This window comes from Tamandua tetradactyla, chromosome 14, assembly GCF_023851605.1.
Source record: "Tamandua tetradactyla isolate mTamTet1 chromosome 14, mTamTet1.pri, whole genome shotgun sequence".
Taxonomy (NCBI): Eukaryota; Metazoa; Chordata; class Mammalia; order Pilosa; family Myrmecophagidae; genus Tamandua; species Tamandua tetradactyla.
The window spans coordinates 53,958,961-54,068,378 of NC_135340.1; the positions used below are offsets into that span (position 1 = coordinate 53,958,961).

General features: G+C 38.5%; 2 protein-coding genes, 1 long non-coding RNA gene, 1 other non-coding gene and 2 pseudogenes across 9 annotated transcripts; 2 read left to right on the plus strand and 4 right to left on the minus strand.

Moving 5' to 3' along the window:
* The first annotated feature begins 6,780 nt into the window (after window positions 1-6,780).
* Window positions 6,781-18,065, plus strand: LOC143655449 (Y-box-binding protein 1 pseudogene; annotated as a pseudogene).
* Window positions 18,066-21,501: 3,436 nt separating this feature from the next.
* LOC143655923 (uncharacterized) lies at window positions 21,502-22,520 on the minus strand. The gene is made up of 3 exons (XR_013162343.1): window positions 21,994-22,520; window positions 21,855-21,913; window positions 21,502-21,695 (listed from the first exon to the last, which is right to left on the minus strand). It is a non-coding gene; the product is annotated as an uncharacterized LOC143655923 (long non-coding RNA).
* On the plus strand, window positions 21,912-82,564 carry RAD51 (RAD51 recombinase). Of its 3 annotated transcripts, none has more exons than XM_077127469.1 (10): window positions 21,912-22,179; window positions 25,292-25,398; window positions 27,979-28,116; window positions 60,511-60,628; window positions 61,856-61,947; window positions 74,229-74,323; window positions 80,330-80,443; window positions 80,783-80,912; window positions 81,149-81,270; window positions 81,762-82,564. In XM_077127469.1, the coding sequence occupies exons 2-10, from the start codon at window positions 25,312-25,314 to the stop codon at window positions 81,883-81,885; spliced, it is 1,020 nt and encodes a 339-aa protein (XP_076983584.1). In that variant the 5' UTR covers window positions 21,912-22,179; window positions 25,292-25,311; the 3' UTR covers window positions 81,886-82,564. The 3 variants fall into 3 exon arrangements, with proteins under 3 accessions (XP_076983584.1, XP_076983583.1, XP_076983585.1); XM_077127468.1 differs by having other exon boundaries at window positions 21,913-22,372; window positions 25,294-25,398; XM_077127470.1 differs by lacking the exon at window positions 21,912-22,179 and adding an exon at window positions 22,389-22,805 and having other exon boundaries at window positions 25,294-25,398.
* LOC143656496 (UAP56-interacting factor pseudogene) lies at window positions 56,228-59,136 on the minus strand (annotated as a pseudogene).
* LOC143656627 (U6 spliceosomal RNA) lies at window positions 57,055-57,161 on the minus strand. Its single transcript, XR_013162542.1, has one exon. It is a non-coding gene; the product is annotated as a U6 spliceosomal RNA (small nuclear RNA).
* Window positions 82,565-87,340: 4,776 nt separating the features above from the next.
* On the minus strand, window positions 87,341-108,921 carry RMDN3 (regulator of microtubule dynamics 3). 4 transcript variants are annotated; one of them, XM_077127466.1, is made up of 13 exons: window positions 108,791-108,904; window positions 108,204-108,291; window positions 104,750-104,942; window positions 104,188-104,331; window positions 99,331-99,616; window positions 98,433-98,535; window positions 90,903-90,963; window positions 89,430-89,505; window positions 89,209-89,286; window positions 88,902-89,000; window positions 88,561-88,614; window positions 88,338-88,418; window positions 87,341-88,025 (listed from the first exon to the last, which is right to left on the minus strand). In XM_077127466.1, exons 1-13 carry the CDS (start codon window positions 108,806-108,808, stop codon window positions 87,972-87,974), a joined length of 1,335 nt encoding a protein of 444 aa, XP_076983581.1. In that variant the 5' UTR covers window positions 108,809-108,904; the 3' UTR covers window positions 87,341-87,971. The 4 variants fall into 4 exon arrangements, with proteins under 4 accessions (XP_076983581.1, XP_076983579.1, XP_076983580.1 ...); XM_077127464.1 differs by having other exon boundaries at window positions 108,204-108,397; window positions 108,791-108,894; XM_077127465.1 differs by having other exon boundaries at window positions 108,204-108,442; window positions 108,791-108,857.
* Between the last annotated feature and the right edge of the window lie 497 nt (window positions 108,922-109,418).

The window sequence follows — 109,418 nt, forward strand, 5'->3', positions numbered from 1 at the left end:
TACCACTACCTACAGACAAACATGACTAAATTTAAAAGATAGACAATATAAATGTAAGTTATGATGTGGAGCAACTGGAACTCTCATATATTGCAGGTAGAGATGCAAAACAGTACAACTGCTTTTTAAAAACAGTTTGGTAGCTTCTTATACAGTTAAACATATATTTACCAAATGGTCCAGCAATTCCATTCCTATGTATTTACCCAAGAGAAGTGAATCTATATGTCCACACAAAGTCTTATACTGTTAATGTTCATAACAACTTTCTTCATAATAAATCAAAACTAGAAATAACCTAAATATCTCTCAGTTGGTGAATGGATAAACAAATTGTGGTATATTCATACAATGAACATACTACTCACCAATAAAAAGGAACAAACTACTGATATAAGCAACAACTTGGATGTATCTAAGCTTCAAGCTAAGTAAAAGAAGCCAGAGACAAAAAATTACTATCAGATTTCACTTATTAAAATCCTAGAAAGGATGTCAGTGGTTGCCAAAGCCCAGCAGATAGGGGGCAGGAAAGGGACATGAGGAAACTTTTTAGTTAACATTCAAAAACTAGGGACATTTGCAAGCAGTTACTTCATAGGAATGAGACTTCTTGTCCTCACTGGACCATTCCACAAATATTCTTTAGTTCCAAAAAAATGAGGTCATCTCCAAAGGCCTCTGGCTGCATGGGCAAAAAAAATAAAAATAAAAATAAAAAGAGAAATGCTGAAGTATAAGTGAAGATCTATCATGTCAAGTCTTAGAGTCTATTCACAGTCTGATGGGCACAAGAACTTCTGTCTCTGAGGAGCACTAGTCACTTCCCCAGAACCAAGGGTATGGCAGAGTAGAAAATGGCTCTGAGGCATCTAGGACACACTTGCACATGGAAATAAACTTTGCCAAGCCTAAAAGCACTGTGTTTCAGGTACAGCCTCTCTTGACATAGCATACTGCCATTTAGTGAAAAACAAGATCTATCTTCTCCAGCCTACTGCAGAGCGAAGATGGCTCTCCAACCTCTGCTTTCACCTGCTCAACACCGTGCCCCTTACACCACACCCCACACCCACCTCCATACCCTCAAACCCCACTCCAACAACAACAGCATTTGAAGTTGGGCTTTATTGGAATGCTTGGTTCTGGCTCTCTGGCCTCTTTGAGCTCCTCCTTAAACTGTTCAATCTCTTTGAGTTCTAACCTCCGCCCTCTCTGCCATCTGCAGCACCAGTTTCTCTGAGTCCAGAACTCTTTGCTCCATCAGATAGTTATTTAACCTCCTTGGTCCAAATGACCATTGCCTCAATGTGCAGCATTCTTAAAATTGGTTTGTCTTCTTAGGAATTTTAACTCTTCTATGATCTATGCCCTTTATGCCAAAAACCACCTATATCTTCAGACTATATCAGGGCCTTGTAGATCATTTTTACTTCCTTTTCAACAACAAAAGCCTTTCTGCAATGCATTTCTTGTTCGCTTGTCCTCCTTCATCTGTTTCTCTTAAGTCAGGCGCTTATGTATCTCCATTTGCTTTCTAGAACTCTTACAATGTCATGCTGGTCTAGTTTGCTAGCTGCCGGAATGCAATATACCAGAAACAGAATGGCTTTTAAAAAGGGAATTTAATAGGTTGCTAGTTTACAGTCCTAAGGCTGAGAAAATGTCCCAATTAAAACAAGTCTATAGAAATGTCCAATCAAAGGCATCCAGGGAAAGATACCTTGGTTCAAGAAGACTGATGAAGTTCAGGGTTTCTCTCTCAAGTGGAAGAGCACATGACAAACACAGTCAGGGCTTCTTTCTCAGCTGGAAGGGCATGTGGCGAACACAGCATCACCTGCTAGCTTTCTCTCCTGACTTCCCCGGGAGGCATTTTCCTTCTTCATCTCCAAAGGTCGCTGGCTTGTGGACTCTCTGCTTTGTGGTATTGCAGCATTCTCTGCTCTCCAAATCTCCCATTTTCCAAAACGCTTCTTCTTTTATAGGACTCCAGAAATTTATCAAGACCCACCCAAATGGATGGAGACATGTCTTCACCTAATTCATTTTAACAACCACTCTTGATTTAATCACATCTCCAGGAAGATGATCTGATTACAGTTTCAAACATACAGTATTGAATAGGGATTATTCAGGGACTATTCTGCCTTTATGAAATGGGATTTTGATTAAAACACGGCTTTTCTAGGGGACATACATCCTTTCAAACCAGCACATATGCTGAATGGTATATAAACTTAGATGCTTTTTTTTTTTTGTCACAGTGTTACACTGTTAATTAAAACCAACATAACTTTCTTATCCCCAGAGAATCATAAGAGAATCAAGCACAAGGTTTACAGAATAGCTATATAGATATTTTAAATGAACCATCACATGCTGTTCCCAACATTTTCAAGAGCTTCTCAGTTAGAGACATGAAATAATTTGTTTGCATGAAACAATTTACTGAATTACAATGTTAACAGTTTCTAAATTTCTCTTGTTAAACATTTTCTCTAGGTTTACAGTGTTGTGTAAGTAAACAATCAAATTATTCTTTCCTTAAAAGAAGAAAAAACAGGCACATTTCTTGTACGCAGCAGGAGAATTTACTTATTAATACTGTGAATGTTATAGCTGCCTCTCCAGCATCTATTATACCTTCTCTCATTGTCCAGAAGCTTTAGGCTTGGGTGTGAAAGTCCCTACATCTCAGCGAAAGGGGTGAGGACTTTAAGTAGCCAGACAGCCAAAGTAAGAGCAGAGCAGTTCTTAGAAATCAACACCAAGACCAAATGAACTCAGGTATGTCCATCTACATACTCAGATACACCTTCACAAAGACCCAGCTTCAGCTTTACTGGTAAAAGGATACCTATTGGGCGGGCCACGGTGGGGGCGGGCCACGATGGGGGCCGGCCACGATGGGGGCCGGCCACCATGGCTCAACAGGCAGAGTTCCTGCCTGCCATGCCAGAGACCCGGGTTCGATTCCCCGTGTCTGCCCATGCAAAAAAAAAAAAGAAAAAAAGGGCGGGCCACGGTGGCTCAGCAGGCAAGAATGCTTGCCTGCCATGCCAGAGGACCCGGGTTCGATTCCCAGTGCCTGCCCATGCATAAAAATAAATAAATAATTAATTAAAAAAATTAAAAAAAAAAGAAAAAGAAAAAAGGATACCTACTCTTGGTGTAAAGGATACTGACATGAAATAGCTTTCCCTGATGAAAGAAAGAAAGAGAGAGAAGAGAGGAAAGAGGAGAGAGGGAGGGAGATAGAGAGGAAGGAAGATAGAGAGGAGAGAGGAAGGCCAAGAGGGAGGGAGGACAAAAGGCAGGAAGGAAGGAGAGTAGTACATGGGGGGAGTTAAGTACAGACTTAACTCTGTATTATTTTTTAAAGTTTTAAAATGGGTAATACAATCACAAGGTACAAAATTCAGTAAAGACCAGAAGGAAAGTAAAAAGTTTCTCTTCCACTTCCACACTCCACCACTAAGTTTCTTTTCTTGGAGGCAACCAACATTACCAATTTCTTGTCTATTCTTCCAAAAATATCCTTGCATAAAAAAGCAAGCACGTCTGCAAGTAGATGTGAATATGTATATATAGTTCTTCCCTCTTCCTTTTTCTTACACAAATAATAGCACATCATTGTACATTGTTCATGATTTTCCTTTTTTTAACCGAACCACATATTTTGATAAATTCAGATCAATACAAAAAAGAGCTTCCAATGCATCCATTCTTCTTCTTCTTCTTCTTCTCCTCCTCCTCCTCCTCCTCCTCCTTCCTCCTTCTTCCTTCTTCCTTCTTTCTTCTTCTTCTTCTGTACTAGACCACTGGATACATGCACCATGATCCATCTGGAAATTCACGCTGATCTAAGCGTAAGATTTAATATCATATACTAGAGTTCTCTATCTATGTGTGTCTATTTCTGGGTGTTATGCAGAATACCCCCCATCCAAGAGATATCCACGTTCTCATGCCCCAAACTGGTAAATATGTTACTTTACATGGCAAAAGACCACAAACTTTGCAGATGGAGAGAGCACCTGTATCCTCCAGTGGGCCTAGTAAAAATCACAAGGGTCCTTATAAAACGCAGACAGAGGATCAGAATCAGCTAAGGAGTGTTACGATATAAACAGAGATCAGAGTGAGGTTGGCTTTGAAGACAGAGGAAGGGTCTACAGGCCAAGGAATGCAGGCAGCCTCCAGAAAGTAGAAAAGACAAGGAAGCAGATTTTCCCCTAGAACCTTCAGAAGGAACTCAACCCTTCTGACACTCTGATTTTTTAAAATTAATTTATTAAAAAAATTTTACAACAAACTAACTAAAACATTAACGTGTGATCATTCCGTTCTACATATATAATCAGTAATTCGCAATATCATCACTTAGTTTTATATTCATCATTTCTTAGAACATTTGCATCAAATCAGAAAAAGAAATAAAAAGACAACAGAAAAAGAAATAAAACGATAACAGAAAAAATAAAGATTATACATGTCATACCCCTTACCCCTCCCTTTCATTGATCACTAGCATTTCAAACCAAATTTATTTTAACATTTGTTCCCCCTATTATTTATTTTTATTCCATATGTTCTACTCGTCTGTTGACAAGTTAGATAAAAGGAGCATCACACACAAGGTTTTCACAATCACACAGTCACATTGTGAAAGCTATATCATTATACAATCATCATCAAGAAACATGGCTACTGGAACACACCTCTATATTCTCAGGCAGTTCCTTCCAGCCTCTCTATGACACCCTGATTTTAGCCCAGTGAAACCCATTTTGGAATTCTGACCTCCAGAACTATGAGAGAAGACATTTTTACTGTTTTAAGCCACTGAGTTTGTGGTAAATTGTTACAGTGGCTATAGAAAACTAATACTAGGGGATAACTGTTCTGTTTCATTGATGTATCTTTTAGTACAAGTACTACATTGTTTTTTAAAAATTAATTATTAGTTTATTTTTATTGATATATATTCGCATACCATATAATCATCCAAAGTGTACAATCGATAGTTCATAATATCATCATATAACTGCACTTACCATCATAATTGACTTTTTTTTCTTTTGTGTGAAAAATAAGATATACAAAAAAGCAATAAATTTCAAAGTACATTGCAACAATTAGTTGTAGAACAGATTTCAGAGTTTGGTATGGGTTTTAATTCCACATTTTTAGGTTTTTACTACTAGCTGCTACAGTTTGCAAGCTGCCAGAATGCAATATATCAGAAATGGAATGGCTTATAGAAAGGGGAATTTATTAAGTTGCAAGTTTACAGTTCTAAGGCCATGAAAATGTCCAAATTAAAGCACGGCTATAAGAGTGTCCAAATTAAGGCATCCAGAGAAAGATACTTTGGTTCAAGAAGGCTGTCAATGTTTGAGGTTTCTCTCTCAGCTGGAAGGGCACATGGTGACATTTGCTGGCTTCTCTCCAGGAATCTTCAGTGGCTTCCCCAGGGCTCTGTCCATTCTATTGGTTCTTTCACTTCTGTGGCTCTAAAGCTTTTTCCCAAAATGGTTCCTTCTTAAAGCACTCCAGTAAACAACCCCACCTTGAATGGGTGGAGAAACACCTCCATGGAAACCTTCCAATCAAAAGTCACCACCCAGAATTGGGTGGGACATATCTCCACAGAAACAATAAAAAAGATACCATTCAGCAATACTGAATGAGGATTAAAGGACATGGCTTTACTAGGGTACACAACAGATTCAAATTGACACACTGCTCTAAGACACTGGAGATTAAAAGAAATATCAATATAATGATTCAGCAATCAAACTCATTTGTTAAATCCTACCTTCTCTGTATAACTCCACTATCAACTTTGATCTTTCTCCTATTCTTTAGGGGTATTTGGGCTATATCCATTCTAACTTTTTCATGTTGGAAGGGGCTGTCAATAACATAGAATAGGGGAATGGAGCTAGTTGATGTTATGGAAAGGCTGGCCCCTCTGCATTTCAGGACTGACCTGGTCCGGGGACTGATCTGGAGGTTGTAGGTGTCTAGAAAGTTACCCAAGTGTACACTGTTTTAATTATTGCAATTTTATAATATGCCTTAATATCAGTTCAGGCCCTTTTGTTTCAACATTTTCTTGGCTCACCTTTCTTTTTATCAACCATACGAAGTCGGAAATTAGCTTGTTCAGTCCCAAAAATCTTATTGGAATTGTTACTGAGATCATATTATATTAAATTAAAGATCAACCAGGGAGAACTGATATCTTTAGGTTGCTGAGTCTCACAATACAAGTACGTTGTATGCTTTTCCACATTGTGTCCTTCTTTAACAACTTAAACTTTCCATTATATAGTTCATGCACTTTTCTTAAGTTTATTCCTAGGCATTTTATCTTTTTTGTTGTGATTTAATTTTTTATTGCGGTAACATATATGCAACCAAAAAGTTCCCATTTTAATCATATCCAAGTATACAAATTAGTGGTGTTGGTTATACCAACACCATCCATTACCAAAAATTTCTGTCACCCCAAACAGAAACTCTGTACAAATTACGCATTAACTCTTCATTCCTCACCCAACCCCTCTTTGTTGCTAATTTTAAATTATCATACAGTCAAAATAAATTCATGCCCAAAATTCAAACAATATAGAAAAATATGCAGATGAAGGCAGCAGAATAGGGTAGGCTGAGGTCACCCCTGCTCAGTGGAACAACTATAGAAGTGACAAAAAAAGGACGGTACAAGTGACCAGGGAGGGATTTCTACATTGTACAGGGAGGAACTGGATGAAAAAGCAGAGAAATTACAACTGGGAAGATAGGTAAGTTTACGCAGTTGTGAGTACACCTGGGGCGGGCTGCAACACACAGGCAGGAGCAGGAGCCAAAGAAGTGGTGCACTTCCGCACTCCTGCATACCTCAACAGCTGGTTTTGGAGATCTTCTGTCTCAGCTCCGCAGCTGGGAGCTCCCATGGGAAACCAAGAAGCCAGCAGACTTGGTTTACCTATGCACCTATGGGAAGATATGGAAAATGCAGTCTTGCAGACTGCCTTTCTGCCTAGCTTTTAACAGATCTTTAATTAGAGAAGCACCTCCTGCATGAAGTTTCAGCCTTGGTTTGGTGGGGAATTATTGACAAACCAAGTGAAAAAGGAGACCTTCGATGCAAACCCAACCAACTACAAGATATTAGATGTCTCAGGGAAATCGACTTTCAAAATAACCTTATCAAGATAATCAAATGCATTGAAGTCAACAGAACATCACAAAGCACATGAAGATGCAAGAAAATATGGCCCAGCCAAATGGCCAAATTAAAACATAGGAGGAAACACAGAATCTGGAACAACTAATCAAAGATGTTCATAGAGATCTCCTAAATAAGTTCAAGGGATGGCTAAACACATAAAGAAAATCAAGAAGACACTAGAAGAGCACAAAGAAGATTTGAAAGAATAACAAGAAAAATAGCAGATATCACAGAGATGAAAGATACTATAGATCAAATTAAAATATACTAGAACTTCCGGGAAGATGGCCAACTAGAATACCTCAAGATTAGCCCTGCTCCATGGAAAAGTTAGAGAAGGGCAGGAGGGTGACCCAGGTGGTGATTCAGAAGTGCAGCTGACCTGGGAGAGCCTTCGGCACCACATGTAGCAGCCCTGGTTGCAGAGGCCAAGGAACTGAGAGGCAGAAAGCTGGAACCTGGCATGGAGGCGTGAACTGCACAGACAGGAGTGTGGGACTAGGAAGTAAGTCAGGCCGTGTTCCTTGGGCACGCTACCCTTACCAGTGCAGCCCCATGACCGGCAACTCACCCTATACCCCACACACCTGAACCCTATCACTTGGTCCCATTCCCCATGCTCCAAGTACCCCCACCCCACCAGCACCCAGTGCAAGTACCTGCCCCACACCCACACCCCAAGTGCAGCCCAAGCCACCTCTTCTGCACCCCTACTGAGCACTACCTCCCCCTCCCTGTTCCCTGCAGGCTGTTGCCAGAACATGAAGGTTTTGGGCACTAACCTCTATACCTAGGCTACCCCCTCCACCCTGCCCATAGTGTCGCACAGCCTTATCCTGCTCTCCCTATGCTCAGCGCATCCATTTGTGACACTCTGAGGCCGACACATATGCATAGGCCCCCAATCATGTTGTTCAGTTCTAACCACACTTTACAGCAGTCCTAGAACCTCGTATGTGAATAGCCCTCAGCCTCACGTCCCAGGTCTGAGAAAGTGCCAACCTGCGTGGCTGGGTCACATCTGTCCCCAGTCCCTGAAGGCATAACTCCAACCTGCTGCCACAGCTCTATGCATGTGCACAAAGGGCCCTGTGTCTTAGGCCAGCGCACACCAGGGTTACGCACCCCCAGACTGGTGCACCTGCACAGCTACATCCTCCTGGGCCACCGGGCGTGCACGTTCACAAACATCAGCGTGACATCCCCCAACATGCATGCATACATGCCCTGAAACAAATCATCGTTCTGAGTGCTCCACCCCGTGCCCTGCTCCTTGCTGTACAAACATCCCACAAACACAAGGCCTTAAACTACTGAAAGAAATCAACTCCCAAAGTAAATCAATCAAGATATTTACATGCCACGAAGACAGCAGAAGATCACTAAGAATATCACAATGCAGACAGATATAGCCCTACCTAATGACCAAATTTAAACACCAGAGGAGACACAGATGTTGGAACAACTAATCAAAGATGTTCATGCAACTCTATTTAACAAAATAAGTGAGATAGCAAATGACATAAAGGAGATCAAAAAGACAATAGAAGGGCATTAAGAGGTGTGGTAGTTAGATTCCATTGTCAACTTGGCCAGGTGAAGGTGCCTAGTTATGCTGCTGTGGACATGAGCCAATGATACATGAACCTCATCTGTTACACATTACATCTGCGGTCAGCTAGGAGGTGTGTCTGCTGCAATGAATGATGTTTGATTTAATTGGCTGGTGCTTAAATGAGAGATTCAACATAGCACAGCCCAAGCATCTAAGCATACCTCATCTCAGCACTCGCAGCTCAGCCCAGGTCTTTGGAGATGCAGAAAGAAAACACCCCGGGGAAAGATGCTGGAACCCAGAGGCCTGGAGAGAAGGCCAGCAGAGATCACCCTTAGCCTTCCCACATAAGAAAGAACCTCAGATGAAAGTTAGCTGCCTTTCCTCTGAAGAACTAATGAAATAAATCCCCTGTTATTAAAAGTCAATCCATCTCTGGTCTGTTGCATTCTGGCAGCTAGCAAACTAGAACAAGAGGAATTTGAAAGAATAAATAGAAAAATAGCAGCTATCACAGAGATTAAAGATTCTGTCGACCATATAAAAAACATACCAGAGGCACACAACACCAGATTCGAAGAGACAGAGAAAGAAAAAATGATACAGAGGACAGGATAATTGACTTTAAAGACTCAAAACAGCAAATGGCAAAAAAGATGGAAAAACTGAATTGGAACTCAGGGAAATGATAGACAAAACAAAGTGCACAAATATAAGAATCACTGGTGTCCCAGAAGGAGAAGAGAGGAGTAAAGGGCTAAGAAGAGTAATTGAGGATATAATGGGGGAAAACTTCCCAAACCTCATAAAGGACATAAATATACAAGTCAAAGAGACCCAAAGAACTCCAAACAGAATAAATCCAAATAGGCCTTCCCCAAGGCACATACTAATCAGTCTGTCAAATGTTGAAGGGAAGCAGAAAATCCTCAAAGTGGCAAAAGAAAAACAATCTACACATACAAGGGAAATAAAATAGGACTGAGTTCAGACTACTCAACTTGCACTCTGGAGGTGAGAAAGCAGTGGTATGCATGATATATTCAAGTTCTTGAAAGAGGAAGAATTCCAGCCAAATTCTCTTTCAAAAGTGAGGGATAGATTAAAATTTTTACTGACAAACAAATGCTGAGAGAATTTATCAAGAAGAGACCAGCCCTATAAGAAATACTAAAAGGACTTCTGCTGGTTGAAAAAGAAAAGAAAGCAGAGGGAGATCTGGGGGAGGGCATAGAACTGAAAAGCACCACTAAGGGTAATTTAAATAATACAAAGAGAAAGAGGGAAAAGAATATATAGATCTGACAAATAAAATAAAAAAGATAAGTTGGTGGAATTAAGAAACACCTTTTCAGTAATAACTTGGAATGTTAACAGACTAAACTTACTAATTAAAAGATACAGATTGGCAGAATGGATTAAGAAATGTAATCCAACCATATGCTGCTTATAAGAGACTCATCTAAGACACAAGGATACAAATACATTGAAAGTGAAAGTATGGAAAAAGATTTTCCATGCAAGCTGTAACCAAAAGAAAGCAGGAGTAGCTACACTAATATTGGACAAAATAGACTTTAAATGTAAAGACATCATAAGAGACAAAGAAGGACACTGTGGTAGTTAGATTCACTTGTCAACTTGGCCAGGTGAACGTGCCTAATTCTGTTGCTGTGGACATGAGCCAATGGTATGTGGACCTCATCTGTTGCTGATTACATCTGCAGTCAGCTAGGAGGTGTGCTTGCTGCAATGAATGATGTTTGACTTAATTGGCTGGCGCTTAAATGAGAGAGAGCAATGTAGCCCAGTCCAAGCAGCTCAACATACCTCATCTCAGCACTTGCAGCTCAGCCCAGGCCTTTGGTGATTGGAAAGAAAACACCCTGGGGAAAGCTGTTGGAACCCAGAGGTCTGGAGAGAAGGCCAGCAGAGATTAACCTGAGCCTTCCCACATAAGAAAGAACCTCAGATGAAAGTTAGCTGCCTTTCCTTTGAAGAACTAATAAAATAAATCCCCTGGTATTAAAAGCCAATCCGTCTCTGTGTGTTGCATTCCAGCAGCTAGCAAACTAGAACAGACACTATATACTAATTAAAGGATCAATTCACCAAGAAGATATAACAATTATAAATGTTTATGCTCCCAATCAAGGAGCACCAAAGTACATAAGACAGACATTGGCAAAACTGAAGGGAGCGATAGAAGTTTCAACAATAATAGTAGGAGACTTCAATACACCACTCCCCTCTATAAATAGAACAACCACACAGAAGGTCAACAAGGAATAGAGAAGTTAAGTAACTTGATAAATGAATTAGGCCTAATAGACACACATAGGTCATTTCACCCCAAAGCACAAGGATATACATTCTTCTCTAGTGTTCATGGAACGTTCTCCAAGATAGATCATATGCTGGGGCACAAAACAGGTCTTTATAAATGTAAAAACACTAAAATTATTCAAAGCACTTTCTCTGATCACAATAGGATGAAGCTGGATCTCAATAACCACCAAAGAACGAGAACATTTACATATATATGGCAAGTAAATAACACACTCTTAACAACCAGTGGGTCAAAGAAGAAATTGCTAGAGAAATCAGCAGCTATCTGGAGATGAATGAAAATGACAATACAACTTATCAGAACTTATGGGATGTGACAAAGGCTGTGCTGAGAGAGAAATGTATTGCCCTATATGCCCATATTAAAAAACAAAAAAGAACAAAAATCGAGGACTTAGCACACCTGGAGGAATTTGAGAAAGAACAGCAAACTAACCCCAAAGCAAACAGAAAAAGAGAAATAACAAAGATTACAGCAGAGATAAATGAATGAGAGAACAATAGAAAGAATAAATAAAATCAAAAGCTGGTTCTTTGAGAAAATCAATAAAATTGATGGGCCACTAGTAAAACTGACAAAGAAAAAAAGAGAGAGGATGCAAATAAACAAAATCAGAAACAAAGGTGCATTACCACAGACCCTGAAGAAATAAAAGAAATCATAAGAGAATACTATGAACAACTGAGCCTTCCCACATAAGAAAGAACCTCAGATGAAAGTTAGCTGCCTTTCCTCTGAAGAACTAATAAAATAAATCCCCTGGTATTAAAAGCCAATCCGTCTCTGTGTGTTGCATTCCAGCAGCTAGCAAACTAGAACAGACACTATATACTAATTAAAGGATCAATTACACCAACAAACTAGACAACTTAGATGAAATGGACAAATTCCTGGAGACGCACAAACAAGCTTCACTGACTTGGGAAGAAATAGAAGATCTCAACAAACCAATCATAAGTAAAGAGATTCAATCAGTCAACAAAAATCTTCTGACAAAGAAAAGCCCAGGGCCAACTGGCTTCAGAGGAGAATTTTATCAAATATTCCATAAAGAACTAACACCAATCCTGCTCAAACTTTTCCAAAAAATTGAGGAAAAAGGAACTCTACCTAACTCATGTTATGAGGCTAATATCATTTTAATACCCACACCAGGTAAAGATGCTATAAGAAAGGAAAACCACAAACCAATCTTCCTAATGAACATAGATGTGAAAATTCTCAATAAAATATTAGCAAATCGAACCCAACAGCACATTAAAAGAATTATACACCATGACAAAGTGTACTTTATACTAGGAATGCAAGGATGGTTCAACACAAGAAAATCAATTAATGTAATTCAGCACAAAAAGGAAAAATCACATGATCATCTCGATTGACGCTGAAAAAGCATTCAACAAAATTCAGCATCCTCTTATGATAAAAACACTCCAAAAAATAGGAATCAAAGGTAACTACCTCAATATGATAAAAGAAATATATGAAAAACTGATAGCCAGCATTGTAATCAAGGGAGAAAGACTGAAACCTTTCCCCCTAAGATCAGGTACAAGACAAGGATGCCCACTGTCACCACTATTATTCAACATTGTGCTAGAAGTTCTAGCTAGAGCAATCAGGAAGGACAAAGAAACAAAAGGTATACAAATTGGAAAGGAAGAAGTAAACTTTTATTATTTGCAGATGATATGATACTATACTTGGAAGATCTGAGAAGTCTACAGCAAAGTTACTCGAGCTAATAAACAAATTCTACAAGGTGATGGGATATAAAATGTGCAAAAATCAGTAACATTTCTATACACAAGGAATGACCTAGCTGAGGAGTCAGTTGAGGAAAAAAACCCTTTTAAAATCACAACTAAAAGAATCAAGTACTTAGGAATGAACCTAACAAGGGATGTAAAGGACTTGTACACAGAAAATTATATAACATTGCTAAAAGAAATCAAAGGAGATCTAAATAGGTGGAAAGACATTCCCTACTCATGGATAGGAAGGCTAAAGATAGTTAAGAAGTCAATTCTCCCCGAATTGATCTACAGGCCCAACATAGTATCAATCAAAATTTCAACAACCTACTTTAAAGATTCGGAAAACCTAACTACCAAAATCATCTGGAAGGGAAAGAGACCCCGACTAGCTAAAATCATCCTAAAAAACAAGAACGATGTGGGAGGATTAACACTCCCTGACTTAAAAATCTATTATAAAGCCACAGTGGTCAAACAGTGTGGTACTGGCACAAAGATTGAAGCATTGACCAATGGAATCAAATCGAGAGTGCAGAAATAAACCACCAAATCTATAGTCAACTGATTTCTGACAAGGCCCCAAATTCTCAGAACTGGGACAAAAAAGTCTTTTCAATAATTGGGCATGGAAGACCTGGATATCAATAGCCAAAAGAATGAAAGAGGATCCCTATCTTACACCCTACACAAAAATTAACTCAATATTGATCAAACACCTAAATATAAGAACTATCACAATAAAGCTTCTAGAAGAAAATGTAGGGAAACATCTTCAAGACGGAGTAATAGGAAGTGGCTTCCTAAACTTTACACTTAAAGCACAAGCAACAAAAGAAAAAATAGATAAATGGGAACGCCTCAAAATCAAATGCTTCTGCACTTCAAAAAACTTTGTCAAAAAGGGGAAGAGGCAGTCAACTCAATGGGAAAAAATATTTGAAAATCATATATCGGACAAAGGTTTGATTTCCTGTATATACAAAGACATCATACAACTCAACAACAAAAGAACAAACAATCCAATTATAAAATGGTCTAAAGATTTGAATAGGCATTTTTCTGAAGAGCAAATACAGATGGCTCAAAAGCACATGAAGAGATGCTCATTTTCATCGGCTATAAGGGAAATGCAGATCAAGACTACAATGAGATACCACCTTACACTTATAAGAATGGCTGATATTAAACAAACAGGAAACTATAAATGTTGGAGAAGATGTGGAGAAACTGGGACACTTATGCAATGCTGGTGGGAATGTATAATGGTACAGCCACTATGGAAGACTGTTTGGTGGTTCCTTAGGAAACTAAATATCGAGTTGCCTTATGACCCAGCAGTAGCACTACTTGGTATATACCCAGAAGATCTGAAAGCAACAACACAGACATTTACACATCGATGTTCATAGCAGCATTATTCACAATCACCAAAAGATGGAAACAAATCAAATGTCCAACAACAGATGAGTGGGTCAACAAAATGTGGTGTATGCATACGATGGAATATTATGCAGCAGTAAGACAAAATGACGTCCTGAAGTACATGACAAGATGGATGAGCCTTGAGGACATAACACTGAGTGAAATTAGCCAGACACAAAAGATAGATACTGTATAATTCCACGTTTATGACCAGCATAAAGGTATAATCAGAGGCTTATAATACAGAATATGGGGGACTTATACATAAAAGCTAGGGATGGGTGAACCATTAGCTAATGAGGTTGAACTCCAACTTAAGGGAATAGAAAGGAGTGAAGGTGGTTCTTTAGTAGATCTGTAAGTAATATTAACATATTGAAGATGAGCAAGATTGAAAGGGGTTGTACAGATCTACGTGTTCCACTCATTAACACTAGAAATATGAACTCTCACAAGAATTACTTCAAAGATATGATTCTTGTTTAAGACCAGGGTGCAGAAGAAAAACTGTTACTGCATGCTAAGAGCTATGTTCTAAAGGAAACATCAGCACTACCACAGCAACAGCAGAGGTAAATAATGCGGGGAGGGACAAGAGATAAGAGGAGGTTTAGATTTTCTATTTGGCGAGGGTGTGTTTATTGGTTTTCTTTCTTTTGGGAAAAATGAAATTATCTAAAATTTAGAATGTAGATGGACTGTAGACTATGGGCCCTCTACATGATGCCCAGTGAATGCAGATGGCTGAAGGATGCACTGACAGAGAAGTAGATTGGTGAACGATGGTGTATACTTATGAATGAAAATTGTGGTGCTACAAAAAGGAAAAAAGCCATGAGGCATGCAATGATGTGAATAAACATGTGGGACATTTGGTGAGAGAAAATAAGTCAGAAACAAAAGAACAAGAATGGTATGATCACCTTTAGAAAATGCTCATAGGAAAACAGGGGCCTAGACTGTAAGCTTTTAGAGCAGATACATTGTCTGGAATGGTGATTATTATTTCTGGATTTTGAGGATATACCCTTGATCAGGAGACTTAAATTGTGAAGCTTATGTAGGTAGCAGAGAAGCTTAGACTACCTATAGGCATGCCTGAGTTACTTCTGGAGGACCTCTTTTGTTGCTCAGATGTGGCCTCAGTCTCTCTAAGCCCAACTCTGCAAGTAGAAATCATTGCCCTCCCCTCTACGTGGGACATGACATCCAGTGGTAAAAGTCTCCCTGGTGATGTGGGAGATGACTCCCAGGGATGAATCTAGACCTGGCACCGTGGGATCAACAATTACATCCTGACCATATGGGGGAAAAAAGTGTAATTAATAAAGTGTCAGTGGCAAAGAGAGTTCAAATAGAGTCGAGAGGTTACTCTGGAGGTTGCTCTTCCACAAGCTTCGGTTAGATCTTGCTACCTATCATAATCTGCCAACCCCAACCAGGACCATTCCAGCCAATCCTAAAGAACACCTCGGGCAATATATAAGATTCCACAAGAGTTCCAGGCACTAGAGTAATGTTCCAGAAATCTACAACCTCCAGATGGGTCCCTGGTCCAGATAAGTCCTGAAATTTAGCCCAGCCTCTCCAGAACATCAGACAGTTTCATATCCCTATCCCATATTAGTGACAGTCCCTTCCAATATGAAAAGTTTAGAATTGCCATAGCCCAAACACCCTTAAACAGAGGGATGGAAAGATCAAAGTTGATGATGGAGTTATATAGAGAAAATAGGATTTAATAAATGAATATGAATGCTGAATCATTAAATTGATATCTCTTTTAGTCTCCAGTTTTTAGAGCAGCTAGAACCAAAAACCTAAAATTGTGAAATTGTAACCCATGTCAAACTCTGAAATATGTTCTACAACTAACTGCGGTGCTGTGCTTTGAAAGTTATAGCTTTTTTGTATATATGTTATTTTTCACAAAAAAAGAAGGAAAAAAAGTCAATTATGATGATGAAAATATTTACGCACTCTAGCCTCCCATATTTTAGAGCAACTAGAAGGAAAAATATGAGAGGATCATATGGTAGCACATGAAAAACTCTGGGATCTGTCCTGTAACTACTTGTTGAAGAGTGCTTTGAAAACTATTGCATTTTTTATTTCTTTGCTTTGTATATATGTTATACCATACAATAAAAAAAGTTTAAAAATATACTAGAGACACACAACATCAGATTTGAAGAGGCAGAAGAAAGAATAAGCAAGCAGAGGACAGGACAACTGAATTCACACAAAGAACAAATGGCGAAAAAGATGGACATCTTTGAATTGGATCTTAGGAAAATGATGGATAACAAAAAGCATAGAAATATAAGAATCACTAGTGTCCCAGAAGAAGAGAAGAATAAAGGGCTATGAAGATTATTTAAGGAGATAATTAGAGAAAACTTTCCAACCCTTATAAAAGACATAAATATGCTAATCAAAGAAGCCCAAATCCAAATAGGCCCACTTGGAGACACATACTAATCAACTGTCAGATGCTGAAAAGAAGCAGAAAGTCCCAAAAGCAGCAAGAGAAAAGTGATTCACTGCATACAAGGGAAGCCACATAAAGCTCAGTTTGGACTATTTGACAGGCACCGTGGAGGCAAGAAGGCAGTGGTATGATACATTCAAGATTCTGAAAGAGAAAAATTTCCAGTGAAGTATTCTTTATCCATCAAAGTTGTCCTTCAAAAGTGAGGGAGAAGAGAGCCCTGCGCAGCGGAGCCCCCACCACTGCTGGCCTAGTTACCATCTTGCCCCAGAGGAGCCAGAGCTGCCACAGCCGGCCCTCCTCACCAACGCCGCAACCATGAGACCCCAGCTGCGACCACCCCCGCCCTCAGTGCTGTTGACACCAAGCTCAGTGCCACAGGCAGTGGCACAGGAAGCAGCATCCCAAGCGGCCTCACATTGGCGGCACCTGCCTACAGGGACAAGATCATTGCCTGGAAAGTTTTGGGAACAGCAGAATGGTTTGATGCAAGAAATGGATATGCTTTCATCAACAGGAATGATACTAAGGAAGATGTGCTTGTACACCAGACTGCCATAAGAAGAAGTACCTTCACAGCGTAAGAGACAGACTGTGGAGTTTGATGTTGATGAAGGAGAAAAGGGGGCAGGGGTAGCAAACATCACAGGTCCTGGTGGAGTTCCAGAGCAAGACAGTAAATATGCAGCAGACTGTAACCATTATACACATTTTCCATGTTGTAGGGGCCCTCCATGCAATTTACCAGCAAAATTACCAGAATAGTGAGAATGGGGAAAATAACGAGGGATCAGGGAGTGCTCCCAAAGGCCAGGGCCAACAACACTGGCCCTACTGTAGGCGACAATTCCCACCTTACTACATGCAGAGACCCTGTGGGTGTCATCCACAGTTTTCAACCCTCCTGTGCAAGGAGAAGTGATGGAGGGTACTGACAACCAGGGTGCAGGAGAACAATGTAGACCAGTGAGGCAGAATATGTATCTGGGTTACAGACCAGGATTCCGCAGGGGCCCTCCTTGCCAAAAACAGCCTGGAGAGGACAGCAATGAAAATGGTAAAGAAAATCAAGGAAATGAGACCCAAGGTCAGCAGCCACCTCAACATTGGCACCGTGGTAACTTCAGTTACTGATGCAGCACTCAGAAAATCCTAAACCACTAGATGGCAAAGAGACAAAAGTAGCCAATCTACCAACTGAGGATTCTTCTGCTCCCAAGGCTGAGCAGGGTGGATCTGAGTAAATGCTAGCTTACCATCTCTATCATCATCTGCTTCAGTCATACAACAAGAAGTGAATATGAAATTCCAGCAATAAGAAATGAACAAAGGATTGGAGCTGAAGACCTTAAGTGCTTGATTTTTGCCAGTCGACCAGATAACTAGAACTACCTGCATTATCTATGCAGCATAGGGTTTTTTTTTTTTAATGGCACATTAACTATGAACTGGGTTGGGTGATGGGATGTAAGGAAACAATTATTCATTAATACATCAAATACTTCCTTATTGTTTACTAAGTTAGGCCCTGAATTATGCACTGACAATACAGTGGTGAAGAAGAAAAACAGCCATAAAACCCTAGAAGACCACATAGAGAGAATATGTAAATTTAGGTGAGAAGAAGATCCAATTTAATTTAATTTAATTTGTAATAAAAGTTTATAACTTAATTTTTTCAAAAAAGTCAACAAATTGCAAGTATCTGTTAATAAAGGCCTTAAATAACAATTAAAAATAGTGAGAGAGAGACTAAAATTTTCACAGACAGATAAATGCTAAGAGAATTTGCTAATAAGAAATCGGCCCTGCAAAAATACTAAAAGGAGTACTGTCAGCTGAAAAACAAAGATAGGAGAAGGAGGTCTGGAGAAGGGCACAGAACTGAAGAGTACTACTAAGGGTAACTTAAAGGATAAAAACAGAGAGAGGAAAAATATATAGATCTGACAAATAAAAACCAAAGGAGAAGATGGAAGATTTAAGAACTGCTTTTACAGTAATAACTTTCAACGTCAACGGACTAAACTCATCAATTAAAAGATACAGATAGGCAGAATGGATTTAAAAATATGATCCATCTATATGCTGTTTATAAGATATTCATCTTAGACCCAAAGATACAAATAGATGCCAAGTGAAAGGATGGAAAAGATATTTCATGCAAGCTGTAACCAAAAGAAAGCAGGGGTAGCTATAGTAATATCAGAAAAAATAGACTTTAAATGCAAAGATATCATAAGAGACAAGAAAGGACACTACATATTAATAAAGCAGAGAATTAATTCACCAAGAAGAAATAACAATCATAAATGCTTATGCACCCAATAAAGGAGCTCCAAAGTACATGAGTCAAATACTGGCGAAACTAAAGGGAGCAAAAGACCTTTCAATAACAATAGTGGGAAACATCAATACACCACTCTCCTCTATAGAAGAAAAACCAGACAGAGAATCATAAGGAAATAGAGAACCTAAACAATGTGATAAATGAATTAGACCTAACAGACATATATAGATCGTTGCAGATGAAGGCAAAAGTCATCCAAAATCTAGACCCAACAATCGAACCTACACTGCCCTCTAAGTGGTCAGGTGAGAGGGAGAGTTAGTTGCATGTCTCTTTCTTTAAATCAAAAGCTAGAAATGATTAAGCTTAACGAAGAAGCTAAGACAGGCTGAAAGCTCTAGACCCCTTGCACCAGTTAGCCAAATTATGAATGCAAAGGAAAATTCTTGAAGGATATTAAAAGTGCTACTGCCAGGAACACATCAAAGATAAGAAAATAAAACAGTCTTATTACTAATACGGAGAAAGTTCTAGTGATCTGGATAGAAGTTCAAACCAGCCACAACATCCCCTTAAGCCAAAACATACTCCAGAGCAAGGCCCTAACTCTGTTCAAGTCTCTGAAGGCTTGAGAGAGTTGAAGAAACTACAGTAGAAAAGTTTGAAGATAGAGTTTGGTTCATGAGGTTTAAGTAAAGAAGCTGTCTGAGTAACATAATAATACAGGGTGGAGCAGCAAGTCCTGATGTAGAAGCTGCAGCAAGTTATCCAGAAGATATAGCTAAGATTATTGATAAAAGGGGCTACACAAAAAAACAGATTTTCAATGCAGGTGAAACAGCCTTCTATTGAACGAATATGCCATCTAGGACTTTCATAGCTAGAGAGGAGAAATCAATACCTGGCTTCACAGCTTGAAAGGACAAACAGACTCTCTTGTTAGGGGCTAATGCAGCTGGTGACTTTAAGTTGAAGCTGTCGCTCATTTATCAATCTGAAAATACTGACCCTTAAAAGTTATGCTAAATTTACTCTGCCTGTGGTTTCTAAATGAAACAACAAAGCCTGGATGACAGCCTATCTGTTTACAACATGGTTTACTGAATATATATATATATTTTTTTAGTATATCTTGATACAGTAATTATATTGTGAACTTTTTTATTTTATTAGTATGACACCATTATTATTATTATTTTTTACATGGGCAGGCACCGGGAATCGAACCCAGGTCCTCAGGCATGGCAGGCAAGCATTCTTACCTGCTGAGCCACCGTGACCCACCCTGAATATTTTAACCCCACTGTTGACACCTACTGCTCAGAAAAAAAGATTCCTTTCAAAATATGACTGCTCATTGGCAACACACCTGGTCAGGAGCCCTGATGGAGATGTAGAGTGAGATTAATGTTTTAATGCCTGCTAATACAACATCCATTCTGCAAAGCATGGATCAGGGAGTAATTTTTACTTTCTAGTTTTGTTATTTAAGAAATACATTTCGTAAAGCTATAGCTGGTATAGAGAGGGATTTCTTTGATGGATCTGGATGAAGTCAATTGAAAACCTTCTGGAATGTATTCAGCATCGAAGATGCCATTAAGAACACTCATAACTCATGGAAGGATGTCAAAATATCAACCTTAACAGGAGTTTGGTAGGTGATTCCAACCCTCATGGACAACTTTTAGGGTTTCCAGACTTCAGTGGAGGAAGTCACTGTAGATGTGGTTGAAAAAGCAAGAGAACTAGAATTAGAAGTGGAGCTTGAAGATGGGACAGAATTGTTGCAATCTCATGATTAAATTTAAACGGATGAGGCTTGTTTAGTATGGATGAGCAAAGAGTTTTTGAGAATGGAATCTCCTCTTGGTGAAGATGCTGTTAAATAGTGTTGAAATGACAAGAATATTACATTAAACTAGTTAATAATGCAGCAGCAGCTTTTGAAAAGAGTGAGTCCAATTCTGAAAGAAGCTCTATTGCGGTCAAAATGCTATCAAACAGAATTGTATGCTATAGAGAGATACGAAAGGAAGAGTCAATGGATGTAGCAACTTTATTGTTGTCTTATGTTAAGAAATTGTCACAGTCACCCCCAACCTTGAGCAATCACCACCCTGATCAGACAGCCGCCACCAATATCCAAGTGAGAAGCTTCACCAGCAAAAACATTACAACCTCCTGGAAGCGCAGATGATTAGCAGTTTTCAGAAATAAAACCTTTTTATTTCTTCTAAAATTTATTAAATTTTAATAAAAATTTAAAACATTTTAAGATTAAGGTATGTACAATTTTTTTTTAAACACAATGCTATTGTTCATTTAATAGACTACAGTATAATGTAAATACCTTTTATATACACTGGGAAACCAAAAACTTTGTGTGGTTCACTTTATTGCAATATTTGCTTTATTGTGATATTTGCTTTATGGCGGTTGTACAGAACCGAACTACCAGTGTCTCCGAGATAGCCTGCAGTATTTCTATTTCTTTCTCCACTTCTGGAGAGCTAGCTCTCAGCTCAATTTCCTAGTTTCATTCATCTCCTATGGTTTCTCCAGTTTCACCACTTCCAGGGACCTGGAAAACAACTTGCTCTGGGAAATTGACTGACTCAGGTCTGGCGAAATGCCAAAAGCCCAGGTTCAGACACCGCAGAAACAAAGTAAAAAAAAACCGTCCCCTGAACCAGATTATCCACCACAGGGACGAGGGTGGGGGCTGCGGCAACCGCGGTACCTGCTGGGAGATATAGTTCCGGGTGACCCCACTACCTCTTGGGAGTTGTAGTCCTCGATCTGGGAGAGAGACGAGAACAGCAGTTCAGAAAATTTTAAATAATCCTTAGAGTAAAACAAAGGGAGCAAGCCTATAATACCATGCTGGTTCTCTGGACCCATCCCTCGGGCTCGCATGCAGTGTCCAAAGCGGCTCCGGGGGGATTGGAGAAGGGCGGGGACACGTTACGCTGACGCAGGCGTGACCCTGCCCGAGAGGGTTTGGCGGGATTTCCGAAAGCCGCCGAGCAGAGTGCGAGCTGAGGCCCAGACCCAGGCCTGAGGAAAGCTGAGGCGCGCTCCGGCAAGCGTAGTTGGGAGCTGAGCCTCGCTTGGATTGTGCGCAGACAGCCTGGGCAGGGGAGTAAGGAAGCGGGGCACTAGCGAGGAGGCCGGAGCTGGCCGGGGTCGGGCCCGCGCAGGGCCAGCGGACAGAGGTCAGAGCGCGCGGCTGGCGAGCGAGGGGCGCTGCAGGCAGAGGTGAGTGTGGAGGCGCAGATCCGGCCCCTTTCCGCGGCTCGTCCCCGCGTTGGCCGGAATGGGACCTGGGCCTTTGCTCTCCCGCCGCTTATCCTCTGTGCTGAGAAACTGGAGATGGCGGAGCAGGGGCGGGTTCCAGGCCCAACCGCCTTTCAGAGCTCGTTGTGAAGACAACCGGAACTGGGAGGAACCTTAGACACCTTCAAGCCTAACACCCGTTCTGTGGGCGAGGAAGTCGAGACCTAAGGAGGTGTAGTGACTTAGTTAAAGTCACAACTTTTTAATGCCACAGCCATGATTTCCGGATTCCTGGTCATTTCTCTTGACGCCACACCGTGTTTTGCTTACAAAGTGCCAATCTTCATTTGCCAAGAAATATTTTCATAATCTAATGTGGAAGGCTGGTCACGTGGTGGCCTGGGAATGCTGGGAAGTGAGTTTTCCCCCCTTAAATTTACCAAGTATAGTGTAATGTATGTAGAGGGAAAAATGCACACATCACGACTGTATGCATTTGTGTATTCAAAATAAATATACTTGTGTAATCACCACTCAGGTCGAGAAATAAAACGCTGTCAGCACCCCAGAAGCCTTCCTTGCACAACCTTTTCCAATACTTGCCCCTCTTTTCCTCAGAGGTAACCACTGACTTATAATACCATTGATTAATTTTGTCTGTATTTGAATATTGTGTAAATGAAATAATACTTTATGGATTATCTTGTGACTGACTTCATGAAACATTATGTCTGTAGATTCATAAAGAATAGTATTCCATATCCATTCTATTCTTCTTAGTTTCAGTTTTTGGATTTTATGAGAAAGGCTGCTGTGAACATTCCTATATATATTTTGGTGTGCATGTGCATGCTTTTCAGGTGGTTAATACACAGAATGGTGCAATTCCTGAGTCAAAGTATTTGTCTGTTTTGAACTTTCACATTTAATGCTAGTTTTCCAAAATGGTCAAAATAGTATACATGCACACAGCCCTGTAGGAGTCACTCAACTTGCCAGCACTTGATATTGTCGGTCATTTTAATTTTAGCTATTCTAGTGGGTATGTAGTATTGTCTCATTGTGGTTTTAATTTAAATTTCCCTGATTATTAATGAGGTTGGGCATCGGTTCATATATTTGTTGGCCATCTGGATATTTTCTCTTGTGAAGTGCTTGTTTAAATCTTACTCATTTTTCTTTGCGTTGTCTGTCTTTTTCTTAATTGATTTGAAAGAGTTCTTTGTCTATTCTGTTTGTCAGCCATTGATTATATATGTGGCAGAATTTCCCCCCTGAGTATATTCTCTTAATACTGTCTTTTGGTGAATAGAAGTTCTGAATATTATGTCCAATTTTTATCTTTTCCATTGTTTTATGATTGTTGCATTTTGTATACAGTATAAGCAATCCTTTCTACCCCAAGGGCAAGAACATAGTCTCCTATATTAAAAGTTTTGCTTTACCTTTTACATTTAGATTTACCATCTAAATTGGAAATTAATATTTTTCTATAATGTGTGATATTTTAGCAAAGTTCATTTTATCATTCCATCTCTATTTACTGAAAAGACCATCCTTTCATCATTAATCTGCAGTGCCATTGTTTTCATAAATTACAAAGAAAGGTATTTGAATTTAAATTGCATCCAGATGATTTGGATAAATTGAATTATTCTAAACTCACAGTATGCTAAATCGCCATGGAAGAGATCCATCCCCAAACCAATGGACACAAATGGTCATCTTATCTTTTCTCAAGTCTCCAGGAATGGAAATTTTGTATCTTTTATGTTTGTTCATTGTTTATGTATCTCTTATCTTTTAGATTACATTTGTCCAAAACTTTTTTTTTTGTGTGCTGTATGGCTGGGTCACATTTCATTCTTTTTTCCATGTGAGTATCCCGTTATTGCAGCACCATTTGTTGAATATTTGTTTGTTTGCTTGTTTTGGGAAGTACATGGGCCAGGAATCAAACCCCGGTCTATTACATGGCTGGTAGGAATTCTACCACTGAACTACCTGTGCACTCCCTTTGTCCAGACTCTTTTGATGTTATTTAAGATGACGTATTCTTGTGGACATCAAGACTCGTTCATTTTTACAATTTGAAACTACTTCTTTCCAAGGCGAGCAATCATAATTCTATAGGCCTTAGGCTAAATGGAAGGGTTTACACTGAATGGGTCACTTGCATGTTTTTCATTTTCTCATTCACTGAGGTGTCTAAAGTTCTGTAATTGAATAAAATGGTGATCCTTGAGTTTCACACTCTCCTATTGACAGCAACAAGTGTGTGATTAAGCTATGATCTTTGCTTAAGTTTCCCTTTCAGGAACGGAGGCTTATGGGCAGCCATTCTGTATCTTCATTTCACTCCTGCCTCCCTTCTTCCCTTCCTCCCTTGCTCCACCCCGCCAACCCCCAGAATTCCTCTTGCTAGAAGGAAACAAGGGAACGAAAGCTGTTAAACCTTTCCTAGGTTGAGAGTTGTTTTTTTTAAAGTAGAGTACTGGAATGTCCGGATTCTTCTAACAAACATTTATCAAACACTTAGCATAATGTATCATGAAGTGTATAAAAATAAATAAGACTTTGCTCCTACCCTCAAGGAGTATAAAGATAATATAAGAAATTTAAGATAGGGATATAGAGGGGAATAGTTAATCTAGTGAAGCTGTGCATCTTTAAGAAGCCAAGTGATCCTGGCTCTTCCTGAAGCTTTTATGTTACAACTCTATCTAAATAGAGGGGAATGCTGGTGAAAGGTTTGTTCTTTTTCCTGCCATGGTTAGGTCAGTGATTAGACTAAACGCCTAACAAGTAATTTTTCAGAGATTTATTGTAAAACTGAATTTGCAACTCCATACTTAAGCCACAGTGTTTCTCTAATATTTTTGATGGCCATCTGTATTTTTCAGTATTGAACACCCCGAGTAATGGCTATGCAGATGCAGCTTGAAGCAAATGCAGATACTTCAGTGGAAGAAGAAAGCTTTGGCCCACAACCTATTTCACGATTAGAGGTAAATGCTAAGTTGTTAAGTTTTGGATTATAATGTTAAACAAGATTCTTCTACCTGCTGGGAGAAATAACAGCCTTTACATAAATCATTCATTTCCATCCAAGATCAAAACTCAAATGAGAATTTTCGTGAGAGTTTTCAAGGATTTTGTGGGAAGGGTTAATATAGGAGCTAAACATGTCTGGCCAGGGCTCTTTTGTCTATAATTCTCCTACGTTATCATTTTTCTTTCTCAGAGTTGGGCTGTCAGATGCTAAAAAGCTTTAGAATCCCCTGGTAGAGTCTCTGTGCCGTTTGCACTTAAGTATATACGTGCTGTCCAGAGAATTCCAGTGGCTTGTGCGCAGCCATGCAGGGAGAAAGGAGCAACTTCTCTATATCACTGAGATTTGTGCTGGAGTTACTAGCAAGGCAGCTGTCACAGGCAGAAAGAAGGACTTGGGGATATAAAGGGAAAAGAGCCAAGCTCCAATGCAAGACTGCCCAAAAGCATTAAGCGCCAGAGCTGGGGTCCTGTGCTGTTTTTGTCCATTGTACAGTGGTACAGTATTAGTGCAGCTAACTTGTACTAAAGAAGTTGGGGAGAAAGGAGAGAAAGTTTTGATTCTGATTGCTTTATTATGCATGTTTCCCTTATCCCAGCTAAGCTTCAAGACCCCAGAAGTTAAGTAAATGGGTAAATGTGGTAAAACATCAGAGATGGTTTTTTTTTGTGGGGGTAGGGGTCTGCATTTTTGGTTAATAGTCATGACTTTTGGTGCCATGAACATCCTTATACCCAGGTATGTGTATTCCTTATTGCTAAAATAGTCCCTGCTGGAATAGCAAACATGGTTGGTTTCTATAGGCAGATACTATTTTCTCCCCTCTCCCAAGCCCTTCCTGCTCCCAGATACATATATATCCCCTCACTAACTCATTCTTTCCCCAGAAGTCATGGTTTTAGTGTCTAATAATACCAAAGCTGTTGGGTATAGGGAGAGAATGGTGTTCTTGGGTTGTTTGTTTTGAAAAGTGGGATAGGGCCCCTGACCAAAAGTAGTCGTCTTCAATCTTTACAACAGAACATCCTAGTCATTGTGCTACAAAGAGGTTATTAAGTGTAAAGATAGTGATACCCTCCATTCTGGAGCAGCCTTATCTGTTTATCCAACATAGTGTAAACTGTCATTTTCTATTAATGTGGAGAGATTGGGAAGCACTGGTTTAAAGTGACCTTTAAATTGACCTTGACCAGGGTCTCAAGGCTTGTTTAGTCACAGTCATAAAAAGTTGGGAGTTAGTGGTTTATTCCTGGTACTTGCAAATTACAGGTTTAATCCCATTATATGATGAGTCCATTTTAATGTACATGACTTTGTAGTAGTTTAAAAATACTGGCTTTGATAATGAAAAGGTTTATAGTTACTGCATATCTCATAAGTAGGGCACACTTTTCAAGGCTTTTGCAAATAATATTGCAGTTCTTCAAAACAACTGTGAATTAGGTGGAATAAATATTATTCTTATATGACAGAGGAAAAAACTGAAGCTTAAATTATAGTTTTCTACCTTGTGTCCGATGCTCCTTTTATCTATGGTACGGACAGATGAGTAAGACATATGGATTAAAAATAAATAATAGGGCGAACAAATGTTAAAATTTAAAAATATATGTGTTGGATAGATGGAAATACTAGTGGTCAGTGAGAGGAAAGGATAGGGGGTGTTCTAGTTTGCTAGCTGCTGGAATGCAATATACCAGAACCAGAATGGCTTTTAACAAGGGGAATTTAATGAGTTGCTAGTTTACAGTTCAAAGGCCGAGAAAATGTCCCAATTACAATAAGTCTATAGAAATGTCCAATCTAAGACATCCATCCACGGAAAGATACCTTGGTTCAGGAAGGCCGATGGAGTTCAGGGTTTCTCTCTCAAGTGAGAAGGCACATGGCGAACACAGTCAAGGCTTCTCTTTTGGCTGGAAGGGCACATGGCAAACACGGTGTCTTCTGCTAGCTTTGTCTCCTGGCTTCTGTTTCACAAAGCTCCCCGGGAGGCGTTTTCCTTCTTCATCTCCAAGGGTCGCTGGCTGGTGGACTCTGCTTCGTGGTGCTGTTCTCTCTGAATCTCTCATTCTCCAAAATATTTCCTCTTTTATAGGACTCCAATAAACCAATCAAGACCCACCCAAATGGGTGGAGACATGTCATCACCTAATCCAATTTAACAACCACTCTTGACTAAATCACATCATCCAGGGAGATGATCTCATTACAGTTTCAAACATACAGTATTGGATAGAGATTATTCTACCTTTATGAAATGGGATTTATATTAAAACATGGCTTTTCTTAGGGGGCATATATCCTTTCAAACCAGCACAAGGGGTATGGTATGTATGATTTTTTTCTTTTTATTTCTTTTTCTGGAGTGATGCAAATGGTCTAAAAAATAATCATGGTGATGAATATACAACTATGTGATTGTGAGCCACTGATTTTACACCATGCATGGAATGTTGTGTGTTAAGAATGTATGTGCTTGTATGTTGTATCAATAAAAATTTTAAAAAAATTTATATATTTTCTTCCCTTGCAGCAATGTGGTATAAATGCCAATGATGTGAAGAAATTGGAAGAAGCTGGATTCCATACTGTTGAGGCTGTTGCTTATGCACCAAAGAAGGAGCTAATAAATATTAAGGGGATTAGCGAAGCTAAAGCTGATAAAATTCTGGTAAGTACAGCTCATATTATTTAGGAAGGCATTAAAGAAACTAGTACAGAAGGGTATATAGTAAAATTTAGTCTTCTTCCCTTCAACCTTTGTTCTGTCATCCTGTTCCCCTTTCCAGAGATGACTCTAATGACCAGTTTTTTACCTTGTATGTGCCTCCTTGCATTAATTTACATTTTCTCTGGAGAATTGTAGTATCATGAAATAAGACATACTGTCACATTTTTACATTCCCATGAGAACTGAGTGTTGTAAACGTTATCTTTCTAGATATTATGATCTCATACCTGAGAAATATATTTATTCAACCACTATAAACAGTTTAGAATAATAATTTGCGTACATAGGAAGATGCTGATATAAGAAAACAGCTTAAAAATATATTTATTTGTGGCTTGTGGTTGAAAGGGGAAGTTTTAGGTTGGATGTTTGTTACTAGAATAAAAATTTCAAACAAACAAACCATAGGGCTGTACAATACAGTGAACCCTAATGTAAATCATGGGCTATAGTTAATATTACAATTATAATAATAATCTTAAATCGATTATAACAAATGTACCACACTAATGCATGATGTTAATAATAGGGAGAATATTTGGAACTCTGTATTTTCTGCATGATTTTTCTGTAACCTACAACTTCTCCAATTAAAAAAAATACATATGTTCATATGTATATTATTATGTATGTATGTATAGAGTATTAAACTAGGGATAAATACACTAAGATATTAATACTTATTTCTGATTGTGGGAATGTGAGCAATTTTTATTTTTTACCTAAATTTTTTTTGAAATTTTACATCTTCCATAGTGAAAACGTATTTCACATAGCAAAGCAATTTTTATTGCTTGAATATTAATTAAGCACTTAGTGTGTATAATCCATCAGTTAACTTATCACAGTTAAGATTCTTTAATAATGACTAGGCAATGTGATTTCAAAACATGTGCTTATTAGTTTTTTCCCCTTACTAAATGACATAAAAATGATTTTACTTGGGGGGGGGCGGGCAGTGGTGGTGCAGTGGCAAAGTTCTTGCCTGCCGTTTCTGAGACCTGGGTTCAATTCCCAGTGCCTGCCCATGAAAAAAAACAAAAAGATTTTACTGGTTTAAGTCATTATGAGGTAGTAACTTAATCCCTTATAAAACACTTTTGCTTTGAAACTCTTTCACATGTCACTTCAATAAAAGATTGTAATATTGACTGAACCAGTAGTGGTCCCTAAAGTCTATTTTATTTCTTTCTGAGCATCAGTTTTGTGACTGAACAAATGCTCACAGAGTCTTCATTTATGCCTTGTCAGACCTTAATTTTGGAAATCAAATCAGTGCTCTACCTCTGTTAAGACATAAATACAAACCTTTAATAATTGAGATGTCCAAAATGATGCAAAATATGTGTCCTTTTATTTTACTACCCTCTTTGATTTTGGTAACTTTTATTGTGAGTTAGTGATAGATAAAGATTACGATTGTGTTACTTGCTTTAGAATGTTAAAGATGATTTTTTCAGTCACTAGATATTCCCCCCATTCCCCTAGTCTTTGGAATTGAGACTTCTAGCAAGAATATTTATTGTCACAGTGGAAAAAAGAAACCATATTAAAGAAAATATAGTCCATTTCCAGAATGTAAATCAGAATGGTTGAGAGAGAAAGACATGAATGCAATAATTCATTCAATAAATGCCACATTTCTTCTGTGGCCTTTTCCACATTCTCAAAGTTTAATGTAATTGTTATTAGCTTTTTAAATTATTATTATTGTGTTAACAGTTATACAACATAATATTTCCCATTTCAACCACTATCAAATATACAGTTGAGTGGTGTCAATTGCATTTATGATAGATGGTCAAAAAGAAAGCATGGACAACCAAAGCACTTCTCCTTGACTGGTTCCATCAATGTTTTGTGCCAGAGGTTTAAAAATACGTTGTCTAATAGTGACTGCCAGGAGGGAATTTCAAAGGTTAATTTTTTTAATGTCTTTTGTTATATATGGAGTATATTCACTATTATTCTCATCAAATTTGTTTCATTTTTTTAAAATTTTCATATTTTGTATTTTTTTTTAATTAACGGAAAAAAAAGAAATTAACCCAACATTTAGAAATCATACCATTCTACATATGCAATCAGTAATTCTTAACATCATCACATAGATGCATGATCATTGTTTCTTAGTACATTTGCATCGGTTTAGAGGAACTAGCAACACAACAGAAAAAGATATAGAATGTTAATATAGAGAAAAATAAAAGTAATAATAATGGTCAAAACAAAACAAAAAAAACCTATAGCTCAGATGCAGCTTCATTCAGTGTTTTAACATGATTACTTTACACTTAGGTATTATTGTGCTGTTCATTTTTTTTTTTTTTTGCACTTTGAAGTGTTATGTTTATTATAATTTTTTTTTATTAATTAACGGAAAAAAAAAAAAGAAATTAACCCAACATTTAGAAATCATACCATTCTACATATGCAATCAGTAATTCTTAACATCATCGCATAGATGCGTGATCATTGTTTCTTAGTACATTTGCATCGGTTTAGAAGAACTAGTGACACACCAAAGATATAGAATGTTAATATAGAGAAAAGAAATAAAAGTAATAATAATAGTAAAAAACAAACAAACAAACAAAAACAACCAAAAACGAACAAACAAAAACAAACAAACAAATTAACTAAACCTATAGCTCAGATGCAGCTTCATTCAGTGTTTTAACATGATTACTTTACAATTAGGTATTATTGTGCTGTCCATTTTTGAGTTTTTGTATCTAGTCCTGTTGCACAGTCTGTATCCCTTCAGCTCCAATTACCCATTATCTTACCCTGTTTCTAACTCCTGCTGGACTCTGTTACCAATGACATATTCCAAGTTTATTCTCGAATGTCCGTTCACATCAGTGGGACCATACAGTATTCGTCCTTTAGTTTTTGGCTAGACTCACTCAGCATAATGTTCTCTAGGTCCATCCATGTTATTACATGCTTCATAAGTTTATCCTGTCTTAAAGCTGCATAATATTCCATCGTATATATATATACCACAGTTTGTTTAGCCATTCTTCTGTTGATGGAGATTTTGGCTGTTTCCATCTCTTTGCAATTGTAAATAACGCTGCTATAAACATTGGTGTGCAAATGTCCGTTTGTGTCTTTGCCCTCAAGTCCTTTGAGTAGATACCCAGCAATGGTATTGCTGGGTCGTATGGCAATTCTATATTCAGCTTTTTGAGGAACCGCCAAACTGCCTTCCACAGTGGTTGCACCATTTGACATTCCCACCAACAGTGGATAAGTGTGCCTCTTTCTCCGCATCCTCTCCAGCACTTGTCATTTTCTGTTTTGTTGATAATGGCCATTCTGGTGGGTGTGAGATGATATCTAGTGGTTTTGATTTGCATTTCTCTAATGGCCAGGGACATTGAGCATCTCTTCATGCATATTTTGTATTTTTAACTTTCTTTTTCATACTGCAGTTTTACTTAATGTCAACCTACTATAGCCTATGACCAAATACTTCACCAAAATTTTACAATGTTACTGTAAATGCCCCATAAAAGAAAAAGAAAAAATTCTCATACAGAGGATTGCCGAAAAATGTTACGTGGATTTTCCAGATCACAGGAGGGCCGTGCCCCTAACCCCCATGATATTGAAGGGATAACTGTAATATTCTAATGTGTATATGTATATATCACATTTGTTCATTCATTGGCTGATGGGCATGTGGCAGTTCTGAGTAATGCCACCATGAACATCAGTGTGCAAATATCTGTTGAAGTCTCTGCTTTCAGTTCTTTTGGGTGTATATCTAGAAATAGGATTGTTGGGTCATATAGTAATTCTATACTTAATCATTTGAGGAACCATCAAATTGTCTTCCATAGCACTGAACTATTTTACATTCCTACCAGTGATGAATGAGTGTTCCTATTTCTCCACATCTTCTCCTACACTTGTTCTTTTCTGTCTTTTAAAGAGTAGCTTTAGTAGTTAGGTTCAGGTGTCAATTTGGCCAGCTGATGGTACCCAGTTCTCTTGCTGTGGGCTTAAATCAGTAGCGTGTGAAATTCATCTATAGCTGATTATATCTGCTGTCAGCTAAAGTGAGCTCCTTCTGCAGTGAGTAATGTTTAATTTAATAAGCTGGAGGCTTAAAAGAGAGGTCAGAGGAGATCTGAAGAGCTCAGACCCAGACATTTAGACGTGCTGAAAGGAATCACTCTGGGGAAAGCCAGAAACCCAGGAGAGATGGCCGGCAGACGTTGCCATGTGTCTTCTCATGTGACAGAGGAACTCACATGAAAGTCTGCCTTTCCTCCAAATAACTGCAAATTGTAACTAAATAAATCCCCTTTATAAAAGCCAGTCCATTTCTGGTGTACTGCATTCTGGCAGCATTAGCAAATTAAAACATACTTTTTACCAGGCATGGGGTGCTGCTGCTTTTGCAAGTACCAAACATGTTGGAACAGCTTTTTAACTGGATAAGGAGAGGATTCTGGAGGAATTGTGAGGAGCTTGATAAATCCTAGATTGCTTTGAAAAGACTGTTGATAGAAATATGGATTCTAAAGATTGGAAGGACTCTAAAGATTGGAAGGAGGATGATTCTTGTTTTGAAATGGCAGAAAGTTTGACAAAATTAAATCCTGGTGCTGGATGAAAGGGAGAGTCTTTCATCCTCAGGGCTTTAGAAAGCGGCAGTCCCACCCTTTCCAAGGGCTACGCAGTGGCCCTGTTCTCTCTAAACACTGGGATGAGGGTTGCAACATTGGGGAGACCACCTTTTTCCTCCCGTCCCTGCCCTCCTTAAGCATCTGAGTGGCACCTGGGTTTTTTTACACTAGCCATTCTGAGTGTGAAATGGTATCTTATTTTCTTTGTTGTTTTTTGAAGTTAAATATTTTTTAATTGTACTATTTATTTAAATAGAAGTTACCTTTCTTACAATTATTAAAATTGATGAAAAATTATTAAACTCGTTGTCATCCATTATTTACATTAGATGTGCTGATTTGAAGCTGTTATGTACCCCATAAAAAGTTATTTTCTTTCTCTTTTAGTATTTTTATTGAGACATCTTCACGTATTCCCTAATGGCTAATAATGTTAAGAATCTTTTTATCTGCTTATTGTCTATTTGTATATCTTTGGAGAAACGTCTATTCAGGTTTTTGGCCAATTTCTTAATTGTTTGTCTTTTTTGTCTTTGTCTTTTGTCTTTTGTCTTTGGCCAATTTCTTAATTGTTTGTCTTTTTTGTTGTTGCGTTCTACGATTTCTTTATATATTCTGGATATTAAGCCCTTATCATGAGTGGTTTCCAAATGTTTTTTCCATTCTGTAAGTTATCTTTTTACTTTCTTGATAGAGTCCTTTGATGAACAAAAGTTTTTTTATTTTGATGAAGTCTCATTTATCGATTTTTTTCTTTTGTTGCTTGGGTTGTAAGTTTTATTTGTTTGTTTGCTTTTTTATTAATTAATTAATTATTTTTAAAATATACACCAAAAGCAAACATTCTTAACTTTTGATCATTCCGTTCTACGTATATAATCACTAATTAACAGTATCATCACATAGTTGCATATTCATCATCGTAATCATTTCTTGGAACATTTGCATCTATTCAGAAAAAGAAATAAAAAGAAAACCGACAAAAATTCATACATACCATACCCCTCACCCCTCCCTTTCATTGATCACTAGCATTTCAAACTAAATTTATTTTTAAATTTGTTCCCCTATTATTTATTTTTATTCCATATGTTCTACTTGTCTGTTGACAAGGTAGATAAAAGGAGCATCAGACACAAGGTTTTCACAATCACACAGTCACATCGTGAAAGCTTTATCGTTATATAATCATCTTCAGGAAACATGGCTACTGGAACACAGCTCTACATTTTCAGGCAGTTCCCTCCAGCCTCTCCATTACATCTTGACTAACAAGGTGATATCTGTTTAATATGAAGAATAACCTCTAGGATAACCTCTCGACTCTGTTTGGAATCTCTCAGCCATTGACACTTTATCTCATTTCACTCTTCCCTCTTTTGGTCGAGAAGATTTTCTCAATCCCTTGATGCTGATTCTCAGCTCATTCTAGGGTTTTTCTCAATCCATTGATGCTGAGTCTCAGCTCATTCTAGGATTTCTGTCCCATGTTGCCAGGAAAGTCCACACCCCTGGGAGTCATGTCCCGTGTAGACAAGGGGAGGGTCGTGAGTTTGCGTGTTGTGTTGGCTGGAGAGAGAGGTCACATCTGAGCAACAAATGAGGCTCTCTTGGGGGTGACTCTTAGGCCTAATTTTAAGTAGGCTTTACCTATCCTTTGTGGGGTTAAGTTTCACATGAACAAACCCTAAATTGGGGGCTTGGCCTTTAGCTTTGGTTGTCCACACTGCTTGTGAAAATATCAAGAATTCAACTTGGGGAAGTTGAATTTTCCCCCTTTCTCACCATTCCCCAAACGGCACTTTGCAAATGCTTTTTTATTCACTGTTCAAATCACTCTGGGATTCATCGGGGCATCACTCTGGACAAACCAACAAAATCTCATGTCCTACTCAAGGTACCGTGTACTTATGGTGTTCAGTTAAGCTGTCTACATAAGTTATATTAGGAAATGCATTAGTCAAAATATAAATTTTCTATGAAATAAACATTTTTTGCTTTAGTCTCACACATAAGGTAAAAATTTTAAGATATTAATTGCCATCTATTTTTAGCACCTTGCAGTAATGACATTCCTTTGTTCTTCCTCATGCAAAAACATTTTTAAAATTTGTAGATTTAGTCACTATCATTATACACTCTAAGCATTCCTAGATTGTACCATCTCAGTCTTTATCGTCTATCTTTCTTTCTGATTTCATTTGTGCCCCCAGCCCTCCTCCCTCTATCATTCTCACATTCAGCTTCATTCAGTGTTTTAACATAATTGTATTACAGTTAGGTAGCTATCCATTTCTGAGGTTTTACATTCAGTCCTGTTGCTCAATCTGTACCCCTTCAGCTCCAATATCTTACCCTATTTCTATCTCCTGATGGTCTCTGTTACCAACAAAATATTCCAAATTTATTCACTAATGTCAGTTCATATCAGTGAGACCATACAGTATTTGTCCTTTTGTTTCTGGCTAATCACACTCAGCATAATGTCCTTAAGGTCCATCCATGTTGCTACATACTTCATAACTTTATTCTGTCTTACAGCTGCATAATATTCCATTGTATGTATATACCACAGTTTGTTTAGCCACTCGTCTGTTGATGGACATTTTGGCTGTTTCCATCTCTTGGCAATTGTAAATAATGCTGCTATAAACACTGGTTTGCAAATGTCCATTTGTGTCCTTGCCCTCATGTCTTCTGAGTAGATACCTAGCAATGGTATTGCTGGGTCATATGGTAATTCTATATTTAGCTTTTTGAGGAACCACCAAACTGCCTTCCTCAGTGGTTGTACCATTTGACATTCCCACCAACAGTGGATAAGTGTGCCTCTTTCTCCACATCCTCTCCAGCACTTGTCATTTTTTGTTTTATTGATAATTGGCATTCTGGTGGGTGTGAGATGATATCCCATTGTTGTTTTGATTTGCATTTCTCTACTAGCCAGAGACGTTGAGCATCTTTTCATGTGCCTTTTGGCCATTTTTATTTCCTCTTCTGATAAGTGTCTGCTCAAGTCTTTTACCCATTTTGTAATTGGATTGGCTGTCTTTTTGTTGTTGAGTTGAACAATCTCTTTATAAATTCTGGATAGTAGACCTTTATCTGATATATCATTTCCAAATATTGTCTCCCATTGTGTAGGCTGTCTTTTCACTTTCTTGACGAAGTTCTTTGATTTGCAGAAGTGTATAATTTTGAGGAGTTCCCATTTCCTTTTTTCTTTCTTCAGTGCTCTTGCTTTGAGTGTAAGATCTAGGAAACTGCCTCCTAATGTAAGATCTATGAGATATTTCCCTACTTTTTCTTCTAACAGTTTTATGGTTGTAGATCTGATGTTTAGGTCTTTGATCTATTTTGAGTTAATTTTTGTATGGGGTCTGAGATATGGTTCCTCTTTCATTCTTTTGCATGTGGATATCCAGTTCTCTAGGCACCATTTATTGAAGAGACTGTTCTATTCCAGGTGAGTTGGCCTGACTGCCTTATCAAAGATCAGTTGTCCATAGATGAGAGGGCCTATATCTGAATACTCTATTGTATTTCATTGGTCAGTAACTCTGTCTTTATGCTAGTACTATACTGTTTTGACCACTGTAGCTTTGTAGTATGCCTTAAAGTCAGGTAGCGTGAGACCTCTGACTTCAGTTTTTTTTCTCAGGATAGTTCTACCTATTCAGGACACCTTGTCCTTCTAGATAAATTTGGTTATTGGTTTTTCTATTTCTGAAAAGTAAGTTTTGGGGATTTTTATTGGTATTACATTGAATCTGTAAGTCAATTTAGGTAGAATTGACCTCTTAAATATATTTAGTCTTCCAATCCATGAACATGGTATGCCCTTCCATCTATTTAGGTCTTCTGTGATTTCTTTTAACAGTTTCTTGTAGTTTTCTTTCTATAGGTCTTTCGTCTCTTTAGTTAAATTTATTCCTAAATATTTTATTCTTTTGGTTGCAATTGTAAATAGAATTCTTTTCTTGATTTCTCCCTCAGATTGTTCATTACTAGTTTATAGAAACACTACACTTTGTAACCTGCTACTTTGCTGTACTCATTTATTAGCTCTAATTGTTTTGCTGTGGTTTTTTGGGGGTTTTCAACATATAGTATCATATCATCTGTAAACAGTGAGAGTTTTACTTCTTCCTTTCCAATTTTGATGCCTTGTATTTCTTTTGCTTGTCTAATTGCTCTGGCTCGAACTTCCAACACAATGTTGAATAACAGTGGTGAAGTGGACATCCTTGTCCTGTTCCTGATCTTAGAGGGATAGATTTCAGTTTTTCCCCATTGAGGATGATGTTAGCTGTGGGTTTTTCATATGTTCCCTTTATCATTTTGAGGAAGTTCCCTCATATTCCTATCCTTTGAAGTGTTTTCTACAGGAAAGGATGTTGAATTTAGTCAAATGCCTTTTCTTCATCAGTCAAAATGGTCATGCGGTTTTTCTGCTTTGATTTGTTGATGTGGTATATTACATTGATTTTCTTATGTTGAACCATCCTTGCATACCTGGGATGAGTCCTACTTGGTCATGATGTATAATTCTTTTAATGTGTTGCTGGATTCGAGTTGCTAGAATTTTGTTGAGGATTTTTGCATCTATATTGGAGAGATTGGTCTGTAGTTTTCTTTTTTAGTAATATCTTTGTCTTTGATATGAGGGTGATGTTGGCTTCATAAAATGAGTTAGGTAGCTTTCCCTTCTCTTCAATTTTTTTGAAGAGTTTGAGCAGGATTGGTAGTAATTCTTTCTGGAATTCACATGCGAAGCCATCTGGTCCTGGACTTTTTGGAGAGCTTCTTAATGACTGATTTAATTTCTTTACTTGTGATTGATTTATTGAGGTTGTCTATTTCTTCTCGAGTCAATGTTGGTTGTTCATGCATTTCTAGAAAGTTGTCCATTTTTTCTCCATTGTCGAGTTTATTAGCATAAAGTTGTTCATAGTACCCTCTCATTACTTCCTTCATTTCTGTGGGGTCAGTGGTTATGTCTCCTCTTCCATTTCTGATCTTATTTATTTGCATCCTCTCTCCTCTTTTTGTCAGTCTTGCTAAGGGTCCATCAATCTTATTGATTTTCTCATAGAACCAGCTTCTGGTTTAGTTGATTTTCTCAGTTGTTTTCATGTTCTCAATTTCATGTATTTCTGCTCTAATCTTCATTATTTCTTTCCTTTTGCTTGCTTTGGGGTTAGTTTTCTGTTCTTTCTTTACTTCTTCCAAGTGGACAGTTAATTCCTCACTTTTTGCCCTTTCTTCTTTGATATAGACATTTAGGGCAATAAATTTCCCTCTTAGCACTGCATTTGCTAAGTTTTGATATGTTTTATTCTCATTTTCATTTGCCTCGAGATATTTGCTGATTTCTCTTGTCATTTCTTCCTTGACCCTCTGGTTGTTTAAGAGTGTTGTGTTGTCGAGCCTTCACATATCTATGAATTTTTTGGCACTCTGCCTATTATTGATTTCCAATTTCATTCCTTTATGATCTGAGAAAGTGTTTTGTATGATTTCAATCTTTTTAAATTTATTGAGACTTGCTTTGTGACCCAGCAAATGGTCTATCCTTGAGAATGATCCATGAGCACTTGAGAAAAGGTGTATCCTGCTGTTGTGGGGTGTAGTGTTCTATAAATGTCTGTTAAGTCTAGCTCATTTATTGTATTATTCGCATTCTCTGTTTCTTTACTGATCCTCTGTGTAGTTGTTCTGTCCATTGATGAGAGTGTGGAATTGAAGTCTCCAACTATTATGGTAGATTTGTCTGTTTCTCTTTTCAGGGTTTTCGTCTTGTATTTTGGCGCATTCTGTCTCAGTGCATAAATATTTATGATCATTATGTCTTCTTGTTGAATTGTTCCTTTTATTAATACATAATGTCCTTCTTTGTCTCTTTTAACTGTTTTACATTTGAAGTCTAGTTTTTTGGATATTAGTATAGCTACTCCTGCTCTTTTCTGATTGTTATTTGCATGAAATATCTTTGCCAACCTTTCACTTTCAACCTGTTTTTATCCTTGGGTCTAAGATGTGTTTCCTGTAGACAGCATATAGATGGGTCCTGTTTTTTTAATCCATTCGGCCAGTCTATGTCTTTTGATTGGGGAGTTTAATCCATTAATATTTAGTGTTATTACTCTATGGGTAGTACTTTCTTCTACCATTTTGCCTTTTGGATTTTATATGTCATATCTCATTTTTCTTCTTTTTACCTTTACTGATAGTCTTCCTTTCTACACTCTTTTTTTTCCCACACCTCTCTCTCCTGTCTTTTCGTTTCTTCCTCTAGTGCTCCCTTTAGTATTTCTTGCAGAACTGGTCTCTTTTTTTTCACAAGTTCTCTCAGTGATGTTTTGTCTGAAAATGTTTTAATTTCTTCTCCAGTTTTGAGGGAAAGTTTTGCTGGATATAGAATTCTTGGTTGGCAGTTTTTCTCTTTTAGTAATTTAAATATATTATCCCACTGTCTTCTTGCTCCATGGTTACTGCTGAGAAATCAATTCATAGTCTTATTGGGCTTCCCTTGTATGTGATGGATTGCTTTTTCTGGCTGCTTTAAGATTCTCTCTTTCTCTTTGACATTCTGACATTCTGATTAGTTAGTTTCTTGGAGTACATCTGTTTGGATCTATTCTGTTTGCAGTACGTTGCACTTCTTGGATCTGTAATTTTAAGTCTTTCATAAGAGTTGGGAAATTTTCAGTGATAATTTTCTCCATTAGTTTTTTTCCTCCTTTTCCCTTCTCTTCTCCTTCTGGGATACCCACAACACATATGTTCATGCTTCATGTTGTCATTCAATTCCCTGAGTCCCTGCTCATATTTTTCCATTCTTTCCCTATATTTTCTTTTGCTCGTTGGATTTCAGATGTTCCATCCTCCAGTTCTATCTTCTGCCACTTGAAATCTGACATTGTAGGCTTCCATTGTTTTTTTTTTCGTCTCTTCTACTATGCCTTTCATGCCCATCAGTTCTGTGATTTGGTTTTTCAGACTGTCAGTTTCTTCTTTTTGTTCATTCCTTGCTTGTTGAAAAATCAGCGCATAGTCTTATTGGGCTTCCCTTATATGTGGTGGGTTGTTTTTCTCTTGCTGCTTTCAAGATTCTTTCTCTTTGACTTCTGACATTCTGATTAGTAAGTGTCTTGGAATACGTCTGTTTGTAGCTATTCTCTTTGGGGTACGCTGCACTTCTTGGATGTGTAATTTTAAGTCTTTCAGAAGAGTTGGGAAATTTTCAATGATAATTTCCTCCATTAGTTTTTCCTCCTCCTTTTCCCTTCTTTCCTCCTTCTGGGACACCCACAACACGTATATTCTTGTGCTTCATATTGTCATTCAATTCCCTGAGTCCCTGCTCATATTTTTCCATTTTTTCCCCTATATTTTCTCTTTCTTGTTGGATTTCAGATGTTCCATCCTCCGGTTCTCTAATCCTATCTTCTACCTCTCGAAATCTAACATTGTAGGTCTCCATTGTTTTTTTCATCTTGTCTCCTGTGCCTTTCATTCCCATAAGTTCTGTGATTTGTTTTTTCAGACTTCCGATTTCTTCTATTTGTTCATTCCTTGCCTTTGTATCCTCCCTCAGTTCACTGATTTGATTTTTGATAAGGTTTTCCATGTCTGTTCATATATTCTGAATTAATTGTTTCAACTCCTTTATGTAATTTGAATTGTTGGTTTGCTCCTTTGACTGTGCCATATCTTCAATTTTCCTAGTGTGATTTGTTATTTTTTGCTGGTGTCTCAGCATTTAATTACCTTAATTAGTTTATTCTGGAGATTGTTTTCACTTCTTTTACCTAGGGTTTTCTTGCTGGATGAATTTGTTGTCTGTCTGTTCTTTGACATTGAATTCAGCTTTTTCTGGACCACCAGCTTAGGTTTTGTTTAACAGAGGAGAATTTTTCAGTTCTTCTTTTCTTGTTTCTTCCCCTGTCTATATGGTGTCTTCACGCCCCCACCCTTTGGAGGGTCTACTTAGGTATTATAGACCCCCAGCCAGATTTTCCCAGACCAAACTGGCCTCCTGTCAGGAGGAAAGAGTTACCTGCGTCAGTTTTTCCTGAGGGTGAGACTTAGCAGGTTGAAAAACTTTCCTGTGAAGTCTCTGGACTCTTTTTCTTAACCTGCCCGATATGTGGCACTTGTCTGCCTGCAGGTCCCATGAGCATAAGGTGATACGGTACCTTTAACTTTGGCAGACTCTCCCTTCTGGGGGCATGGTAGAGACAGAGGACAGGTTGTAAGCTGGCTTTAATGGCTTCAAATTATCAAGCCCTGGTGTCTGACTTCCTTGAGGGAGGGATTCCACCTGAGTTGGGCTTCACCCCTCCCCTGGGGGGAATGCACAGGCTCCAGACAAGCTCTCAAACAAGCTTGTTTCTGAAAATGTTTTAAGTTCTCCCTGATTTTTGAAGGACAATTTTGCTGGATATAGAATTCTTGGTTGGCAGTTTTTCTCTTTTAGTAATTTAAATATATCATCCCACTGTCTTCTCGCCTCCATGGTTTCTGCTGAGAAATCTACACATAGTCTTATTGGGTTTCCCTTGTATGTGATGGATTGCTTTTCTCTTGCTGCTTTCAAGATCCTCTCTTTCTCTTTGACCTCTGACATTCTGACTAGTAAGTGTCTTGGAGAATGTCTGTTTGGATCTATTGTCTTTGGGGTATGCTGCACTTCTTGGATATGTAATTTTAGGTCTTTCATAAGAGTTGGGAAATTTTCAGTGATAATTTCTTCCATTAGTTTTTCTCCTCCTTTTCCCTTCTCTTCTCCTTCCGGGACACCCACAACACGTATATTTGTGTGCTTCATATTATCATTCAGTTCCCTGAGTCCCTGCTCATATTTTTCCATTCTTTTCCCTATAGTTTCTGTTTCTTTTTGGATTTCAGATGTTTCATCCTCCATTCACTAATCCTAACCTCTGTCTCTTGAAATCTACCATTGTAGGTTTCCATTGTTTTTTTTCATCTCTTCTACTGTATCTTTCATTCCTATAAGTTCTGTGATTTGTTTTTTCAGACTTTCCATTTCTTCTTTTTGTTCATTCCTTGCCTTCTTCATGTCCTCCCTCAATTCATTGATTTGGTTTTTGATGAGATTTTCCGTTTCTCTTCGTATATTCTGAATTAGTCGTTTCAGCTCCTGTATCTCATCTGAACTATTGGTTTGTTCCTTTGACTGGGCCGTATCTTCAATTTTCCTGGTGTGATTTGTTATTTTTTGCTGGTGTCTAGACATTTAATTACCTTAATTAGTTTATTCTGGAGATTGCTTTCAGTTATCTTACCTGGGGTTTTCTTGCTAGATGAGTTTGTTGTCTATCTGTTCTTTAACCTTCAGTTCAGCTTTTTCTGGGCCTCTAGCTTAAGTTTTGTTTAACGGAGAGTAATTTTTCAGTTCTTGTTTTCTTGTTTTTTGTCCTGCTTGTAAAGTGCCCTTTCCCTCCCCACCCTTAGGAGGGTCTACATAGGTATTACAGATTACAGCCGGGTTTTCCCGGACTAAACTGGCCTCCTATGGGGGGGGGGGGGGGCAGAAGGAGTCACCTGCGTCAGTTTTCCCTGAGGGTGAGACCCAGCAGGTTGAAAGACTTTCCTGTGAAGTCTCTGGGCTCTGTTTTTTCTTATCCTGCCCAGTATGTGGCGCTTGTCCGTCTGTTGGTCCCACCAGCAAAAGATATTGTGGTTCCTTTAACTTTGGAAGGCTTTCCCTGCTGGGGGTGTGGTGGAGACAGAGGAGAGGTTGTAGGCTGGTTTTAATGGCTTCAAATTGCCAAGTCCTGGGGTCTGAATTCCTTGAGAGAGGGATTCCACCTGAGTTGCGTTTCACCTCTCCCCTGGGGAAGGCTCAGGCGTGAGACGGCCCTGAAAGTAGTCCATTTCTGCATATGCCTGGGGCAGTTGCAGCCTGTGTATTCCCGCCGCTGAATCCAGAGGCAGCTAAGCCTCCATAGAAACAGCCACAAAAGCCTCTGTTTCATCCCCTTTCCTCTTTTTCGGTTAGCCCAATAGGCGACCTCCGCCTTGACCAGTTTCACCTGAGCTGGGGGCCTATTTTTAGTAGTCAGGATTTGTTTTTTAATGCCACAATTGGTGTTTGGTTGGACTCAGTCCCTGCTACTGCTAGAGTCTTTTTCCTTTCTCTCCGGGAAGCTGCCTGTGGGGGAGGAGCACTGGCCGCCGGCCACCTCAGTTTGGGGAACTCACTGTTCCGGAGACTCGCAACCAGTCCAGCTGGTCCAGACTTGGGTATGCTGTGTGTCCGGTCACTATCATGGCTCCGGGAGCTGTTCTGTACTGTTTCTGGTTATTTAGTAGTTGTTCTGGAGGACGAACTATCTTCCACAGTCCCGTAAAGAGTCATAAGACATACAGTAAATCCTTTTAATTAATTCTCTATCCTTCTGCTTATGCTTTCCCTGTGCTTTCTCTTCCTGGCAGAAGTCTTGCTCATGTTCCAGTCCTGCTCAGAAGTCATCTCTTGATGTTTGAGACACAGAAACACTTTTTTTCCAACCCTGCAATGCTCCATATTACTATCTTCTTAGTCAATTCAGTTCACAGGACAGAGGCAAAGAGAGCCTTCTTTAAGCAAAACTATAGTTCCTTCCGATTCCAATTGCCAGACTGGCCAGTTGTTCTATTACTTGATGTCCTTTGTGTTCTTCAGGGTTCCTACTGCATGCGCGACACCACGAGCTTGTTTCTGCCCATGTCTAGGGCAGTTGCAGCCTTAGAAGCCCTGCTGCTGTATCCAAAGGTAGTCAAGACTTTGTAGAAGCACAGCCACAAAAACCTGCTTTTTTAAATCTTTTTCCATCAGCCCTGCCCCCTTGGCACTGAGGCAAAAATCAGCAACCTCAGCTTTGACCAGGTTCATCTGAGCTAGGGGCCTATTTTTATAGTTAGAATTTGTGAATTAACTCCACACTTGAAGCTTAGTTGCACTCAGCCCCTGCTGCTAGTAAAGTCCCTTTCCTTTCCCTTCTGGGAAGCCGTGTGCAGGGGAAGGGTGCCGGCCACCAGGGCTTGGGGAACTCACAGTTCTGGGGTGGGGGGCTCACAGCCGGTCCAGTTGGTCCAGACTTCTTTATACTTTGTGTCTGGTCACTGACGTGGCCCCAGCAGTTGTTCTGTACTGTTCCTCGTTATTTAGTAGCTGTTCTGGAGGGGAACTAAATCCCACACCTTGCTAAGCCTCCATCTTGGAGTATTCCCCTCGGGTTGTAAGTTTTGAGTACAGAAAATGAATCTTCCAATTTTGCTCTTCTTTTTCAAAAGTACTTTGGTTTTCAGAACCCTTTGCAATTCCAAATAAATTTGAGAATCAACATTTACATTTCATCAAAGAAGGGTGCTGTAAGTTTGATTTAATAATTGTATTAAATTTACAGATTACTTTTGATAGTATTGACATCATATCAATGTTAAGTTTTTCAATCCATTTACATGGAATAGGTTGAAACTATTATGTACCCCAGAAAAGCCATGTTCTAATCCTGATCCAATCTTGTGGGGCCAGACCTATAGTTTGGGGGTGGGGTACAACCTTTGATTAGATTATTTTACAGACATGGGTCTGCTCAATAGCAGTTGTGACCTTTTGACTAGATTACTCCATGGAGATGTGCTTGTTCAATTGTGGTTATGACCTTTTGTTAAGATGGAAATATGTCAGTTCCCATTCAAGGTGGGTCTCCATTAGTTTAACAGTGTCCTTTAAAGAAAGGAACATTTTGGAGAAAACAGAGCTGGCACAGAGACATTTGGAAAATTTAAAGAAAACACCCCCAGGAAATTTGTTTGAAATCAGAAGCCAAAGGACTGGCAGAAGGCAGCCACATACATTCCCAGCTTACACAGTTGTTCCAGACCCATCAGGCTTACTTGAGTCAAAATATCTCTACCTGGATACCTTAGTTTGGATTTTTTTATGGCCTTAGAACTGTCAACTTTTAACTTAAAAAATTCCCTTTTTAAAAGCCACTCCATTTCTGGTATATTGCATTTCAGCAGCCTTTCGTAAACCAAAACAGATGGCTTTATATTTATTTAGGTCTTCTTTAATTTCTTTCAGCAGTGTTTTGTAATTTTTACTATACAGTCTTCCATTCTTTCACTTGCTTAGTTAAATTTATTCCTAGGTACCTTTTTCTTTTAGATACTGTTGTAAATGGGATTGTTTTCTTAATATTCTTTTCAGGTTGTTCATTATTAGTGTGTAGAATCATAACTGATTTTTGTGTGTTTATCTTGTACCCTGAAACTTCGATAATTCATTTATTAGTTCTAGTAGCTTTGTTTGATTTTTCTCTATGTAGGATCAAGTCATTTGTAGACAGATAGTTTTTGTTCTTCCTTTCCAATTTTGATGCCTTTTCTTTCTTTTTTTCTTGCCTAATTACTCTGGCTATGTCTTCCAATTCAATGTTGACAGCTGACCACCCTTGGCTTGTTCCTAATATTTGAGGGAAAGTTTTCAGCTTTTCATGATTGAGCGTGATGCTTGCGGTGTGTTTTACATATATGTCTTTTATCATGTTGAGAAAGTTCCCTTCATTTCCTAGTTTTCTGAGTATTTTTATCATGAAAAAATGTTGAGTTTTGTCAGTACTTTTTCTGCGTCAAATGATAAGCTCATATAGTATTTCTTTCATTCCATTAATGTGGTTTATTACATTGATTTAAATTCTTATGTTGAACCACCTTGCATTCCTGGAATAAAAATATCCCACTTGATCATGGTATATAATTCTTTAAAAAAAATTTTATTGTGAAATACAATATATACAAAAAAGCAATGAATTTTAAAGGACATTGTAAGAAGTACTTCTAGAACAGATTTCAGAGTTTGGTATGAGTTACATTTCTACAATTTTAGGTTTTTCCTTCTGGCTACTCCAGGGTACTGGAGACTAAAAGAAGTATCAATATAATGAACGATGCAGCAGTCTTACTCATTTGTTAAATTCTGTCTTCTCTCTTGTAATTCCTCCTTCTCCTCTGATCCTTCTCCATTTCAACTTTTCCATGTTAGAAAAGGGCGTTGATAAGATCGGATAGGGGGATGGAACTAATTGATATTCTTAGAGACCCTGGCGCCTCTGAATTTCAGGACTTATCTGGTCTAGGAACCATCTGGAGGTTGTAGACTTCTGGAAAGTAGTCTTAGTGCATGAAACTTTTCTAGAATCTCAGACACAGCCCTACGTGTTCTTTAGGGTTAGCAGGAATGATGTTGGTTGGGGCCTGGCAAACCGTGGCAATTAGCAATATCTAGCTGGAGCTTGTATAAGACTAGCCTCCAGAATAGCCTCTTGAATCTATTTGAACTCTCTTAGCCACTGATACCTTACTTTGTTACATTTCTTTTTCTCCTTTTCGTCAGGAAGACCTGTCGGTCCCACCTGCCAGGGCCAGACTCATCCCTAGGAGTCATTTTCCAAGTTGCCAGGGAGACTTTCACCCCTGGATTTCATGTCCCATGTAGAGAGGAAGGTAATGATTTTGCTTGCAGAGTTGGACTTAGAGAGAGAGGGGCCACATCTGAGCAATAGCAGAGGTCCTCTGGAAGTTACTCTTAGGCATAACCATAGGGTAGGTTTAGCTTCTCTGCTACAGAAATAAGCTTCATAAGAACAAATCTCAAGAGTAAGGGCTTGGCCTCTTAACTTGGGAGTCCCTGATATTTAAGACAGTTTCAGGGTTTCCCAGGTGGTAAAGCTTAATAGTTCCATGTTTTCTCTCCAGTCCTTCTAGGGACTTTGCTAATTTCTTTTTAATTATCCGCCCAACATACTCTGGGATGTATCTGAGTATTATATTAAGCCATATAGAATTACAAGCCCTCATTCTCATTCTGGGCTCCATGATTTAAATGAGCTATCAAGACAGGTTGAATTGGAATATGTGCTACAGAAAATTTAGGTTTTGTACACAATAGAGCTATTTTCCTTTGGTCTTATACGGTAGATGAAGTTCTGAAATACAAACAATGTCATCCTTACCCCTGTATTCTGATTTACCTCAGTCCCAACAAGATTGGCTTCATTCTTATCTCTAATGAAGCCTGATCTCTTCAATTTCTTTAACTGTTGTTGTATATAGCAATGCTGACTTTCAATTACAGAACTCCAACTCTGAGTCTTTGATGCCACACAGGTAGGCAAAGTTCCAGAGAGATACTATATATATATATATATAATACCCAGATACATCCCTGAGTATGTTGGGCAGATAATTAAAAGTATTAGCAACTTCCTTGAAAGTAGAAATATTACTTGTTCTAGGATTTATCCTCAAAGTCTGTAACCCCTTAGGGTCTTGGGATCAATTGGAACATGAAAAGAAGGCTCTGGTTGACTCACTGAGACTTCACAATTTTACGATTTTTGTTGATTCTATGATGTGTGCCATCAGATGCTGTTGTAAACACTTTATATACCTTGATAAAATGATACATTCTAGAGTCATCTACCTTATTTCATAACATTCTGAAGAATCAAAAAAATTGTTAAATTTTAGGACAGTAAAAGATTTTAGATATTGTCTAGTCTTAATATAATCCCTTTGTTTCATAGTGATATAATTAAACCCACTAATGTTTTGAATTGTCCGTAGTAAGCTCAATTGGAACTCAGGTATCCCAACTCTCTTTGAGACTCTACCATAGATAAAATCATAATAGCCTTCACTTTAATTTGGATATTCCATACATGCTGAAAATGTGGAACAATAACAACTATTCTGTATATCAAACTGTGCCTCTCTAAACATGTTATGTTGAAAATAAAAGTTCTGGTTTCAAAAAAAAAAAAGATATATATATTAACATCATCCCCTTAGGGACTGGAGAAAAAAAATGAAACTGTTAAGCTTTACCACCAGGGAAGCCCCTCGTACTGTCTTAAATATCAGAGACCCCCAAGTCAAGAGGACAAGCCCTAAATCTTGAGACTTGCTCTTATGAAGCTTTTTTCTGTGTGTGTGTGTGTGTGTGTGTGTGTGTGTGTGTAGAGTCTCAAAATCTAGAAATAATATTTACAGCTCCTGACTAAATGTGACTGCTATAAGAGCTCACAATTAAGTCCCAATTTATAAGTGTTTTCTAAAAGAGACCATATAATATTTTTTTTGTTTCTGGCTTATTTTGCATCACATTAATGTCCCCAAGGTTCATTCACGTTGTTGGATGCCTCGCGACTTGTAGCTGCACAATATTTCCATTATAAGTAAACACCTCAGTTCATTCTATTTCTCACTCAGTGTATCCTTTAGCCACCTCCATCCATTGGGTATGATGGATAATGTCCAAAGTATAAAATCCATGTCTCACATTAACCTCACTTTGTTGTACAATCATTTACACTCACTTTTAGACAATTTTTATTGCTCTCAAGAGAAAAATAACCAATAAACATGCTCTCATCAGTTAGAAAATCCCAAACTCCCCTTAACTCTTGTCCTTTTACCCCAAATTATTTATCTCTGGTATCGGTATGGTACTTTTGATGTCTTCCTGTTAAATAAAGACTTCAGCATGCAATAGTAGCTTTCTCCTAGTGCCCCTCTATATTGACTCTTTGTACAAGACTCATCCCTTTGAAGTAGTTCATGCAAGAACTTATTTGTATTTGTAGTTTTAATCGGTTGGATATATGGCTCTATACAACCCCTTTTAATCTTAATCACATTTGGTATAGCAGTATTACTTATACATCCATTAATGAACTGCCTTCACTTCTGTCCGTTCTCTTACATTTAACTTCATCGTCTTTAGCTAACTGTTCACCCACTTCTAGTTTCTATCTCTAGGTCCCTATATCATATATTATAAACCTTCAAGTTTACCTTTACCAAGGTCATAATAGCAAAAGCATACAGTATCTATCCTTCTGTGTCTGGCTTATTTCACTCAACATTATGTCCTCAAGGTTCATTGATGTTGTTATGCTTCAGGACCTCATTTCATCTTATTACTGTATAATATTCCATCATATGTATATACCACATTTTGTTTACCTACACTTCTGTTGATGGGCATTTGGATTGTTTCCATCTTTTGGCAATTGTGAATAATGCTGCTATGAACATAGGTGTGCAAATGTCTGTTTGTGTCACTGCTTTCAGCTCTTCTGGGTATATGCCAAGTAGTGATACTGCTAGGTCACAGGGCAACTTGATATTTAGTTTTCTAAGGAACCGCCAAACTGTCTTCCATAATAGTTATACCATTATACATTCCCACCAGCAGTGCATAAGTGTTCCAGTTTTTTCACATCCTCTCTAACATTTGTAGTTTCCTGTTTAATGGCAGCCATTCTTATAGGTGTGAGATGATAGTTCATTGTGCTCTTGATCTGCCTTTCCCTTAAAATGCGCATCTCTTCATGTACTTTTTAGCCATCTCTGTTTGCTCTTTGGAAAAATTCCTATTCATATCTTTACCCATTTTATAATTGGGTTGTTTTTTGTTGTTGAGTTTTATGATTTCTTAATGTATACAGAATGTCAAACCTTTATCTGATATGTGCTTTCCAAATATTTTCTTCCATTGAGTTGGCTGCCTCTTTGCCTTTTTGACAAAGTCCTTTGAGACATAGAAGCTTTTGATTTTGAAGAATTCAGATTTATCTGCTTTTCATTTGTTGTTTATCCTTTGGGGGTAAAATTTAGGAAATTACCTCCTATTAGATCTTGAAGATGTTTCCCTATATTTTCTTCTAAGAGTTTTATGGTACTGGTTTTTATATATAGGTCTATATCCATTTTGAGTTAGTTTTTAAATAGAATGTAAGGTAAGGGAACTCTCTCATTCTTTTGGCTATTGACATCCAGTTCTCCCAGGCCCATTTATTGAAAAGACTGTCCTGTACCAGTTCAGTGGATTTGGGGGTCTTGTCAAAGATCTGTTGACCGTAGATTTGGTGGTCTGTCCCTGCACTCTAGATTAGATTCCATTGGTCAATACTTCTATCTTTGTTCCAGAAACACTGTGACTTTATAAATAAGCTTTAAAACCAGGAAGTGTTAGTCCTCCCACTTCATTCTTCTTTTTAAGCATATTTTTAGTTATTTTTAGTCTCTTTCCATTCTAAGTAAATTTGATAACTAATTTTTCCAAGTCTTCAAAGTACACTGTTAGAATTTTGATTGGTATTGCATTGAGTATGCAAATTAATTTGGTAGAATTGACATCTTAACTACATTTAACCTTCCAATCCATGAGCAAGGAATGTATTTAGATCTTCTCTGATTTACTTTAGTGATGTTTTGTAGTTTGCTGTGTACAGATGCTTTCCATCCCTCCTTAAGTTTATTCCTAGATATTTGATGCTTTTAGCTGCTCTGTGGGGTAGGGAGATGGAACTAGCTGATGTTCTGGAGAAGCTGGGCCCTCTAGGTTTCAGGACATTTTCCTGCATCTTCATGTGCTTTGTGGTGGTCTGTTGACTTCGAGGCATTTGTTTATCTTATAGGTTTATTTTGAATGTTGATTTCTCTCATCATCTAACATTTTGTAGTTGTTTGGGTTTGCATTGAAGGTTTTCTTTTGCACTTGATTTGTCAGTAATTCCCTGCGAAAAAAAAGCCCTGACCTAGGGATTGCACGTCTACTTGAGGACCTGTTAAAAGGTAGGCAAGAAGGCAGTTTGCCAGTCTGTGCTTTCCATTTCTTCACAACAGATGGTGCTGTGAGCTTCCTCTTTCCCTCAGGCCTGCCTCTCCCCAACTGTAGCACCTTTATGAGGTCAGTGGGAACCAGATGCAATTCCAACCAGGTTTGCTAGTGCTGGTGCATGCTGAAGTCTGTGAACCCTATGGCTAGAGGTTGGGTGGTGTGCCCCTCAGCAAAGGTTCTGCTTGTAGACTCAGTGGATCTGGTGGTCCCTAGACTCCTGCTTGAAATGACCTTGGACTGTGGGACTTGGTATTGCAGCTGTCCCTGTCTGCAGCCAACTTGGAAATGCCTGCTGACTTGGCACAGGGGTGAGTACAGGGCTCAGGATGGGGTGGGGCAGTGTGTGGTGGCATGGGATGCAGTGCTGGGGTGTGGTATGGGGTGTAGCATTGGGGGCCTGGGCATGGGGTGGCTTGCTTCCCTACCTCCCCATCCTCACTCCTGACGCCTCTAGGCCTCTGTATGGAAAGGGGAGCAGTAGGCTGTGTGCATTAGCTGGATGGTCTCTGTGAGCAGAGAAAGCAGGTTTACTGTCTTCTGGGTTCCCCAAGGGAGTTCCTTGCTGCAAAGTTAAGCTTGCTGATCTCCCAAGCTAGCTGTGGGGGCAGGCCTTCCCTGGATGCGGTGTCTTGTCCCCAACAGAGTCACGACCAAGCTTATTCACCCTGTTCTGTGTCCCAATTCCTCAGCTTTTTCATCCAGGTCCTCCCTATATAGTCCGGAAGACATTCTCAGGTCACTCACTCCCTGGAAGTGTTGTCCCTTTCGTTTTCTGTCACCTCTCCATTTGTTCCATGGAGCAGGGATGAACTCAGCCTATCCTATTCCACCAACTTCCTGGGAAGTTCCTCAGTATGTATAATTCTTGTAATATTCTGTTGGATTCAGCTTGTCAGCACAGGATTTTTGCATCTACATTCATAAGGTGAATCTTGGTCTATAACTTTCTTTTCTTGTTGTATCTTTATCTGACTTTGGTATTAGTGTGAAGCTGACTTCGTAGAACGAATTATGAAGTATTCCTCCCTCTTCAGTTTTTTTTTTGGAAGAATTTGAGAGAAGGATTGATGTTAATTCTTCTTTAAATGTTTGGTAGAATTCAGCAATGAAGCCATCTGTCTGATCCTGGATTTTTCTTTGTTTGTAGGTTTTTGATTACCAATTTAATCTCTTATTACCACTCTGTTGAGATTTTCCATTTCAGTTTGGGTAATTTGTATGTTCCTGGGCTTTTTACCATTTTATCTAGGTTATCTAATTTGTTGCCATACAATTGTTCATGGTTTCTTCTTATAATCCTTTTTATTTCTCTAAGCTTGGTAGTGACATCTGTACTTTCCTTCCTGATTTTAAGTATTTGTTTCCTTTCTTTTTCTTTGTGTAGCTGAAGGTTTCTTGATTTTATTGATCTTTTCCGAAATCCAACATTTGTTTTCATTGATTCTCTTTCTATTCTGTTTCGTTCATCTCCATTCTAATCTTTATTCTTTCTTTCTTTTCTTCTGCTGCCTTTTGATTTAGTTTGCTTTTCTTTTTCCAGTTCCTTTAGGTGGGGAGTTATGTTATTCATTTATGATCTTTTTTTTTTTTTTTTTTTTACATGGGCAGGCACCAGGAATCGAACCTGGGTACTCGGGCATGGCAGGCAAGCACTCTTACCTGCTGAGCCACTGTGGCCCGCCCTATGATCTTTTTTTAATGTAGGCATTTAGAGCTATAAATTTCCCTCTGCACTTCCTTTGCTGTTTAGATACATTGTGTTTTCATTTTCATTTATCTCTAAATATTTTCTAATTTCCCTTGTGATTTCTTCTTTGACCCATTGGTTGTTTAAAAGTGTGTTAATTTCTATATATTTGCATACGTTTCATTTCTCCCTTCTGTATTGATTTTCTTTTTTATTTGCATGGGCACATACCAGAAATTGAACCCAGGTTTCTGGCATGACAGGTGAGAACTCTGCCTGCTGAGCCACTGTGGCCTGCCCCCTCCAGTATTGATTTTTAGCTTCAATCTACTGTGGTAAAAGTAGAAACAGTGTATGAGTTCAATCTTTTTAAATTTAGTGAGATTTGGTTTGTAGCCTTACGTATCAAGGAGAACATACCATGTCTACTTGAGATGAATGTGTATTCAGCTGTTTTAAGTAAAATGCTCTATATATGTCCATTAGATGTAATGTAATTTGTTTATATTGTTGCTTAGGTTCTCTGTTTCCATACTGATCTTCTGTCTAGATGTCCTATCAATTGCTGAAAGTGGTATGCTGAAGTAGCCAACTATTATTGTGTCAGTTTTTGCTTCATATGTTTGGGGCTCTGTTATTAGGGATCTATATGTTTATAATTGTTATATCTTCTTACTAAATTGAGCCTTTTATCAATATATGATATTTTTTGCCTCTTGTCATTTTTTTTTTTACTTAAAATATATTTTGTCTGACAATACTATGGCTATTCTGGTTCTCTATTGTTTACTATTTGCATTACATTCTATTTTCATGCTTTTATTTTCAACTTTGAGTCTTTGAATGTTAAGAAAATTTCTGCTGGACAGTATATATCATGTTTTTTCATCCAATCTGTCAATCTCTGTCTTTTAATAGGAAAATTTTAATCCATTTGTTAAATCTAAGGTAATAAATGATAGGTAGGAATTTACGTATGCCATTTAGCTATTTATTTTCTGTATGCACTGATTCTTTTTCTCCATTCCTGACTTTATTTTCTCTTCTCTATTTTTAGTTATTTTCGTTGTAGTTACTTTTGTACATTTTTTTCACAAACAACAGAAGTTTAAGATACCAAAGGCTTCACATTTTGACACTTAATGTCAATATTTGGGGCAGTTTTTAACATTTTCAAAATAAAAGGCATTAATAATAGGTCTGTACAGTAATATTTAATTATAATAGGAAAATGAAAACTGCCTTCACACTATATTTTTACAAATTGTTCTAAAGACAGCAAACTCATATTCAGTTGTTTTTTCCTTTGCTTTAAAATAAACTACCAGTAATTTTTTTTTGATTTTTTAAAAAATATTTTTATTGACAAAACAACATACAAACACAAACATTCTTAACATACAAACATTCCATACATAGTGTACAATCGGTGGCTTACAATATCATCACATAGTTGTGTATCCATCACCATGATTATTTTTGAACATTTGCATCACTCCAGAGAAAGAAATAAAAAGAAAAAACTCATACATACCATACCCCTTATCCCTTCCTCTCATTGACCATTAGTATTTCCATCTACCCAATATATTTTAACCTTTGTTCCCCCATTATTTGTTTATTTTTATACACATTTTTTACTCATTTTTTACTCATCTGTTCATACCCTAGATAAAGGGACCACCAGACACAAGGTTTTCACAACCACACAGTCACATTGTAAATGTTACATCTTCATACAGTCTTCAAGAAACAAGGCTACTGGAGCACAGCTCTTAAGATTTCAGGTCCTTCCCTTTAGCCACTCAAATACACCATAAACTAAAAAGAGATATCTGTATAATTTGTACGAATAGCCTCCAGGATAATCTCTTGACTCGGTTTGAAATCTCTCAGCCACTGGTACTTTATTTTTTCTCATTTCTTTCTTCTTCCTTTTGGTCAGTAAGGTTTTCTCAAACCCTTGATGCTGAGTCCCAGCTCATCCTGGGATTTCTGTCCCTCATTGCCAGGGAGATTTACACCTCTGGGAGTCATGTCCCATGTAGGAGGGGAAGGTAGTGGGTTCCTTTGCCATGTTGGCTTAGAGAAAAAGACCACATCTGAGCAGCAAAAGAAGTTCTCCTGGGGCCGGGGGGTGACTTTAGGTCTAATCCTACCGGTAATTTTTTTTTTTTTTTTGCACGGGCTTGCTCCGGGAAATGAACCCAAGTCTCTGTTATGGCAGGCAAAAACTCTGCCTGCTGAGCCACTGTGGCCCATCTACCAGTAATTTTAACCAGTCTAAAATGTATTGCTCCTGGACCAATTCCAAATGTTCATACTTGCAAAAATGTTTTGCAATGGTACCTTGGCCTCTATAAAAAGCATAAAATAGCTCGAGAGACTAGAGTTTATTTTCCAGTACTGTGACTGACTTCCAATAATCTTTTATCAGTAGAAGAATTTTCGAAATACCAGATCTTTAGGAATGGATTTAGTTCTTTGGTATAAGCATGAAACTGTTAATGACAGTTTTCCATAGCTTCTGAATAAACCAATAAGAAACCCAAGGAGCATGAGTAATAATGAAATCTATTATACAGTGCAAGGCAGGCAAATGATAAAGTAAAAATTTTTTTAATAGGAAGAGTAAACACTAATGTTGTACTCTAGAGAGACTAACACCTACTTAGAAGGTTTAACAATATAGAAACCAAAAGGTTAAGCTTCAAAATGACCAAAATTATAACTTGTAGTTGGAATATTTTGCTGCATTTTGACATTATATCATAACTTATAGTGTACAATTATCTGAGGACTCTTAAGATATTGACATAAAAGACTAACTCCTTGCACTGTTCCAGAAGGGGGAAAAGCCAAATTCTTTTCTCCCCACCAATGCCTGAACTTTATACAATAAATTAAAAATCAAAGTGAGAGGTGTAAAAGCAAGGTTATAACACAACTCTCATCACTTTTGCATGTTTTCTCTTTGGACATACGCAAATATATTTTTGTGTTTGGAATAGAATACTGCTTAATATAGCAAGTTTAAAAGCTTTTAAAATTAACTTTTTGAATAAGAAGAAAGTCTAGGACTTATTGGTTAATTTTACTGCCAAAATATCTGAGGGACTTAATCCATTTTAATAATTATAGTTATTTTAAATATCATTTGAAAAATTATTTGTGGACATTGGACTCAAGACTATATTATATCCAAACAGAATACCTCTGACCTGAGTTTTAAAGTTTTTCACCCACTTACCTTTTCTTCAACCTACTACTTCCTCTCAAGCTTTCTTCATTAATAAACACAAACTGTGAGATTATTTACATTGGACCTTCTCCCATAAGGCCCTGTCAGATAACTTTGTAAGCATGTATTTCCAGTGTGTGAACACCAACATCTTAAACTGAGACTAATGCCTAGAGCCACATTTCTTATTAAAACTTTGGACTAAAGAGTTACCATTCTGAGGAATTAACCCAACACTACCTGAAAAATGAACTGAGTTACAGATATTCCCATAAATCTTAAAACCCCAAGCTGGAATTCTAATGAATTTTTTAAAAAAACATTTCTACTGAGGAAAAGGCAACTGCGCTTATTATATAAACATTATTAAAGTATAAGTGACAGCAACAAAGGGACTACTCATATTTCCAAAGACCAAGATTTACCATGGCAAAGTCTAAAAAATAAACAGAGACAAGATACTAAATGCTACTATAATTAAAATAATCTATTTCTACCTTTGTCTTTCTTCTGCTGCGTGGGGAACCAAAGAATTCAAATAAGGATTGTTTTGCTGAGCCAACCATGAAAACTTTAAGAGCAGATAGGTATATATTTCCTGTTATTATTTCGAGGGCATTATTTGATACATATTTTTCTTTAACTTCAAAACTAAAAACAGTTGTTTACCTTGTGGATATTTTGCAGTAAAGTTTCTTGAATTTCTGTGACAAACTCTTCAAACAGTTCAACTTTTCAAATTGAGTTGTCACTCAGAAGTCCCTTTGACATGGGATCTATCCCATGGTTACAAAGTGGCTTCCTCCTTTGTTAATGAGTGGCTCTTTGTTTCTTCAGGAACCCAAATCGCTTGTTCACAATTATCCCTCTTCTGTTTTCCAACACTATTTATATCAAATTGTAGGGGTACACCTTTAGGAACCTTATTTATATCAGATTGGTTCCTGCTTTGCCAGGAATGAGGGAATAGCAGTATGAGTTAATTGTGGTTTCTGAGTTACTTAGCACTGTACTGCTCCAGGACTGTCAATGAATACAATTAAAATTCCTCCGTTTGTGGTGGAAGTCTGCCATTGATGAGCTCTCTTTGCTGCTACATTGTCTAGCAGTTGTTCTTTGTTCAACTGGGTGTAAACCTTCTGGCCTCTTCTGAAAAGAAAAGTTGGCTGAAGTGTATATCTAATTCTGATGGCTTAATTTATTTCCACCTCTGGTAAAATTGGCTGGATTATTTTTTCTTTTTAACTGGTTTGGTCTCTTGAGAATTCTTTTTTTTTTTCTTTTTAACTGGTATCTGGTTTCCTCTGCACTTCATTTTGTCTCAGAAGGTCTGCCTTCTTTTTTTTTTTAGGGTTGCTAAACTATTTTATTAGCCCTACAAACACAGGTCTTACAAAAATCTAGTACAAACTCTGTATGAGTGTATGACATAGGTATGTATAATGTATCACTTTTTTTTTTCCTTTTGTATGCTGTATGGCGAGGGTCACATTTCATTCTTTTTCCATTTGACTATCCTGTTATTGCTGCTCCATTTGTTGAATTTTTGGGAAAGGGGTGGGGGTGGGGGAGTACATGAGCTGCCTTCCTTTTTTTTTTTTTTTTCAATGTGGAATGCTTAATGAATTTGCCTGTCATTTTTGTGCAAGGGCTATGCTAATCTTCTCTATATTGTTCCAATTTTAGTATGTGTGTTGCCAAAGCAAGCACTGCCTTCCTTTATAACACAGGAAAATATTGCTCTGTATTCTTGTCACTTAGAGGTGGCCAATTCATAGGATTAATTCCTTTTCAAATTTCAGTTGCTTTCCTAGCTGCAAGTCCAGTGATAACCCTACTAGCATGTCTCTTTCCCAGTATGACTCTTCCTGCATCACTCAGATTTGCTTTTCTTACCAAAACCAGAATTCTGCTAGATTCCCCATCATAATTCTCATCCTAAATTGCCTGGTATCATTTTGTTGGAGTCTTCCGTTTAGTCTTGGAAATTTTGCTTCTTTTCTTCCTTTCAATTTAATTTTATTATACCATACAAAGACATTGATTTTGTGGAGGTTTTCATTGTTATGGGTTTTTGGCAGCGGTAACACAGCTGCCGTGGCTCCCAACCAGGTACCAAACCGGTTCTTCACTGAAGACAGTGCGCTTGAAGAGTCATCAAGGAGGGCCCGAGTCTGAGCCCTACAACAATTAACATCTTAAACTAATAAACTAATTTTGTACGACTTAGTTTCAGTATACAAATACTCTATTCCTGTACATCACCATCCCTTCCCCTTTAGATGGTAATGTTTTGGATGATCTTTATACACTTAATGCCCATTAACATAAATTTTAATTTTTGTTTTATGCTTTTTCCTTTAAGTCATAAGGGGGTAAAGCAGTTATAAAGCAGAAGTACAGAAATATATTATTAATTATATCATAATATAATATTTATCTATGTAGTTACCTTTACCATTGTTCTTATAGCTTCAGATTTCTGTCTAGTGTCCTTTTATTTCAGCCCTAAGGACTCCCTTTAGCATTGCTTGTAAGGTAGGGCTTCTGATAATGAATTCCCTTAGCTTTTGTTTCTCTGTGAATGTCTTAATTTCTCGTTCATCCTCTAGAGAATTCTTGGTTGATATTTTTTTAAAGTACTATTAATATGTCATCCCACTGCCTTCTGGTTTCCGTGATTTCTGATGAGAACTCCACTATTAATCTTACTTAGGATCCCTTATATATCAAGGGATTAATGTCACTTCTCTCTTGCTGCTCTCAAAATTGTCTTTGGATTTTTGCAATTTCACTGTGATGCCTCTTGGTGTGATATCTTTGAATTTATCCTGTTCGGAGTTTTTTGAGCTTTTTGAATACATATATTCATGTCTTTCATCAGATTTGGGGAGTTTGTGGCCATTAGTTCTTTAAGTACTTTTTCTACCTTTTTCTCTCTCTTGTCTTTCTGGAATTCCTATGATACCCTTGCTGGTGTCCCACAGGTCTTAAGCACTATTCCTTACTCTTTTTTTCTTTCTGCTTCTCATACTGGGTAATTTAAATTGTCTTATCAAGTTTGCTGATCCTTTCTTCCACCTACCTAAATCTGCTATTGAATTCCTCTAATAAGTTCTTCATTTCAGTTATTGTACTTTTCACTTCCATAATTTATTTTTGTTTCCTTTTCATAACTCCTACTCTTTATTTGTTCTTTGTTCATGGTTTCCTTTAGCTCAGTTGAACATATTTAAGACAGTTGATTTAATGTTTTTGACCATTAGTTTCAATGTCTGACCTTCCTCAGGGGAGTTTTCTGTCCTATTTTTTTTCCTGAGAATGGATCATACTTTCCTGCTCCCAAATGGGGGGAAAGGATGAGAATTAAAAAAAAAGAGAGAAAGAAAAAGAGATAATGTCTTTTAGACTTTGCTGCTATTCTGTCTGAGAGGGGTTGAAAGAATGACTGACCTCTTTTCGAGTTCACTTCCCTGCCATCCCCCTACCACCAACCACCATGATAAAGAAACCACACGGTCCTGGTTTTTGGAGGACTAGGTCCTTTTTGCCTACCCTACCACCAGCAAGGTGCTCCAGGATCTAAGGCTGCAGTTCCCACCACTGTCTGCATGTCCTTGGGGGTTTGTAAGCACTACATGGAAAGTGAAATTCATTGATACCACAGTTTAATCTACCTCTTCATCACGCTCTTCCCGGATGTTTCAGGTGTTTCACTAGATTTGAGAATTCCAAATTAATTGATTCAGACAGTCCTTTCTAGTTCAATAGTTATTTTTATGGAAAGACTGATTCCATCTAGAGCTTTCTACCCTACCATCTTCCCACAATTCTCTAAATGTTCTTTATTCTTTTTTTAACGTTATTTATTGTAAAATATAACATATATAAAAAAGCAATAAATTTCAAAGTACTTTTCATTGATATACATTATATATTCACATACCATGTAATCATCCAAAGTGTACAGTAAGTGGTTCGTGATATCACCATATTCAAAGTACATTTTAACCAATAGTTATAAAACAGATTTCAAAGTTTAATATGGGTTAAACAGTTCCACAATTTCAGGTTTTTCTCCTAGCTGCTCTAAGAAAGACACTAGAGACTAAAATATCAATGTAATGATTCAGCAGCATAACTCATTTATTAAATCCTGTCTTCTCTTGTTTTAATTCCTCCTTCTCCTTTGATCCTTCTCCCAATCTTTAGGAATATTAGTGTTATGCCTATTCTATTTCATGTTGAAAAGGAGTATTGACAATATAGGATAGGAGGATGGAATTAACTGATGTTTTTGGAGAGGCTAACCCCTCTGGATTTCAGTATTTATCTGGTCTAGGAACCATCTGGAGGTGGTTGTAGGTTTCTGGAAAATAATATTAGCACATGAAACTTTTGTAGAGTCACTGAACCCTTGGTGTTCTGTAGGATTAACAGCAATGATGTTGGTTGGGGTTTGGCAAACTATGGAATTAGCAATATCTAGCTGAAGCTTACATAAGACTAGCCTCCAGAATAGTCCCTCAATCATTTATTAAATTTTAGAATCAATCTATGGTTACAAATAAGATGTAAATGCACTCAACCTTGACGGTGTAAAGAAAACATACCACTGAAGGATAAGAAGATTAATGTCAGGGGAGAAAATTTGGAAGGGCAAATGCCCTTATTTTATAAAGTAGAAAGTTAAGAAATAGTTTGGTTGATGGGATAAGAAATGAAGGCTTAAATATGTTGTTGACTTTGTACTGTATCCTGACCTTTGTCATAAATCAGGTGAACTATCTATGCATGGGTTCATAATAGTTTCTGTATTTTTTTAACTGTGTATTATTTGAATTGGCAATTAAAAAATTAATATTTATAGAGTCAGGAAGTAACTTATCCTTCAATATCTGGAGAGATGAAATAGTACCTGAATCAGAGCTATTAGTATTTTGACTTTTTAAAAGAGAAATCATTCTGGAAATTTTGCTAGATGTTTTTCCACTCTTTGCTTTGTTTTTGTTTTATTAAGAATATTATTTTGTTAATCTAACATTTCTTATTTTTCCAGACAGAGGCAGCTAAATTAGTTCCGATGGGTTTCACCACTGCAACTGAATTCCACCAAAGGCGATCCGAGATCATTCAGATTACTACTGGCTCCAAAGAGCTTGACAAATTACTTCAAGGTATAGTAATTCCTTATCCTACATTGTTAACTGCACTTAGCAAAACATCCAGGTCACAGAACAAAGCTAAAGTATTTGGGTAGGATTTTGTGCTAGATATGATTATCAGGTAAGGGAAGCATCCACGTTGAAGAAGTAAAACTTTTGGAGGATGGGAGCTGACTTATAAAATAGTGAAGTTATATATAAATTAAATAATTTAATCTCCATTTAATATTGGATTTGAAGAGTCAGCTCCCTCCATCTATGAAATAACTATAATTATATCCTTCTACTCTACCACAAGGTTGAAACTTCGGTGACTGGTTAAAACATTCCATGTCTAAATACTGTTCATTATAGTAGTACATGCTAATCTTTATGGATTTAAGGAAAACTTTAAAGTTTCTGAACTTTTTGAAAGCGTTGCTGTCCTAAATTACTGCAGTTTGTTTTGGTTGTTGCAGTTCCTTGACTATTTAATTATTCAGGGTTTCCTTTTTCTTAGGGTGGAAAATAGCACTGATGTAGGAATCAGACTCAAATTTGAATGTTGGTAGTGCCCATCCCCTGATCCAGCGTTTACCAGCTGGGAAAATTACAAATTATTAAATATCTCTCTGCCTCAGTTTTCTTATCTTCAAAATAAGGATTAAAAGACTTCCTTTCCTACAAATAAAAAGGAAAAAAAAAAAGACTTCCGATCTTCTGGGTCATTGGAATTAAATTAAATGTCACACACAAATTCTTAGCACAATGCCAGGTACACAAGAAACTTTAGTAAATATTAGGTGTTAAATATTTATAATTTAGTTTTTTAATGACTGCTTTTTGACTTGTGAGGGCATATTTCTGTATCATGATTGTGATGGTAGTTACATAAAGTTATACATGATGAAATTGCATAGAACTATACACACACACACACACAACTGGAGAAATCTGAACAAGCTCTGTAAGTTGTACCTATGTTAATTTTCTATTACTGATACTGTGTTATAATTATGCAAGATGTTAATATTGGGGGAGACTGAATGAAGATTGCACAGGACTTGCCTGTACATTTCTTTGCAATGTCCTATAAATCTATATTTACTTCAAAATGAAAGTTTTAAAATACTAATGCTTATTGGAAATTGGATTTCCAAATTATATACACATACTTCTAATGAGCTTCAAGTACATTTCTGTGATTATAATTTCTAAATATTTATATCATGCTGAGAGGTGTTTCTTATTGCTTTTAAGGTGGAATTGAGACTGGTTCCATCACAGAGATGTTTGGAGAATTCCGAACTGGAAAGACCCAGATCTGCCATACGCTGGCTGTTACATGCCAGGTAAGTTGTTGATTAGGCTCTAACTAATCAAATCAGCAAGAAGTGTATGATTATTTTTTACAGTATTACCTATAGTCAATATTTTATTGAGATTTCCTTTTTTTTTAATATATGTTTATTGAGATAGCTTCACGCACCTTACAGTCCATCCAAAGTATATAATCAATGGCTTACAACATCATCACATAGTGGTGTATTCATCACCATGATCATTTTTAGAACATTTGCATCACTCCAGAAAAAGAAATAAAATATATCCTATACCCCTTGCCCTTTCCTCTCACTGACCACTAGTATTGCAATCTACTCAATTTTTTAATCTTTTATGCCTCCCACTATTTTTTATTTATTTTTTTGTCCTTATCTTTTTACTCATCTGTCCATACCCTAGATAAAGAGAGCATCAGGTTTAAGGTTTTCACAATCACACAGTCACATTGTAAAAGCTATATAGTTATACAATCACCTTCAAGAATTCATGCTACTGGAATACGGTTCAGCAGTTTCAGGTATTTCCTTCTAGTTGTTCTAATACACTAAAAACAAAAAATGGATATTATATAATGCATAGCCTCTTAACTCTATTTGAAATCTCTCAGCCGCTGAAACTTTATTTTGTATCATTTCTCTCTTCCCCCTTTTGGTCAAGAAGGCTTTCAATGTCATGATGCCAGGTCCAGGCTCATCCTTGGGAGTCATGTCCCACATTGCCAGGAGAATTGGTTGGTTCTTGCCATTTGAAAGCTATTTTACAGATATCTGGAGGTGGACACAAAAGCCACTTTTTCTGTCATCAAGAATGCTATAGCTATAATTAGAAGATATATTGCAACTGCAAAATTCTTTCACATCATAGAATTTTCAAAGTATTGATTTCATATATTTTCTTACCATCCACCAGGCCTCTGTTGGCTTCACCTGCCCTCTTATTTATCCTAGATATTTATAATTAATCATTGAAATCATTTCTCTCCAAATAACTTCAGCTTACATCCCTTGCTGAAGAGATGTCAGTCTTAGATGAACTCCATCTATCTTCTCGGTGCCTCTACACAAATAGCTCATTGATCTGGAGAAAAATCATACCATAATGCTGACTGGTTTCATTTTGAATTCAAGATGGCAAACTTTAGATTAGCATTCAGTACTGCTTTGTGAATCTGCTGAGTTTCTCTTCTCATTTATATTTGTATTAAGTTTCTCTTAATAAGACAACTGTCTCATACTTTGTCCTCTCTCTCCAATCTTTTCATGTTCTTCCTTCACCCTCACCTCAGCCAATGGCCTAATCTGCTCTTCACATCAAATCTATAAATTCGTCTACATTTGCACCCATCTTATCTCAGGTTATGATAGAGGAAGTGTCATTTTCCTCTCCAAGGCCAGTCCTACCACCTTCTCAAAGACTCTAATACGTCCATTTCCTATTCTACCTCCTATTATCCTCTCTACCTTTGATTATCCCCATCCATATACAAACATACCTAATATCTTCTCCGTTAGGAAAAAAAAGTCCTCTCATGTACTTCGTTAGCTGCTTCTTCCATTACTGTGCTTCACTTTGCAGACAGATTTAGAAACTAAGACACAGTGGGTTAAGTAATTGCCCTAGATAAAAGCACTTGAGTAGTGGACGGAAACCAGACTTCAGAGCCTATGTTCTTAAAACCTTAATAAGGGTTGAACCTATAACTGGCTTGTTACCTGTTGTATCCTTATCACCTAAGTCAGTGCTTGGCACTTAGTAAGAACTTACTAAAGAATTGAATGGGTGGAAATGATAGGATAGATGTCCTAATACATACCTTATCATAAATGAATGATATAAAGGAAGCAGCATAACTGTTTAAGGAAAAAAAAGGGTTACTTCTTCCTACAGTAATCATGGAATAAGGTCATCATGGAAAGAAGAGATTGACCAGACTCCTGAATAAAGCTATATTTGGGGAATGGTATAGATAGACATGCACAGGGTGAGAAGCATAATATAAGAGGAAAAGACAATAATTAAACCCATTTACATGGCTCAGGTTTTGTGTAGAAAATTTGTAGGAGTTAGACTCTAAAAAGATACATCAAGATCCAATTTTTGAAGATCTTTCCTATAAAGAAATTTCTACTTGATTCTGTAAAGGTGGAGATCTTTTAATGTTTTTCAGTAAGAGTGTGACATGAGCAATGCCTTTAGAAATTTCTAGTAGCAACCTGTTAATAGATTGGAAGGAAAGGCAAAAGCTGAGAATATATTAAATGTATGATTAATACAGGAATTAACTGGTCAGGACTAAACTAGAATAGTGACACTAGAAAGGGATATATGTAAAAGTCAGGTCTTAGTGACTGACAATATAGATATATACCTCAGCCCAACGATGTATTGATTTTTTTTTCTTCTAACAATATATTAATTTGATAAGCATTAAAAAGGATTTTGGAAGGCGAGTCAATTTTTATGGAAAGATCGGTTCAAGTTTAGGGATGGTGGGTTTGAGGTGACAAGGAGGAAACCGCAAGAAAATTTCTAGCAATATTTAGAGATGAAAATAAGATTTATATAGAGAGAGATATAACTACAGAATCTCTGGAAATGAAAGATCTGGAGAGTGGGAGTAAGATACAGAAGAAAAAGATAACTTTTCTCTATTCTTCAGCTTTAAGTAATGTTTTGGAGAATCCATTTCCTATTTTGAGTGGTTCCTGGCATTCCTTAGCTTTAAGGGTATAGTGCCATGAGTGTCTGGCTCACAAAAAAGTTCTTTGGAATTTCTCCCACGCCCATGTGCCAACTTTTATTTATCTTCTGAAGCTACCTATAGCTATGCCTAAGAGTTACTTCTGTAGGACCTCTTTTGTTGCTCAGCCGTGGCCTCTCTCCTTCTAAGCCCAACTCTGCAAGTGGAATCATTGCCCTCCCCCCGTGTGGTACATGACATCCAGGGGTGAATGTCTCCCTGATGACATGGGAGATGACGCCCAGGGATGAATCTGGCCCTGGTGATGTGGAATCAGTGATGCCATCCTGGCCAAAAGGGGGAAAAGAAGTATAACAAATAAGATATCAGTAGCTGAGAGAGTTCAAGCAGAATTGAAAGGCTACTCTGGAGGCCATTCCTACGCAAGCTTCAGTTAGACATTGCTACCTATCATAGTTTGCCAAACCCCAACCAAATCATTCCTGCCAACCTTAAAGAACATCTAGGGCATTATATTCGATTCTACAAAGGTTCCATGCACTAGGGTTACTTTCCAGAGGCCTGAAACCTCCAGATGGTTCCCTAGAGCAGATGGCTCCTAGAATGCAGAGGGGCCAACCTTTCCAGAGCATCAACTAGTTCTGTCCCCCAATCGCATATTATTGACAGCCTCTTCCAACGTGAAAAAGTTACTATTTAGAAAAATACCCCTAAAGATTAGGAAAAAGATCAGAGATGATGGTGGAGTTATACAGAGAAGGTAGGGTTTAACAAATGAGTATGATTGCTGAATCATTACATTGATATTTCTTTTAGTTTCCAATGTCTTAGAGCAGTTAGTAGTAAAAACCTATGATTGTGTGACTGTGTGACTGTGAAAACCTTGTGTCTGATGCTCCTTTTATCTACCTTGTCAACAGATGAGAGGAACATATGGAATAAAAATAAATAATAGGGGGAACAAATGTTAAAATAGATTTAGTTTGAAATGCTAGTGATCAGTGAAAGGGATCAGTAAGGGATATGGCCTGTAAAATTTTTTTTTTCTGTTTGTTGTATTTTTCTGTTGTCTTTTTATTTCTTTTTCTGAATTGATGCTAATGTTCTGGGAAATGATCATGATGATGAATATGCAACTATGTGATGATATTGTGAATTGCTGAGTGTATGTGTTGGGAATGTTTGTTTCTTGTAATTTTTTTAAATTAATAAATAATAAAAACTAAAAAAAAAAACAAAACCTGTAATTGTGGAATTGTGACCCATGCCAAACTGAAATCTGTTCTACAACAAATTGTTGTGTACTTTGAAATTTATTGCTTTTTTGTATATATGTTAATTTTCACAAAAAAGAAAAAAGTCCATTGTGATAATAAATGCACAGCTGTTGGAAAAAACAACAACCCTAAACCCACCATCAATGAATTTGGCTACTTTTCTCTCTTTTTTTTCTTTCTTTGCTCTTTGTATATCACTTTCTCTTTAAACAGCAAGTACAGTATGCATGTGTTTTCTAGGAAAGCTGATTGAAGAACAGTAATTCAGAGCATAAGACAGAAGGGACTCTTATTGAATATGAATATTTTGTTCCAAAAAATCAAATGGAAACAATATGGTATGTGTTAAAGTGAAGATATTTACAAGATCTGTCTTAGTGACACTCAGGCCTCTTGTGCCAACTCTCATCCCTTCCTTATGATAATGGCTTTGTCTCCTTTAGTAAGGCCAACTAAATCACAGAAAGGGGGTGAGGTAGGGAAAGAGGGGACTGAAATGATACCTACCTATTCACCAAGGATGTTGTTTTATGTGGTCACCTCAGAATAGCAGAGAATTGCCCATAGATCTAAGTTAATGTAAGAATTTTGAATATAAAAAAAGCACATCTTTTTCAGAATGGAGAGCAGCACAAGTCCTCCAAAAGAAACAGAGGTATAGGCAGTCTGATGTATATTTTCAAGCTGATGGCTAGATAGGGCTTTTTCTTCCTTAAAAATAGACGTTTGCTATTAGATAAAATGCGACATTCCATTGTTAGATTTCATTATGACTTGTTCAGTTGCTTTAACTTAAATTGTGTTTAAAACTTGAAACAGGCATGCTTTGTTTTTTAATAAAAGTATAAGTTATACAGATGATATTTTAAAAAGATGCTGTGTATCTTCCTGTTCTTATTTAGCAGTCTTGGATTGGTAATGATGGCAGTGAATTTCTGAGAAATGATAGCATATGTTTTGTCACCTTAATATATTCAAAAGAAATATTTTCACAACTTGTTTCTTGTGATTATTTCTCACCTATTTTTGCTATAGGAAGTTTTTTCTTTGGGAGCAGATGTGCTCTCAAAAAGATGCTCTCATAAAGATATGTTTAAAGAATAATCTGAGGCTTTATTATAATTTTAGGTATTTTGAGAAAATGGCATTATTTTAATCTAGATAGAGTATAATCACTTCTGTCATGGATACAACTTACTAATGGGATTCAAGAGTAACTGAAATGAAATTTTTTTTTTTGAATATAACAACAAACAAATAACTTATGATCATTCCATTCTACATATATAATCAGTAATTCACAATATCATCACATAGTTGCATATTCATCATCATGATCATTTCTTAGAACATTTGCATCAATTCAGAAAAAGAAATAAAAAGACAACAGAGAAAAATTCATACATACCTTACCCCTCCCTTTCATTGATCACTAGCATTTCAATCTAAAATTATTTTAACATTTGTTCTCCCTATTATTTATTTATTTATTATTTTAAAAAAATTAACTAACACAACATTTAGAAATCATTCCATCTACACCTATTATTTATTTTTATTCCATATGTTTTACTCCTCTGTTGATAAGGTAGATTAAAGGAGCATCAGACACAAGGTTTTCATAATCACACATCACATTGTAAAAGCTGTGTCATTATACAGTCATCTTCAAGAGACATAACTACTGGAACACAACTCTACATTTTTAGACAGTTCCCTCCAGCCTCTCTATTACATCTCGACTAACAAGGTGATATCTATTTAGTGCAAAAGAATAACCTCCAGGATAACCTCTTAACTCTGTTTGGAATCTCTCAGCCATTGACACTTTATTTTGTCACTTTTCACTCTTCCCCCTTTTGGTCAAGAAGGTTTTCTCAATCCCTCGATGCTGAGTCCTAGCTCATTCTAGGATTTCTGTCCCACATTGCCAGGAAGGTTCACACCCCTGGGAGTCATGTCTCACGTAGACAGGGGGAGGATGGTGAGTTTGCTTGTTGTATTGGCTGGAGAGAGAGGTCACATCTGAGCAACAAAAGAGGTTCTCTTGGGGGTGACTCTTAGGCCTAATTTTACGTAGCTTGACCTATCCTTTGTGGGGTTAAGTTTCGTATGAACAAACCCCAAGATTGAGGGCTCAGCCTATTGCTTTGACTGACCACTCTGCTTGTGAGAATATCAAGAATTCAACTTGGGCAAGTTGAATTTTCCCCCTCTGAAATGAAATTTGATAGGGGCAGCTTCCTAGTATCTTTCCATCCTAGTGTGAGTTTTTATCCTCTTAACAAAATAACAGCGGTTTTTAAGGCTGAATTATAAATTTAGATGTCAAATATAAATTGTTTTATTTTCCCTTTCTACAATAAGTTATGAACTATCCTTCATAATTTATTCTGAATATAAATAGCCTTTTGTCAAGAAGTGTTTATTAGATCAGTGTCTGCTATGCTACAGTTAAAGATGATCGATGGTGTAAAAAATATGGATTTTGTTAAGATCCTATATCCTGTACAGGATCCACATATGGTAATGCGTGTCTGCAGAGACTAATGTAATGAGACTGATTTTCTCAAGTTACTCAGGAAAATGTGTCTTCTTATTTTTTCATGTTACAGATATGTCCTTCATCAGTTACCACTTTGGTCTTGAGGTGGTGGTCAATGCCATTTCTTTTTTTTTCAATTTATTTATTAATTAAAAAGAATTTAACAAATGAACTAAAACATCAACATATATAATCAGTAGTTCACAATATCATCACTTAGTTGCATATTCATCATTTCTTAGAACATTTGCATCAATTCAGAAAAAGAAATAAAAAGACAAGAGAAAAAGAAATAAAACAAAAACAGAAAAAAAAAGATTATACATACATCCCCCTTACCCCTCACTTTCATTAGCATTTCATACTAAATTTATTTTAACATTTGTTCCCCCTATTATTTATTTCCATTCCATATGTTCTATTAGTTTGTTGACAAGGTAGACAAAAGGAGCATCAGGCACAAGGTTTTCACAATCACACAGTTACGTTGTGAAAGCTATATCATTATTCAGTAACCTCAAGAAACATGGCTACTGGAACACAGCTCTACATTTTCAGGCAGTTCCCTCTAGCCTCTCCGTTACATCTTGAATAACAAGGTGATATCTACTTAATGCATAAGAATAACCTCCAGAATAACCTCTCGACTCTGGAATGTCTCAGCCATTGCCACTTTTTCTCATTTCACTCTTCCGCCTTTTGGTCGAGAAGGTTTTCTCAATCCCTTGATGCTGAGTCTCAGCTCATTCTAGGGTTTTTCTCAATCCGTTGATGCTGAGTCTCAGGCTCATTCTAGGATTTCTGTCCCACGTTGCCAGGAAGGTCCACACCCCTGGAAGTCATGTCCCACGTAGACAGGGGGAGGGTGGTCAGATTACTTGTTGTGTTGGCTGGAGAGAGAGGCCACATCTGAGCAACAAAAGAGACTCTCTTAGGCCTAAATTTTAAGTAGACTTGACGTATCCTTTGTGGGGTTAAGTTTCATATGAACGAACCCCAAGACTGGGGCAATGCCATTTCTTGATAGCACAGTGGTTTGGTTCTTCACAAATAGAAGTTTATTAGGCATCAGTAGGCCACATCTTGATAGTCTCCTGTTAGTCTCATCATTGTCCTTTTTCACTTTTCCTTTTAAACATGTTTCTTTCCTTGATTTCTTTATTGATCTTGTCTTCTTTGCAGACAAAAATGTCACCATATGTCTTGTGAGAAATAATCCAAATTAGATTTCCAATATCAAGTTGTTCTGAGCCATTATATAATTCTGTATAATTCTGAGGAGGAAAGAGTTGGGAAGGTGGCATAGGAGAACTTTAAACTAAAAGTGGAGGTATTCAAAAAATTAGTGGTATTAAGCTTTGTAAGTTATAGCTATTGCCTGCACTGCTTTAGAAAATTGATAGCTAAAGGGAGATAGAGCTGTTACAAATGCCCCCTTGACATGGGTCATTTGATATGTGTAACCTTTATAAACAGAAATGTTTTCTCCATTTTGTTTTAACAAGAGTTCGTGTGGACTAAATATTTAGAGTATAGTACACAATATGCAGTTGTCTTGCCAACTCATCATATCATGGTGATACTATAGAATTTAACAAGCAGAATCCTAGCTTGGGAATGTTTACTAAGTTGTCAGATAATGCCTGTTGACAATAAACTGAAGCAAAATTCTCAAGTAAACATATCCTCCCTGTAAAAATCACTGAACAGTCACAGGTGGCTGAACAACTATAGTTCTTTGATATTGTTTTCAGAGAGAAATAATGCTAATTCATTAATAATAGATGTTATTATACTTTGCCAGCCTAAGACCTGGAAGCAAAGCTTAGAGAGTGATGTTAGATTGCCAAAATCTAAACATTTATATGCTTACATTGTTCAGATTTTCTCAGCTTTATGAAATGAAACTCCATTATGTGTTGGATCTCTTTCTAATAATGAAGCTGTGTAGTTAAGCTGTAATCATTAGTAGCTTATGATCATAGTATAAGAGTAATTTTTTATTTTTTAAATACCAAAAAACACAAAGCAAATGCAGACATTCCTTTTTTGATCATTCCGTTCTACATGTATAATCAGTAATTCACAATATCATCACATAGTTGCATATTCATCATCATAATCATCTCTTGGAACATTTGCATCTATTCAGAAAAAGAAATAAAACGAAAACAGAAAAAAAATGTATACATACCATTCCCCTTACCCCTCCCTTTCTTTGATCACTAGCATTTCAATCTAAATTTATTTTAACACTTGTTCCCCCTATTATTTATTTATTATTATTTTTTTTAAATGCAACTTAGTCTATTTGAAAACAGTAAGCAAGATAAAGATGGAATTATCTATGTGAATGAACTTTTTTTTTTATTAACGGAAAGAAAAAAAAAGAAATTAACACAACATTTAGAAATCATACCATTCTACATATGCACTCAGTAATTCTTAACATCATCACATAGATGTATGATCATCGTTTCTTAGTACATTTGCATCAGTTTAGAGGAACTAGCAACACAACAGAAAAAGATATAAAATGTTAATATAGAGAAAAGAAATAAAAGTAGTAATAATAGTAAAACAAACAAACAAACAAAAAACAAAAAAACAAAAAAAACCCTATAGCTCAGATGCAGCTTCATTCAGTGTTTTAACATAATTAATTTACAATTAGGTATTATTGTGCTGTCCATTTTTGAGTTTTTGTATCTAGTCCTGTTGCACAGTCTGTATCCCTTCAGCTTCAATTACCCATTGTCTTACCCTGTTTCTAACTCCTGCTGGACTCTGTTACCAATGACATATTTCAAGTTTATTCTCGAATGTCCGTTCACATCAGTGAGACCATACAGTATTTGTCCTTTAGTTTTTGGCTGGACTATTATTTATTTTTATTTCATATGTTCTACTCGTCTGTTGACAAGGTAGATAAAAGGAGCATTAGACACAAGGTTTTCACAATCACACAGTCACCTTGTGAAAGCTATATCATTATGCAGTCATCATCAAGAAACATGGCTACTGGAACACAGCTCTACATTTTTAGGCAGTTCCCTCCAGCGTCTCTATTACATCTTGAATAACAAGATGATATCTCTTAATGCGTAAGAATGACCTCCAGGATAACCTCTCGACTCTGTTTGGAATCTCTCAGTCATTGACACTTTATTTTGTTTCGTTTCGCTCTTCCCCCTTTTGGTCGAGAAAGTTTTCTCAATCCCTTGATGCTAAGTCTCAGCTCATTCTAGGATTTCTGTCCAACGTTGCCAGGAAAGTCTGCACCCTGGGAGTCATGTCCCACGTAGATGGGGAGGATGGTGAGTTTGCTTGTTGTGTTGGCTGGAGAGAGAGGCCACATCTAAGCAACAAAAGAGGTTCTCTTGGACGTGACTCTTAGGCCTACTTTTAAGTAGGCTTGACCTATCCTGTGTGGGTTAAATTTCATATGAACAAACCCCAAGACTGGGGGCTCAACCTGTAACTTTGGTTGTCCACACTGCTTGTGAGAATATCAAGAATTCAACTTGCGGAAGTTGAATTTCTCCCCGTTCTCACCATTGCAAATACTTTTCCACTCACTGATCAAATCACTCTGGGATTTATCAGGGCATCACTGTGGACAGAGCAACAAAATCTCATGTCCTACTCAAGGTTCCAAGTACTTATGGTGTTCAATCAAGCTATCTACATAAGTTTTATTAGGAAATGCACTAGTCAGAATATAAATTTTGTACGAAATAAACATGTTTTGCTTTAGTCTCACACATAAGTTGAAATTTTAAAATATTAATTACCATCTATTTTCAGCACCCTGCAGTAATGACATTCAGTATTAGAGTACTTTTTAAATCCTGAGAAGACAATTTAGCAGAAGTTCAATCTTAAATATACAGGCTGTTTGACAGAATATTTGTCTTACAGGAAGTTTCATACAAGGATTGATGTATTAAAAATTTATACTTCACTGTGATTAAAATGATGAAATTAGAAACAACTGGCCTCACTATAAAATAGGGGGAAGAACAATTATAATACAAAGCAGCTATTATAAAAACAGCCTTGGTAACATTCCAGCCTAAGACTTAAGATAGTTGCAGTGACACTGGGAGCACAAGATGATGAAGGAAAAATAGACAGAGAAGAGAGCATGTAGTGATCCTCCTGAATCTGCCTCAGGCTCCTGCTGGCCCAACCGTGCCCTGAACTCAGTCTGTTCCTCTGTTGTCAATCTCCTCACCTATACCCAGCCACTTTTCGCCTCCCTTTTCTTGCTAGCATTGAGGATAACAGAGGGTGGGAGAGAAAGGGGGACCTAGATCATCTTATTTTCCAGGAGCATGACCCCCAGGGTATAAGGATTTCCCCCTCCCCAGCAAACAGAGGCAGCTTCTGCTTTCTGGCTCCTTAGCCAATGGTTCCAAACTTTTCTTTAACCAAGATCCCCTGTTGTTGTATATATGTCCTTTGCTCTTTCTGTGGCTTGCGTGATTTTAAAGATTTTATCTCCCAGCCTGCAAAATTATCATTTTTCTCTTTCCAAAGAGTAGTGAGTATACACTAAAATCAGCACCCCCAAAATGGAAGAACTGGTGAGTCTTCGTGTGCTTTCTGTGTATCAGGTACTGTACTAAATACTTAATATGAAATATTTCATTTAAACATCAGTGCAATCCCATAAGGTAGGATTAATCTACATTTTTGAGAAAAGGAAACTGAGAAGTTAGTATTCTCAAGATCACGTAACAAGTGGCCAAACCACATATATAAAAAATATTTGTGTGCAAATCCATAGAAAATTATGTAGGTTTACTTCTAAGAGGTAGGGAGGTGAAGAGAAGCTTTTAATTTTTACTCTATGTATTTCTATAGAGTTGTTTGAATTTTTAATACAAGTATATGATATTGTTGTAACTTTGAAAAAAATGTCTAGAGACAGAAAAGAAAGAAAATTTGGTGTGAAATGTTCTAAAGAATTTTCCTCAGTATTTAAAGGTAAATTTTGATTCCAAAGTAATTTCTAGAGTAGAACTGCCCATTAGCATCATTCACTTAAAATTTGTAGTAGAATTCAAGTGTCTGGCATTGGATGGATAGCCTAAAGCAGAGATTTCCCTGAGTGGCTCATGAGATAATTTTTATTGAGCTCCAATTTCCTTCCTTTCCTTTCCTTTTTCTGTTTTCCTTTTTATACTTTTTGTTTTCCCTTTTTCTCCCTCTATTTTATAACATCTAATATGTACTACTGTAGCCAACATTTTTTTTTCTTCTCTTGCTTACACTTTAAACTTGCTAGGAATGCTCCAGGCACACTGCCAAGCCTTGATAGTGACCCTAAGGAAAGAACTCTGCTCAGTTAAAATGAAGTTTTCATCTGGACATGCTAAAGTTAATTAGGTACTGGATCAGGTTTTCATATTGATTAAACCTAAGGCAGATGTTCTTCCAAATGTTTATACTGTTGAGAACATTCATCAGTTTTGTGTTGGCATGTAGTTTTAGAATTTTAATCCCCTCCTTTGGACAATATTTCCAACCAGTTCAACTCTGGGAAGACTCTAGAATCAGGGGATTCCAGAAACTTATCTTTTCCTACTAGCTTTAATTCTATCAAAAGGAACGCGTCCTCCATACTTGCGATTGTCATTTTAGGGTGTTTTTCCCTTTGTCTTATAGAGGAGTGGGGGGAATTGTATACCTGCTATGGGGAACTTGTCAGCTGTGTCAGAAATAAAATATCATTTCCATTGTTCTTTTTATTCTCTCTAGCTTCCCATTGATCGGGGTGGAGGTGAAGGAAAGGCCATGTACATTGACACTGAGGGTACCTTTAGGCCAGAACGACTGCTAGCAGTGGCTGAGAGGTATGTTATTGGACTAGATGGATGAGAAATGTAGCTGTATCTCTCACTGTAATGCTTGCCAATGTTAGTTTGGCTGAAGAATTTCTTCATGTATTCCACATCTGTTCTTCCCATACTTGTATGTCTGGTTCAAAAGAACGACCTTCTTAAAGGAGAAACGACTTAAATTTGCACTAGTCAAAATATAAATTTTGTACCAAATAAAAAAAATCTCTGTTATTATTGTTGAATTATCTATTTCTCCCCTCAGTTCTCTTAGTTATTGCATTTATTTGGGGGCTCTACCATTTTGTATATAATTGTTTTATCTTACTGATGAAAAAATATCTCTTTCAGTAATTTTTTTTTGTCAACATTAGTATGGTCATTCCAGCTGTCTCATGACTATATTTGCATGGGACATCTTTTTTCTGTGATTTTACTTATATCTATTTGTGTCTTTGAATTCAATGTGTTTTTTAGAAGACAGCATATAGCTAGATTTTATCTTTTATCCAGTCTGAGAACAACTCATAAATTCTTGAGATTTTGTTAGTTTGTCCAGAGTGATGCCCTGATAAATCCCAGAGTGATTTGAACAGTAAATAAAAAAGTATTTACAAAGTCCACTTCGGGGAATGGTGAGAAAGGGGGAAAATTCAACTTCCTGAAATTCACTTCTTGGTATTCTCACAAGTGGTGCGGACAGCCAAAGCTATAGGTTGAGCCCTCAATCTTGGGGTTTGTTCATATGAAACTTAACCCTTCAAAGGATAGGTCAAGCCTACTTAAAAGTAGGCCTAAGAGTCACCCCCAAGAGAACCTCTTTTGTTGCTCAGATGTGGCCTCTCTCTCTCCAGCCAACACAACAAGCAAACTCACTGCCCTCACCCTGTCTACGTGGCATATGACTCCCAGGGGTGTGGACCTTCCTGGCAATGTGGGACAAAAATCCTAGAATGAGCTGAGACTCAGCATCAAGGGATTGAGAAAACTTTCTTGACCAAAAGGGGGAAGAGCGAAATGAAACAAAATAAAGTGTCAATGACTGAGAGATTCCCAACAGAGTCAAGAGGTTATCCTGGAGGTCATTCTTGCACATTAAGAGATATCATCTTGTTATTCAAGATGTAATGGAGAGGCTAGGGGGAACTGCCTGAAAATGTAGAGCTGTGTTCAGTAGCCCTGTTTCTTGAAAATTATTGTCTAATGATATAGTTTTTACATTGTGAGTATGTGATTATGAAAACCTTGTGTCTGATGCTCCTTTTATTTACCTTATCAACCAACGAATAAAACATATGGAATAAAGATGAATAGTAGGGGGAACAAATGTTAAAATAAATTTAGATTGAAATACTAGTGATCAACGAAAGGGAGTGGTAAGGGGTATGGTATGTATGAATTTTTTTCTGTTGTCTTTTTATTTCTTTTTCTGAATTGATGCAAATGTTCTAAGAAATTATCATGATGATGAATATGCAACTGTGTGATATTGTGAATTAGTGATTATATATGTAGAACGGAATGATCAAAAGTTAAGAATATTTGTGTTATGTTTTTTTAAAAATTAATTTAAAAAATAGAGATTTTTGTATCTCACTATCAATAATGGATTGAAGTCAGCAACCGTAAGAATCAAATATCTAATAGTGAATTAACCAAGGATGAAAGGACTTGTACGTGGAAAACTACAAAACATTGCTGAAAGAAACCAAAGGAGATCTAAATAAATGGCAAGACATCCTGTTTTCATGGATTGAAAGATTAATGTTAAGATATCAATTCTATGCCTAGAATAGTGACTAAATGTACAAATTAAAAAATGTTTTTGCATGAGGAAGAACAAAGGAATTTCAGTATTGCAGGGTGTTGAAAATAGATGGTAATTCATATTTTAAAACTTTAACTTAGGTGTAAGACTAAAGCAAAAAATGTTTATTTGGTACAAAATTTCTAGTTTGACTAGTGCATTTCCTAATACAACTTATGTGGACAGCCTAATTGAACACCATAAGAACATGGAACCTTGAGTAGAGTATGAGACTTTGTAGATTTGTCCAGAGTGATGCCCTGATAAATCCCAGAGTGAATAACAGTGAACAGTGAATAAAACAGTGAACAGTGAATAAAAAAGTATTTGCAAAGACCCCTTGGGGAAATGGCAAGAAAGTGGAAAAATTCAACTTCCCCATGTGGATAATTCCTGATATTCTCACAAGAAGTGGGGGAAACCAAAGCAATAGGTCAAGCCTTCACTCTTGAGTTTGTTCACATGAAACTTATCCCCACCAAGGATAGACAAAGCCTACTTAAAATTAGACCTAAGAGTCACCCCCAGAGAACCTCTTTTGTTGCCTAGATGTGGCTTCTCTCTCAGCCAACATGACAAGCAAACTCACTGCCCTCCCCCTCTCTAAGTGGGACGTGACTCCCAGAGGTGTAAACCTCCCTGCACCGTGGGACAGAAATCCTAGAATGAGCTGGAGCTAAGCCTCAAGGGATTGAGAAAACCTTCTTGATGAAAAGGGGGAAGAGAGAAATGAGACAAAATAAAGTCTCGATGGCTGAGAGATTTAAAACAGAGTTTGAGAGGTTATTCTGGAGGTTATTCTTATGCATTATATAGATATCGCCTTTTTAGTTAAGGTATATTGGAGAGGCTGGAGGGAAGTGCCTGAAAATGTAGAGCTGTGTTCTAGTAGCCATGTTTCTTGAAGATGATTGTATAATGATATAGCTTTCACAATATGACTTTGTGCTTGTGAAAACCTTGTGTCTGATGCTCCTTTTGTCTACAGTATGGGCAGATGAGTAAAACATAGGGATTAAAAAGAAATAAATAATAAGGGGAATAGATGTTAAAATAAATTTAGTAGATTGAAATGCTAGGGATCAATGAAAGAGTAATAAGGGGTATAGAATAAAAATAGGGGAAACAAGGCTAAAATACATTGGGTAGAAACAAATCCTAGCAATCAGTGAGAGGCAGGGGTAAGGGGTATAGTATGTATGAGTTTTTTTTCTTTTTTCTTTTTATTTCTTTTTCTGAATTAATGCAAATATTCTAAGAAATGATCATGGTGATGAATATACAACAATGTGATTATTGTGAGTTACTGATTATACACCAAGAATGGAATGATCATATGGTAAGAATGTTTGTTTTTGTATGTTATGTTAAAAAAAAAAAAAAAAGATATCAATTCCATCCAAAACATTTTACAGATTGTACACAATTCCAATAAAAATTCCAACAGCCTGCCTCGCAAAAATTGGAAAGGCGGTCATCAGATTCATATGGAAGGGAAAGGGGAATCTGAATAACCAAAATCATCTTGAGAAAGGTCAAAGTTAGAGGACAAGGGAATCAAGTCCACTCAATAGAGAAAGAATAATCTCTTCAAATGATGCTAGGAAAACTGGATATCAGCGTGTAAAACAATGAAAGTAGACCCTACCTCACACTGTGTATGAAAATTAACTCAAAATGGATCAAAGATCTAAATATAAAAGCTAAAACTCCTAGAAGAAAACAAAGGGAAATATCTTCAGGATCTTTTTAGGCATGGATTCTTAGACTTTACACCAAAAGCAGAAGCAACAGGGCAGGCCACGGTGGCTTAGCAGGCAAGAACACTTGCCTGCCATGCCAGAGGACCCGGGTTCAATTCCCGGTGCCTGCCCATGTATTAAAAAAAAAAAAAAAAAAAACCTGCTATAAAGTGGTAACCCAAGACACAGTAAATAAAGATGATATTAAAAAAAAAAAAAAAAGCAGAAGCAACAGAAGAAAAAATAAAGTGGACCTCATCAAAATTGAAAACTTGTGCATCAGAGGACATTAGCAAGAAAGTGAAAAGATAATCTGTAGAGGGGGAGAAAATATTTTGAAACCATATATCTAATAATATAGCCAAAATAAATTTTTTTTAATCCTACAGTTTAATGAAAAAATACAATTAGGAAAGGTGCAAAGGACTTGAATGGACATTTCTCCAGAGAAGATAGACAGATGGCCAATATACACATGAAAAGATGCATAATGCAAGTAGAAATTGGGGAAATGTAAATTAAAACCACAATGAAGTACTACTACTTTACATCCACTAGAGTGGACACCATCAAAAAGGGAAGCAACAAATGTTGATGAGAATGTGGAGAAACTGGAACTTATGAATTGCTGATGAGAATGTAAAATAGAGCAGCCGCTTTGGAAAACAGACTGGCAGTTCTTCAAAAAGTTTAAATTTCGCATATTACCTAGTAATTTCACTCTGGTTATATACCCAAGAAAAGTAAAAATATGTCCACTAAAGACTTGTACATGGATGTTTATAGCATCCTTATAATAGTAAAAAACTGGAAATTACCCAAATATTATGGTTAGCCATATAGTGTGATACTATTCAGCAATGACAGGAAATGAAGCACTAATGCATCTTACAATATGGAGAAACCTCAAAACATTATGCTGAGTGATAGAAACCAGACCCAAAGACCATATTTTGTATTATTCCATTTATTTGAAATTTCCAGAGTAAAAAAATCTATAGAATGAAAGGATCATATGGTAGCCCATGACAAACTCTGGAATCTGTTCTGTAACTACTTGTTGAACAGTGCTTTGAGAACTATTGCTTTTTTATATCTTTGCTTTGTATATATGTTATATCATTTAAAAAGTTAAAAATAAAAAGGAAAAAAATCTATAGAGACAGATTAGTGGTACCTGTGGCTGGGGTTGGATTGGGGAGTGACTGCAAATGAGAGCTCTGTTTGGAATAGTAGGAATGTTCTAAAGTTGTATTGTGATAGGGGATGTACAACACTAAAAATTTACTAAGAATCATTGAATTTTGTGATATTTAAAATATAAAGATTTTAAGTTTCTAAATCCCCAATACAGTTTTCAAGTAAGATCTCAAAGTTATTATAAATTTTTCCCCTTGTCTAGGGCAAAATGATTTGTTGATCCCTATCACAAATTTTGCTGAAACCCCGCAATTAAATGTAATTTTGTTTGCATGTTCAGATATCACAAACTCAAATAGGAATCTGCCTGGGTGGGGCAGTCTATGAAAGGCTAAATTGAGGAGTATTCTGTTTTCATAATTACAATCAATAGCCTCTTTCCCAGTTTACAGTTTGTAGTGTCAAAGCCATTGAATGTATATACAGCATTTTGGCATAAATTTAGGTTAAAATTAGCACTATGGCTCTTTTCCTCTGCTTACAGAATTCCTGTCGAGAAAGAAGAATTATTCTCTTGCAACCTGATCTTGGTTTTCTAAAGATATGTATATTGAACTGTATCTTCTCTCCAAAATTTTTTTTTGGCATTCATATATAGGAATCACATTTTGAATACCCTGTTTTAGGAATTCCATTTTGGACTGTCATTAAGATTTTATCTGGTAGCCTAAATAAGAAATATTCAGATGTTCTCATACTAGAAAAGATAAGATAGTGGAATGTAGGCCATGAGGACAAGAACTTTGTTTTGATCACTGATTGTATCCCTAAGCTCTAGAATAATGCATTCAATATTTGTTAATCAGTTAATTAATATTTATTGATTAGAGCCATGCTTATGATTGTTTTGCCAACTAAAAGAAAGATATGTTTAAACAGAGATTTTCCATTCTTCGGTGGCTTATGTTTCAGTCCCAGTTGTTATGTTATCCCTGGGCCATCCAGAAGAATAACCCCGTTTCCTTATATATAGCTTCTCGTTAAAGCTATGTGTATCTGAAAATCTCTTGTTCTCGTTCAGGAGTCCTCAGAGAATACATTTTACTTATCCTGAAATCCCTCCCAGTAGATCTGCTCCAAAGTAGTTGGTACTGCCATATTCCCTTTATAGTGTGGCTGGACTTTCTAATAAGAGGGAATTATAATCGTTGGCTCTGAAACCACTGTTAATACCACTTCTTATCTCCCCATCCAGGAAATTTCAGTGTTGAGATGGATGTCTCATTTCCCTGGTTCTGTGTCCAGCCAAAAATGTTCTCTTTTACCTTCCAGATATGGCCTCTCTGGCAGTGATGTCCTGGATAACGTAGCATATGCTCGAGGATTCAACACAGACCACCAGACCCAGCTCCTTTATCAAGCATCAGCCATGATGGTAGAGTCCAGGTACGTGTTCAATAGAAGGCATTGAATATGCTACTTTCCCTGGACCTTGGATAGGAGATAGAGTTGAATTATGGACACTAAAGTTTTTGTTTACATTTTAACAAATTTTCTTTCTGGTTTAGGTCAAGTCACTTAAAAAATGAGGCCATAATCTACCTGAAGTTGTTGATAATTTTGCCTTATTGTTTGGTGCCTCAGACGTGAATGTTGTACAGATATTCTTTTTAATGGGATATCTGTATAATGTGTAACTATGAATGTGAGATTTTAGGGTAGTGAGGAATGGAGCAGAATCTGACATGGGCTAGGAATACTTCAGAGAATCTTTGTTCCCTATAGGTATGCACTGCTAATTGTAGACAGTGCCACTGCCCTCTACAGAACAGATTACTCTGGTCGAGGGGAACTCTCAGCCAGGCAGATGCACTTGGCCAGGTTTCTGCGGATGCTGCTGCGACTTGCAGATGAGGTAAGGTGTGAAATAGGAGTAGAGCATGCCTAATTTCACCAGCCACAAGAAACAAGAGCATTTCTGGGAGGTCAGGACCTCGGGGCCTGGTATCATTGAGCTATCAGATAAGAAGGAAGAAGAGACTTTAGTCATTCATTGCTTTGTTGGGGAAAGGGGTGGTAGCAGTAAGGTCCTTAGAAAAGGACCTGGAAAAGCTCTGGCTCCATAGGTGAATTTTATCCTTTCCTCCTCAGTTTGGTGTAGCAGTGGTAATCACTAACCAGGTAGTAGCCCAAGTGGATGGCGCAGCCATGTTTGCTGCAGATCCCAAAAAACCTATTGGAGGAAACATCATTGCCCATGCCTCAACAACCAGGTAAGGTGATGGGATAGATGAATTCTTGTTGGAATGTCATATTAACTGAAGTAAAATAAATATGACAATATAACATTTCCATTTAAACCCTGTTAAAGCTACTGTTGTGTGTAATTAGACACTTAGGACCTTTTGCTAAATAAAATTGTCATTCTCTGGTTAGTATGGGTGTTTGCCTCTAGATCATTCATAAAGGAGTTAAAAGTTCTCATGTGTGAAAGAATGAATATAAATAATTGATATGCCTCTCCCTGATTAAAAAAAAAACATTGTTTCAATCGTTTCAATACTGTACAATCCACTAAGAGAAGGGACAAGGCAGAAATGAAGTTTACTAAATTGGAAGTGTCCTTTTGCCTAAGGAGTAAAGGTAGATCCTCAAGTCTTCTGGTAAGTATATATATCTAAAAAAAAGTAAATCTACCATAATAAAGCTAGGAATGGAATTTTTAATTGTATAACTGGTACTTTTGTTTATATCTTTGGGACAGACTATACCTGAGGAAAGGAAGAGGAGAAACCAGAATCTGCAAAATCTATGACTCTCCCTGTCTTCCTGAAGCTGAAGCTATGTTTGCCATCAATGCAGATGGAGTGGGAGACGCCAAAGACTGAATCATTGTTTTTTTCCCCTGTGATAAACCTTAAGTGCTGCGGCTTAATGGAGAGGATTGCTCCCTGGGGTCTTCACAGGCCTCTTCCTGTTGTGACTTCCAGGAAAAGGCTTCTGGGAAAACATCTATTGTATCAGCTTTTCTGATGGTGTAAACAGGAGACAGGTCAGTAGTCACAAGCTGATCTGAAATGTTTATTCCTTCTGGAGTGTATTATTCTCTGTGTGATTTCTTTGGTTCTTGGGGGAAGCTATGGAATACCTTTGATACAGTGCATTGGGGTTGCGTCAGGAATGACAGCTATCTACTGGGCAATCTTATGTCTTTAAGAGAACTAAAGCTCGGAAGACCCAGCTCATCTTTGTAAAAATGGTGAAATGAAATGCCCAAGCTATTGGCAAAGGAAATGGGTCTACTCACATGTTTTCTGCTCTTGTCAGTAAAACTTTCCCTTGTCAATCTGAAGCAGATATTTAAGTTTGTGTGTTTGGACGGTTGTTTTAATTAAGGAGTCCTGAGCAGGCCTGCTGGGCTGCTAGTCCAAGCCCTTCACCTCCACTTGCTTGAGCTTTTATTGCTAAGACCAACTCAAGGTAATTCTAAGATCTTAAGAATTTCAGAGGCTGTTTAAGTAGGCTGATTCATTGTGAGTCTGCTAATAAAGTAGCTATTTGTAGTGATTGTGCTGTTTAGGAGTTACTGAACAAGTTGAATATTTCAAAATTGGGCCCTCATATTATCTTTTTTTTAGCACTGGCTAGGAATGATCGGTTCAAAAATTTGAAAGCTGGTTGGGAGGAAAAGTATGCATGATTTACAGTCCTGTATTCAGATGATTGAGCTTGTTATTCTTCAGACTAATGGAGAATATTATAAAACAGGTATACCAGCTTTCCTATTGCCTTTGCTTTTATTCAACTCTCACGTTATAGAGGTTTGGTACTTTACCTGATTATTTACTTCGGGGCTTAGAGACACTCCTCATTGTCCCTTTCAAATTTTTACTCAAATTGGGTTTAACCAGTTCTTCCAATTTCAAAGAGCCTCTTGGCCAGCACTGGGAAGAGAGGGTGGAAATCTCCAACTGCTGACTCTGTTGGTCCCATTGTATATAGGGAGATAAGATGACCCAGTCAATTCAGAGTACCTTTGTTATGACTTTGTTTTACTAGAGAAGTTGTAGGTTAATAGAAAAACCACGTAGAAAAGAGTTCCCTTATACTGCCCCCCCCACCTCAAACACAGAGTTTTCCCTATTATTAACCATTGGCCTTAGCATGGTAACTTTATTACAATTAATGAAGCAATATTATCATAATTATACCAGTATTATACTTCATAGTTTACGTTAGGGTTCACTGTGTCATATAGTCCTATGTATTTTAAAATTCTGTGCTAGTAACGTATATATAACCTAAAATTTTCCCCTCAACCACATTCTAATATATAATTCAGTGAAGTTTATTACATTCAATATGATACCATCACCACCTGCTCAATTTCCAAAACTTTTCCATCACCCCAAACAGAAACTCTGTACCAATTAAGCATTAACTTCTTAGTCTCTACCCCATCCCCCATCCCCTGCAACTTGTATTCTAGTTTCTATGAATTTCTTTATTATTTCATATCAATGAGATAATACAGTACTTGTCCTTTTGTGTCTGGCTTATTTCACTCAACATGATATCCTCAAGGTTCATCCATGTTGTCATATGCATCAGAACTTCACTCCTTTTTTATATCTGAATACCAGTACATTGTGTGTGTATTTTGGTGAACACTTGGGTTGCTGCCACCTTTTGGCAACTGGGAATAATACCACTATGAATATCATACAAATACCTGTTTGAGTCTTGCTTTCAATTCTTTTGGGTATATACCCAAGTGGAATAACTGAGTCATTTAGTAATTCTACACCTAACTATTTGAGGAACCACCAGACTGTGTTCTGCAGCAATGCACCATTTTACATTCTCTCAAATGAGTGTTGCTATTTTTCCATATCCTTCAAACACTCATTTTCTGGGGTTTTTTGTTTGTTTGTTTGACACTAGCCATTCTAGTATGTATGAAATGGTATCTCGTTTTGGTTTTCATTTGTGTTTCCTTAATGGCTAATGATGTTGAGTGTCTTTTCGTATGCTTATTGGCCATTTGTATATTTTATTTGGAGAAATGTCTATTTAAGTCTTTTGTCCATTCTTTAATTAGGCTTTTTTGTTGTTGAGGTTTAAGATTTCTTTATATATTCTAGGTATTAAACCCTTATGAAATATGTGGTTTCCAAATATTTTCTCCCAGTTAGTAGGTTGTTTTTTCACTGTTTAAAAAATGTTTTTATTGCAATATCTTCACATACCATACAGTCCATCCAGAATATCCAGTGGCTCACAATATCATCACATAGTTGTGCGTTCATCATTGTGATCACTTTCAGAACATTTGCATCACTCCAAAAAAAGAAATAAAAAGACAAAGAAAAAACTCACACATCCTATACCCCTTATCTCCCCTATTATTTATTTTGTCCTAAATTTTTTTTTATTCATCTGTCCATATCCTAGGTAAAAGGGAACATCAAACACAAAGTTTTCACAATCACAGTCATAAAAGCTATATATAGTTATAGAGTCGTCTTCTAGAATCCAGGCTACTGGGACACAGTTCAGTAGTTTCAGGTACTTCCCTTTAGCCACTCCAATACACCTAGCCACTCCAATACACCATAAACTAAAACGGGATATCTATATAATATGTAAGAATAACCTCAGGATAACCTCTTGACTGAAATCTCTCAGCCACCGAAATTTAATTTTGTCTCATTTCTCTCTTACCCTTTTTGATCAAGAAGGCTTTCTCAATTCCATGAGACTGTATCCGGCTCATCCCAGGAGTCAGGTCCTGCTTTGCCAGGGAGATTTACACCCACCCCGTGGAGTCATGTCACATGTAGGAGGGGAGCGGTTAAGTTCACCTGCCTGTTTGATTTAGAGAGGAAAGGCCACATCTGAGCAACAACAGAGGTTCTCTTGGGGGTGACTTTTAAGCATCATTATCAATAGGCTTAGCTTTTCCTTTGCAGGAATAAGTTACATAAGGGCAAGCCCCAAGATCAAGGGCTTGGCCTACTAAATTGGTGCTTCCCAGTGCTTGCGAGAATTTAATACCTGGAATTCCCCAGATGGGTAAGTTTAATATTTCCACATTTTTCCCTAGTCCCTCTAGGGAACTTTGCTAATACTTTTCAATTTTCTGCGCAGATTACTCTGGGATGTATTGGGACATCACACACTCACCTGTACAAACCAACTTCACACTTCCAAATAAACATCTCTTCCTTTGGTCTCATACAGAAGTTAAACTTTTAAAATACAGTCAATATCATTAATTTTTTAAAAGAAAAAACTTTTTATTGTTGTATAATATAAAATATATATATAGCAAAGAAAAAAAAAAAAGGAGTAATTTTCAAAGCACTCTTCAACAAGTAGTTACAGGACAGATCCCAGAGTTTGGCATGGACTACCATACCATCATCTCAGATTTTTCCTTCTAGCTGCTCCAGAACATTATAGGCTAGAAGGAGTAAATATTTTTTTATCATCACAATTGAATTTTTCTTTTTTGTGTGTGAAAATAACATATATACAAAAAAGCAATAAATTTCAAAGCACAGCGCAACAATTGTTGAACAGATTTCAGAGTTTGGTATGGGTTACAATTCCACAATTTTAGGTTTTTACTTCTAGCTGCTCTAAGATACTGGAGACTAAAAGAAATATCAGTGTAATGATTCAGCAGTCATACTTGTTTGTTAAACACTACCTTCTCTGTGTAACTCCACCATCACCTTTGACCTTTCTCCCAGTCTTTATGGGTATTTGGGCTATGCCCATTCTAACTTTTTTATGTTGGAAGGGGCTGTCAATGTAATATAGGGTAGGGACATGGAATCATCTGATATTCTAGAGAGGCTGGCCCTCTAGGTTTCAGGACTTATCTGGTCCATCTTCTGGCTGTTGGTTCATTCACCTAGTTGCATGCCTCAGATTAAATATTCTACATGTGTCAAATCTGATTGGCTTAGAGTCCTGTTCAAGTATTTTTATTTTCTTATTGATCTTTAAATGTTCTATCCATTATTGAAAGTGGTTTATTAATGTCCCCCAATATGATTATTTCACCCTTCAAATCTGACAATACTTGCTTCTTTTATTTTAGAGCTCTTCTTTTATGTACATATATATTTATAATTGTTACATCTTGTTGAATTGATCCCTTTATCAGAATTTAGTGAACCTCTTCTTCCCTCAAAACAGTTTTTGACATAAAGTCTATTTTATTTGATACTAGCATAGCTACCCCAACTCTCTTTTGCTTACTATTTGCATGGTACATTTTTTCTATCCTTTCACTTTCGACCGACTTGTGTCTTTAAGGTGAGTCTCTTGTAAATAGCATGGTTGAGTCATGCTTTTTTATCCATTCTTCGTTTCTGCCTTTGACTAGAAAGTTTAATCTAGTTACATTTAAAATAACTACTGATAATGCAAAACTTCTTCCATTTTGCTGTTTGTTCTTTTCAAGTATTATAGCTTTTTTGTTCAAGTCTTCCAGTAATGCCTACTTTGATATTTGATTTTCCTGTTGACTATCATTTTGAATTCCTTCTCATTATTGCTGTATGTATTTTTGTATGTGTGTGTGGTTACCATGGGGCTTAAATTTATGCAGCTTTGTTTTGAAATAGTCTGTTCCCTGGCTTTAGACATTACGATTTAGGGACTAAAATAAAAGTAGCTTTGTCAGTGTCCCTGAAAGCAAGGTGCCAAATGTAATTTATAAGACTGTTTCCTAAATTTCTGCTCTTTAATTCATTTCTCCACTTACTGTCTTCACCAATTGGGGTTTCCAATCCAGATCTTAACCATAGTAACACGTGTTAATCGACTACCCAAAAACTTTATCTGGGTTTTGCATAACAAAAATTGTTTCTTCCTTAGTATTAAGTACATCTCAGGTCTTCTCTTTTGTTTCTACACTGCCAGTAGTGGTATAACACAGGGATAGATTCTGGCATGAAAGCTCAGTTTTTATATAAAAGCATTTCAGTTTTATAGTCCTATAAAGTATTTAAGTGAGTATAACCTTGTCTCAATTTTTCTTCTAGGTAGGATTTTCATGTCAGATGGTATTAAGCTTTGTACTGTAAAGGCCAGGGAATAACTTGTTCAGATGCAGTAGGTCTTGTTTAGACTAAAAATAAGTTTCTCTGCCTGTGCTTTACATGTAACACTAAAATGTTCACTGGAAATAACATTAAAAGAGTTTATTCTCAACTCTAAATATTTAGAACCCTCTATTTCTTAGCCTCTGTAAGAGGAAACAATTCTGTAAGTATCAGGCAAGAATAAGAAACTTGAGGAAAAAAAAACATAGAAAGGAGAATATAATTACTTCTAATCAAATTTGGTTTATTTCAAGTTTGTACCATAATGCATTCCAGGCACCTCTTCAGACCAGCGGCATTATATTTTCATAAACCTTATGCCATTGCTATCATTCCAAAAGCTGCCAGGTCTCTGACAGTCTAGTGGTCCAGCCTCTCATCCCAGGAATACAGTTAAGAATCTACATGATAGATGATTTAAGGACAGTGTCCATGGGTGCCCTGACCTTCCTTTCAGCCTGGTGGAATGTATCTTAGGACTATATACATTGATATTGAATATTAATCAGTGAAAAAGATTAACACATTCTGTCCTTTGTTCCTAGTGGCTCTTGAAGTTCATCTACCTCCCCAGTAGCTGACAGGCAGTGTTGATTTTTCTTGATTTTCCAAGAATTCACTTCACTTAAGGGGAGAACAGTAACACAGATCTCAATCAACTACCTCTCCAATTTCAGATTAAGTAAGGGATAGAATAAATTAGCCAGTAAACAATAGGCAAGAAATTGGGGAATGACAGCAGGTAGCATTCAGATCCAGGCAATCTTGCTTTGGTTTCTTGATATAAGCAGGGCCTAAGAAGCCTTGATTTGCCTTTTCAAGTTAAGTGGCATTCCTCAAGTCATGGAATGTGATTATTCTCCTAAAATTACTTCCAATTCTTCTAGGTCCTTCTGGAGAGCTGAATCCTAGGGAGCCAAAACAGACAAACAGAAACAGTCTAGAATTCAAAATCCTGAACCAATATTTCCCAAACTGCTTATACTAGAGAAGCGGAGTCTTTTGTTTCCTTTCTGGGCCCTATTATCACAGTCTCCCACTTTTACTAGGATAGCCTAGAGCCTGTGAGATCTGTCTTTACCCCTGGGTAAGAAATAAACAGAAGGGCCTAAATACAAAAGTGTAGACTCTTACTTCTCTAGGAAAGATTTCAAGGGAAGTTTTTCTTTCCTGAAAATATCATGTGATGACTCTGATGGAAAAGCTACTAAAAGTACTACCTCATTAGTGATATCTGGCAGCTCCAGAGCCAGCTTCATCCACCGTTTAGCTTCAGGATTTTTCCCTAGTTCTCTGTAGCACTGAGAAGACACAACAGTAGAAACCTGGGATAAATAATATCAGGGGGGACTCAAAGGGAAGAGTACGTATGTCTTAAAGAACTCCCAGAAATACCATCTAATATATCTTTACAGATGAAATGGAGATAGGAGGTAAGTTTACCTTAGAAATATATACCCTTCCTGCTTTGGAAAATCCTGGCTGTAGTTCTTCAGCCTGGAGAAGGGAGGAAGGCATTTCAGTAAGGGCTTTCTAAATTCAAGTCAGATTGGAATTTATTCAAGATTTCTAGTTTCTAACCTGGAGACTGATTCAGTGGGTCTGGGATAAGACCTGGGAGTCTGTAGTTTTAAAAAGCTTTCCAGGTGATCTTGATTTTCCCACAAAACAGACAAATACAAAATTGTTCACTACCAGAAATCCCTCCCGTTAACAGTCCCAATAATGTCCTAGGGAGAGAAACATTTTTGATTGGTTTTAAGGCCTCCTCCCATCTCTGATACCTTTAAGAAGCTCAGAAGGGCATCCTGTACAGTGGCACTGAGAGGACTTTCAAACAAGGCTGCAGCAGTTTTTTTTTCTAACCAGCTCAGTTGAGAGACCTGCCACCAAAAGATCAAGGTATGAATGAAAAAATTTAAGAAACAACTTTAGGAACATGAAATATTCGATCCTAGAAACAGTCAGAGCTGGTTCTCAAATACCAATAACACAAGCAGAAGAAATGGCACCTGAGCCAGACCCTTCTTGGCAAGATCATCAGTGTCACAAGACACTTAGAACCCTGTCAAGCCCTGGAATGTAGCTCACCTGGTAGCACCACCTGCCAAGGAGAAAGTGAGCCATGGGGTTTTCTGGCTGGAGAGCAATAGCTTTGTCCACATGCTCCTGAGTGGGGGGAAATGTAAACATCAGTTGCTAAGAGGAGAGGCAAGTCACCAATGCTGTAGGACAGCCCTTCTAAGGGAGCTGAGAGGTAGCAAGGACTTTGAACTAGACCAACACAGAGGAGGGAGTGAAGCTATCCTCACCTTGAAGCTAAAGCCACTCTGGATGCGCCTCTGGATGCCTTCATGCTCAGCCAGCTGACCACAAAGCACTGCATACCTAAGGAGGGGGAAGCGGCCAGCAAGCTCAGGGACAGGAAGGATGTGAAGACCATGACTTCAAAGAATAGCTTCCCACCCCAGGCCGGCCTGCCTGCACTGCCTCTGCCCCTTCACCTTTCAACTAAAGCTGAAAATATAATCTATAATTATTTCTTCACAAACCTGTGGTTCCAACTAATATTCCCCAGCAAACACATTGATAGGTTCATAGCTCTCCAAAACGTACTAGGTACAAAAATGCTAGGCCCTCCACAGTAAATCTCACTTCTACACTTAAGGATATTTAAACAAAGTCCAGTCCAAATCTCCAGGGACAGAAATTTCCCCTCATAAAGGATAAGCCATAGGTGTCATTAATTTGAAAAGCAGGTGTTGTAAGAGACCTGAGTACCTTGCCCTCTGTCTCCTGACCAAACATTAAAAGAGGGTTTCTTTTTTTAGCCTTAGGAGGTATATCATTGGAATTTAGGAAGTGAAATTGGGATGGACATCATAGAATTTCTAATGTTAGTTTGAAAGCAACAGAAGCAGAGGAAGAATGGGGATATTTGGAGATAGCTGCATGAGACATTAACACAGGCTCGTTGCCATGTTTATTCCAAACAGCTGTTCCCCAGGAATAACCAAGAAATGGTCTGCCAGTTCCCATCCCTGTGAGTCAGGGAAGTAACACTTGTGTCATCCAAGAAACTAACTTGGCCTCTGAGAAGAGCCCCTCCAGAGACAAAGTTTCAGCAATACAGCTTCTCTCTTAGCTCACAATCTGAGGGCAGAGATATGGAAAGGGAGAAAGCAGAGAAAGCACAGGAACATTTTCACTAATAAGCTGGAACCAGGGCTCAGGATACAAAATTAAATAGGATTTGACCCATATGAGTTGGCAAAACTTTACCTCGTGTGAAACCATAGACAGGGCCAATGTTTTTCTAAGCTCATAAACTAATGATCATTGAACTTCCTAGGTGGTCAGCTCACATCTACTTTTCATGTGAGTCAAGCAAAGAAACCAAAGCCTACCACCAGCTAGAAATAGTAGCGAAAGGAAAGAAGAGATTTTGCAGGAGAGGGGAACTTCAAAGTGTCCTAGCCTCCCTGAGGAACCAAGAATCCCAAAATTTTGCAACTAGAATGACTTAATAAAGCTACCCATTTCTCCAAGCTCCAAAAAAAAAAAAAAAAAAAAACAAAGCTCATATTCCCTTGCCTCATCCCTAAGGCACTTCCCAAAGAAAACTCTGCTCTGGCTGGGGGTAAGGTAAGGGTGTTTGGGGGGAAAGGCCAGAGCTCCCTCTCCTGGTTCTTCTGGCAGATGCCTTTGTAGCCAGGACAAAGGGCTCTTAACTTCTCCACTGCTAACCCATGCTGCCTCTTCCCCAGAATGCTGGGTGTTATTACCACTGATGACATTCAGCACTCTCATTCCCTTTCTCCAGAGCAGCCTCTGCTTCTTCTTTTCCTGTAGGACAAAGGTGAATCCAGAAGTTAACAAAGACTCCTACATACCCTTCCATAGAAAGGGTTGTGGGAAGAATGAATGACTGCTTATAACACCCAGCTGATGTTCTTGAAGCAAATTTTAGCATTTCAAATATAAAGGGACCCTGGAGGATTTTTCATCTGGGGTCTGTGAGCAGGGCATCCATGAATCCCTTAGAAATTGTATATAATTTTAGGTATATATGCATTTTATTGGGGAGAGGGTCCACAGCTTTGATCAAACTATTTAAAGGACCTAAAACATCATCTGCTCCAGGCCAAAACCCTCTCAGAAAAGTCAGATGATATGAGGTCTGACCAGAGATGATTTTCATTTAGCCTGAAAGTAACAGAAATTAAGGCCCAAACATATAAAGGCTCTTGACAAGAGTGTCAAAGGGATTAGAGCTTAGCGCCATCCAGATGAAGACTATTATGCCTATACACTGGAGGAAAGGGCACATGAAATGGGATGTCTCCTTGATTCAAACAGGATTTGGAAGGAAAAGTGGAGAAAATGGAAAAAATTGTGATTTGTGGGGCGATGGGCTAGCTAATCTGAACTTTTTCCTCATGAATTACAGAAATCATGGATAATGTTAATACAATAAATACATTTTTCTTTCTTTTCTTTTTTTTTTACATGGACAGGCACAGGGAATCAAACCCGGTCTCCAGCACGGCAGGTGAGAACTCTGCCTGCTGAACCACCATGGCCTGCCCTACAATATTTGCATTTTTAAGACAACTGATGCTATGAAACAACTACATGCCCTTATCCAAACAGGATTATTTGGTCCCATCAATGAGGGACATTGTCTTATAGGGGATTTCTCTCTCTCTCCTTCAAGGGGGGGCATTGTCAACCAGTTCCTGACAAGTTCTATATCCTATTCATTAGTTCCTGGGTTACACCCTGAGGCTTGACCCAGGTGCAAAGTAAGAGAGACTGTGGAGAGGACAGCCTTTGCCTGAGATCCCATAGAATGGCTGCCTTCTGGTGGTCCAGCTTCTAGAAACAGCAAGATGTGAAAACACTGGGTTCAGCAAAGATATCCAAAGGCTAAAGCCCCAGAGCCTTCAAAGGCATTCTATTCTCAACGAACCTCCAGCAGGAACAGATTTGCCCAAGGGTAACTAGGCTCGCAAAGCCACGCATGTCACTGCTCTAACTACCACCTCTCCCTCTTCCACCTTCAGGTTCATGTTGGCTACTAGTATAAATAAGAGATGATCACTGATTAAAAGGAAAGGAGAGGTTTTTGCTATCCAGAGTCTAAAATTCAGTCCAAAGGCTTATTTATCAGTTATCAGAATCCTCATCTGAAATTGAGAAGAGAAGGAATAAATGGTACTTAAGCAACTAATTAAGCAAATACCTTTTGTTAAAACCTCCAAAGATTTTTCTGAAGACCTGTATCAATAAACATTTATCAGAAATTCAACAGTATTTGTACGGTTGTGCTTATAAAATGGGAATGTAGACAAATTCACTTTGGATAATTCAGTTAACTTTAAATAACTAATTGAACCTCAAGACCCTGAAGCACATTTATAGTGCCTGATTCAGAAAAGTGTCTGGCTAGGCAGGACACATCATCTTCCCCATGAGACCACTCTCTTTCCGGAGTCCCAGTATTCTCAGTGACCTCATGATACACAAGGATGACCCCTGAGCCTGGCCCAGGTTGAATACATCTTACCCCAGTTTGGAGACTTTGGCAAAAAACTTGCTATGTAGAGTCCAGTGATTTCTAAGCTAACAATAACCTCCCATACAAGGCTGGACTAGCTGGACCACCTGCAAGCCCACCCAGAACTGTGAGTTCCCCAAATCGCTGTGGCCAGCGCTCCTCCCCCACAGGCTGCACCCAGAGGGGAAAGGAGAGAGAGTTTACCAGCAGGAGGGCTGAGTGCAACAAAACTCCAACTGTGGAATTAATTAACAAGTCCTGACTACTAAAAACAGGCCCCCAGCTCAGCTGAACCTCGAGTAAAAGTGGAGGTCACTGGTTTTTGCCCCGGCGTAGGGAAGGCAGGGCTGACGGAAAAAGAAAAAACAGGTTTTTCAGATTTGAAAAGGTCTGGGCCCTGAAGGAAAGGAGGGGGCACATAGAACCTGGAGATACACAGAGCAACATACCAACGTAAGCTCTTTATTGGCAAACCCAAGGAACAGGGGTTCTGCTCTGTAAAGGATTTTTCTCTTTAGTTTTGGTGGCTAAGTTTCTATGGCATGACTGCTCTTTGGATACAGCTGCAAGGCTTCTCAGGCTTTACTGCCCCAGGCAGAGGCAGAATTAAGCTTGTTTCAGTGTTTGTCTGGCCTGTGCCTTCCTAAAGACAGGGGTGGGCCCCAGCCCAGATGGAATCCCTCCCTCAAGGAGTTCAGACCCCAGGGTCTGGAAAAGTGAAGTGATTAAAACCAGACTACAACCTCTCCTCTGTCTCCACCACCCCCTCAGCAGGGAGAGTCTGCTGAAGTTAAAGGTACTGCATCACCTTATACTGGTGGGACCCACAGGCAGACAAGTGCCACATACTGGGCAGTAGAGGAAAAACGGAGAGCCCAGAGGCTTCATAGGAAAGCCTTTCAATCTGCTGGATCTCAGGGAAAACTGATGCAGGTGAATGTTTCCTCCTGACAGGACACCAGTTTGGTCTGGGAAAATCCAGCTGGGGTGCTGGGGTCTATAATACCTAAATAGACTCTCCTAAGGGGGGAAATAAAGGCACCATACAGGCAGGGCAAGAAGCAATAAAACAAGAACAGAAAAATTCTGCTCTGTTAAACAAAACCTAAGCTAGAGGTCCAGAAAAAGCTGAACCGAATGTCAAAGAACAGATAGAAAACAAAGTCATCCAGCAAGAAAATCCTAGGTAAAAAAAGTGAAAACAATCTCCAGAATAAACTAATTAAGGTAATTAAATGCCTAGACGCCAGCAAAAAATAACACATCATACTAGGAAAATTGAAGATATGGCCCAGTCAAAGGAACAAACTAACAATTCAAATGAGATACAGGAGTTAAAACAAGTAATTCAGACTGTTCAAAGAGATATGGAAAACTTCATCAAAAATCAAATCAGTAACCTGAGGGAGGATATAAAGAAGGCAAGGAATGAACAAAAAGAAGAAATAGAAAGTCTGAAAAAACAAATCACAGATCCTATGGGAATGAAAAAACACAGTAGAAGAGATGATAAAAACAATGGAAATCTGACATGCAAAAGAAAATATAGGGGAAAAAAAGGGAAAATATGAGCAGGGACTCGGGGAATTGAATGACAACATGAAGCACAAGAACATATGTGCTGTGGGTGTCCCAGAAGGAGAATAGAAGGGAAAAGGAGGAGGAAAAACTAATGGAATTATCACTGAAAATTTCCCAACTCTTATGAAAGACTTAAAATTACACATCCAAGAAGTGCAGCGTACCCCAAAGAGAATAGATCCAAATAGACTTACTCCAAGACACTTACTAATCAGAATGTCAGAAGTCAAAGAGAAAGAGAGAATCTTGAAAGCAGCAAGAGAAAAACAATCCACCATATACAAGGGAAGCCCAGTAAGACTATGCGTTGATTTCTCAGCAGTAACCATGAAGGCAAGAAGACAGTGAGATGATATATTTAAATTACTAAAAGAGAAAAACTGCCAACCAAGAATTCTATATCCAGCAAAACTGTCCCTCAAAAATGAGGGTGAAATTAAAACACTTTCAGACAAAACATCACTGAGAGAATTTGTGAAAGAGACCAACTTTGCAAGAAATACTAAAAAGAACATGAGAGGCAGAAATGAAAAGACAGGAGAGAGAGGTGTGGAAAAGTGTGTAGAAAGGAAGATTATGCTGTCTACAGGAAACACATCTTAGGCCCAAGGATAAACATAGGTTGAAAGTGAAAGGTTGGGAAAAGATATTTCAATACAAATAACAATCAGAAAAGAGCAGGAATAGCTATACTAACATCCAACAAATTAGACTTCAAATGTAAAACAGTTAAAAGAGACAAAGAAGGACACTATGTATTAATAAAAGGAACAATTCAATAAGAAGACATATCATAAATATTTATGCACCGAGCCAGAATGCTCCAAAATACATGAAGCAAACACTGAAAAGAGAAATAGATACATCTACCATAATAGTTGGAGACTTCAATTCCCCACTCTCATCAATGGACAGAACATCTAGACAGAGGATCAATAAAGAAACAATTTGAATAATACCATAAATGAGCTAGACTTAACAGACATTTATAAAACATTACATCCCACAACAACAAGATATACCTTTTTCTCAAATGCTCATAGATCATTCTCAAGGATAGATCATATGCTGGGTCAGAAAGCAAGTCTCAATAAATTTAAAAAGACTGAAATCATACAAAACATTTTCTCAGATCATAAAGGAATGAAGTTTGAGGCAGTGTGCCAGAAAATTCACAAATATATGGAGGCTCAACAACACACTCTTAAACAACCAGTGGGTCAAGGAAGAAATTACAAGAGAAATCAGTAAATATCTCAGGCAAATGAAAATGAAAACACAACATATCAAAATTTATGGGATGCAGCAAAGGCAGGGCTAGGAGGGAAACTTATTGCCCTAAATGCCTATATCAAAAAAGAAGAAAGAGCAAAAATCAAGGAATTAATTGTCCACTTCAAAAAACTAGAGAAAGAACAGCAAACTAACCCCGAAGCAAGCAAAAGAAAAGAAATAATAAAGATTAGAGCAGAAATAAATGAAATTGAGAACATGAAAACAATTGAGAAAATCAACAAAACCAGAAGTTGGTTCTATGAGAAAATAAGATTGATGGACTCAGCGAGGTTGACAAAAAGAGAGAGGATGCAAATAAATAAAATCAGAAATGGAAGAGGAGACCTAACCACTGACCCCACAGAAATAAAGGAAATAATGAGAAGGTACTATGAACAACTTCATGCTAATAAACTTAACAATGTAGATGAAATGGACAACTTTCTAGAAAGGCATGAATGACTACCATTGACTCAAGAAGAAATAGACGACCTCAACAAACCAATCACAAGTAAAGAAACTGAATCAGTCATTAAGAAACTCCCCAAAAAGAAAAGTCCAGGACCAGATGGCTTCACATGTGATTTCTACCAAACATTCAAGAAAGAATTAGTACCAATCCTACTCAGACTTCAAAAAAACTGAAGAGGAGGGAAAGCTACCCAACTCATTCTACAAAACCAACATCACCCTCATACCAAAGCCAGATAAAGATATTACAAAAAAAGAAAATTACAGACCAATCTCTCTTATGAATATAGATGCAAAAGTCCTCAACAAAATTCTTGCAAATCGAATCCAGGAGATTTGTGCTGGTTTGAAATGATGTATGTACCCTAGAAAAGCCATGTTTTAACCCCAATCCCATTTCATAAAGGCAGCTGTTTCTTCTAATCCCTATTCAATACTGTGTTTGAAAGTGTAATTAGATCACCTCCCTGGAGATGTGATTTAATCAAGAGTGATTGTTAGGGTGGGTTAGGTAGAGGCGTGTCTCCACCCATTTGGGTGTGTCTTGACTAGTTTCTGAAGTCCTATAAAAGAGGAAACATTCTGGAGAATGAGAGATGCAGAGAGCCCACAAGCCAGCAACCTTTGGAGATGAGAAAGGAAAAATGCCTCCCGGGAAGCTTCATGAAACAGGAACCCAGGAGAGAAAGCTAGCAGATGTCGCCTTGCCTGCCACGTACCTTTCCAGATGACAGAGAAACACTGACTGTGTTCACCGTGTGTGCCTTTCCACTTGAGAGAGAAACCCTGAACTTCATCAGCCTTCTTGAATCAAGGTATCTTTCCCTGGATGCCCGTGATTGGACATTTCTATAGACTTGTTTAATCGGGACATTTTCTCGGCCGTAGAACTGTAAACTACCAAGTTATTAAATTCCCCTTTTAAAAACCATTCTGTTTCTGCTATATTGCATTCCAGCAGCTAGTAAACTAGAACATATTAAAAGAATTATACATCATGACCAAGTAGGACTCATCTCAGGTATGCAAGGATGGTTCAACATAAGAAAATCAATTAATGTAATACACCATATCAACAAATCAAAGCTGAAAAACCACATGATCATCTCGATTGATGCAGAAAAGGTATTTGACAAAATTCAACATCCTTTCCTGTAGAAAACACTTCAAAGGATAGGAATAGAAGGGAACTTCCTCAACATGATAAAGGGAATATATGAAAAACCCACAGCTAACATCATCCTCAATGCGGAAAAACTGAAAACTTTCCCAAGACCAGGAACAAGACAAGGATGTCCACTGTCACCATTGTTATTCAACATTGTGTTGGAAGTTCTAGCCAGAGCAATTAGACAAGAGAAAGAAATACAAGGCATCAAAATTGGAAAAGAAGAAGTAAAACTCTCACGGTTTGCAGGATGATATACTATACTATATGTCGAAAACCCCCAAAAATCCACAGCAAAACTACTAGAGCTAATAAATGAGTACAGCAAAGTGAGAGGTAACAAGATCAACACTCAAAAATTTGTACTGTTTCTATACACTAGTAATGAACAATCTGAGGAGGAAATCATGAAAAAAATTCCATTTACAATAGCAACCAAAAGAATAAAATATTTAATAAACTTAACTAAAGAGACGAAAGACCTATACAGAAAAAACTATAAGAAATTGTTAAAAGAAATCACAGAAGACCTGAATAAATGGAAGGGCATACTGTGTTCATGGATTGGAAGACTAAATATAGTTAAGAGGTCAATTCTACCTAAATTGATTTACAGATTCAATGCAATACCAATTAAAATCCCAAAAACTTACTTTTCAGAAATAGAAAAACCAATAACCAAATTTATCTGGAAGGGCAGGGTGTCCCTAACAGCTAAAAGTATCCTGAGAAAGAAAAATGAAGTTGGAGGTCTCATGCTACCTGACTTTAAGGCATACTGTGAAGCTACAGTGGTCAAAACAGCATGGTACTGGAATAACCTCCCATGCCAGGAGATTACTCCCTCCTGGGCACTCAAATACACTTCATTATATTATTAGAACACCTGCCCCACATAGGCTCCATATCTGAAACTGGACTCCTAAGCAGCAGCAAAAAACCTCAGATTGAAAAGAGGCTTTGCTCCCTCCTTGTGGTTGGGAAATGAGGATAAAGAATAATGCTAATACAATACTACTACTCCCTAAGTATCTGTGCATCCGTGTCCCTCAGTCACTGATGTGCAGAAAAGGGACCATGCTCTCAAGAGGAGGAAACAGTGGTCCTTGGGAGCCAAAGAATTTGTCTCTGGTGAGTAACAGCCACAACTGCCCTGAGAGCCAGCATCCTGGCAGTTCCTCTGGGTCCACATACATGGGACAGCTCTACCCCTAGAATCAAAATTGTTTACTTTCCCACCGGGAACCCGTGAGCACTTACCATTTAGGGCATATGACTTTTTCTCGCTCACCTCCTCAGTGAGCTCACACATGTCACTGTAGGCCCGGGCCAGGCGCCAGAGAAAGTCCTGTCGGCTTCCATACTGCAGACCAAGCAGAGAGCGTATGAGGCCCCTCTTCTTTCAGCCTCAGAGTAGGGTCCTGGCCCTCTACCCACACCATAGGTTTGCATTTCCAAACTTCAGCGTTTCAACCATTGACTGAAATCAGGCCAGCAAAGCCCTCCACCCCCGTATGCTGTTGACTGATGATACATTATCTCACTACCCCATACTCTGCACATCCGCAGGTTAAGGGCATTTTGGCCTCCTAATACTGCCAGGAGAAAAGGTCAATTCCAAAAATGTGTTATGAGGCAAAGCAAGAGAGAAGTCTTTTGTTGACACAATGAAGAAAAGGTGAAATTGCCCAAGAGAAGGTAAAATTCTAACTGGAGATCTTTGTGCTTGCATGAGCATAAATTTTGGTGGTGAACCTGGGAGGGACAGAACTGCAGTTGAGTGGCCTACCCATCTGTCACTTGTGATGGAGATTTCATGGGGGTCAAGGAGAGCAAAAGGGGGAAGAAAAAAAAACCATTCCAGTCCTTTCCACATTTTCCCCATGGTGAGGTGGCACTGTTTTATAACACCGCTATAAGAGGCAGAGGACTGTGCTCAGGGCACAGTGCACAGGCCCCTTGAGTCAGTGCTCAGCCTCCCTGGAATAGGATGTACAATCACAGGACTGGAGCCCTTTCAGGAGCAGAACTAGCCATCTTACCCCCATTTCCCTCGTGTCACCTTGCAGGAATAACTATCTGCCTTCTCGTCTTCCCTAAGGATTGGAGGAGGAGGATTAGAGGAGGGTGGGAACAGAAAGACAACTGGGAGCCTCACCACCAGCTTGTTGTTGAGCAGCAGCTGGAAGCCCTCTCGTTTGCCCTGCGCATTGCCCTGGTGCAACTCGTCTGCCTGCTGCAGGAGGGGGAGCATATCTTCCAGGCCAGAAATTCTTCCATCCTCCAATGCACCAGGCACAGGGCCCAAAGCTGCCTCCACCTCCAGGTCCAGAGACTCTCTTCTCCCCATCTTCACGGTCTCACAGCTCACTTCATCCTCCCCATCCTCACTCTCTCTGTCAGAGTCCCGGTCATAGTCAGACTCAGCATTGGCTGTTGTATAACTGGGAGAAAAATGTGACAGGGTCAAAGGTGGGGATTATTCAACCTCAAAAACTCCAAGGGTCTATCCCCCACCCACCAAGAGGGACTATGGTACTGTTGTCCAAAGCACCAAGTAAGAATCACTCCTAAAACTTAGGGGCAGGAATTTTTCCTCATAAGGTTTCCTATGGGAACTATGGGCTGGGAAAATGACCCAGGAGAAGAGTGACCAGCTGGGACCCCATGACAGTCAGGGGCCATTCTGAGAACCTCCTGCTTAGCTAACCACCAAACCTACAGAAAATAGGGAAAAATAAATTCCTAGAAAGAGTATGCACCAAAATATTGCCAGATTTCTCAGGATAGAGAAATTAAAAGTAAATTTTTCTTCTGTCTTTTAATGTTATATATGATTTCTGTGGTGAGCATATGCTCCTTTTACAAGTAAAAAGAAATGTATTTATAAAAAGCCTAGGACATAAATGGAGCTGATCTTCTCAGCTAGATTATTCACTAGGCTAAGGGTTTAGTAATCATTTTCACTTTATCAGCCAAAGGCACCTGTCAGAACCAACAGGGTGGGTGCCAGCCTGTGAGGCCTTGAGCAGTCACAAATATTCACATTTTCTTTCTCAGTTAGATTTGCCCTAAGTCAGCAACCAGGAGTAGCCTTTGGAAACCTTAGGAATTTGCCAGTGGTAAGGACAACTTTGCAGCTGGAAGCAGGAAAGGAGAAATATTGTTGGGTCCCTAGAGTCCCAACCCTGATGTACCACTGGAGTGCAAGCCCAATTTCTCCTGGATCTCAGCTTCCACCAGCAGCTAACTAATGTGTTTTCACTAACTGCCAACTGAATCAGATGATTTATCAGGAGAGAAGGTAGGCCTTCCAGGGGCCAGAACTAGACACCAGAGAGCATCCAAACTAAATGAAGGAAAATCTGGTTCTATCAGAGCATTCTGAAACACTGGAAAAATCTTAGGGTCATTTAGGGATAAGCCTCCCTTCCTCCTGAAAAAAGGGTAAGATCCGTATGGCTGGAGCAAAACAGAATTGAAGGAGGGATGAGGGAGACACCTACAAATAAAGTCAATATAAGTCAGCCTAAACCCAGGGGCTGAATATTACAGGCTAAAGCTATCTTCATCCAGAAAGCCAGCAACAACAAGGCTCTGGGAGGTGCCAAGTGAGCCACCTGACCCATACTGACTGCTTCTTTACAACCCCCCAACTAATCCCTAAGGCCTGGACAAAAACCTGCCTCAAATCAGAAAACGAAACCAAAACCTATACAACACCCCTACTCAGCCCAGCCAGGTCAAAGGCACAACGGATGAGTGGGTTTTCTGAGTACTATCACTCCCTTTCCAGAAAGAAGGGGAGACCCCATTCCCTGCTGGATTATAAGCTGCCTCAGCCAATGAGGAGCCAAATCGTAAGGGGCCTATAGCACTCTGAGAGAGAAACCACTGCTCTTACCCCTGCCAGAACACAGGAGTCAGCAGCTCCCCAGGGATCTGAGGCAGGAGGCAAGTCCTAAATGGTGCAGTCTCTCTGGGTCTTAAAAGCTGGGGAATTCACTTGGCCATGGAAAAGCAGAAGCCAGGAGGGGCCTTGCCCTGTACATGCAGTGATTGCTGGTAGAGCCCAGAGAGGCAGGGAGGCTTCAGTGAAGCTGTCATGGTAAGGAGGAAGACTTTTATCATACCTCAGCCCCACTTAAAGGAGTTCATGTCACTAACATGAAACCCCACTGTGTGGCAGTTGCAGACTTTCATGACCTGAGAACAGACTTATTGCATGGTCAGGGTTACATGGTCTGCCAACTCTACACCACTGCCATTCTCATACCTCCTTCACCACCATCCTAGCCCTTGCATAAAATCCACCAAAGAGATGGCCCTTTTGTTTAACACGACCTGAGGCCTTTGAGATCAGCCAGGGACTGGGCAGGAATCTTTTAAAAGGATCTCACACAGAGGAACTCATGGTCCCCACAGTGGGCCGGACACCCAAGGGAGCCAGAGCTACCTGACTCTACTCTGCTCCTGGAGGAGAACCCACACAGGACTCAGTTACCCACACATCCCCTCTGTCTGGCAATAAGTCTCTTTGTTTCAATTTCTCTAAGCCGCCATTAGAGAGGCTGAGCTGCAAGGAATTCAAAGATGAACAAGCAAAGCCCTAAGCCTGAGAGGTTCTCAGTGGTGAGGGAGATAAAAGAGGCAATAAATGCCCAAGAAGAGTGCAGATGAGGTTGTGGGCAGTCCCTCTTGCCTAGGAAGCCTGGGAAGGCTTGCTGGAGGAACTGGTGTTTTAAAGCAAATTGTGTTCTGACAGGGAGGAAAATTAAGTTATGTCCAGTATTATGTCTAAGGAACAAGCTCATGAAGCCACACAGTGATTCTGCCTCTGCCACAGCTAGCTGACCTCCTGGGAGCTCAAAGTTGCTATTTTGTTTTATGTGGAAAAAGGAAGGCATACAGCTTTCAGCAGAGCAGGGAGACCCACTGACTCCTTCTTACCCCTTCATCCCCTTGCCTCACCTGTTCAAAGCCATTCCAGAGTCTGTGTCCCCTCTCAATTCCCCCTTGACCCTTACGGCACACACCATGGCAAAAAGAATTATTAACCATGGCAACTGCCCTAGAGAACAGCCAACTAAACCAGTCTTACACCACCATCAGCTTCCACATGTCATGAGACTACTCATGGAGCTGAACCTTCCAGAGCTATAATCAAAAAAGCACCCCTCCCTTTGCCTAGTCCCGTGTGGGTGGTAGCCCTGTCCTGGTCTTGGAAGTTCCAGTGGACATCCCAAATGGCAAAGTACCCACAAGCATCCCTGGTTAACCACTCTGGCTCTCACTGATCCCAGAAGTCTGTATAACTTCTTTAAACTATCATTCAGGCACCTGAGTTCTAAATCCTGATCTTAGGCAGAGCTGTGACCTCCTGTTCTGTTGAAGGTCCCTCTCACAAAGTTCTAACATCAATTCCCCACCTAAGTTACTTGCTTACTTTGGTTTCACTGAAATGTTCTTTAAGTTCCAGTGTCTATGATAAACTAATTCTAGCCTTCTCTCTTTAATCCAAATATGTGCCAAATGCTAATTTTATTTTTGCCTTGTAACAGCCTTCTGGAAGCATCTCTTGGCCTAAGGATATTAGGCAAATTGAATAGAAAGGGCCACTTCTGCTAGCCCTTGAGAATACAGATAAAAGGATGAGACAACCCAGGTAGTTGTAGTCCTGAATAGAGGACTATATAGCTCTTCACCAAGTCTTCACTTGTTTTAAGAGGAATTTAAGAGCAATTATCAAAATCATACAGGTGCCCAATGGCAGTGATATAGGAAAGGAGAATAATGCTATTCTTAATTTCCTTAGAAAACCAAATGAGGAGAGGTAGGAGAATATAATAATTCAAACAAGAAAATAAGGCTGCAATTACTTGAGTAAAATGTACTAAAGAAACTGCACTGCTATGCCTCAGGCCTTCCCCACGCAGTGCACCATGGCAGTCCTTAATCAATGGGTACAATTCCTCAGGGCCCCTGCTACATGTCTTCGTGTGAAACCCTTCTGTGCCCTGATGGCCAAACCATGCTCAGATCACAGACTCTCACAGCCATGAGAATAGGATCAGTCAGGCTAAGTTGGCACAATGATACTACTTACAAGTTGTACAGCTGTGGGCAAGGCATTAAACCTCGCAAAGCCTTAAATTCTCCATCTGAGAAATGGAGAAGAGCAGTAAGGAAAAGTGAGGGAACATCACTAAAGCACTTAGCACAGTGTCTGTCATAGAGAGAATGAAGAATAAATGGTAGCTAATATATGGTATTTCAGCTAAAGAGGGCAGTCCTGCAAAGATCATCCTGAATGGCTAATTTAACTTCCAGTTTCATGTTTATAGCTAAACCAACTGCCCTAACCTAGCATAAGGCTTTACTCTTCGCTGCACCGGTCTTCTTTTTTTAAGAGGAAAAAGGTCAACAGAGGCCAACAAGGAGATGACCTCTAGCTCTCACGCAGGTCATGTTGATGATGGGAGCTGGCAGCTGACAAGAGCAGATGCTGCCCCATGGCATCAGGCACAGCAGCAATGGTGTTCACTGAGATCCCTGTCTTTGGGACCAAAGTCTCAAAATTGTACTACTGGTTTAAAATAAAAAATCCCTCAGACTGAGCAAGCTTGGAGGAAGCTGTGTACCAGACTCCTGCCTGCCAATCTGCCTTATGAGGCCTTACAGTCAGAAATTCTGGGATACCAAGAACACCCTCTCACCAGTAAAAATGGCAAGGGAGAAGGGACAGTCTTCTGTGGGAAGATGACAGCCTGCAGGGAGATGGAAGCATTCTTAGTGCTTGGAGTTCTCTCTAAACCTGGTTCAGCCACTCAGTGAAACTAATGAATGATATAAACTGGATGGTTTTTCTTGGTTCAACTTTTCTGTATTTTATTTACACTCTTACCTTGTTCCAAAAATTTACAGCAACTTGGTCTAAATTTTCCATTGATAGACATTACTTTTAAAACATACAAACTAGCTACTGCCCCAACTGCTTCCAGGAGATACGCCTTACCCTCCTTCGCTCTCAGCATCTGTGAGGGCGGCTCCCGAGGTAGCAGTGAAGTACACAGAGCTGGAGCCAGTGGAGTCACTCCTCTCCCGGGCAAATGGGAATCTTCGCCGCCGAACCACTCTCTGGTTCTCTTCCATGTGGGATCTGGAAAGCAGGCTCCATTAGGCCCCATCCAGCCTGTCTTCCTCCTCACCACAGAGGAGTTTCTTACTACTGCTCCTCATTAAAGGGCCAACAGTACGGAAAATTCCTTGGTCTCCACACCCCTGGAAGAGCAACAAGGGCGGCTCCTGGACCCCAGCCTGTACAGGCAGACCAGGTTAGGCAGGACAGAGAGTTTCAGCTGTTACAACAGACCATGAGGTCCCAGGAGCAGCAGAAAGCTTGCCCAAGGCAAACTAGTTGCACTGATTCCCCCCCAGTTATGTTAGTAGCTATAAACTGTCTTCTTAAGACACAGACAGCAAAGGCCAAAACATGCTGGTGCTGAGAGAGCAGCAGAGGCAGGGAGAAAGTGGGGTAGAGTGGAGAACAAAGCAGGAGAGGAGGCCCTACTACTCACCGGACTTCCCCAACAATCTCCCCTGCAAGCCCCTGTAGGCTGCTCCTCAGCTCTTCCACCTCCCGCCGCAGTGCCACAAGGCTGGTCAGCACAAAGTCCAGGCGGGCCAGCACCTCCTCCCGCCCTTCTCGTGGAAGGCTGGGCAGCACTGCACCATCTCCAGCCTCACCCGGGACTGCCCGCAACAGCATAACTGAAGGAAGATGACAGGAGACAGGGAGAAAGGGATCTCTCACTTAGAATTCAAGAACACTTGGTCCTCATCAAAGTTCAATTTACAGAGAAAACCCTGAGGTACAGATGGCATATTTTCATGGCTAAGTCATACAAATAAGGCCCAAATAACTATACAAAGAAAAAAAAACAGATCCCACTCTCTGAACAAGAGCCCTTTCCTCCAAGAACCTTCCCACCAGAGCCCTTCAGCAATGCTGTGCACCACAACATTTATAAGGTGCAATGCTGGCGAGAATACATACTTAGAAGGCAGAGCATCTGCCGAGTAATAGTAAGACAGACCTTTACCCAAAACTGGTTAAAATGGGAAATTTTATCTTGTATATATGTTACCACAATAAAAATGAAAAATAACAGATGAGAGCAATAACCATAGTTAACATTTCAGTTTATGTCTAAATAATATACACTGGATGGGTTTTTTTGGTTCAGCTTTTCCATATTTTACTTATACCCTTACCTTGTTCTAAAAATTATTTACAGCACTTGATCTGAATTTTCCATTGATAACACTACTTAAAAAAAAAAAAATACTTGGCTGCACCACAACTGCCTCCAGGAACAACTATATAGTACCCAAACACCAGGCAGTCAAATACCAACCACAAAGCAAAACTAAAACTGAGTTCACTCAAATTCTGATCTCTCACATCTCAAAAAATGGACTCTGAGCTCCTTTTAAGAACTCCATTTGGGATAATCAGAGAGGGGCAAAGAGAAAAGGGTCAGCTGCTAACAGAAAAGGTACAGTGGAAGAAACCGATCCAGATCCCATAGGCAAAAGCCATTGGGACAGGGAAAGGCAGAAAGAGAAGTTATTCCTTAATGGACACAGAGTTTCTGTTTGGGGGTGGTGGAAAAGTTCTGGGAACGGATAGTGGTGACGGCAGTACAACACTGTGAATATAATTACTACTAACTAATATATGTGAAAGTGGTTAAAATGAGGAATTTTATGTTATAAAATTCACAGTAAAAAATTAAAAACCAAACTAAACTTGATGCCCCAATACATCCCAGAGTAATCTGGGCAGAGAATAAAAAGTATTTGCAAAGCCCCCTTGGGGGACTGAGGAAAAAGGAGAAATATTAAACTTTCCCACCTGGGGAATTCCTTATACTCTTCGCAAACACTGGAGACAACCAGTTCAATAGGCTGAGCCCTCCATCTTGGGGCTCATCCCTATGAAATCTATTCCTGCAAAGAAGCTAAAACTACTGGTAATTATGCCTAAGAGTCACCCCCAGAGAATCTCTTTTGTTACTCAGATGTGGCCCCTCTCTCTCCAAGCCAGTTTGGCAGGTGAACTCATTGCCCTCCCACCTACATGGGATATGACTCCCAGGGATGTAAGTCGCACTGGCAACGTGGGACAGAACTCCTGGGACTCGCCAGGATCCAGTGTCATAGGATTGAGAAAGCCTTGACCAAAAGGGGTAAGAGAGAGATGAGGCAAAATAAAGTTTAGTGGCTGAAAGATTTCAAACAGAGTCAAGAGGTTATTCTGGAGTTATTCTTATGCCTTACATACACACTCCTTTTTAGTTTATGGTGTACTGGAGTGACTAGAAGAAAGTCCCTGAAACTGCTGAACTGTATTCCAGTAGCCTTGAGTCTTGAAGATGACTATATAACTACACAGCTTTTACAATGTGACCATGTGATTATTAAAACTTTGTGGTTGACATTCCCTTTATCCAGGATATGGACAGAAGAGTAAAAAACAAGGTTAAAAATAAATAAATAATAGGGGGTGGGGGACATAGATAGATTGCAATTTTAAAAAGCTAAACAAACCATGTGCTAAAAGGGGAAATGTTAGATTCTATATATGGTAGCAGAATAAAAATTTAAAAAAAAATTCCATGGAATTACACTATGAGGCGAACCCTATTTTAAACTATGGACTATGGTTAACAGTACAATTATAAAAATGCACTATCATCAATTATAACAGATGTTCCACACCAATGCAAGTTGTTAATAATAGGGTGATTATGGAAATTCTGTATTTTATGCGTGATTGTTCTGAAAACCCACAACTTCTCTAATAAATGGGATACAAAAAACATGTGTAAATCCCATTGACCTAACCCTGAACTGAGCTTTAGGTAAATTCCCAGTGAAATACTAGCAAGCTGATAGCCATGTAAGTAACTGAACTAGAAAAACGTAAAAACAAGAAAGAAGGAAGAAGGTAGTCCCATAGCCCAGGTACACACAAAACCTTTGTTAAAGGAACTCTAGTACACAATCTAGATCAGATTACAATACACAACCAACAATGTCGAAACAGCAGAGATCCCTGGGAATTTGACCACTTTCCCAACCTCAGCATAAGAGAGAATACTGCTAAGAAGTTGCAAACAAAACACATGAGTAAGGGAAGGCAAAACAAGCACACCTGCAATAAACAGTAGGTTCCCACCAGGTTATAATAAAGGGAGAATTCTTTGAAGACTCCCTTTCAAAACTAACTTTTCCGAATCAACATGACTAAAGTCACAGCTGGCACTTGTAATCAGAGAAAACACTCATTCCCAATTAATGTGGGTGAGATGATCTGAACATTTCCCTATTTTTCAAAGCTGAGGAAAGGAGGAGAGTGGTTTGAACCAGCCTTGCATGCTTTGATCAAAGGAGTTACATGAAAGTTTTGCAGACTGAAAGCACTACCCATTTCAGCTGTGGCAGGCTTCCAGCCACACTCAGCTTCAACTGTATTGAGTTCCTTGCCCCAGGGTGTGAAAAGTCCACTGGACCAAGTGACCAGGCCCAACCTATAGCCACTTATTTGCTCTGTGATGACCTCCGGAAAGTTTCTCAATCTTTTTAAATCTCAATTTCCTCATAAGAAAGAAAAAAAAAAAAATTGGACAAGTTTCCAAGGCTCCTTTAAATTCTAATGGTTAGAAGTAATCCTCAAGACTTTTAGTTCCTACAAGATTATTCTTTTTGCCTTCTTTCCGACTCTTTTACGATGTGGCCAGAACCAAAAGTGAAAAATCTTTTCACAATATATTTCCTAGAATTATGGAAGAAAGAGTATGGCTCATAAAGACTGCTTTCCTTTTCAATAAGCTTTCCAAGAAAGTGAAACCCTCAGGCACCCTCACCCCGCCCCGTTGTCCTGGTCCCACGGGCTCTCCTAATGGCAGCCCGCACCCTTGGCACATCGGTCAGCAGGGATTGCAGCCCCGGGGGATGGGCTCTTACCCTCGCGCCGGGACTCTGAAGTCCGCGTGCAGTCCAGCGAATTGGGCAGGCTCTGTCTCCGGCCATGGCGCTGAGTCCGTTTCCACCGCTGGATGGAAACGGCACACAGGAATCCAAGGCCCGCGGCGGTGCCCAGCAGCAACCCCAGCCCGGTGCGGCCGCCGCCCAGGGCTCCCAATCTAGACATGCTGCACCTGCAGCCCGCGCGAGCCACGAGGGACAGAAGGTGGCAGGGAAAGCTGGTGACCGGGGGAGAGATTCGTGAGCCTGACCCACCCACCCCAAGGCCGAGCCCCTGGAACTATCCCATTGCCCAGACCTGGAGCTGCCGATTACCCTCACTCCAGTGCGGACCCCAAGGCTTCCGCCAGCCAAGGGGGTCTGGACTACCGCGCCTCTCTCCCAGCAGGGACCTAGCCTCCCCCGCAACACGCCCCCTAGGCCACACCACGGAATCTGGCTTCCCGGGCTCGGGCTCACGGCACGGCAGACAACGAGGCCGCCGTCCGGGCCAAAGTCCTGGCCCGACCTGCCCCCTGCGGGCCCTCTGGCCTGTGAAAAAACAACTTAGAACCTGAGAACCTTACCCGGCAGCTCGCCACCATGGCAGCAGCCAACGCCGCGGCCTCGCACTGTCAATGGCCGTGACGTCATTTAAGCGGCGCCGCTAGCTCAGTGAGCCGTCGGGAGGCGCGGGACGCGACCCCACTCGGCTCCGCCTTTCGGGCTGCCCACCTCAGAGTCAGGCCGCGGTCAGGGCCGTGGGCGGGGCCGGAGAGCGCGGGAAAGGCTAGCCGAGAGGGGGAGCGGGGAGGGGGGAGGGAGAAGAGGGGGGAGGAGGACGGCAGGACGCTGAGGCTCCGTTTCTTCCCAGCTACGCCCCTGGACCTCTGTTCCCCGAACTTGCTCTGCGTTTTCACGCTTTCTACCTAGAATCCTTTCCCAGGAATTAGCCCAGACGTTATTTCATATAGGTTTAATTTAGTAGTGTATAGATTTTTATCCAAAACATTTACTACGCACTAGACAATAATGACTTGGCAGGACAAATATTATCATGCCTCACTCATGGACTAACTATAATATGCAAACTTGGAGAACTGAAGTCCACAGCCTGGGTTATCAGGTTGGGGCCTGTTGTAAAGGGTCCTATATTGTAATCTCTTACAGCAGCCACGAGCTATTCAGGAGTTGAAACTTTTCTCAAAACTCTGA

Excerpts from the sequence above, each read along its gene's own strand:
- RMDN3 (XM_077127464.1), bottom strand. The coding sequence starts at position 108,390 with ATGTCTAGATTGGGAGCCCTGGGCGGCGGCCGCACCGGGCTGGGGTTG. Across the intron at positions 90,964-98,432 it reads AAAGTCATATGCCCTAAATG|GAAAAGAAGAAGCAGAGGCT; the intron begins GTAAGTGCTCAC and ends TTTGTCCTACAG. Across the intron at positions 89,001-89,208 it reads TTGGCAGGTGGTGCTACCAG|GTCTCTCAACTGAGCTGGTT; the intron begins GTGAGCTACATT and ends TTTTGGTGGCAG.
- RAD51 (XM_077127469.1), top strand. The coding sequence starts at position 25,312 with ATGGCTATGCAGATGCAGCTTGAAGCAAATGCAGATACTTCAGTGGAA. Across the intron at positions 74,324-80,329 it reads CTGCTAGCAGTGGCTGAGAG|ATATGGCCTCTCTGGCAGTG; the intron begins GTATGTTATTGG and ends TTTACCTTCCAG. Across the intron at positions 80,913-81,148 it reads TGCTGCGACTTGCAGATGAG|TTTGGTGTAGCAGTGGTAAT; the intron begins GTAAGGTGTGAA and ends TTTCCTCCTCAG.